Source organism: Cnephaeus nilssonii, assembly GCF_951640355.1.
Source record: "Cnephaeus nilssonii genome assembly, chromosome: 12".
Taxonomy (NCBI): Eukaryota; Metazoa; Chordata; class Mammalia; order Chiroptera; family Vespertilionidae; genus Cnephaeus; species Cnephaeus nilssonii.
This window is the reverse complement of record NC_137083.1, coordinates 19,759,646-19,903,824: the sequence shown is the minus strand read 5'-3', so window position 1 is coordinate 19,903,824 and position 144,179 is coordinate 19,759,646.

Genomic DNA, 144,179 nt, shown 5'->3' with positions numbered 1-144,179 from the left:
ATTTCTAACAGTCCAAAATTTTTACATATTTTGAAATTCCGAGGAAGCTAAAATGCCTGGTTATCTGCATCTTCCATTAAACATCTCTATTCGATTTTTTCCACATTTCTTCACTTGACAATGTTCAAAATTGGCCAGGAGCCTGATTACTAAAAGATCTTCTTTACCAACATAGAGCTGTATCTGAATGATTGCACTGGATTTGAGTGTGCTCATTTCAGTCTAATGAGGTCCACAGAGGTGACCGTATGACTCATGACATGAAGTCATTTTTTCCAATTAGCATTCTGACAAATGCATTAGAAGGAGAACCCTTTCAATAGATTTCCACAGCTGCTGAAGGGATCAGGTGTCAGAAGATTTTCAGCTTTGTTCTGTGCTGGTCAAATAACTTATTTTTACCCGGACTCTGCCTCTTGATGCAGCTGGTGGCGATCGTATGTCATCTGAGTCTGAGCCCAGCTTACAGATAGTCCTTGTTACAATACTACAGCTGAAGAAGTTTTAAGAGGGAACTGCTACAATTTTTGATTGAGTCATCCATCTTTTTTTTTTAAACGAGCTTATTACCATATAGTAAAATACAGATTTTTCTTTTTCAGAACTACCCCATTCATGAGGTTTAACACTTGGTATAAGACATTTATTTGCAAGCATAATAAAAAGGACTAGAGACACTTCCATTATCCTAAAACACCTAATTTCACTTTGGCCTTTCTCCACCTTCGTATTAAAGTCAGAACATATGTTCTCATTTGGTTAAAAAAAAGGGGGGGGGAGGATTTTGAAATCACTAGCCCCTCTCAAAACAATCAAATGGCACCGATTTATAGGAATTCTCCTCTGAGTGAGGCCAGGGGTGCTGTAAGGGTGGGAAGGAGAATACCGCTGAGGGGATGGTCTCAATTCTTCAATGTTTAAATGCTCACGAATATATATTAGTGCCTTGGAGCAGCCTGGGTTACATACTTTTAAAAAAGAAACATAATTTCTTAATGTACGTTTTTCAAATGATTAAGGAATTCACGACGATCTGTGGCATTTAGGATATCATCCCTCAAGGCATTCAAAAATTTTTAAAAAATAATTGTGGTAAATTCACTGACTTAAAAGATAAGAATAAATGAAGAAGATGGGTAACTAACCAACTTGTAGAGAGACATGATAGCCATACACAAGAAGATTATTTCCTTGCATGTAACTCACTTAAAAAATGGCTTCCAGGGCTCTTCCACATTAAACTTAATCCCACCACTGGTCATATACTGTAGGCATGTGTTGTTTTTAAGGCATTTCATTTTTTTATTTTTTTATTTTGCACTGAAATGATTTTTAAGAATCTTTGATGCATTATAGTAGCAAGAAAGAGTTGCCTGCACCATGTTCCCTTAGGATTTGCAGCAGTGCTATAGATATGTCTTGTTCTAGTTATTTAATCACTACAGTACCTATGTGTGGGAAAGGAAAGTTACACTAATCTATGTACTCTTTATATAATTTGTTCTCCAGAATGGGATTTAAATTTTCTATAAAGATGTTAAAATACTCCTATATACCATCCTCTTGCCTCCCCCAAAATAAAATCTATTTTTAAAAGTCTCTTTAACAATAATTTAAGGATTATTATTTGGCTTTCTTTTACAGAAGAAAACTAGTGATTCCACTGAGAACAGAAAAGAGGAAATAGAATATATAGGAAGCAAAAGGAGTTTTCTTTTTTCTTTTTAAATTTTTAAAAATTTCTTTATTGATTACGGTGTTACATATGTGTCCTTATTCCCCCATTACCCCCTCTAACCCCCACTTCATGCCCTCACCCCCCTGTTGTCTGTGTCCATTGGTTAGGCTTATATGCATGCATACAAGTCCTTTGGTTGATCTCTCCCCTTCACCCCCACCCTCCCCTACCTTCCCTCTGAGGTTTAATGGTCTGATCTATGCTAAGTGAAATAAGCCAGGCAGAGAAAGATAAGTATCACATGATCTTACTCATTTATCGAATATAATGAACAACAAACTGATGAACAAAAAATAGATCCAGAGACAGAGAAACATCAATCAAAAGGAGTTTTCTTTAAAAATAGGGTATAATTTGAACTCATATACAAATAACTGACTCATTCACACTGTTCAAAACAAGTTGGAAAATTTATCAAAAAGAAATGTAAAAATAATGGAAGATTGTTCACTATGGTCCTTATTTTATGGGAAAACTGTATAAATATCTTTCAATATTAAAGATAATGAACTATAAATTTGGACATCTTTGGCATAATATATAGTTTCTTTCGAGCTATTCTATTTCAGACATATATGCATGCATCTCTTTTTTATGTGCTACTCTTCTACAATGCTAGATGTAAAGCAAATGTCTACACCTATGAAAAATATAGTGGTCCAAAATCATACCAACTGTCATATGTTTTTAAATTTTTTTTCAATTAAGAACTCAATTTGGCCTGTAAAAACTAAAAGATATTTTTAATTTTGACCTGAAGTGAGGTCTCTCATTACCCAGGGGTGAGAATGAAATTAATTCTGCTTCTGCTTAATCACTGGACCCATGCTGTCCAGAACCAGAGTCCCCAGGCAATGCTTAGCTCCTCTTCCATCCAGCAACCACATTGAACTTCTGTGAAAGAGCCAAATCTAGGAAAATTATTTTACCCACGCCTTGAGCCATAGTTAAACAACTTGCTTTCACTATTGAGGAAAACTGTTTGCTCACCATCTTCTCCTCAATGCCTTCACTCAAGAGTTTCCTATATTCTTAGCCAAACATACTTCCCTCACTCTGAAGAAATATTATTTATTTTTTTCTTTTTCTAAGACTGAGGAAGTACAGGGGTGATCCCATTTTGTCTCTATTTTTTTAATGGCTATAAATTAGTTGGTATTCACAGTTGTACGCATAGCAAATATATCTATATATATAAAAGCCTAAGCGACCATGACGACCAGTCGCTATGATGTGCACTGACCACTGGGGGCAGATGCTCAATGCAGGATCTGCCCCCTGGTGGTCAGTGTGCTCCCACAGCCAACCTCCCAGGGCCGGCCAACCTCCTGTGGTCCCTCCCCCTGACCAGCTGGCCTCGATTGGCCCCAATCACTGGCCAGGCCGAGGGACCCCACCTGTGCACAATTTTGTGCACTGGGCCTCTAGTAATCCTATAAAGAAACTGAATTCAAATTACTTTACCTATAATCAAAATACCAAACTGCCTAGTTTTGTGTTGCAAGAATATTACTCTGCCAGTGGTCTTCCTGAAATTGAATTAACAAAGTTTGAGAAAGAAAGTTCACAAGTGCTCCCTAGCTATTCCACCTTCTTTAGTTGAGTTGTCTTTAGGTATGACTTAAACTTAATTTTAAATCAACATGTGCCTTAGGCGGTCAAGATGGTATTTAATAGGAATAAATATAAAGTACGGACTCTTAATGAGCAATAATTGCCCCCAGAAAAACCATGTTAGGGCTTTCTAAATTCAAGGCACTTTAAATCAGATATGACATAAATGGTTGTTATAACAACACTAAGGGTGGGAGGGTTAGAAAGATCATAGTAACCCACCTAAATTATAGGACATCAGAAAATCATGTTATGATTTAACAATGGTATTAACTGCAATGGAACAACTAGAAAAATGAAGCTGGTGTTATAGTTGATATCATAGTGCACATCTACAATACCCTGTATATAATTTTTAAAATCTTTATTGTTGAAAGTATTACATATGCCCCCCCTTTTTTTTTCTTTTTGACAACACATTTAGAAATGAACATAGGCAAAATAGAGAAAATGTGGTGAATAACGAAGTGACACATATAGATCATTTTGAAAGTCATTTTCTATGAGGAGCGTTTGAAAGAACTGGGAGAAGTCTGATGAAGAAAATATTTAGAGAAGACAGAAAAGTTGTTTTTAAATTCCTAAAGGTATGCCATCTGAAAAGAGATTGTTCTTTAGAGCTCTGAGTGAAAAAAGAAGAGTCATTGCATAAAAGTTTCAGGCAGTTTATTGTTCAGTAAAGAAAACACATATACTCATGATCAGGAATGTTCAAGGTAGGGACCAGCTGGTTCAGAACCTAGTATCACCAGTCTCCTCTCCCTGAAGGCGGTCCACCAAGGTTGAGAAGTGGCTTGAGAAGTTAGTTTACTGGCGATGAAAACCTGGGAGGGGTGGTTAACCTAGATCGATCCGTGGTCGGCAAACTGCGGCTCGCGAGCCACATGCGGCTCTTTGGCCCCTTGAGTGTGGCTCTTCCACAAAATACCACGGCCTGGGCGAGTCTATTTTGAAGAAGTGGCATTAGAAGAAGTTTAAGTTTAAAAAATTTGGCTCTCAAAAGAAATTTCAATCGTTGTACTGTTGATATTTGGCTCTGTTAACTAATAAGTTTGCTGACCACTGACGTAAATGAATTTTCAGATGATCTAGACTTGCCAATTTATCTTCCAAGTTATTTCTCAATGAGAACAACACCTGTTTCAAAGTGAGCAAGGCAAAATAGTAAAATGTAAACTTGTAAACTTGCAGGGCTAATTTTTCAAACTGATGTGGAAGTCCAAGATAAAACAAGGAGAGAAAAATACTATGGAGTAAATTTTTTTTATGACCCAGTTTAACTAAAAGATATAAATGGAACATTGCAATGTTATAAAATAGATAATAAGAATTTATTTTCAATTACAGAAAATATGCACACAAAGAATAACAACTTTCCCTGAGTAGAGCATAGTAACTTTTGTATCTCTTCTGATAGGCACTTTGACATTAAAATCAAATCTGGCTCGAGAAACCTGAAGCAATAAAAGTGCTTTCAATAGTGACAAAGCATTTAACTCATATTTGTGCAGAAAAAAAAATGATACTTTCATTAGATATATGAAATAGCAAAAAAAAATTAATAGTGTAGTTGATTAGAGCAGCAAACATCTATGTTCTGGATGGCACGAAATGAATGCAAGGGAAGGCTAGGAGCTTTCCTTTTGCTCAGCATGCGGTGTAGACACTTCCTTCTTATCACCTCAGTCCTGTCCACAGCATTACATTAGACTGGGCACTAAGACTAGAATTATTGAGTGGTTTTGTGTTTGGGATTCTGACTGTTTCACTAAATGCTTTTTAATGAATATCTTAATGCACTTTTTAATCTATAATTTCTTTATTTCTCTTTTTCCCCCACCTGGAGATTAATATTTAAATAAGAATCAGTATATTTTTTTAACTGCCAGGTTTTATTTTTAATACCCTTGGTTAACTATTAATCCTTTAAAAATAATTATTCTTGGATTCCTATTAAAGAAAGATTCTTATCTTCAACATTCCTATGAAAAGGATGACTTATTGAAGGAAGTACTGGAATTTACTAGTACATTAAAGCAGGTATGAATTTGCAAATGGGTTTTACTCATGTCAGGAATACAATGCAAATGCAAATATTCCCCTGTGTAAAATAATAGCAAATGAAAGGAAATGAACATAAACTACTGATTCAACTGATTGCAATCAATGCTAGTAAGGATGTAGAAATAAATGGTTTAGAAATTTTCAAGAAGGTTAAACGATACCAATCCACTGTCTTCAGTTATTTAATATGTCTTCAATAGATTCACCTGCTGATGGACCTATATTTATAGTCTGTAATTAATGTCCTGTTTAAAATACATATTTTATTACCTCTCTACTTTTGAAAAAATGTTAGTAGAAAAGTAATTTTTTAAACTTCTCATTTTCATTTTATTTTTGTGTCTTCTGCTTTATTTCTACAGCCCTCCTTTCACTTATTAAAAATTGAAGTCGGCTTCTAAGCATTAGTAGAATAATATACTTTGACCAAATGTAGTTAATAGACTATTGTGTTCTTTAAAAAAAATAACCTCCTACCTACACATTTTTTACAATTACAGTATCAATAAGGAAAGGTAATATAATTTGGTTTATATAATTATTATTGATTTGCTTTCACTTTTCAAATATACTTTTGAAGTAGGGCAGTACTCTGGTGCTTCTACTTCATCAGGTTTAAGTCAGTTTTGCAAAGTGATTTTGATCTTAGTCAGGACTGTTCAAATAAAGTGGATTGATAATCAATAAAAGAAAATCCTATAAGAATTATTTTGATCTATATATTGGTTTAAGTATTTGTCCTAATAGCACATTCTCAAAGAGCATATCTGAGGTCCATGTTTCACTTTTTAAAACTGTACATTAGGAAAGTAAGATAGAGTCTGTTATAGATTTATGAGGTGCATAACTTTATATCCAGTTATACTGTTTGTGTCTTCAGAATTCCTTACTTAATCATGTTAGATGAATTCTTAATGATGTACATAATCAAGGTATTAACACCACACACACTAAAAGGTAATGAAAAAGGGTTTAGCTTATCTAGTGAACATTGGCAAATGGGTTTTGGCTAATGTGATAAAATAAAACCAGAAGAATTCTTAAACAATGGGATATAACAGAAAAGAATAGGAAAATAATATTCTTTCCACCATTTTAAAATTTGATTTCACTTGTCTAATACATTTAAGAAATCGATGATATAGTATTTTTTATAAACTTTCCTCTTTCTGGATCCATTCATTCAAATATTATAGCATTGTTGTTTGTTGTTGTTTTAATATGACATGGTTAACTTTTCTTACATGTTCACAATGACATTATGCTACTCCTTGGACTATAGTAACAAGTTTACCTTGCTTTGAAAAATATAGATGGTGAGATAAATTGCTGAAGTATTTCTGTAAGTACTTTCCCCTTTGTACTCTGTCCCTCAAAATGCAATTTGTCCATCTGTGGAGTCCTATACAAGGGCATCTAGCACTGGGACCTACATGAGCTGAAATCTATGTCCACTCACCAAGCCGTGTAGCTTCTCATGGGGCTGCACTGACTTGAAGGACAGTAAACTTTTTCTCAATTGAGAAGCATTGTCCCATTGCCAAGTGCTGTATCCAGAGGAAAAATAAATCCACCAGATAATGTGTGGTTTCTACTGCATCCTCCCAGAGAGGATGCCTCTTTCTGAATTGCACAAATATGACATAAGGGTTATGGTTATCAGAGACTATTCTAATGACTCAGCAGTCTGCATTGCCAAAAGGAAAGAAAAGACATCCAGGGAGAAGTAGACAGTGGAATAGTTTGATTTGGGATTAAATAATAATCTTTGAAATTCAAGAAAGATAGTATAGCTTTGAGAGGAGGCGCTTTTATTATAAGAGCCTAGTTTTTTGTTTGTTTTTGAGTTTCAAAAGGCTAAGATCTGAAAAATAGAGGAAAAAAGATTAAAAATATAGTAGATTAAAAACTGAACTAACCAGAAAAAAAGGTAAATGTTTCCATGTTGAGGAGAAAAATATTTAGATAACGGTAGGAGCTTGATAAAGTACATCTAATTTATTCTCCATTCCAGGTTCTAGTTTCAAACAGGTCAGAAAATAAAATCCTCAGCTATTTGGTAGTCCCAAAAAGAATGAACTGTACCTCAACTCCAAGGGCAAGTCTAGGGATATGACAAGCCCTGCAGAGTTTTGATGACACCCCGATTCAGGACAGCAGCTATGGACTTGACATGGTGATAGTGCTCCTTGTCATGGGTGGCCTGAAATAGTTCTGCTTCCTTGCAGCTACCCCCAAAGCTTTACAGAATGTTCAAACATTTTCTGTGGCTCTGGGAGAAGAATCCTTAGGGAACAGAGAGAAAGCTGTTGGACATGAGGAAGTGTGATAGACTGAGAAAGAGGTCACTACTGACCTCTGAGGACCTAATGACTAGTGAATAGACAGTCAATGCAAGTAGCTTGGGCTTCTGGTCGGGATCAATCTCAGGTACAAAAACAACTCAGCAGATTCCTCCCTGTGCTAGTGTTTAGAATCTATTTTATCAAAAAAAAAAAAATTTAAGTGGATATGGAGGAACTCATTCAACTATGAAAATTCTAAATAAATTACAAGGTTTTCTTCTACTTGAGCTTGTGATAGTCTTAAATTTACTTATTATGGATTTACATAAAGACAGTAGTATTTTTTATGCCAAAATTTGTGGCTTAATATAAAGTCTACAAAAGAATGTAAAAATCATTGCAGAAGAAAAATCTAGTGTTACTCCTAAATTATTTTAAAATAGCCATTACAATATGACTGCATTTTACAAGATTCCATTTTCCTACAGTATTTTGGGGGACTCAGTTATTGATATAGTTTATTCATTCATAATTGCAACTTGAGGAACCTTATCTACACTAATAAAAGAGAAACATGCAAATTGACTGTACCCACAAACCATGCCCACCAGCCAATCAGGAGCGAGTATGCAAATTAACCCAACCAAGATGGCGGCGGCCACAGAGCTGGAATGAGCAGGAGGCTTGGGTTGCCCCTGGCGATGGAGGAAGCCAAGCTTCCTGCCCTCCCTGGCTGGCCCTGGCCTCTGCTCAAGGCTACAAAGTTTCAATTATAGAAGATAAATAAATCCCAGATACTTGCTTCCAGCCGCCTGGCCTTCTGCTCAAGGAGGCACTGAAAAAAAAGAAAAAAGGAGGGGCTGGGAGCTTGGGTCATCAGGGAGTGATCAGGCCAGGATGGGACAGCAGTTGTGGGTGATCAGGCTGGTGGGGGGATGGGGCCATTGGGGGTAAGCAGACCATCAGGGGGGCCAGTTAGGGGTGAGCAGGCCATCAGTGGGGGTCAGTTGGAGGTGATCAGGACAGTGGGGGGGCAGTTGGGGGTGAGCAGGCTGGCGGGGGGGAACTTGGGGGCGAGCAGGCCAGCAGCGGGGGGCAGTTGGGGGCGAGCAAGCCGGCAGGCAGAGTGGTTAGGGGCAATCAGGCAGGCAGGCAGGCAGGTGAGCGGCTGGAGCCAGCAGTCCCGGGTTGTGAGAGGGATGTCCAACTGCTGGTTTAGCCTGATCCCTGTAAACCAGCAGTAGGACATTCTTCGAGGGGTCCCAGATTGGAGAGGGTGCAGGCCAGGTGAGGAACCCCACCCCCCATGCACGAATTTCATGCACCGGGCCACTAGTCAATTATATCTTCCCAACTAAGGTGAGAAAAATGAACTGAGACAGATGAAGTGACTTGCTCAATTTGTGGCTAAGCCAATAGATCAAGACCTAGTAATGCCCTTTCCAGTTTTCTCTGATTCTCCCAGAAGTGACGAAAGCCCATCTTAAAATTCTAGCTAATATCCCTTCTTTTAAGCAACAAGCAAGCAAAAACATTAATAAAAATAAAGCTTTTGATGAGAACCAGATCAATTTCTTGGGTTTATTAATATCAAAGAAACACAAAGGGATTAAAAATATATATTAGCTTGGATATGTATATAATTATATGGATATTTATCTATATATTATAGATATGTGAATAGCAAATACATTGTGCAGATTCAAATATTTTTATCTGTTGAGCATTGAGTAATAATTCTTCAAGGCTAAGTATTGATTTAAAAAGAATAAATGATTCTCATCTTCAGTAAATCACACTGTCATAGCAAATAGATCTAGATAAAGAAACCAAATTCTCTTAGTGTTTCAATGTGTAAAATGAATCATGGCCTTAGGAATCATCACTTCATATTTTAGAAAATATAATTTTTACTTCTTGAATGTATTTGGATAGTAAAATCATGTAATTATAAAGTGTGAATGTGTATGTGAAGACATCAGTGAGAACACAGAATCTCTCAGAAATTTCACCAAGAGTGAGATTGCAGATAAAATACAAGGAATTTTTATGCTGGTGTGAAAAAGCTGACTAAAATATTTACGTGTTAATATCCCATTGCAAAGATCACTGTTAGCTCATTGGCCTTAAATTATTCACTAGGTTCAATGGTTATTATTTTTGGCTGCTGCAGTCAGACCTTATAAATACATTTCTAAGGTCACACACTCTACTTTTCATCTAAATCTTTCTCCTCCTTTTCTCTTTTAAAGCTGAACATTAAATGAAATTACCTGACATTCAACCTTAGTGAGTCAAACACTTTTTAGACCACAAATGAAACTACAATGATATTATTCTTTATATTATTCAAAGCGTGATTCAGAAGTCAGGAAATAGGGGATTTTAGTATCAACTTTAATAAATATTATTTTTCAATGGCAATCACAACAGTACCTTTTTTGTTTGAGAACAAAAATTATCATATTGAAATGTAAGTTTCAAATAGATTTTTTAGATTACTCAGTGTTCACAATCTTCAACAGAAAGTTTATCGTTCTTATTAACAGATATATTAAGGAATTCAGTCCATTAAAAACACACACAAATGATTCTAATCTTCAATAACTCACACTGTCCTACATGTAAAATGAAACATGGCCTTAGGAATCAGATATATGAAGGAATTCAGTTCATGTTTCTTATACTATGGTAAATAGTCGTCTGAAATGTGGGCATCTCACATCACTGTACAACTAGAAGGACCCTTTTTCCTTTGCACCATTTAAATTTTACTTTGCTTTGAATTCAAACCAGGAAAAGATCAATGTTCTCATTGTAGGGTGCAGGGACCTACCAAGCATTGTCTGATTCAGATTAAAGAGTCAGCGTAGAATTCGGAAACATGTGTCCCTTTGACTTAAAAACAAGTTTAGGAATCCACAAGATGAAACTAAACTCTTGACCTGGAGTTAATCTTGGAAAATCAGTTTCCGTTTATGTTTCAGTCAGATTTCCCATGACATCACATCACCTCACATCACCAACCACAAGGGAATTTGGCCAGTACCCAATGAACTGTACCTCAGCCTAGAAAAGTGCAATACACTGTTAGAGTCTTGTTGATTTGGACATTCTCTCTGAGTCGAATGCTGTGTCATTTTCCCCTGCTTCTCTATGTATCTAAATATTTCTGTCTGATTGTAATAAACTTTCTTCCACGTTCAACCATCAATTTTTACCTAACCTTTAATTCATTAGACACATAAATATGACTGCCAGCTAGGTAGTAGACATAATATTAACTATGCTTCTAAAATCCTTTGCAGGCCCTAAAACTTCTAGAAATGTTTGTTCTCCAGTTCAGTCCTGTTTCTCTTTTGAAGGCAAAGTTCTGCTCCACTGCCTGCAGCCAGACCTCATGTTGACTTCCTCCTCTCCTCTTATTCTCAACTCCCCATGGCCACCTTCTCAAACTGCTTTCTTGGTCCATGAGACTCATTACCATTCTCTTCTTTGGTTCTCTAAGGAGCAGTAAGACTCTGGCTGCCCAATAGATAGGCTTCTTTTTAAGTCACGACTTTAAAAGAATGAACACTTGGTGGATGAGAAAATCAAATCCTAAAGGAGACTTTATTAATGTGCTTTGGGAAGTGGGGGAACACCAGCATCTCCACGGGTGACAGTGGTGGAGTGTCGAGAAGGCAAAGTACTATTTTAATGTGTTACTTCATTGAAGAGCCATACAGGGAGAGACAAGACTAAATAGAATCTGGAAATCTAAACACAGGATGACAAAAGAGGGAGAATATGGGAATAAATTTTAAAAATAATTATGGAGTACCTATTGGAGATATAGAATGAAATAACCAGGGGACATAACTTGGGTGTCAGAAAATGCTTGCTGAATCCTTGATCTTAAAACTAAAATTCTATGTCAACATACAGTCATTTTTAAAAGCATTGCAGTGGATGAATTGATGTCTATGTATAGATTTTCACCAGTTCATACATACCTTGGATAAAATATCCCTTAATTATATCTAACTACATTTACGCTGATTGGTGATTTCCAAATAGCCACATAATTATTAATTATCCCCTAAGATATCATGAAACTGGAAAGCAGACACCTTAGAATACACACAAATATCCTAGTTCCTAGAGTTATATATTTATATAACCAATAAATTAAGCAGCCAGCATGGTTCACCTTCAATATTTGCAATCCCTAATTTCACTGTTGAGTACTCTGTTACCATAGGGACTGAGCAAACTCTGGTACCAAACCACCTGAGTTATTCTTGTTTTAGCACCTAAATACTGTATGCTCCTAGGCAAGTTACTTGACCTTTCTTCATTTCCGTTACCTCAACTGGGAAGGGGTGTAAACTATTACTTTGATCTTTGGGTTGTTATGAGGATTAATAAATGACTTGTTTAAAAATATTCCTGTATATAACATTCGATCTTTTTTTGTTTAACTGATCACAAATATCTATTTACAAGTCTATCTCTACAAATTCCAAATTTTCTACAGGAATTTTGGTCTAATCCCAGATACTTCTTACATTTGTGTAGACTTTAGACAGGTTATTTATCCTCTTTCCTTTGGCTTACTCATTTATGTAACAGGGATAATAAACAGTATTTCACCTATAGGATTGTGAGAATCAGATGAACTAACATCTAAAACACTTAAAGAGTATCTCATATATAAGCATTCAATCAATGTTAGGTATTTTATTATTGTTACTATATGTCAAGTGTCTATCAGAGGACAGGGTCCATAGTTCATGGTTTATACATGTAAATTACTTTCTCCATCTTCTCCCAAGTGTACTAATTATTTTTGGTCAATGTATATGAATCTAGACTTCTATGCTTTTTTTTAAAGTAACAATCTTTGACTTCTTATACCCACATTAACTTTCTCTTTTCAGTCAAAATTTCCTTATAAAAGCAAGATATAGTGGAAAACTTAACCAGAGTAAACAAAACATCTCAACATATTCATTTCACATGAGTTCTACATAGTCAGTTTTCTGTTCATGTAATTTCTAACATTTGTCTATACTAATAATATGAATAACAATAATAATGTCAAAAATATATGATTCTGTGTAACACATTCATGGAGGATAAATGTATATACTTAATTTTAGATTATAAACTTGGATCTTTATCTGAGAATTACATGTGGCTCTCACACATTGGACATTTTCTCCCTGATACAGACTAGAGAAGTATGGGACAAAAATGAACAAAGTGAAAATAATCATTTGGTACCAATCTAAGCTCATTAACCATATGTTTTTCTAACTGGGGTGGTTTTTTACAATTAGGTTATGTTATATTTTATGTAAACAACTTTGTGGATCTGCACATCTAGGACTCAGTTTTATAGGTCAATGAAAATATATCAGATGGCAATAGATCAATTCTAGGCAAGCTTCCTGCTGACAAATTTTACTATACCTCCAAGTTGTTCTTTGACATTTTATTTTCCTGCTTTTATATGTTTTTTTAAAAAATTCCATATGTATTTTTCAATGCCAGTAAATTAGTTTATCATCCTTTTCTGCCAAACTCTAGCTGAATTTCAGCAAGTCAGAGAGACATTGGGTAAGTATTGTATCTTTCATTTGGAAAGAGTCAGGAATACTGTAAACTCACATACATTCCTCAGCACATTCTCCATCACCTGCCTGAAATAACACCTTCTGAGGCTGCATGGCCATTCTCTCCATTAATCTTGCCAAATTTGGGTTCTTAGGAATACAGTCAAGTTCACGGTGAATGCTATTAAAAGAAAATTAATATCATCACAGACATAATGTCATACAAAATTACCCAGCTCCTAGTATATGTTAGTTCCTCAGTATGTGCAAAGAAAAAAAAGACAGCTTTTTTTTGAGAACTGAAAATAAAAATACTTAATCTCTGTTAAATTTCTACTGTAAAACTGATAACTTTATTCACTTGCAAAGAATAGGCCATCAAGCGCTTTGCATCTAAATATCCATTGGCTTACTTAATACAAAATATTGGAGAACAGAATTGAAAGACCACATTTATATTTTCCAGGTAATTTAAGCAATACTTTTTTCTTAAGACAGAATTTCTACTAAGCAAAAGCTTATTTTCTACTCACATTTGAAATGTCTGACTTTAGAATATAAATGGAAAACTACGATTTGGAAAATCCTGTGACTCAGCTCTAAGACACTTTGGCACACAGGAGCCATGGAGTGTCGTTTTGAATGTGTAAGTGGCATGATAAACCTCCCACTCTTCTAAGAATAGAGCTATCACTGGACCCTGTTATCTCACCACCCCAAGGTACAATATGATAATGATACCACTTAACATCAGTGCTGAAGAGGGGGGGGGGGAGGAAAAGCTGCAAGCATTTTAACTAGAAAGAATATCAAATTGAAATATTAATTTACTGATTAATATAACATTAGCTGACCTATTTTCTGCAGCTTGTTAAACAACAAAGACTTGTGAAGCTAAATAACTGCCTAAAAGATAAATGTTTTAAGAATTCCCAGGGAGATGTTTAGCTCTTTTTTTTTTAAACATCATTAAAGATATGCCTTGCATATATCAGGCAGTTTTATGCTTTCTGTGCTGAAACATCCTGTTTACATTTATTAATGCGGTCTAAAGAATTGGGATTTGCTTGAGTTCCCCTTCCCTCAAAACTAAGACCAATAGGGTCAGTTTTCTTACCCTTAGTGACTTTATAGAATTTACAAGGATGCAAATTCTTGCAAGAAAGTGAATCAGGTCACTCTCAGGAATTTATTTTCTTAAACTATTCATAAATTGAGGTAATATTGATTTTAAAAATAGAAAACAGCAAGTTGCTGCCACATGCTTATAGCCCAAGGGCCTCAGAAATTCAAGCTGATCTTCCTTCAAAGAAGTGTACTAAAATGGAAGAGAAATGGCTTTTCTGCTGAGAGAAAGAGGGGAGTTCCTAGTACAACTTGGTTGCTAATACCACGCACTGATAAACTGTGCTTTTCATCGTAAAGCTAAAGATTTTTGAACAAAGTTCTGTCTCGAATTCCAAAAATGCTAGCAGTTTTATCAATCAAGAAATTATATAAAACTCACTTTGAGCCCTGGCTGGTGTTGCTCGGTTGGTTGAATGTTGTCCCATGCACTGAAAAGTCGCCAGTTCAATTCCCCATCAGGACACATGCTTAGGTTTTGAGTTCGATCCCTGGTTGGGCATGAGCAGGATGCAACTGATCACTGTTTCACTCTCACACCAATGTTTCTCTCTCTCTCTCTCCCCAATTAACTTTAAAAAACATTAAAAACTCACTTTGGTTTGGTGAATTCTGATGCATGATCTGAAGAAAACTGAATGGTTTTTTTAGGTTAATCCAATGGTGATCTATGGGAGATGTAAATGGTGATGATGGGGTATAGTTAATAAAGTATAGTTGCTAAAGGTTTGATAAGGAGATGAAGTAAGGTTTCCCATGTAATAGGTTGTCAAGACTAATGGAAAGTACAGGTCTAAGTGATCTTAACTCTTTAGAATATATTGTTGATTAATTACTCATTAATATAATTTAGAAGAGAATGTTGACTTTTGCTTAACATTTTTATTGAGCCTACATGCTTTAACATAAAAATTTATACGTGTTTGGCTTTTTAAAGCCCAAATATGACCTCCTGGGTTAATGAAGGCTATGAGTCCATCCCTACATTTTAGTAACTACATTAAGTCACAAAACCTACAGTTGTAATTTTCCTCTCTTTTTTCATTCGGTCTTTCCAAGTTTCAGTTCTGTAATGTATGTTTTGAAGCAAAACTTTTTTTCTCAACTTTGAGAACAGTTTGTTGCCTTTTAAGTAAACATTTCTTTTAATTTCAATGCCTTTGTTCTTTTAGCCCAGTTAATAGAATATCCCTGGAATCCCTCTGAGATGCCAGGTTTTGTGTCAACTGCTAAGCTTTTCTTCAAAAGGAACCTCCCTTTGTAAATTCATTTTATGTGTTTCTCTCTCTCTCTGTCTCTCTGTCTCTCTCTCTCTCTCTCTCTCTCTCTCTCTTTCTCTCACTGTCTCTCACATGCACACACATATTTTGAAAATTTATTAGAATAGGTACCTATTATGTACAGTATATGTTCACTTACACTACTGTTCGAAATGATACATGTTTAACAAATTTAATATTTGCTGATTTTCCAGGTGTAAGTACTCTCACCAAGGCTGATTTCCAGCTACTGAGGTGACCTCACTTAATGTGGGTTTGAGATGAGATGGACATAATTGGCTCATGTGAACTGGTAGAAGTTGGATGACTGTTCTTTTACCTAGGTCTCCTAAGGGTTTCCATGCAACTGGTAACCTTAAGAAATATGTTACTCCCTCCTGCCCCCCATCCACCAACCAGGAGTAGGCTTGTTTACTGCATAATAAAAAAAGGATAGATTCCCCAAGCTCAGGCACCCTGAGCTGTAACAAAAATCAAATGTGTGTATAGCCTTCTTCTGGGCTCTTTTATGTCACACATTTAGGACTTGGGGATGAGAGAAATAAATGCAGACATGCTGGTGTTCATGCTGACTTCTGTGCCATGAGTGATAAACTTTTTGTATCTTACCCAGAAGTCTCTTGTCTTCTGCCAGTATGCATGAAATAGTTACAGACTAACTTCGTATGTCATAAGTGGGGTAAAATCCAATTCCATACCTGATAGACATCCTATATGATGAAATGGATGGGAACACACATAGTGAAAATAGTCTCTTTATAATTTGGCAATAAATAGGAATTTATTTTCATTGATCACAACTAATAGAAATGTTTTAAATAATTTTATCAGTAAAAAAAAATATTAAGTTTCAAATTCTAATGCTAAATTTTTTCACTTTCAAGCATTCATTTCCTGAATTCCATTGGATTTTTTAAACACTTCTTTAAGCTGCTTTATATCAACATGATGTATTTTTATAAAATTTAGCATCTTCCAACACTGATACAGAAAGTATTCAATTGTATGTTTCAGTTTTAAGTCATACAACTGACCATCAAAACTTCAAGTCCTTATTCTGTTAATATATCTGGATATATTTCTACTATGTTGAGGGTTCCCACCTATAATCTCCAGAGTCATATTTGTAACACTAATAATTTGCTGGCAGTATTAAGCTATTGTAGGTAATGTTATAATAAATTCTGGATTAAATTTCCTTAACAAGCAAATATATATGCAAGATAGCGAGGACGGTGAGATTAAGTTGATGCCAGAGAGAGGGACCTTGCTTCCACGCTATCCCCAGGCTTTGAGGCACACCTAAGTACAACATTTCTTCCTTGGCTTCCCCTCTTTTTCCTTTCCTTCAGATCTTCTTTCTCAACACATTATGTGACAGGTTTGAGGTTTGAGATTTGGTTATTACTAAATGTTTTTAATCACTACATACCCGAGTGTAAAATAAGATATCTTTGTTAAATTTTCAATCAATAGTACAATTTGAAAAATAGTTTCTTAAAGACATTAATAAGCTACTGTTTCTTTATTAGAATGTTATATAGATTATTAGAATACCAAGATCTTGATAAAACAGTGGAAAATAGATACCTAATAAGCAATAAAAACTGTTCACATATTAAATTCTAAATACTACTCAATTCAAACTAACAAAAACTGTTGTTAATCAAGTAATGTTAGTTCATGATACTGTGAAAAACCTTCATTTATCTCATATTACCAGATGTAAATAAAACTAATTATATTAAAATAATATAATTTAAAATAGTTATAGATATTAGAATCATTTCTGGTTTCCTTCATATGACTATTATCATGATCAAACCTAACAATGCCATTTTAAGTGACATTATACCAAATAAGAAATATGAGATGAACAAAAATAAAGTGTGAATTTAAAGATAAATGTCGTTCTATTTTTAACTCCTTGATGAGTTCACAGTAAGTAACTTCTTCATTCTGTTTCTTGTTTGACAACATCCTTCTCACCCACACTCAAAACCTACTTGAGTTTCATCCTACTGCTATGAAAACATCTTGTGGTATTCTAATAGGGCCATGCCCTGTACCCATTAGAGATAGTATATAGAGAAATGATGCCAAAAATGTGCCATATAAAACTGTAATATTTATTTCAGTTGCTCATAATGCATATGAAAAATGCTAGCTCTTAGTGTCCTTTTTATCAGGGTCTTTGTCCTAATATTCACTCTTAAGGCTAATTCACTCTCTTTTTTTAACTCTGTCCAGCTCTATTTGAATCACACTCCCTCATGCCTTAATGGCAGTTAGCCTACTGATATCAAATACCCTTACAATCCATACACAAGATGGGATCTGCCATGGACAGAATTTTTGTACCTGGATTTTAGGAATAAACTATATGCCAGAAATGAATTTTGAAGAGATTATTCAAAAGGGGAAATAAAGATTTATGAATTACTTCTAGCATTTAAACATCAGTGTAGGTATTTAAACATGTCAATTTTAAGATACTTCTCATACTACATTGGAAGACTACCGGGTAATTTATGGCAAAGTGTAGCCCTAAGAGAAAATCATCACTAACTGAAAGTATCTACATTGTACCTTTTTACTTGCCTTTTTATCTTCTGGACAAAAACAACATTTATTCCTCTTTTAAACCTAGAGTTATTGTTTTATCTGTGTAGTCTTGCCTAAAATTCCACATACATGTTTTAAATTTAATATAACTTTTATAATGTATGAAGGAGAAATCCTATATTTTCATTAGCATCCTGCTAATTAAGGTTCTCATCTCCATATGTGTTTTACGTTGCCTTTCTGGAAGAATATCTGAAGATGTACGTCCACACTCATTTCAGCAGCTAAACAGCTCTGTTCTCTTTGTTATTTAATTTAAAAATAGCCTTTCAGTTTCAAAAGTGGAAAGACTTTTAACATTCAATTTTTTTTTTAAAAGAGCACTTTTTATGAGTACTCTACTTGAGACTATCTGCCTCTATAGCAAATTTATTTTACCTTTTCTAAACCAGTACATCAAAGACAAACATTAGGAACTAGAGACTCAAGTCTACTTACTTCATATGGGTTAGCGAAGTTCAGGGTTTATCACCTACGTTTTGATCTAAAAATAAAATAGAATCCACACAGCTCAATGGGTTTTTCACATATAAAGACTGAAACTGAAGGGGAGAACAAGAGATGTGACATTTTTTTCTGGTAATTTCTTTATAAAACCGAAATGGGAGAAAAAAATTTATCCAACATAAGATATTTCAAGCAATAATACATGAAAAAGATCTTAAGAGAACCAGGGAATATGCAGACAAACCTTCCTGGCTATCAATAGTCATTTTTTATTGAGCTTTGTATGAAAATAAAATAGAATTAATGCACCTGCTTATCAACAGAAAAGAGAGCATTTGTAAAAAGAACAATGAGCAAAAATCAAGATTTTTTCAGAACTTCTTTCTCTTATGCAAGCTGGGATGCCACCTTCACCCTGCTTTTTGTTGTTATTGTTCCTCCTCCTCCCCCTCTACTTGTTCTCTTCCTCACTTCCTCCCCCTTTCTTCTCTTCTTCTTTAATGCCTATAGCTTTTTATAAATATAATTTAGATGTACAATAATAAAGTACTACTATTTTAAGTTCTGCTCACCACTTGCCTATTTTGCCTCTATCAACATAACAATTTTGTTTCATAAGTTTCCTGCTAGAACGTTAAAGGAGAGCCTAAGATTCTAAAAATATTTGAGAAACATTTTAAAATCATCTTAAGAACCAATTTTAGGACATATGACAAAAAACAGTTGTGTGTCTATTTTAACTGTTCTGGATATTATAAATGGGTACACACACAAAAAAATCCTCATTCAAAAGACAAACTGTTGAACTCCTGGAACAATGCTTTATTGAGGTGATCTTTTATGTTCTTTGTTGATATTGTGAATCACATTAGTTCTTTAATGTTAAATCAAATTTGCATTCCTGGCAAAAAACTCACTTGGCCATGATACATAATCCATTTTCTATAATGTTGAATTTGACTTGTTAAAATTTTGTGTAGAGTTATGCCATCTATGTTCAGAAAGTTATTAGCCTGTGGTTTTCTTTTCTTGTAATGTCTCTGTCAAGTTTTGATATCAGGATAATGCTAGCCTCATAGAATAAGGTAGTAAATAATTCTTTCTAGTTTTCTAGAAGATTTTGTACAAATTTAGTGTCATTTCTTTTTTAAATGTTTAGTAGAACTTGTCAATTTAGCCATCTGGGCCTAGAGTTGTCTTTGTGGAAATGTTTTTAAGCATAAATATAAACTCTGTAATAGTTTGGTTGATTTTTACCATTTCTTTTCTGCATTCTATTTCATTAATATTTGCCCTAATAATTACTTTCTTTGCTCTCTTTACTTTGGGTTTGATTTGTTCTTTTTTTAGTTTTTAGAGATGGAAGCTGGGGTTATAAATTGGAGATCTTCCTTTTTTTTCAAATATTTTTTTCAAATATTAAGTGCTTTAAATTTTCCTTGAAGTGTTGCTTTTTGATATGTTATGACTTCATTTTCATTTATTTAAAAATGCTTTCTAATTTTACTTTTTATTTTTCTCTTTAACTTAGAGGCTATTTAGAAGTGTATTTAGTTTCCAATATTTGGGACTTTCCATTATTTATATGTTCTCATTTTCATTTATAATTTAATTTTATTGTGACTGAAAAACCTACTTTGTATAATTTGATTGTTTTGACATATGAGACCATGGCTTAGAATAGAGTTTACCTTGGTAAGAATAGAGACCAGAGCTTAGAATAGATTATATCTTGATAAGATATTCTCACAGATTTTTTTTTGGTCTACTTCTATCATTTGTGAAAGAGATTCTCAAAATATAATTGTGAATTTGCTATTATAGTTAGATCAGTTTTTGTTTGATGTATTTTGAAGCACTTTTGTTAGATGCATTAGCACTTAGGGTTTTTTCCCCCTTTGATTAATATTCAAATTAATCCTTTATCAATATGAAATGACCCTTTGATCCTGGCAATAATGTCTCTGAAATTGACTTTCTCAGACACTATTATTGTCACCTTAGTGTTAGCTTGGTATTTATATTTCCACCATTATATTAGTGTTAGCTTGGTATTTATATTTCCACCATTTTGTTTTTACTAGTAGCCTCTTTGTGTTTTATATGCATATTTTTTCTTTTTATGCAGGGCATAGTTGGGCACTGCTTTTTCATTCAATGTGAAAATTTAGACCATTTAGATTTAATGTGATTTTTGACATTGTTAGCGTTGTCTGTTATTTTGCTCTTTGTTTTCTATTTGTTTCATCTGTTATTTGTTTTGTTTTGTTTTCCTCTTTTTCTGAGTTGTTTGGATTTCTTCTTTTTTTCTCCTACTCTTGTTTATTGGCTATAGTTCATTTTTTTATAGTTATTTTAGGATTATAGTAAATAACTTTAACTTATTATAGGCAAACCATTTAAACTCCTGAAGTCTTATTCTTCTAATAAATTCAATGAAGGCATGGGTTTTCCTCTTTTATGTCTTATGCAATAGTTGGCAAAATTACAATATTATAGATGAAGGTCCTTTTATACATTAAAAAATGTTTTACATATATATGATATGATTCTCAATCTTAGCCAGGTCATTGTTTTGTTAAGGTTTATTGCTGTTTTTTAATTCTACTTTACTATATGTTCCACTTTTCCCAAGTGAGCCATTTCTGCATGCAAAGTTATAAAGTAAGGTACTTAATATTTATAGGTTTTGAAAACCTTACCTAACTAAGGAAAATTTAAAAGTTAATAGAAAAGTTGACTTTTAAAAAAAAATTTAGAACAAAGTGGAAAAATTATAATATCCTTATGGTAATTTATAAAAATAAGTTCCTGACATTACATGTTACTATAATAACTACATAATATGTTCAGATATTAGGCATATAATATATCCACATGTTGGAATATTTAAGTTCATTATGCCCATGATACCAAATAATGTGTATATATGGTAGAAAGACTCTGTGTTTTACAGTGGTCAAGATATTGATGCTCCAAGGGACTTAAGTTCTAGAAGTATAATGACACAACCACAAGAGCACATGCTTATTCGAAATCTAGTCCCACTTGAATTAGGAATACTTCACAGTTAACTACAGCCAGACTAGATAGCTGTGTAAATACCAGAAGCAAAGCTGCAGGTACAGCACTCCTTTAGACTGTCTATCAGAAATGGTAAATGTCATAGTGCATAATTTATCAATGCTAATAGCCTTCTGTACAGATCTGAGGGAATTAACCTATACAGCCAAACTATTTATCACATTACAATATATAAAATGCACTTTTAATTAATAAATGGACAATCTATTGTTGTCATGGATGCAGCTGATCAATCTTTTTTTTAATCTTCTGTCTTCAGTTTGGGTCTTTTAAATGTGTTTTCTGAACACTTGCACAGCTGAGTTTTGTACTTCTTGGAACAGTTTCTGTAATTTGCGGCAATACTCTCACAGCCTCTTTGGTATTTTTCCACAGCAGTATCAGTTTGAAAATAATCCTGCATCTTGGTATTTTTAAAATGGTATTCATTACTCTTGAGCTGACCTCACTGGCACTAACCTATCTGAAAGTCATAAAATTAGTATAATGCAGTTCCCATCAATATACTAAGTCTATAAAGGCCCGAGTTAATAGTTTACATGTGCAAAAAATTTAAGTACAGTGGCTCACTATACTCATGAAAAATGAAGCAAGCAAGTAGAACAGGAAAGCAGTTTTATATAAATGTTACAAAAGCATCTAATATATTACTTAAACTATTAAGGTAACTACTGAATTCAATTGTGTATTTACATTTGGCATCAAATCAAATTTAGTAAATTTAATGATACTGACTAATTGCCGCATCCAGTTTTACAAATAGGATATGTGTTTTCTAGAAGTTTGATTTAAAAAGATAAACAATTACATTAGAAAATAAATTATTTTGAAGTCATTAATGGTTTCAGTATTTTCTACTTGGACAGTCACACATATTCTTATCTGAAAATAAAGAAATGAGTTGAAATAAATAAAAGAACACCTAATATGAGTATTTTATATTCCTAATATTCTCTGAAACATGTTGTTTTGACTCAGCATTTATGTACTTATGGAAAAATGATCTTAAACATTTTATCTCATGTAGAACTTAAGTTTTAGTAAACACTAGATAATGAAATGGCAAGACTCTTTCACCCATAAATAATTTCATTATAATAATCACTTGCCTCATAAAGATATTATTCCTTTTCATGATGCCCTATCATGTTTTTATATGTTAATACTCCAATTTTCATATCCAAATACCAAGGAAGACAGAACGTCTTACAATGATCTCCCTTTTCCAGATTAATGCACCTGAATGACATTTTTCCTTATTTAATATCCCTTACTCATTTCCTCTCCCGTTATAGGGATAGCACAGCTGTTTATCTGGCAATTATCTTTGAATCTATTAGTGAAAATGTCTAAATTAATCAGACAAAGACAAGTGCATCACGGAATGCTTGTGCTACAAATACAGGACCTCATATTCTTTCTGTCATTTTCACTGGCTCCACATGGCAGCGTTGCTTTCTTGATTCTGTAAACTGTAAATTTGTTTCAAGTAGAGAAAATGCATACAGATTTATTAGGGTCTAGTACTTAGTTCTGGTAAGCATATAATTTACCCTAACAGTTCAAGTAATCTTAATTTCATATACATAAGATTTCTAAACAGTCAATAAGAAGGTGTATCTGGGAATTGTGAGCAATGAACATGCATGATCAACTTAAGTAACATATCCAAAAGTTTGACAGATTCACTATTTGGTTCAATGTTAATGTTAAAGAAATAAGTTTTATTAAGTTTAATAAACATTTACTGTTGGTTATTTAATATATGTGCCGTGGGCAGTCTAAAGATGAGGGAGGAAGATCAAGCATGTACACTGGCAATTAGAGAATGAAATAAAAAGTGGAATGCAGAATGTCCTAGAGCCGTGGTCGGCAAACTGCGGCTCGCGAGCCACATGCGGCTCTTTGGCCCCTTGAGTGTGGCTCTTCCACAAAATACCACGGCCTGAGTGAGTCTATTTTGAAGAAGTGGCATTAGAAAAAGTTTAAGTTTAAGAAACTTGACTCTCAAAAGAAATTTCAGTCGTTGTACTGTTGATATTTGGCTCTGTTGACTGATGAGTTTGCCGACCATTGTGACCTAGAACATAGGTGTACACCAGGTTGTGTCTCTAATCCATTCATTCAAGTAAGGAACATTAGAATTTACAAGATGAAACGTATTTGGCATAGTTTAAAAAAAGAAAATTTAACCTCAGGGAGTTCAGAGTCTGCTAGGGATGACAGGTATATAAGGTAGAAATTGTAAATACAAGTATAAGGGATATTGTTGTGGCAATCAAAGTGCTATGGGAGCACAAACTGAGGAACGCTTATCAATGCCAGGTCAAGGCTGGTAGATACTAGTATATAATATTAAATACCCTAATGCAATTGATAAGGTCACAGGTGGATTCATAGAAAGGAAAAAACACACCATAACTCAAGAATTAGCCCCTAGGAAGGGGAACCCTCGTGCCCTTACCAGCAATCAGAGAAAGGGAAGGAAATAAGCTCTTCAGACATTTTAGTCACATCTTACAAACAAAAGTTAAGATTGAGTGACCGTTCAAGGTTAAACACATTTCTGTAGGCTCACCCCTTAGCTGGTATGAGTTGAGAAATGGTTTTAACCTGTTGTATGTATTCAGGATCTCAAATGTTACAGAAAAAGTGAAAGAAATGCAAGCATTCATATTTGTGCACACAGAATCCTGATTCACTATCATGCTTCTCATACTCCACTATAATTGCTTTGTTTCTATGAAGCTCTGACTTATTAATGTAGTTGTGCCTGCATTGTTAGTGGTTAGGAGCAGTTGAGAACAACACATGGATGACAAAATGGTTTTAGTCCCACACTGAAGGGGCAGTGCCTACATGGAGGCCTATGTGGAGAAGGATTCAGAGGACATGGGCAGTAACCAATTAGCAATGTGTGGAAGAAGAGGATAGCAACACAAGGGTCCCATATTTACTAACTCAACTTTTAAAACTGCATTGAAAACTTAAGAGTCGGGCAGATTTGGATTCCAATCTGGACTTTGTCACTTACTAGTTGTATGTGTTTAAGGAAGTTGCTTAATCTAATTAAACAATGGTTTCTTTTCCTGTAAAATGGGACTAATAATTGTACCTACTCCATATAATAATTACACGAGATAGCATAGGTAAAGCACCACAGTGCCTAGCACATATTATTATCCTATCAATATTAACTTGCTATGCGATTAAATGAGACACTGCTTATAAGGAGATAAGATATTGTAGCCCAGATGGTATGACTCAGTTGGTTGAGCATCATCCCATGAACCAGAAAGTAGCAGTTCAATTCCCAATCTGGGCACATGTCCGGGTTGCAGGCTTGATTCCCCAGCATGGGGCATGCAGGAGGCAGCTGATCGATGTTTCACTCACATCCATGTTTCTATCTCTCTCTCCCTCTCCCTTCCTCTCTCTAAAATCAATAAAAACATACTTTATTTAATAACTAGAGGCCCGGTGCATGAAATTCATGCACTTGGGGGTGGGGGGGTACCTCAGTCTGGCCTGTGCCCTCTCACAGTCCAGGAGCCCTCAGGGAATGTCAGACATTCTTACCGCTGCCACGGAGGCGAGAGAGGCTCCCATCACACCACTGCACTTGCCAACCTTCAGCCCAGCTTCTGACTGAGTGGCGTTCCTCCTGTGGGAGCACACTGACCACCAGGGAGCAGCTCCTGCATTTAGCATCTGCCCCCTGGTGGTCAGTGCATGTCATATCAACCAGTCGTTCCATAGTTGGGTCGATTTGCATATTAGCCTTTTATTATATAGGAAGAGTTAACATATTGTAGAGAAAAATAATACTCTTAGTACTGAGTAGACATTTTTAAAAACAAAATGAACATTCTTCTCCCAAGGAAACATTTTGAGGTAAAAGTATACTGGCATGATATCATTTATCCACTCACTCATTCAAACATGCTATAAATATTTATTGAGCACCTACTAACTAATTATTCTAAATACTATAAGTGAAATAGTGTGACTGAATTTTTGCCCTTGTGGTGCTTTTATTCTTAGAGACACCTAGTCCAGTCCTACTAGATGCCTTGTTTTCTAATAAATGAGCTAATGAGAAAGAACTACATTTTACATTTAGTTTTGCACTGAATTCCTATAAGCAACTGTACATCCTCATCTTGATTGCAATGGAGGCTAAATGCTTCTAAACCTTCACTATAAATACTCATTTTTAAAAAATTATGTTCACTCAACAAAAGATAGACTAGTGTTAAACTTGATCATTTTACTCCTAGCTGTTTTGATTTTCTCTAATTTTAAAAGGACCATTTCAGAAATAATCTCTACTGATGCTGTTTCCCCCCAAGTGATTATAACCAAGTTTTGATATTGACTTTGTAAAACTCTATTTATTAAGAAGTATTATTTAAATTCTATCAACGGAAAAATAATAGATTTTAAAATTTATTATGTACTGTTTGTAAGAGAATAAATTCAATTATCACAGAAGAAAATCAGGTACAAAGCAGAAAAGATTCATTGAGTCTGTTTCTAATAAAATTATAAATGCTTATATTATTAACTTCAAAGTGTGGATTAAGGCTACTAGATGAACATGAGTTGTAAATCAATATTAATTAAAAATAATCATGATCAGACAACTACACTGAAGTCTGTATTACTGAAAAAGGGTTTGCCCTAGTGACAGATTATTGCTACAACCTCTCACGCCATTGGGTGATGCTTACCATATGTCCCATGATTGATAGTCGAATTTAATGAGTTCTTACAAGCAATTAAATAATCAAGAGTTCCTGCTGTTACATGGCATAGCTTGATAGAACAGTGACAAATGAGAGAATATCTACAACCTAATCAAAGGGACATATTTCCTTGGGAACAAAATAATATTATCCACCAGTGCAATCAAAGGACAAAAGAACATAGAAAGGACACAAACAGAATGAGATATATTATGTTCTCTTTTCATTATTCTGACTGCTCAGTTTCCATTTATTGAATTCTATTAAGTTGAAACCTATTAAATCATAAAGAAAATTAGGCTTGTTAGATGTTTCACTTATATATTGTTGGAATATATATATCCTCCTCGGCAAAATATAGCAAGAATAAAGACTAACAGGCCTGCCAAAAAGTGCTGGGCTGTCTTAGGTGGTTCTCCTTTAGCTTCAATGTTAAATGTTATTCTATTGGACCCCATGGTGTTCAGCCCAGGTAAATATAACACAATTTTGCTTTGTCAGTTCATCTGTAAGTGTAAAGTTACAATAAAAGGACCCATTGCCTTTGAGAATTCTGTACTTAGTATTATTTCTCCACAGTAATTTCCTATAAATGTCAAATACAATGCCTCTGTTGTGAATAGTATTTCATGATAGGACTGTTTTATTTCCCATATTGTTAGGAAAGCAGAGGGTTTCTGATCTATTAAATTCTAGTGAACTATGAACTTTTAAATCTATTCATGATATACCAAGTGATCTTATATTTTATACTCCCCATGCTTCAGCTGCTAACATTTAAGTAAATAAGTAAAATAAGAATAATGACAACTATTTAATATAAACTCTGTTGGTATAGTAGATTTGCTTATTTTATCTTAAAAAAAACACAAAGCCATCACATGTATGACCTCCCCTTTTTGGCAGATTGACTCATGGCTTTTAAAAGAGGTCAAGTAAAACCTTAGCTGGGCAAAAGAAGGAGTTCGAATTTTAATACTTCCACTTTCAGTGTAGGTCTGTGGCAAAAGCAATGTTCTGGAATCAGATATGCCTGAGGTTGAATCTGGCTTTGTTACTTACTAGCTGTTTGTCTTTGGGCAATTTGTTTATCCTCTCTGAACCTCAGGTTGTGTGTTTTTTTTCCAGCAAAAAGGGGATAAGGTAACTCACAGCATATGTAGCAAATTATTTCATCAGTAAATATTATTATTATTGATTAACTTATTGAAACAGATAGTGGACATTTAAAATGGGTCAGGAGCTATTCAAGGAGGTTCCAGCCCTCAAGAAAGTCACAATTTAAATAAGGAAATGCTTATCTGTAGATTAGAACTGCCTATCTGTAGTCTGTGATTAGAGTAGGCCTAAGGCAACGTGAACAAAATAATACAAAACAAAACAAAACAAAATTACAAGAAGCAGAACAAGTCTTGGTTGGAGTTAGGACTGTTAAGATGGAGCCTCCTAGAAAAGCTGAATTTTAAGGAATCTACAAACATGAGTCAGAAAGAGTAAATTTAATGTTTGTTCATGCAAAAGGAATTAAGAAGACCTAAAGGGAAGTCAGACAGTGGTAGATTCAGGAACCGGAACATGACTTAGTTTGAAGCTCAAAGCAACTCTCTGGGAGTAGTGAATGCTTGAACTGAAAAAGTAAACAAAACACAAATCATGTAAAGACACGCCTACTTGTTTGCTTTTCATCCTAAAGGACATGGAAACAACTGGAGACTGTTAAACACTAAAGCAAGGAGGAAGTTTAGTAGGGAGTCATCCAATTAGAAGTGTGTGGTAGTAATCCCAGCGAGAGATGAAGGTGACCACCCACATAAGCATAGTAGTAATGGGGATGGAGAGAACTAGATAGAATCAAGGGGAAAAAAAATTTAAATCATCCCTACTCCATGAATATTGGATATGGAAGGTGAATGCTAATGGTATGTTATAAAATACAGGAGGGACAGATATTCTAGGAAGGAAGAAAAATTACTCAACCTTAAAAAATGCTGAATTCCTACAAAGCATCCAGGTAGAAATGGAGAGTGTGCCTTTAGATTTATGGTCTGCGGATCAGTAGAGTGATCTCGGCATGAGATACATTGTGGGACATTGAGCATATAGATGCCGTTTGAAGGTGTGAGAAGAAAATAAAATTAAGAAGGCAGGATGGTCAAGGATAGAACTTGAAACAATATGTAAGTGATATGTAAAAGAAAAGGTACCCACGTAGGAGACACCTGCATAAAAGATGGGTAAGTGGTCACTAACAGATAAGAGCAGAGTCCAAAGAGATTGTTTCCTAGAAGTCAGGGCAATAATGCATTTCAAAAGCAGAAAATGTTTACCACTATCATAAGATGACAGAAGGAACAAGGAAGAGAATGTTCTACAATGGGTATTATATCATCTGTTATGAAACACTTTAGATTCTTTTAGCCTCACCTCTTTCTTAGGCGTCTGGCCATCTGTACCTATCCCAGGCACAAGGGGTAACCGGTTTCTTCATGACCTCAGAGCACTTTTTTTGGACAAAAACCTTGGGGCTTCCTTCCCTATTGACAATGAGTCATGGAATATCAAAACCTGCCGTGCTCCCATGTGCACAGTTAGGACATGCCGGGGAATTTGATGCCTTGTGTGGCTCACCTTTGACCAGTAGGAGAAAGAAGCTGGTGTATATATTCCCCTACCTCTTTTTGATGCACTGCCCTAAAAAGCAGTCATTTATAATACCTCTCCTGAGACAACCCCAGGCGGTTTTGTGATCTGTGCTTCATACCCAAGCGCTGGCAGGTTGAAAACCCTCCTCCTCAGCAACACTCTGTTCTTCTTATTTCTGCTCCTGGGAATGCATTCCTCAATGAGGGTGTAGCACTTTATTCTTGATTTTGGGCTCTGCTTTCTGATGAAACCAGGCTAAGAGAAATACGTATATATTACTGTTGTCATCAGAAACATATATTCTAACTGTAGGTGTTCCATGCCACAAAATGAAAACCATTTATTGTTGCTGTTGTTGATTTTAGCCTAGCATCTAGGATCCTGTAGTTAAAAACAGAAGTTGATGAATAGATTACCATGAAACAATGCAAACTTCAATTAGAAAAAAATAATGAAAATATTAGAGTAAGCTGAAAAGCATGAGAAAATATTTAGCCAAAAGAGAACTAATGTCACATTTCAAGGGAATTCAATATAATATTCAGTTATTTGAGTATGATAAAGGAGAAAGGTGACAATAAATTAGGGAGCCGTTTGGAAATATTGAAACTAGGGTTTCCCCAAGAATTAGAGGTAGATGGTTTCGTCCAGTTGACTTCATTGTCCAGTTCTACGGTATACTAATGGTTCCCAAAGTGTAGTAGCCAGATGAGCAGGATCAGCATGGCTTGGGAACTTGATGGGAAAGCAAAATCCAGATCCTATCTTGAGCCTACTGAATAACAACTTCTGAGGCTATAGTGCAAAAATCTGCATTTTAACAAGCTCTTTAGAGATTCTGATATATGCTAAAGATTGAGAACCACTGCTATAAGTGAGCATGATCTATTTCACTTGGGTTAAAGGGTAACTAAATTAAACAATAATAGGCCACCTCCTCCATGAAGCATTCTGTGATTTCCCAAAATGAAAATAACCTTTTCTGCCTCTGAATTTCCAGGGACTTTATATATCCACTTTTTCTTCACATAATTAAAACAAGGATAACTTTTTGGAACAATTTGATAAAATATTTGATAAATTTGAGTAGCCACTGCAAATCCTAAGCTATCAGTTCCCAAAATATCCTGAGCAACTTAAGACATTCTTTGTAATGGTCACCTAGCAGAGTATACTAAGATGGGTAAGATCACAGAATTCTTTCTTAAGAAAAAGGCAATCTAATTTCTGCAAGGAAAATATGCCTAAGTAATACTGGAAAATTGTACAATTAGAGGAATAAAGGAGTGAAGAGTAGATGCAATTTACTCTGGCTTTTAACATGCCTTAGACAAAGGTTCTACACTAAATGCTATTGATCATAATGAATCAATAAGAGATAGAGGGGATGTTTGGTTATAGGTAGGAAACAGACATTAACGCCATCAACTTGCCATTAGGTTTGTGTGGGATTTCTAGTTTGTTAGTCATCTATATCAAAGTATCAATTCTGGACTACTTATTCTAGTTTTAATTGATAGATCCCAAGGAATTAAAATAGGTATCAATATTTATTAAACCAAAAGTTTTTTAATCTTTTAAGCAAGGGAACAACCTTTCCTCTACCTTGATTTTTTTTTTCTTAAAATAAAAATGTACCCAGAATTGCTTTTTATAAAAATTAAATAAAAGCAGAATTGTTCTGGTCTCTATTACAATTACCAGCAAGATCACATCTCATTAGGGATTTTTACAGTTAACCTGGTGATAAAATATGTCCTGTAGTCACTAAGTTGAATTCTAAATAGCCTATGAGCTAGAATTTGAGCATCCTTTCTTTGAATAGTTTTATGAATATATTAAAGCTTGGATGTTATCAATATATAAATATCATAGATATTACCCTTATATAATTCAAATAATCCTTTATAAAATAAAGCAAACTACCCAAAATTCTCTGGTTTGTGTTGTATAAATAGCCATTAATACTTTGATGTGGTTAATCATAAAAATGTGTGATATAAAACTGATTTTCAAATTACATGTGGTATTTTTCTCATATAAGTTATTGAAATATTGTATGGTATCAGACCTCCTAGACTACCAGAAGAAATAGAGAGTAGACTAGTTTGTCCTAGTGATTTGCATGCTTTCTTAAATGGCTCAGAAGCTATCTTAACTGTCAAGGGACAAGATATGAGGTTCCTTCTTATACAGATGAAATAAGACATAATAGGTCTGCACATTAATCTAGGAGTTCTAGATGATGCAACTCAAAATAGCAAATTAATTAAAACTATGAAATACCTAAATATAAAATATGGAAAAATTTTAATAGGGAGAGGGGCAGGTTAAATTGTATATTCATCTGAAAACATTTCCTATGTACATTTAGAGATTAGTTAAATGTATAACAGCAATACAGAGAGATCAACAGCTGGCAATAAAATATTATTGTCTTTGTACAGGATAAATGAAAGGTAAAAATACTAAAGTTCAGTAGCATTAAAATCTTTGAATCTCTTAGAATCAATAAGTTCACAAAAATTACACACCTCATTAAATTCTACACAGATTGCAAAGCAAGCTATAATGTAAAAACAGGCAGACAGTCTGTCTCAATATTATTACAGGAAGGGTTGGTTAAATTAATAGCTTCTCATTGATTAAAAAATCTTGCATTTTACATGTTCTTAAGTTGGTTCCCACCATTACTTTCAATAACAGAATGAGTCTTTGGAGAAATGTGGTTATATTGAACTACTGAAATACAAAGGTAGGCAAAAGAAAATGTTTACAATATCCTAGCATTGTTTCCTGTTATAAAATGCTCTCTACCTGAAAAAGAAAAAAAAAAATGTTTGCTTCCATATACTCTTAGTGATTTTTTCGTGCTTAAAATCGCCTGCTAAAATGCAATTAGTCTATAATGATAACTAAGCATAAAATATTATTACTCCATCAGAATATTCCTAGGCAAGACATCATTTTGCCCAGGTAATATAGTACCTGACATTGCGTGTGATGATGCCACTGGGGTCTTGTCCATTTGCGATCACTGTACATTAGGAAATACTTGCTTACCAGATTACAAGTCAACTTCATTTTTCAGCTAGTTTCTGCTTTTGCTCATTTAACATGGTACTTATATGACTTAGAAATATTTTGTTATGCATGTGAATGCTTATCAGTTTATATGGTGACTTCTGACCAGTAGAAGCCCAAACTTTTAAAATGTACATAAGCTTTTTGTTTGGTTGTAATATTTTTATTTTTTTAATTTCTTTATTGATTAAGGTGTTACATATGTGTCCTTATTTCCCCATTACCCCCCCCAACCCCCCCCCCAACTCATGCCCTCACCCCCCTGTTGTCTGTGTCCATTGGTTAGGCTTATATGCATGCATACAAGTCCATAATCTTTTAATGTATTCTGCTTCTTCCCTGGAAGGTTTCAATAGGTAGTTTACCTTTTGTATTGTAAAGGGCATAGAAACATGTATATTTATTCTATACAGCTCAGTTCAGTTACATTTCAGAAGGCTTCTTCAATTAGAATTTAGTTGATGATATTGTTATTAGCTCATAGTCACAATAAGGCAAACATTTAGGTGTTATCAATAGACATGGAACCAATGGCATCATAGCGCGGAAAAAAATAGAGAGGGGAAAATTAACTCTGATTTTTCTCAGTGATGGAAATTAATCAAAGCCTACCCCGTCTTGGTTGAAGACTTGAATTCATTTATCTTTTTTTTTTCTTCTTAATTTTATTTTTCACTTACAGTTTACATCCAATATAATTTTGTATTTGTTTCAGGTGTACAGCATAGTGGTTAGGAAATCATATACTTTCTAAAGTGGTTCCCCAGATACTAGAATTCATGTTTCAAATTAAAATAGTAGAAATTGTTAGCATCAGTACATGAATAAGATAAAAACAATACTAACTATGATTCGTTAGCATTTATTGTGGGGTATTGTGCTAACTGCTTTACGTGAATTATCTCATTAAATTTAGAGAAAACATGAAGTGTCTCACTCAAATAAGCTGTCCTTTTTTTTGGATGAGGAAACTACAGCTGAGGGAATTTAAATAGCTTGCCAAGGGATATGCTTCTTGTAAAGAGTAAAGTCATAACAGAAACTCAGGCGAGCTGATTCCAGAACCTGTACCCTTAACAATAGCTTATTTCTTTACCCCTCTACCCGCCCCCCTCCCTGCCCCCAAAAAAGTGTTCTCACTAGAATTTTGGCATTGTCACAGTGAATAGAAAAAGAGATGTGAAATGGAAATAAGATATCGTCTCGGGCTTTTATGGAGATAGATCACCAAACTCCTTGGAATCAGGCCACCATGGTGCTCAAGCAATGTGTTGATCAGGGGATTTAGAAGCCCCACCTTTTCTAACATTGATTCCACTTGTACTACAAGTCCTATAGCATGGAACAAAACCATTTATTGTACAGCGAGAAGCATTGCTTTAAATGCAAGAGCCCCCAGCACATATAACGCATTGAATTAAATATCCCTTTTTCATGAATGGCAGGAGAGTTGCTTTCCAGGGAGCAGATTATGATGGATAGTGCAGAGCAAAGAGTGAGCAGAGAGAGAGAAGGCTGCATGCTACAATAGGGGAACTAGAATGTGAATAGAAAAGGCCAGGTGTGCCCAAGATAAACTCAATATGGCTTGTAATTGAGCTCGGAGACAATCCAGTAAAGAACAATTGCATTATGAGAATCAAATTCAAAAGCGAAGTCAGTAAGGACTACATGTGTGTTTTTTTGGAGGCGTTATTATAAACGCCTTGGAAATAGTTGTGTTGGATGGTTATTCAGACACGAGCAACAAAAGAACACTATGTGAGCTTCAGATATGCAGCACTTGTGTTTTATTTCAAAAGAGCTTGCCAGAGAAAATTGTGATATTCTCTGGCTTGCTTTTGCAGTTATACCAGTCAGCAGGCCAAGGATAAAGACCACTTAAGTATTATTTAGAAATGAAATGGCTACTAAAAGGGATATAGTTGTCTGTTAAAGAGACACTAAGCCATTTTGAGTCAACTAAGTTAGCTCTAGGGGCAAGAATAAATGAATACAAATGTGAGGCAATATTCTGGTAGATACAGTATTTTCACAATCTTATGTCTGACAATATGGAAAGGCCACTGAGGAGATAGTGAGCTGTCAAGTCCCTGCCATAAATGTATATCTAAGTAACATTTAAGCTGCCTGGTACTTGAATACATCAAGTGAAAGATACATCTTCGGGTCAAAGAAAAGCATATGGTGTTTAATTGCTCAACACAAAGGAGAACGAATAGAAAAAGAAAACAGTAAAGCAGCAAGCTTAATCAAAACAGTCTTCAGCCTTGCAGAGGGATAAAGGAAGAGAGTTCAGAAATGACTGGGTTTGCGCCTTCAAGTTAGATAAATTAGAGAGGCAGAAAGAGGTGGGGGTAGGGAACACAGAAATCTACAACTTCGATACACAAAAGGAGCATATACAATGGGGGAAAAAGAGAAAATAAAAGAACAGTTGATGACCAAAATTTTCTCACCAGAAGAGCATGATTACAATTTTAAAGAGGTTGTAATAAGTATACTCCAAGATTAACTTCAAATTCCTAATGTCACGTCTTTAAAATCTGAAAACCCTCCTCTTTGACTCACCTTGCAGTGGGCAGGATGGCATGCTACCATATTATGTCTAATAAAGACTAATTCCTAGAGATTTCCCAGTATATATATATAATGTTTTCTGGTTAAAAATCTGCTTTAATCCAGTATTTTCCAAATGGGGACTTGGTCAAAGTCCCCATTGTGAAATATCTACAAAGATCTCAAGAATTATTAGGATATTTTAGTAGTTCTAGGTTAGGAAAATACATTAAGAGACATCCTAATCGATGTAGTCTTTAGAGGAAGCAATTTCTAAAAGGTCAAAATAGGATTTAATTTCCAGGTCATGGGGGGTAAAACATTTCCTGCTATAATTATCCAAAACCTGCAGAAAGTTTTCAGTCTTTCAGACTGTACAAAAGGCAGTGGAGGAATGAAGCTTGTTTCACCAGGTCTTTGTGATCTTTTACCTATATGAATGCATTCCTTCATTCATTCACCCAATATTTACTAATCACCAACCTCTTCCTTAGACCCATGCTAGTCATGAGTGAAACACCATCATGAAAAATATAAACATGGTCTCTCCCGCATGACATTTATGTGTTGTGTGTATGTGTGTGTGTGTGTGTGTGTATATATATATATATATATATATGGTGTGTGTGTGTGTATATATATATATACACACACATATATATATGTATGTGTGTGTGTATACATACACACACACACACACACACACACACACACATATATATATATTTATACATACTTACTGAGTGGCCAGATTATTATGATCTCTGAATATATATTAGAGGCCCAGTGAATGAATTCATGCATGGGTGGGGTCTGGCCAGCCTGGCCAGGGGGAGGGGACATGGGCAGTTGGCCGGCTGGCCTGCTGGTCGAACTCCTGGTCGAGGGGACAATTTGCATATTAGCCTTTTATTATATAGGATATACACTGAGTGGCTGGATTATTAATGCGTTCAGAGATCAGCATAATCTGGCCACTCAGTTATACACACACACACACACACACGTGACTATAGTCATCTGCTTCTTTGGAAACATGTGTATTTGGATGGCTAGCTACTGAATTTTATATAGCCAGGACATATCTTTATACCTAGAAAGAATTTTGGAGGTAAATTGAATGCAAATTATCCACTTGCAGGGATAATTTGGAACCATATGGAAAACCAACAAGGTAACTAGGGTGAAGTTCTTCCTGTGTTTGCTGACGAGGAAGAGGGCAGTGCCATATGCTTTCATGTACATTACCCCAGGAGGGCAGGGCCATATGCTCACACGTATGTCACCCTTCGTGGCCTTCTGTGTAAGTCGGTGTCCCAAGGGGTATGCTGAAATGGAAAAGAGGAAGCAGCTACAACATGAGCATGAGGGTGTGGTGTGTTCTCTCTGTTGACAGATTTTGTTAGACCATCAATGCAGCTGGCAAGCACCCAGAACAGCTGCTTTATCCTGGAGGGAAGGTCTTTGTGATGCTACAAAACCTCCCCAATAAGGGAGGCAGTGGCGTGAAGGTGATACGCCCTTTGGGAGTGGACGTTTCCTCCCTGGCATGGCATGATGAAAAGGCAGGAATTCCATCTAAGACTTCACATTCACACAATGTTGTTCTCCTCTCCCTCCTTTGCCATTAAGTTCTTATCAAATGAATGAACATGTCTTTACAGTTAACTGAAATTCTTCATATTTAAAAGAGCAAGAGTGGGAGGATAAGAAACTTAAAGAACTTCGTTGCTGAAAGTTTGTTTTATTATAACTTAGTGATAAAATATCTATGTTGTTTAAATATCAAAGTTTATTTCTGACTTCTTAGGTCTATATCAAGGCTGTACACATGTTATCGTTTGGTTTATTTTTACAATCGATATCTCAGGAAGTGGCAAAAATGAGGAAAAGCATTTCACAAACGCATAGAAAGTGACTCATCATGATTCACAGGCTCTGAAGAGCCTGCTGAAAAGTGACATGGTTTTATTCATCCAGGCATCAGGAATAAATGAAAAACACATTGTAGAGCCAGTCTCCAAGTTGTTGGTCTCTTGGCTATATTCTTTTATAAAACCTATAAATACATTAATTTATATTTAATATTACATTTGGCTCTTTCTAAAATTAATTCACTCAAATACGTTTAAAGAATTTAAATTATTTAATGTCATTTTTAATGCTTTATATTATATTCCTGCTTCCATCTAAAACATATAAGATTAAAACAGTAATGAAGTTAATACTTATTTCAATAATTGAATCACAAAAGGAAATTTTGAATCTCAAAGTAAATTATTTTCCTTTTTGCTGTTTTTAGGCAAAAATAATTTGAGATATATATTTGGAAGAACCTTTTATTGTTGGAAAACTCTGAAGTAATTATTCGTTTGTTTTTTAAATTGATTTTAGAAAGGGAGGGAGAGAGAAAAACACACATCTATGTGATAGAGATATATTGATCAGTTTCCTCACATATGCACCCCGACCAGAGAACAAACCTACAACCTCAGTATATGCCCTGACCGGGAATAAGGAATCGAACCCATGACCTTATGGTGTACAGGACAACGCTCCAGCCAACTGAGTCACACCAGCACACCAGACAGGGCATTATGTGGGTTTTTACTAAAAAAAAAAAAAAAAAAAAAAAGGCAGTAGTACCCTCTACTTTACACATATATGCCAAAATTCTCAGGATGGTTTTTGTTTGTTTGTCTGTTTAACTCTTCCACATAGCTAAGAAGGGGACAGTATCAAGATATAAACCCAGGTCCATTTGACTCCAAAACTGAAATTTATTTTCTCACCACACCATGCTGTGTGTTCGGTAAATGGATCAATGCGTCTACCTTTGTTTGCTCACATAGACACAGGGTCAGGGCTGGATTGCCTCTGAGATATGGAGCCCCAGTTATTCATCCACCTTAATACTCAGTTCCTGTGTGTTTTCCTCCTTTCCTGTTTCACTCCTACTCTTCTTCACTCCTGTTACTTCTCAAAGTACCTTCAAGGACGCCTTAGTCTCAGGTTCTGCTATTTTAGATACCTTCTCTTTCCTCTCTCACTCCTCAGTTCCCTTTCAGTGCCTCCCAAATTATCGTCTACTACATCAACTACTTGCATATGAATCTTCTCAGAGTCCGTTTCTGAGAAAGGTTAAGTAAAATAAGTACATTTTTTTTCTTTAGGAACTTCCTTCCATTTCTCTCCTCCTCCCACCCCATCCCCCAAGTCCTGCCTCCCATTTATTGGCATCCTTTGCCTTATTGATAGGCATTCAGGGTCCTCACGATCTCTCTATATTCCTTTTCCAATCAAACCTGCCCTCCTAAAAGGATATATGAGTCTGATTTGCTCTGAAGAGTAAATTACTAATAGAGACAGTCTTGTGCCTCTTTGGCAGTTGTACTTTAGCATGGAGAATAGACTCTACCCAACATTCTGAAACCTTGATTATAAAATTTTCATTTTTAATATTGAAGGTGGAAACTTTTTAAAGGGTGGCAATCAGAGGGTGGGCTTGTCCAAAATCACGACTAAAAAATACCTATACTTCTTGCAATACTCTATGAAGTAATTTAAAACTATATGTTCAGATAGCTTTCATCAGCACACATATACCTACAGTTTCATTTTTTGCATTAAAAATTTCATTAACTCAAAAATTTATAAAATGTAGTTGTTTTTTTCTCTGTAGCACAAGGGCCATATTTTCTCAACCAACCTGGTAATTGTGTTCTGAGTGGTTGTAATTTTCTCTAGGTAAATATAGTTCTTTCATGATACATGACCAACTGTCTACCATAACACTTTTTAAAAGAACAATAAAAATGCTGGGAAAAGAAAAGCAACTCAGGTGGATAAAAAACAGACTCCCTAACATATTCAGGATGATTAAATAGCATTTCCATTATATTCCTGCTTCCATCTAAAACATATAAGATTAAAACAGTAATGAAGTTAATACTTATTTCAATAATTGAATCACAAAAGGAAAGTTTGACTCTCCAAGTAAATTATTTTCCTTTTTGCTGTTTTTAGGCAAAAATAATTTGACTGTCTTGTGCCTCTTTGGCAGTTGTACTTTAGCGTGGGGGCTAGACTCTACCCAACGTTCTGAAACCTTGATTATAAAATTTTCATTTTTAATATTGAAGGTGGAAACTTTTTAAAGGGTGGTAATCAGAGGGGTAATCTCAAAGTAGATTATTTTCCTTTTTGCTGTTTTTAGGCAAAAATAATTTTCATTTCGCATGAAAAACTCAGATGGCCAATCTGATGCCACAGTTTGTATGCCGAGTAACAGCTCAAAAGCTGAGTGGTAAACATGGCATTCGTCTTCCTTTTGGCAAGAGAAGGAAAACGTGGAAGAAGCTGTTAGATCACACAGCCTGTGAGGTTTCCTCACTGCAAACTGACTTGCTCGAATATCACTGTGACAGAGTAAACAGGAAATCACTCCAAATACTATCCGAGCATCTTGTTCCTCAAATGCCTAGCAGAGTTTAGTAAATAAAAACAATACTTTGATAGGTTGCATTCAATGGAAGTCAAAAGGCTTCCACAATTTCTCATTAGCTTCTATCTGATCTCTCAATAAGCCAACTGGAAATCAATTTGCTAAGTTACAATTTTCTCTCAAGAGTTCAAGGAGCTTTGACACAGATGCTTAGAAATCAAGTTCAAAAGAGGATTTAAAATACCTGGAAGATCAATAGGTTCAAAGGCTTAAGGTAATTTGCTGTGGCAAATGTAAGTTTTTATAAAATTAAACCCAAACATGGCAAATTTCAGAACATCTCCTTACTCTGATGCTGTCAATGAGATGCTCAGGGCAATGATGGTCTCTGAATAGTTGTTCCAGTTTTTACTCTCAAAGTTGAGAGTAGAAATTGATGTAAAAATTGAATTTATAAACTTTATTTTGAGCATTACCTATTTTAAAAGAAAATTCTACCCTAAGGAGCTGAAAAGTTATGTCCAACACAAAACCTGCACATAATGTTTCTTGCAGCTTTATTCATAATTAAATGAATAGATAAATAAAGTGGTATACATTCAAACAATGGAATATAATTCTATGCTAAAAATAAATGAGCTAGTAAGCCATGAAAAGATGTGAAGGAAACTTAAATGCATGTTACTAAGTGAAGCCATTCTGGAAAAGGCGAAATTATGGAGATACAATAAGATCAGTGCCCTGGGGGTAGGGAGTAGGGAGATATGTAGGCAGAGCACAAATGATTTTTAGGGCAGTAAAAAAACAGAATGATTTTTTTATGATGGATATGTGTCATAAATTTTCCAAACCCATAGAATATACAATACCAAATTAACTATGGATTTTAGTTGATTATGATGTATTACTATAGGTTCTTACTTGGTAATGGAGAATCTATGTATCTGTGGGAACAGGAGGTATATTTGAAATCTCTATACCTCCCTCTCAATTTTGTTGTAAACCTAAAAATGCTCTAAAAAAATAAAATCTTTAAAACATATAAACTATTTAATTACACTATCATCTGCATAATGGAGTGTAATTTAGGTATTAAAATAATGATGAAGATTTATATTTGCTGGCCTAAAAATATGTTCTCTTAATAGTATAAAGGAAAAGAATCAACTTACACAAAAGCTGGGTACTACACAATTCAATTTTTGTTAAAATATGTGTGTGCCTAAGAAAAATACATACATGCTATTTCTATACAATATGGTTACAGGAATTTTTCCAAATTTTTAATAATATGCCTTTTGTGCTAGCTAGATTTTTATAATGACTTATATTTATATTAGAAAATAGTATGTTTTTCTATGATAGCTAAAATTAAAAATATAAACCTATTTTTATTTTTAATATACTTTTTAAAATTAGTAATTAATGAGGGAGGGAATAACTCCAGCTTTAGAACATTTTGATCTTTCAATACAAATTCCATCATTTTTGTATGATTTTCAAAATAAAAAATCAACTAATGAATACATAAAGTCACTGGACTTTTTGTATTTGTCACAATTGCCTGGGTTCACTTTGCAACCATATCTTTTGTTTGTCCCAACTAATGTTCTGTAGAAGAATGCTGATTAGCCCAGTTTGGGAATTATCACCTCATCTGGACCCATCAGTTGTATCCAGAGGGAATTGTACATCAAAGAAACAAGGCTGCTAAAACCTGAACACTTTAGAAGAAGCAGGTAATTTTCAGAGCAAAAGGGATAGTCAACTAGATTGTTGTTCAGGACAGTTGATAAAGGCTTCGTTCTTGGTCTTATATTTTTCTCACTGGGGATAAAGTGAAGAACAGAGTCTCTGTTTTACACAAGCCTATAATCCTGTTAAGGAGAGAACAACATGAATATGATCAGCAGTTACATCTAAATAGTTAGATTTTTATAAAGAGTTCTAAAAATAAACTAATTTTTATTACCTAGTATTTTAAAATGTGTAGAAACCTCATTGAAATATTGAAATGGGAGGTCATAACATTTCCTTTATCAATAGTATTCAAAGAACTATCGAAAGATGTCCTAAGTATACCTTTCTGACTTTAAAGGGCACTGCATGAAAAAGTAGTTATCTGTCTAATGAAATGGAAGCGTTCTGATATTTGAAGCTATAAAGTTGTAGATATGTGAAGAGGGACTTAGTTTATGGATGTCATATAAAATATGCTAAAGACTGAAGTAGTATGACCACTTATTAATCAATTTCTTAGCCAGTGAAATAAAAATTTAACAGCATTATACATCCTTTAATGTTTTCTTTGGTTTTGAATCGATAATCATTAGCCTTGAATACACATGTAATAAAAACTCCTGCATAAGGCTACTTTGCAAATAACCTCAGCTCTAACACGGCTTGCGATATCTATCCTGTCAGAAGAGGGGTATCTGATAATGACTTCTAAAACCTCTGTCCTAAAGCAGGGCCATCATCTTTTTTTGAGGATAGAAGTGTGTGACGTTGCTTAGGACTAAACTTACCTAGGTTTTCCATATACAGAACAGTGTATACATTGTTCTACAATAATGAATTGTACATCAGTATCAGTATACAAAGAAAGGCATGACCTTTTTATCATAGTAGACTGGGAATATCTGGACAGTTGGGTCTTCTTTTCCTGTTAATCCCAGTGTCTGGCACAATAACTGCTCAATGGGGGTTCAAGAAATGCTCGCTGAATTTTTAATGAATTGTGAGCATACACTCAATGAATATCAATAATTTCAACTGATTTTGAGAAATACTATCTTTAGTTACCCATTGCTTCCATACTTACGTATCTCCTTTTTTAGGATAAAAGCATCAAGAAGGTGAAAGCAGATATTAGACCAAAAAAATGCTATCATATTTACTTATTGCCCTTCCTTAATAAAATTATAGCCCTTCAGATCAGAAATTAATACTGGGGAAACAAAAATATTTTGAAGAAACTGAAAAGGCATTGATTAGGAGTGTTCAGATATTCTTAGATGCATGGAGAAGTAATACCTATAGCTGGGGAATTCGATTATAAATACCATATTTTGAAATGATGATACATATTTTACTTTATCAAAATCTTTAGAAGTTTTAATATATTACAAAATAGATACTACTACATTTGTTTGTGTTGATACATTCAAACTTGGTGAAGTACTTTGGTAAACAATGGGCTGTTTCATTAGTCACTTATGGTACCATATTTCTTTTATTGTATTTTGTATGATTTTCTTCTATAAAGTTAAAACTCTTATTTTTTAAAATAAAAATTTCCCAGGCAAGTAATACGGTAAGAACTATAAACCTATCTCCAGCTTGCTAATCCTGAATTGCTCAATTTCCAATTGATTTACATTCAGTTTAGTTCCAGTCCCCCCTCCCCCCATTATCAGATTGATGTTAGATTAACCTATGGATTGATTACTTGTGTCAATTAAATATGTTAATTATGAAAATTTAGGTAATAAACCAATGTTTTGTGAGGCATAACAGGATACTAACCTACTTCCATGGAAAAGTCCATATATAGTCACTTTCACTGAAGCATCAAGAAATTAACCACCTTACTCAAGCACACCAATCTTTCTGTTTCCTAAAGAGGCAGCAATCATTTAAGATTAGTAGAGTTGAGAAAATAGGCAAATGCATTTTAAGGACCTGAGATTCTAGTAATGACCTCGTGGTGATCTAATAAAATTCTAGTGACGAAATAGGTTGAGGATGTTGGTAAACTTCTCAGGTGCAATACCCAGCTGACAACACAGGAAAAGCAAACTAGTCCTTTTTGTAACTCCATCTGTTGCTAAATCCTCCGTTTCCCTCCTATGAAAAGCCTAAAAATCCCTTTTTCTAAATTCTTCTTTCCTATTCTAATCCAGGCCAAGGTAATCTTTTAGTTTAAATATTTAATAGACTATCAGCCAAGTGTACCTTTGGTGTCAACCTGTCAAAGCAATTTTTAGTGTCACTGTCAAAAAAGCTTCAAATAAAGGATGATAATATGTCACACCAGAAACTCGCCTCTTTCACAAGGCAAAGTACAGGCCCATGAAATTTAGTGAAAGGAGTGATACAAGCTGACTTCATTTTTTCCTGAGCCTTGGTTGCCCCTGGTTGTACTGGTGAGAAAATCCAATACCTTCAGCATAATAGCCTGGGGAGGGGGGGCGGTTGGGGGGGACAAGACTCTGGCACTGGCCTCTCTGGGTTAGAAGCATGGTTCCTTCATCTACTGGCTGGGTAAACTTGGACCCGTTTCTTAGCTTCTCAGTTCCTCAGTTTCTCTCTATAGGTTATGTTGTTATTTACAATATAGCGTTTATTCGGTTTAATAAATGAATCCACATAAAGCACTTAAAACAGTGTCACTTGTATAGTAAGAGCTACTAAATGTTCAATGAAATAATTAACGTTATTTCCTCCCCCAATGGTTAGTAGTTTTTCTCGCTGGAAGTTCTATAAAAATAGCTATAGAATGTGTTGGTCACATGACCATTAAGTACATTTAGTAACGTGTTACTCCTACAATTTCCCATTCTTTGTAAATGGGACAAGAGTACACGTCCTTCTGAAGGCTGCCATTGTTTCAGAGCCCTCCCTTCTTGCATCACTTCACCTTTTCATGTAATTTCAAGTCACATTGTATCAGACAACTCAAGAAGAATACCAGCGACTTTCACCTTGTTCCACCTTTTTGTGGATAACCCCTTTATAGACGCAGTATATTATTTACTAAGTGAGCAAATGGGAACTGGCAGGTGAACCGACTCTACAGGGAAGAAAAGGAGAGTGGGCAAATAGCCTCTGCCACTTCCAATGGATTGGTGTCTGTCTGTGTCCCCTTGCTAGAAAGTATATCTTTCTTTATTTTTCCTGTTTAAGCTTAGAGAATGTGTTCACTCATTTATCTACTAACATCTCTTTTTATTGCCAAGTACATGCTTCCACAGCATATACAGAATTTCAAATGTGAAAACAAAATTTTATTAAATTTTCCTTAGAGCTGAATCACTTTTAAAAAATCAAAACCAAAACCACCAGCACAATTAAAGAAAAATTATAGAAACTAATATCCAAGTTTTAAAGGATTACCTGAAGTTTCAAAATCAAATAATCTCACTTAAGCAAACACAAGCACACATACATTCCTATGGACACAAAATGGGGAGTGCGAATATATTCAAACCTATTGTTATCATGACTAAGTATGAATGAGCACCCAGCATGATCCTACTGTTCTTAGTGATTCTCATTGTTTACTTAGCCTGGGAACACGTCTGCCAGATAGTTATTTGCAGTCCAATTTCACAAGTGAGGACCTGTGTCTCCCGGGCTAACAAATGTCAGTAGTTCCACCCCAGATCTGTATTTTTCTAAAGTTCATCAAACCACCCTAGGAAGTCCTGCTTTCTCTTATGATACGAAAACTAATGAAATAATATAATTTGAAGCAATAAAGGAAAATCAGAGTGCTGGTGTGGACCAGCTTTGAGGAAGGAAAAAAAGATCAAAGCTTTGTTTTTATCTGAAAGTTTTTGATTCACATTGAAAATCTGTGAAATGGAAAAATAGGATGGTTGCCAATATTAAATGCGATTTAATATAGAGAAGTGTGTATGAATGTGTATATATCATTAGCTCAACAGATAGAGAACATAGGTAAATATAGTCTAAAACTTAGAATCGGGTGAAGTTTAGTCTTACTCTACCATATCTGAATTGAATTTGTGATGTAATAGTTTATTCAGTTATTTAAGAATTTAATTTTCTGCAATCCCTCTAATTATATAGATGTCACTAAGCTATATTCAAAAGTGTGTGTGTGTCTCTGTGTGTGTGTGTGTGTAACAACAACCAGCATTTATTTCCAAAAAGAATTGATATATTTTACACAGGAGAGTTTGTGTTGTTTCCATTGCAGAAGAGTCTGAAAATACGTTGTTATTCCATCCTGCTCCCTACCCTGCCCTTACTATTAAAAACAAAAAAATAATTTTGAGAAATGGGCATGAAAAATTAGGGGATTTAAAATGTTAATTTAACAGACACTTATGATATATGTAGTCAGTGTTATACATATTTATATTATAGACATTGTTTTATATATAATATAAAATCATTCTTCGGGAAGTTAAGTAAATGAGGCTGGAAAAGTATTCAGGACACAAAATGTACAAAAACATTTTTAAAATAGAGTTGTTTGCTCAGTTTTTCAAGAATAGTAATTCTATTTTATGAGACATGATTGCTTTTTCATACTATTACTGCTTTATTGGTACAAGAACATTGAGAAAAAAAAGGACATTTAGTGCCTTGTTTCCAATAAATAACACAAAATGTAAGTCCTGAAAAATACAAAATGTAATAATAAAACAAGTGAAAAATCATGCGCACTCCTCCCCCCCCCCCCCCCCCCAGAAGACCCCATTAGAGTTCAGTTTTATTGTCTGGTTAAAGCTTTCTTTGAGTTTTATTTTGCTCTGTTTTACATTTCTTCTGTTGCTGTGGTATCTCTCCAGTTATATTTAAGATTACTTTGTTCCAACAAGAATTCTAATTATAACTTTGAGTATCCTCCTATATAATAAAAGGCTAATATGCAAATCAACCTGAATGGCAGGAATGACCAGTCACTATGACGCACACTAAACACCAGGGGGCAGTTGCTCAATGCAGGAGCTGCTCCCTGGTGGTCAGTGCGCTCCCACAGGGGGAGTGCCACTCAGCCAGAATCCCTGAGCCTGACTCACAGCTGGTGAGTGCAGCCCGCGAGGGCTCCCAGACTCTGAGAGGGCACAGGCCAGGCTGAGGGACCCCTCCCCGCTGAATGCACGAATTTCGTGCACCAGGCCTCTAGTGTTAAATACAAATTACACATTAAGGGCCAAATTCTGGTCTTGAATTTAAACAATTTACACTTACTTTCATTAAACCTGAATACCTAATATATTTATTACCAAAAATCTTTAATATTAAGGTTCATACACAAACATGATGATATAGCTGCCCAGGAAATTTAAATATTTTGTGAAGTATGGTTTGAACTGGGCATTAAGTGTCACAAAAGGAATAGTCCATGAGCATATTTCTATTTTACATTGAGTCTCTCAATACTCAAATTCAAAGGCTAATATAATTTACTTATAGATACCTAAATATCATGTGTCAAAACTTTAGTTTTTAAAGTACTTGCCTTCATCCTCATGTCTTGAGATTTCTTTAAAGTATGAGGGATGAATCCCATAGGAAGGTTAGAGAGCTTTTGCCAAGTGATTTTGGCCTTGTCCTTGGGAATCCTAGCAAACTATGGGGAAGCAGGGGTGCCTGATAACACAAATATCTTGAAATTCTAAAAAATAAGGTTTAAAAAATGATAATAGCCTCCTAATAGGATATTTATATAACAAGATACCTTTTTGTTTTGGTTTTTTATTACATTTTATTGGGGTGACATTGGTCAACATCAACATATAGATTTCATGTGTTGATTTCTATGTTACAAAATCTGTATAAGTGTCAGGTAGAATAAGAGATACTCTCTCCTCATAAAATATATGACTTTAAAAAATGTATGAAACCCTAGAGAAGTGAAAACATATGTCCACAAAAAATGTGTACATTAATTTCATAGTTGTACCATTTATAATAGTCAAATCTAAGGAAAAAACTCAAATGTCCATCAACTGATGAATGGATAAACAAAATGCAGTGTATCCATAAAATGGAATATTATTCGGCCATAAAAAGAAATGAAGTACTGATACATGCTACAACATGAATGAACTTTGAAAACATTATAGTCTGTGAAAGAAGCCAGATACTAATAACTACATATTATATTACTCATTTTGAATGTTCAAGATAGGGAAATCTATAAAAACATATAGTAGGTTACTGTGGGCTGGAAGATGGGGGTATAGGATAAGGGATGATAGCTAAAGGGTCTGGGGTTTCTTTTTAAGGTTATCAGAAGACACTAAAATCTGTCATGATGACAATTGCAAATATCTGAATATCCTAAAAATTATTTAATTCTACACTTTAGGTGAACTGCATAGTATGTAAATAATATCTCAATAAAGCTGTGACAAAATAAGGTAATTAGAAAAAGTTATATAACAGTCTGATCCAAGTTTGATTTGTAGTAATGAGGACATTAAACATAGCACTAGAGATTGTGTGTGTGTGTGTGTGTGTGTGTATGTATGTTTAATTTGGCTGTAATTATTAATGCTTTCAAGAAGCCTAATATTTTGAATTGTTATGTAAATAGATAATTCCCATCTTATAATCCTCTATTTTTAGACTAGAAGACATTAAAAAATGCCATTAGATGCTGAACACATCAAAATGTCCCAAAATGCTTTCCATATGTAAATAATATTTATCAACATGTGCTTCATTCTACATAATAAATTATCAGAATCTAATATTCTGAACTGTTACTCCACACCATGCTATTTAAAGCTTGAAGCCCAGCAGGGATTTTTTTTTAATTTAGTGTAATTTTAAACATTACAAAAATAGCTCTCTTGCAGCTCCCCTGCTGTGTCTCAGATCGTTGCCAAGGCCTTTTTTTGTAATATGTTATCACTAGAGTAACATCCTTCTATAAATATTGCACCTTTGACTCTAATGTCACCCAAAATAGCAATGTGGTCTAAAGGATACAGAGAGAAGGAAAGTAAAGAAAGAAACTAAATTAAGTTTATTTTTCTTTAATTTCTAATCATTAAAACTTCCATATTATCATGCCTTCCTATTTATCTGCGTACCTTTCAAATGTGAAAGTCTCCCTTGGGTTTCAGGATTTTTTTTTAAGGCCAAAATAATTTTTCTTAGAAAATTAAACTCAGTTGGATAGCTGATGTACCATTTGAAAAAAAAAAAATGTCATTGAACTTTGTTGAGTACTTGATAAAAAACCTAACCAAGTCTCAACTGCTTGCAGATTTCTCATTTCAATGACCCTATCCATGTAGCAATTTCTTCACTGTACAAATTTTAAAGACATAAACAAAGAAAGATTTGGATATAGTCTAAATCTTGACATGCATTCTAAAGAAGATGGAATAAACATAGTTTGCTTTTTTTTTTTTTACTCTGAAATTTTAATCCTTTATGTATTATGAGGAAAATTTAGTTCACAGGTAACTAATTGTTAATCATATTTTATTCATCACAGTTTATTTTGAAAGAGCTACTTGAGGTGCTAACTCAAATAGCTTTTGAAATAGACTTTGGAAATGGTTTTTTTAATGAGCTATTAAAATATTGTTCTTGAAAAAAGAGAAAGTCATTATTCTGAGCCTAAAGTCACAAACTCAAGTTCAACTTGAAATGCTCAATAATTCCTACATTTAATAAAACCAATTTGAGTTTCCATTCTAACGTTCTGCCTCTTTATAACATCCCTAAGCACATGGGGCCATGTTAACCGACAACCTTTGTATGATAAGAAGAGTTTTGTGGTGACTACAAACTGACTTTTAATCTCCAGATAATAACCTACTGATTGGCTCAGCTTGATTAGTCAGCTACAGAGGCCACAAATTTTTCTCAAGATCCCACAGAGTCCCTAATAACTCATTTTTGTAGCCTTCAACAATTTATTAGCAAAGTTAACCCCCAAAAATACAGCAAGAAAATTAGTTCTCAGATGACACCCTCATTTATTTATAACATTTGATTGAATCCTAGCAGCAACTGTAGACTTATTTGAAACCATGTCACCACCATCCTCCTATACTTGATGCATAAAACTATAGAATGGCAATTTTTAAAATACAGGAAATGGAAGGCACAGTAGGCAGGGGAAAGATGAGGGAGTATTGAAAATAAGTTTGAGATTTTAAAAGACCTCAACAACTCTAGATATAAAAATAATCTAGAACTAAGAGGTGCAGATATATTACACACTGAGGAAAATTTGAGAACTGATAACTTACTCATAAATAGTAAGGAAAGATGATTCTTGGTTATAGATATAACTGTCATCTCTGAAGGATCTAATCTAGCTCATAAAAGCAACAAACTCAGTGTCCTATACTTGCTCATTCCACTCCTGCTTTCTTGCTCAATGGTGATTTCACATACATCTTTAAGGCTTTTACTAGTAAATCTCATGACATTGAAGTCATTTTTTGGGGTCTATTTCTCCTCTTACTTTTGGGCCCTTATTGTTTTTACAACTCATCTACTACTACTTACTAACTTTAGTTACGTGAACCCTCATCGCTAAATGTTTTCTTAGTTCCTCTGCATTTCTTCACCCCAAGGACCCACGCTGCAGAACCACTTGTATGTGGTGAAAGAATATGATTTTCAAAATGCCATGACTTTTCCGTGTCAGTATCAATATCTCTAGACTTACCCTAATTCAAGAGCTACCTCCAGTTTTCTGGAATATTGAAGTGAATGTCCAAAGGATGGGGAAAATAATAATGTTATTGAAATTAGTTTTGTTTCCTTACATTCTTTGTGAAGAGCGGTACTTCAGAAGGATATTTTGTACTTAGGAAAATTATACCTTCCAGAGTTCTTGTTCATAGATGCGGACGTGCTTAAAACTGAAAAACAGGAGCTGTAGAAACTTAAGATTCATTTGGGATGTGACTGTTCTATTCTCTATAATATTGGCAATAGTGTGTTAGCTGAGATTCCCCCCCAAAAAAACTGAGCCTGAGGCAAAATTCACATGCTAATGTTTTATTAGGAAGTTACAATCTCGGAGACATAAGGATGGGGGAAAAGGGCAAGGAGGTAAAGCAACAACAAAATAAAGCCTCATGGAACTGACCAGTTTCCACAAAAAGAACAGTTGGTTGCTCCACCACACAAAGAACAGTCTGGTGAGGTAGAGTGGAAAAGCTGTTTCCCAGAATAATCTGTTAGGGAGAGCACAGAGCGGTATTCAGGACACACACATTCCCATTACTAGTCTCTCCTTGGTCAAAGTCATCGCAAGGCTGTTAACCGCCCCCCAACACACATGCGAGCGGCGCACCCACACAGCACTACATTACCTAGCCTCTTTGTGCCAGGAAATCAACATCCCCTGGCAACATCACTGCTGTTTTCTTTGCTGTGAGTCATCAAGGTGCAGGGTGAGCCAACAAATGGCCATGAGACAGTACCACTACGAGCCTACCTGAAGCCTGAGGTTTGATGCAATAGAAAAGCATCAAGGCCATAGGCAAGGCACTCTGAGGTCATGACCTAGGAACCTGCAGCAGCTGCTGTATGAGGCCCCCGCAGACTGAGCAGGCAGAAGACTGCAATATATCACCTCCATGGAGATAGTGATGCTGCAACAAACTTTTTTTAAAAAATATATATTTTATTGATTTTTTACAGAGAGGAAGGGAGAGGGATAGAGAGTTAGAAACATCAATGAGAAACATCCATCAGCCGCATCCTACACACCCCCTACTGGGGATGTGCCCACAACCAAGGTACATGCCCTTGACTGGAATCAAACCTGGGACCCTTCAGTCTGCAGGCCAACGCTCTATCCACTGAGCCAAACCGGTTAGGGCTGCAACGAACTTCTTAACGAAGATCAATAAATACCTCCTCTCTATGGAGTGCCAAAAAGTGACTTATTCCAAGTGACCTTCTTAGAAGGCCATAAGAGAATTATTAAACATGGGAATAAAAAAATCTAGAGGGTGTTTGGGGAAAGACTTAAGAAAAAAATTCCTTTGACCATCCTACAAAATTACCTGTTGGCTTCCCACCCTCCACTGTCATCCGGCATTCCTAATCTTCTTTTCTTAGCTTCTCTTTTTCCATGACACTTACTACTTTTTATTGTCCTGTAACAGTGGTCGGCAAACTGCGGCTCGCGAGCCACATGCGGCTCTTTGGCCCCTTGAGTGTGGCTCTTCCACAAAATACCATGGCCTGGGCGAGTCTATTTTGAAGAAGTGGCATTAGAAGAAGTTTAAGTTTAAAAAATTTGGCTCTCAAAAGAAATTTCAATCGTTGTACTGTTGATATTTGGCTCTGTTGACTAATGAGTCTGCCGACCACTGTACTATAATATTAAGCATAATGTTTATGGTTTATTGCCTGTCTGCCCCACTCTAAAGTCCACAAGGGCATAGTATTTTGTCTGTTTTGTTCACTGAACAATATAAGAAATTAGAATAGTCCCTTTAACATAACAGACATTCAGTAAGCATTTACTAATGAATAAATTAATGGGGAGAAGAAAATGTTATATTAAAATCAGATATTTTCTGCTGAAAATTGAAGAAAATCCTACGTAGAAGGCTTATGTAAAATGGGGACTCATTTGCTTACAGGACTGAAAAATCCAAATTAGGTCTAATTTCATGTACAGCTTGAGAAGAACTTGAAAAGCTGCCACAGGGCCCTGTTTGCACCAGTGTTTTAATCTCCCCTCTTCTCTGTTTTCCATGGTCCTGAGATGGTGACAGTAGCCCCTCACAGCTTCCAAGATCCAACTCTGCTGTGAAAGAAAAAATGCTTTTTTCATAATGCTCCAAAGCCCTAGGATTAGCTGCGATTGAGCTCAATCCAGTCCCTTGGGGCCAGAACAGCGTAGTGGGTCTTCTGGCAGAGGCCCTGGCCACAGGCCCCTAATGCCAAGGACAGGGCAGCGTCACCAGAAATGCATTATTAATAGTGGTGCATTAGAGACTTGTATATTTCAAATGTTTTAAATAAAATCATGATTAGAACCTAACAACATAGGAAAGGTCTCTCTAGTTAAACTACAAATTATTTGACAGATTGAGCAGAAATACCAGATAGGTGTGGAAATAGGGAAGCCTCAACCAGCCTCAATATCCCCTACCCTGAAGTCTCACATTTAATCCATAGTGTCATCTCATATATGTGTCTATAAAGGCATTATGCAAAAGAAATTGTGGAAGTACCTAGGACTAGCAATTATAAAGAAAAAAAAAAAGATAAAGAAAAGTTCTATCCAGCTCAGTATTCTAAGTATAAAAATAAGAAAATTTTGTTTACTTTCCAAAGTATAAATATATGCTTTTAAGTATGCTGACTAATAGGTATTGCCATCAACCTCTAAGCCTTTTGATAATTTGTTAATCGAGTCTTCATTAAAAAACCCTCTAATTTTAAAATACGTTAAATTATTACTAAAAACATATAAATGATAAATGAAATAAACTTTCCCCAATTCATATGAAATTCATTTACTATATTTACCTTTTCCTAATAAGAAACCTTAAACTATTTTTAAAATAAAGCAAGATTAAACAAATAGCATGCATAATACTTCATTTTCTGGTATAATTCCCCATTTTTCTAAGATTTTGCATGCATATTTGGAATTTCACCTTATGGTGTTCTATTTTAAGGCTACACAACCAGGAACAGATTATTTCTAATTATAGAGAATAGCTCTATTATCTTATCTTTATTTTAGCTTTAAAACTATCATTCAAATTCGAATTATAAATCAATTTACTTATCTTAAAGTAGTATATGTCAACTAAATAGTTTTTCCTCTATAATTGTCACATTATAATCATTCAAATGAGTACTAATTATTTTGGCATTATCTCCCACAGTGAATTCTTTTTTTTTTTTTTAAGAAGTAAAATTGTCTTTATTTACAATGTTATCATGTACACAGAAAATTCAAATGCATTTAATATTACTATTAGAACTAATAAAAGGAATAAGCCAGTTCACAAGATACAAGTTCAGTGTACAAAAATAATTGTACTTCTAACACACTGTGTTAAAAAAACATTTGTTTTAAAAATTATATTTTTCTAGTTTAAAAACTAAGTTACATAAAATATGTGGTCATATATTGTTTCTTTAAAGAAGTAAAAGTTTTCACTTTCTTCTTGGACTAATTTACTTAAGAAACAAATTTTGAAAAAATAGTTTCAATTGAAGAATACAGAAAGTTACAGCCTATCTAATAAAAGGTTAATATGCAAAATTAACCATCACTCCATCACAAATATGGTGGTGCCCATAGCCACAAGATGGCAGCGCCCAGTCCTTGCAGCTCCGCTGGAGTCCCCCAGTCCCGGGGCGGGGGGGGGGGGGGGCGCTGAGAGCGGGCAGCATGAGCAGCCTGGCAGAATGCTTACTTCGTTGCTGCGGCAACGAGGCAAGCGTTCTGCGCCCAGCTGCGGATGGGCTTCTGGGCCGCAGAGAGCCTCTGGGCAGCAGGCACGTAGCGGCCAGGCCTCACAGAGAACTACTGGCGCATGGATTCATGTGCAGGGCTACTAGTATATTATAAGTATTTATCTCAGTGAATTTTCACCAAGGGAATATAGCTGAAAACCTAGAACGTTTATCAAGAAATATAATATCACCAGCACCCAGGAAGATGCGTCATGTCTCTTCCAAGTCATTACCCTCACCTCCACCTCCATCCCCACCCCGAGTTGGTGATCACTATCTTGACTTTTAACACCATTTATTAGTTTGCCTATTTATTTTTACTATTTTTGACTATACACAAATAAATTTACATAATAGGCACTCCTTCATTTTTGGCTTTTTTCACTAAATATTACCTTTGTGTTATTTACTGTGTAGTATTCCACCATATGCATATGCCACAATGTATTCATTGTACTGTTGATGAACTTGTGAATTGTTCTCAGCTTTTGGGTTACATAGTTAAGGTTGTGTATGCTTGATTTTATAAACACTATGGGTTGTGTCATAAAGTTGTGTATTCTTGCTTTTCCAAGTGGCTGTACCAGTTTAAACTCCATTTAGCAATATATGAAAGTCTTGATTACGGCATACTCTCACCACAGATTATTGATATTTTCCTGGCTTTTAAGTTTTATCTATTCTGATACATTTAGAGCTGTATATAATTGTGGTGAATTTGGTTTTGTTTTGTTTTATTGGAGAGCTACTTTTTTTTTCATTTAAAACAACAGAATACAGTACATCAAGGCAAACATTTGCATGTCCTATAAAAACCAAGAATCTAAAATTACATTCTAATTATGGAAAAGGTGTTCTAAATAGGGTGATGATATAACTTATCATTCAAAGAGTGACAGTAGACAATAAAATAAGATAGTCCCTGACATTTATCACCTATATCCTCAAACTAGATCTTTTCTTAGAACACCTTACAACAAAGTTATTGCCATGAATTTGGGAAATGTTAATATGTAAATGAATCTTGAAGATTAATAAAATTTCCTTTGAGAACATAGCAGTTAATTCTAGAAGTGGCAGTGCTGCTTTTTGGATCAATAACAATAGAGATGTTTTCAAAACCAATTTATTTGTATTTTTCAAATAAATGTACTTTAATTTTTATTTTAACGTGCATTTCCCTGATGACAAATAAAATTCATCATCTTTTCATGTTGATTGGTCATTTTGATATCCTTTTATGGAATGATTGTTCAAGTCTTTTAAATTTGAACAGGGAAAATCTAATGCATTTACACCTTTTTCATTGATTGGTAGGGGTTCTTTATGTTTTATCTGTATGAGTTATCAACTATACGCATCACAAATATTTTCCCCCACCCTGTAATATGTTGTTTCACTCTTCTAGTAGTGTTTTGGTAAACACAGGTTGCAATTTTGTTGTAGTCCAATTTATCATTGTTTTTCTTTATGGTTCATGATCTCAAACATCTGTCCATATTCAAATGTCAGATATATCTTTTTCCCTTAAAATACTTATTGTTTGACCCTTTTACTTTATATTTTCATTTAAAATTGATTTTTGCTTATGGTATGGGGTAAAACTTAGGATTCCTTTTTTTTTGGTATATGCTTATACAATTCACCCAACAGCATTTCTTAAACAGACCATCTTTTCTCTCTCTTTTTCAGCATCTCAACTAAGAGATATTTGAAGTTTAAATCTATTTCTGTTTCATTGATTTAGTTGTCTAATCTTATGCTATTCCCCATTTTCTTCATTATTGCAGTTTATGTAAACTTTTATAGCTGACAGTACATATCCTCCACTTTTCTTTGTCTTCATGAGTTTATTAGTGCTTTTTATTTACCGAACTACCTCCTACCAAACTGAGCCATACTGGCCAGGGCTCAGTTCTAAAGTTTAAAATCACCTTTACCACTTGAAAACAAAAACCTTAATCACCATGATCACTTGAAGAAAAAAAAAAAAACTGGATAAAACTTTTGTCAGGATTGTATTGAAGCTAGCAATTTGTTTATAAAGTACATGTTGGCAATATTGAACTGGCAAATCATGAAAATGACATTTTGTGACATTTATTTGTATCATCTTTAATTTCCCTCAATATGTTTTTTAGAGCTCTTGTAACTATTCTATATTTTATTGGGGGTATTTAGTATCTTTGTGATTATTATAAATGTTATTTTAAAATTTTACATTCTACCTACTTGTGAACTGGACTATAAAATGTTTTATATGGCCGAAACCGGTTTGGCTCAGTGGATAGAGCGTCGGCCTGTGGACTGAAGGGTCCCGGGTTCGATTCCGGTCAAGGGCACGTACCTTGGTTGCGGGCACATCCCCAGTGGGAGGTGTGCAGGAGGCAGCTGATCGATGTTTCTCTCTCATCGATGTTTCTAACTATCTCTCTCCCTTCCTCTCTGTAAAAAATCAATAAAATATATTTAAAAAATGTTTTATATGTATCTGCTAAACTAGCTTTTTGTTTTCATAATATGTACATAGGTTTTTTTGAACTTTTTACTTACAAAGTCTCATTCATCTGTGAAGAACGGTGATTGTACTTGTTCCTCCCCATCCCTTTCCATGGCTTTTCTTGCCAAGGATTAGCTATGATCACCAGTGCAATGCTGAATACCGGTGGCAGGAGAGGGCATCTTCCTCCTGTCCCCAGTTCTAGGGGAGTTTCGTTTGTTTGTTGTTGTTTTTCAAAATGTCACTATTAAGTACGGTCTTTTCTGTAGCATTTTTGTAGATATGTATTTTTCAGATTAAAATGATTCCCTTCTTTTCCTGGCTAGCTAAGAATTTTCATCATAAATGGGAGCTTTATCAAATGATCTTGTTTTTATTAACTGTATGCCTTTTCCCCTTTGTTCTTCAAGTGTAATAAGTTAGACTGATTTTTTGCAGATGTTAAACCAACCTTACATTTCTGAACTAGAGTGCTGTACTACCCTTTTAACTCTTACTGGACTCACATAGTTATTTTGGAGGAGGGCACCATGAGAGAAATGGGCAAGCACTGCATTTCCCATCGTAAGCTAATTTAATATTAAGTGCATATTTCTAAAACATTTCTTGGGTTCTATAAGAAGCCTACCAGTCAACTGGTTTGCTTCTGTGATAAAAATGCTCTCTTAAGGGAACAAAAAGGTCTTTTAGCAAACTCCCTTTTTACTCCTGCAAGCATAACAAGGCTATAAAAATGGAAATACTCTTGTTACTAGGGCAATGATAGTTATTTAGACTCTTAAACACACTTCTACTTTTCCTCTGCAGTTGGTTTAATTAAGTGCATTAAAATATTGAGGCATAATAGCAGGTAGAATTTTGTATGATTATTTTGCAAAATATTTGGTATAAAACATTTTTAAAAGCTAATTATAAAGAGGAAGAGCTCCGAAAGTGAAAACTTTATAGAGAAGATTAATATACAATTTTTCACTAAAAATTGTTTAAAATGTTCGTGTGACTTAAAAAGAAACACCAGAACAAATGTCAAAGGCAAATTACACACTGGAGTATTTCCAGCATATGTAACAGAGGAGAGGTAAATATTACTCCTAAGGGATAAATAACTTTACATGTACATTTAAATTAATCACATTAGAAAAATGAACAGCTGAAATAAATCAGTAAGACACAACACAAGAAATTAAATAGCTAATATATGTATGAAATATATTTTTTGTAATCAAAGGAATATAAACCAAGGGAAAGAAACACCTCTTTTCAGCTATCAGATTGCAAAAATTGTCACACAGTTGACAAGTAGAAAACAGAAATTAACATGTTTAAATGCTTTGTTCAAATGCTTCTGATAGAGTTATAAACTGTGAGGACATTTTTTGACGCATGCTGGAAGTTTGAAAAGAAAACCTTAAAATTTTAATGCATACCAGTATACCAATACCCAGTAATTTCACTTAAAGAAACCGATAAAAGCAAATTGTGTTTAAACTTATAAAGAATGGTTTGAAATATTGGTTCCATAGCAGAATTTTATGTATTAAGGTGGAAAAACTACAAATGCTTGTTATCACATTAAAAAATAAGATATTATTTTCATTTTCTATTGCTGTGTAACAAATACCACAATTTTAGCAGCTTAAAACAGCATCCAGTTTTAGCTCAGTTCTGTAGGTCGGAAGTCTGGCATGGCATGACTGGATTCTCGGCTTATCACAATTCCGATGTCAATGTGTTTTCTGGAGGTTCTGGGGAAATATCTCCTTCCAAATGTATTTTTATTCATAGACAAGTTCAGTTCCATGTGACAGCAGTAGAGTCCTCTGTTGCCTATTGTCAATCAGCTGGGAAGTGGGGGACATTCTCGGCTCCTATAAGGCACCGCCTCCAAACTTTAGCCCACAATGTCTGTCAGAACCTCCTCAGGCTTTCAGTTTCTGACTTCTACCTCTGACCTCGAGATTCAGATTTCAAGGGCTGAGAAGATGATGGTAAACTTATTTAAGATCAACTGATATAGGATCTTAATTACATCTGCAAATCCCTTCACAGCAATAGATGAATTGGGATTTGATTGGAACCAAGAGGTACGTGTACCAACGGCAGAAATTTTGATAACTACCCTAGAATTCTGCCTACCAGATCCCAAACAGAATGTTTTGGACCCACATTTATCTATAAATGAAGGAATTCCACATACATACATACTTTCTATAAAGACAGACTTAACATTGTTTACATATGTGTGTATGAAATGATTTTAGATGTGATTTCAATATTCACCTACTAACTATCAGCTTGGAAGTTTTTATAAAACATTTTTTTAAAAAAACTAAGTAAACATATTTTTTAATATTTATTGTTAAAAGTATTACATAGATCCCTCTTTTTCCCCCAGTGACTCCCCCCCACCACCTCCCACCCAGGCCTTCACCACCCTATTGTCTTGTGTCCATGAGTTATGCATATATGCATACAAGTTCTTTGGTTAATCTCTTCCCTCTGAGATTCTACAATCTGTTCCATGCTTCTATATCTCTGGATCTATTTTGTTCATTAGATTCCACATATGAGTGAGATCTGATACTTGTCTTTCTCAAGTATTTCACTTAGCATAATACCAAAAAAGAAATATTTTTGAGCATGTCTAGAAATTTATTTTTATACAAATAAGAGCATCTTTTTAAAACAAATTATTTATCAAATGATGTTACCCATGTTATGCTTCCAAACCAGAGATTATATTGACAGTATCAGAGCAAGCTTATGGAGAGGCACAAAAATACACTTACAAATTTTGCAGTGACTTTGAGCCGTTAAAATCCCATTTTGATGCATGCTCAATTGAGAATTAAAAGTTCAAATATTGCTTTGCATAGGAAATTAGCAATTAAGTACCCATATAATTAACTTGCACCTGCCAATTGATGCACCAATTACGTTGGCAGATAACTTAAAAGAAACTTCTTGAAAATAAAGTTTCTGATAGTTTTTGACAATAATTTGTTGTAGATGTTTAAAAGCACACAAATATACAGAAGTCTATCTGTGGAGAGGATTATATAGTTTTATGCTTCATTTTGTTAATATAGTATATCACACTGATTGATTTGCAGATATTAAAACATCATTGCATACATTTAAAAAAAATCCCACTTGACCATTGTGTATGATCCTTTTAGTATATTGTTTAATTCAGTTTGCTACCATTTTGTAGAGGATTTTTGCCTCTGTGTTCATCAGGAATATTGGCCTATAATTTTCTTTTCCTGTAGCGTTTTGTCTAATTTTGGCAACAAGGTAATGCTAGCCTCATGAAATGAGTGTGGAAGTTCCATTCTATTTTTGGAAGAGTTTGAGAAGGATTGGTATTAATTCTTTGAATGTTTTGTAGAAACACTGGCTTCTTCAGAAATTATCTTTGGTTTTCTAATACCTAGGTTAGTGAGGATGGGGAAATGTGTGTGTTTGACTTATTCTTCTTGGTATTCTCTGTGCTGTGGATTGGTGTCTTAACATTAATTCTGAGAAATTTTCAGTTTTTACTGTATGATTTCTCTTCTCCATCTGTATTCTCTTTACATGTGTGTTATACCTTTTTGTAGTTATCTTAGAGTCTTTGGGTATTCTGTTCTCTTTGCTTTTCAATTCTGGAGACTTTTATTGATTTATCTTCAAATTCAGAAAATTGTTAGCCATGTCCTCTATTGCTAAGCCCATCAAAGGCATTCTTTATGTCTGTTACAGTGTTTTTGATCTCCAATATTTCTTTATGGTTCTTTCTTAGGATTTTCATCTTTCTGCTTAAATTGCCCATCCGTTCTTGCATGCTATCTACTTCATCCATTAGAGACCTAAGCACAGTAATCATAGTTGTTTTAAATTATTGGTCTGTAATTCCAACATCCCTTCCATGTCTGGTTCTCACACTTGCTCTGTCTCTTCCAATTTTGTTCTGTGCCTCTTGGTACGCCTTGTAATTTTCACATGATAGCCAGACGTGATGTAATGGGTAACAGGGGTTGCTATAAGCAGGCCTTTACTATGTTTCGGTAAGGTATGGAGGGAAGGGCAGCATTCTCTAGTTCTAAGATTAGTGATTAGTGTCTTAGTGATCCTATACCGCTGGATGTGAACTTCACAAGAATTTCTCAATTATTTTCTACCACCTTAGGTGGGATAGGATAGCTCAAATGGGTTGCAGTTGGGTATCTCCCTTCTTCCAGGTCTACTAGGGACTGAAAATATCCCATCAGGTTAGGCTCTGATGAACTGGTTTCTCCTTGTTAAAAAGGGGTACTCTGGTGTATTTTAAAAATGGTTCTTTTTCCCTTTCCCCTGCTGAAAGCATGAGAGGATTTATCTTTTATATTTACTGTGAGATTCAGTTTGAGTTCCTGGAGATAAATCTCACAATAATATGAAGCTCCCCTCTCCCCTCCCTGGCCCTGTGATTGCATCCCCCTGGAGTTTTTAACTCTCAAACTTGTCTGCACCGAGCATCTTACAATTCCTCAACTACAGTTCAGGTTTTCTTACACTGGCACTGGTTCCACAGAAAGTTTCCACTGGTGAGTCTCTGTTCTGTAAGCCACATCTCCTAGAATGTGTCTGTCTCTCTAACTTTGGGGACAGCAACTTGTGCTGTGCCCTCCCCTCTCTTATGGATCCAAGAAGTTGTTGATTTTTCACCCTACTTACCTTTTTACTTGACACCTGACAATAGTTCTTCCTAGTTTAAAATATCTTCCTTCTTCATTGCCCTCAAATGACGTCCAATACATTTATGATGGCATAAAAGAGCCTTCAAAACTTAATTGCAGATGATATAATCTCCCACCATAAAACTCTTTTCTATGCACATTATAATCCAAGTTCTCTGAGAGAACTGTGAATTTTATTATCTCCGGCTGTTTTATATGCCTAAAAATCTCATCCCATTTTTCATTGTTAACATCTTCCCAACTTTAAAGACCCCAGTGGAATATTCTCTTTTCAGATCAGTTTTCTATAATCCCGTAGCCCTTTGTAAGTATCTGTGCCAAGAGATAGTTTTAGTGTATTATTCTCTCCCTATGTTTCTATCTGTTCCACTAGGCTAGGGCTTGAGTGTTTTAAGGTGAGTCCTTTTGTTTTCACATCTTTTGTATCACTACTCAAACATGCTTACTGAATGGATGATGCACGATTTAGACTTTGAAGTTTAAGAGGGAACACGACTTGGTTTCTCATCCAGGCAACACCATGAAGTGAAAGAGCAGAGGCTACCTGAGTGTGTGTCCGGTAGCTGCTCAGGAGAAGCCTTATGAAACACTGATAACTTGCATGTTCCTGACTTGGGAAGTAATGACAGAAGGAGGAATAATGACTGGCCTTGGATTATGACTTTCCAAATATCCAGGCATTCTTTAGTTTTAAGGGAAGCAAATATTCTTTGGAAGTAGAATTTCCTACTGAATTACTGGAGCTAGCCATGATTACCAATACTATTTGAAAATAAATTACAAGAATAACAGTTCTCAAGTATTCTTGGAGCAAGAGACACTCCAATAGGCCATCTGTCTTTGCCTATTTGCCATCAAAACTGTAAGACAACTCTAATGGAACGCTCTCTCTGTCCCCCCTGGGCTGAGTTAAGTGATCTTGAGTTACTATGTAATTGTGATATTTCATTCACATTGCTATCACTGTACTTACTACTTTGTATTACAAAACTATTTTTTATATGTTGTGAAATTCTCAAATGCGCTTGTGTCTAGTCATCATTTATTCCTACTTTCTAACACAGCTTTAGGGAAATTATCATGTGTTAGATGAAAGCATCAATTAATTGATATTATAAAATCTACTGAGTTATTTAAAACTTCATGAAAAATGTGCTATATCCTGTTCCCATGTTCAGGATTTAAAAAAATAGAATTCCTAAATGTAAGAGTTAAAATTTCTATCTTTAGCTTATACAGGCATATTATTTATTGTTCCCATGCATTGGCTAGAGTGCTTAAAGACGGTAAGATATTCTGTTATTAGGAAAGAAAATATTCAAAATGATAATGTATCAAATGCATAGAGGAAAACAAGTAACTCTCTTCAAAAGTTGACCAAAGTCAACAACCCAGAAATATTTTCACAATATGCTGCAGTTTTGAATATTTGGTGCACAATTTAGTTTATATTTTAATTTCTAAGTTTTCTGTTTTGTGTTTTTACTTTATACTGTGTTTTTTTACAACTACAAGAATCTTTGGAGTTGTTCATATACCACATTTTGACTCTATAAAAAACCTTTGTTATGACAAAGAGGCTAAAATTATATTGGAGAAAAAGAATCTTATAATAGATAAGCAGTTTCTATGAATGAGACTAGAAATACAATTTCAATTTCTTTGAAAGTGACTATACATTTGATACCAATATTTTTCAGACAGACCCAATAAAATAATGAAGGAAATTCTTGTATAATCCTGTTGAAAGCGTTATCAAATCCCAATAATTGAGTTCTTTTTTCCTGGGTACACTGGCCCAAATAAATGCATGAGCAGGAGTTTGCAGTGGAGGAAGGAAATAATTTATTATAGGATTGGCGGCAATCCAGAGAATGGGTGAGCTAATGCTCTCCAAGACCAGACTCCTTGATGGTGTGTAGGTTACAGATGATATAGAGCTGTGGTTAGGGGTTCTGGATCCTATAAGGAGCTGATTGGTTAGAGGTAAGCTAAGGGTGATAAATCACTTATTTAGGTCTTTAGGACAGCTCTGAGGTTTTTTCTCTCGTGTCCCTCTGATTGATTTCAGGGAAAAGTAGCCAAGAGGTCATTCCACCTTAGGAGATGAAACATAACTTAGGTCAAGATGTTTTTAGCCTGCCAGAGGTCCAGACTTGCGACCATTAGTCAGGTCTGGGCTTGTGTGTTTTGCTGCCTCTGGTGTTATTGATTATCCAGGGGAGAGTCTAGGTCTATGAATGTAGAGAAAGGAGAAAAAAGATGACTTCTAAAGCTATAGTCACAAATTAAATCAACATCCTGAGGACCTTCAGTTTCAAAAGATACTAAAAAGGCAGGGCTCTAGAATCCAAAGAGATGAGTGTAGTACCACAGAAATAGTGTGTGCTGTACTATTGATATAAAAATGTGGTTGTTTTGAGTCCAAGTTCTTGTTGCGGGAAAATCGAAGAATGAAGTCGTGGACAAAAATGAGTAATGGAGTCAAAGTTTATTGGGGAAGCCAGTCGTGGGAAAGGTGCAGCTGGAGTTCTCAGGCCGGTGTCCAGAGCTTCCTCTCCATGTCACAGTCAGGAGCAGTTCAGCACCCACGCTAATTAAAGTCTCTTAGTCCATGCGTGGTGGCCCACGAGCCTCGTGGGCGCTGGGGGGTATGCTCCCCTGCCACAGGAATGTCAGGTATCCATGGTGCAGGGCTGGGGGAAGAAGGAGGCAAAGAGGAAGCCCGCATGCTTTTAATTAAGGGGGTGGAAACAGCCTTGCTAGCTCCTGATTGGTTATCTGCAAGCTGTCTGTCTTAGCAACAGCCATACATTTTAAAGTCCATGCCTCTTGCGCGCACTCTTCCTTCCCTGCCCAGTTGGGGTGTCTTAGTAACTCAGGCTAGTTGGGTTACTCCCTTTCCTGTGGCCCCACCCCTACTTACCTAGCTTCTTCCAGTCTCTCTGTCAAAAGAAGATTTCATTGTTCTTGGTGGTTTACCACTGGGATATACAGAATAACAGGCAGCCTTCTTTCAAACATCTGAAAGAGGTGTTGTTCCTCTTAGGACATTTTTGAGCTACCTGATGACCATGACAGTAAATTTATACTTATTAGATACATAGACCAGTTCTCTCCAGCCCTTTCTCTCAGGAGAAAAGGAGGCGGGGGGCTTATTTTCTCTTTGAGGGTTAGTGCTCGGTGCTATATTTCAGTCAGCCTCCCTCCAGATGCAGTTACATCCATGCATTATAGAACAGTAAATGCTCAACTTTGCTATTTTTATAGCAAAAAGGATTTGGGTTCAGACTTTTAAAAATCGGAGCTGGATTACTTTCAGGCAGTTGGAATAAAAGCTACTATACTGTTAGCCAGTTGAACTAAAATTCTAGAAATATTTCTTTAATAGACACACCATAATGGTTAAATGAATAACGCAAGAAAAAAGTTAGATTCTTGTTATGGTTGATAAGAAGGCGTGTGTTACTAACTTGGAACTTACAGCAAAAAATACAATTCCTGCAGGAGAGTTCTCCAGAAACGGAGCTGAGAGGTCTGCACACCTTGAGAGGTATTTGGGTTGCGTTTCTGTAGGACCCAGTAATCACTTGTGACTCCTGTTTACTCTGACATGAATTTGGAAGCGGCCACTCTCAGTCTTAAAGTAGATGTGAAGTACAGAGATGAATGGTTCTTTTAGTACTGAGTGGTTCTAAAGATATCTTTGTACAGGATAAACTTATCCGAGGGGCAAGTAATAAAGGAGAGTTATTAAAAATTAGGAATCTTTTACTTACCCTAATTGATGGCTCTCAGAAGAGGCTTCGTAACTTTTTTGCTAGTTGCTCTTTACTCTCTTCAGTATCTGAAGACTTAAAATGGCAGAGAGTTTGGAGGGGGTTTGTAAAGTTAATTAATGTTAATTGGGTCATGAATTACTTTAAGGAGTCTGTTGAGTGATGGGCCCAGGGAAGGGGGTCGATACCGTTTAATGTTCAAGAGGGGATAATGCTGATCTTTGGCACCGTTTTCCGCACATTAGGGCTGTGCAAGAGCTTGTCGGGAGCAGCTCTAAAGATCAGTTGCTCATGGCAATTAAAACAATTGAGAATGACCTTGTGTTACATTATACATGATGCAACACTGCTCCCAGTATGAACAAACTTTCATTCCATTAGTGATTTTCAATTTTATACAAAGCCCTGCAATTTATTTTTCTTAGTTACCTTACTATGGCTGTCTATGTACTTCTAACAGGATATTATTAATATTTATCCTATTATCTCATACAACATTTTATGGTTAAAGCACTTTGCAATCTCAACTAATTAATCTTTATATCCTGCCTAAAAGGATGGTAAATACCCTTTTGGAGTTAGGGAAACTGAGTTGGGAATAGTTAGGAACTGGCCATCAAGAAAATAATCTGAGGGTCAAAGGAGGGGAGGGATGAGTAATAGTGTCAACAATAAATTGAGAAAATAAGCTGATAAACCAAGACTCTGGAATTTAAGGCTCCCCACCCCGTTGGCACTAAAATTAATAACACTTTGGTCCTGAAGGTCATACTCTGAAATCTGGATAACTCTCCCTACACCCCTATAAGAAAGGTAAGTGGAATTATTTTTAAAATACAAAGTTTAGTGATTTTTTTAAAATGTCAAAGCTATTTAATTAGAGGAATGAGTGAACTAAATTTTACTGAAAGCACATGAAAGTGTGTGCATATTTTTAAAAAAGATGTTTTAGAGGAAAGAATAATATAAACATGACCAAATGGGTTGTAATGTCAGGTACTTTACAAATATGATCAACCTACTGTAAATAGGTTGGCACTTTGTTATTCACACAAATTTATTGATAAAACACAGTTTTGAGTAATTTGCTGATGAGCATATAGTTAACAAAAGACAAAACCAAAATCTGACTCCCTTAGTTTTTACACTAGAAAAGAGCTAGTAATTAAGTAAATAGAAATGGATCTCCAGTTAACAAATCCCATCCTTGATCAACAATAATCTAGTCTTTCTAATCCACTAAAATGCTAGACACACTCCTGAAGATCTCTCTAGATGCCCTGAATTCAGTCCATAAGAGTGCTTATTATCTCTGGACAGCAACACACCAAAACATAAAACGACTGAGTGAGTCTAGTAAAGAAGTGCTCCAGTAACTACTAGAGTCTTGGACTACTATTGAAATCCTGAGGAAGCATGCTCATGACACTTATGTGTTTACACTTTTATGATAAATTCAAGAAAAATGAAAATATTTAAATGTATTTTTAGTTTGGGCTAATTAAGGCAGTGATCCAAATGTTAGAATCAAGCTCATATACTTTCTGTGGGAAAATATACATGTATAATCATATCTGTGCCCATTTAAATGTTAAGAGAAATTAATGAGTCTGATATGAATGGCAGATATGCAACCATGTTTTGGATTTGCATTGACTCTTTCTAGTTTTAGGCTTGTGTAGCAAATAAGTGCCATAGCATTCTAAAACCTGTGATAAATACCCCAGAGCATTACACAGATGAGTCTTGAAAAAAATAAATAAGTGCATTGCTGTCAAAAGGTGATTTTTGGCTTCGTTTACTTCTTTAGACAGTAGTAAATGTTCACAAATGTGATGGCCTACAATACTTATAATTGAACCTAAACTATTAAATCGAATACACCATATTATACCACTTACTAGTGAGGATGGGGTTGGACATTGCTGTCCTTAGACACTCTTGACTTGCCTGAAAAGACAAGTACAAGAGCCATAGCTGTCATCTAGCAAGTTATACAATGCAAATGGTCTTGAAGCCTTCTGACAACAGCAACTATCAGGCTAGCTAAAGAAAAAGGAGATAAATCCCCAACAAGTTAGTTTTTTCCCAAAATCTTCTAGCTAATATCAAATATTATCCTCATATTTGTTATCATTACCTCTTTATTCAAATTTATTTTATAACTCATGTTCAAAACCCAATGGTGTCTATACATGGACTTACATTTGGTTTCCTAGAGTGTACTAAAATAGTAATTTTCAACTAGGAGATGTTTCTTTAAATCCCTGTTTCCTTGTAGAGAGAACCAAGTAACTTTTAAGATTACACCACAGAACATGTAAATTACTCAAAACAAAGTAGAGTTCGTCTTCTGAGGGAATCTGGAGCTGCCCATTTGTCCCTTCAGTAATACTTAGTAATGCACAAACAGCTCTGTATTAGATTATTTGTCAATGTTATTTTATGAAGAAATTTAATAAAATTTACTACTCTGCAATCCATTGAGCACTTCCTAACTTAATTGTCATATTCTGCATTTCCTGAGATTTACAATTAAAATTGTGATGAGCCAGACATACAAACTATTCCTAGTGTGACAAGACAGGTTATTTGTATCTTACCAAAATTGTCTGAAATATATGTTTTACCAAAAATTGATTTCACTTATCCATAAGTACTTATATGTGATGTAAGTCTGAATATTTTTCAGCCCAATTTTCTCTTAATGTCCACCACCACCAAAAAAAACAAAAAACCATAGTTCAATTTACTATTTATGCCCATGCCAGATCCAGTTAATAAAAAATAATGGCCCTGACATTTTATGTTTTCCAAGGATGATCAAATAAGGAATAGTTTCCAGACCAGAATAAACATTTATTTTCATTAAGACATGTTTAGTCTTCCTTATGTTATTGTCACCAATATTACTTCCTAAATTTTAAGACTACATACTGCAATGTATTAACTTACAATATTTTGTGTCATTGTTTTTTTAAGCCTAAGTTTAATCGGTACAAAGACCAATAATAATATATTATCAGTATGATTCATATTTTGTGTGGTTTGAAAATAGGAAACAGTATAGAACTAAAAATCAAGTAGTTTTGCTATATAATTTTGAAAACAAATTATCTTTAAATACTATATCAACTTCCAGTGGCTAGTGCTGTAAACTAAGAAATTTGAGAGAGGCCAATTGCAACTAACACGCAAAGTTCCATTTTAGAAGTATTTTGACCAGTTTTGGACTTGCTTAGAGAAGTTTAGGACACGTTTAAATATCTTTATGCGAATATTCTTTGCTTATTTGACTTGAAAACTTAATCTCTTTGAGAGTCAGCATCCTAAATATAAAATAGAATAGTACTGATGAGGAAAAACAAGCACCATACAGTGTGGGGCAAAATTAATGAACAATAATACAAGAACAAACTGTTTATCTTTCATGTACTCACAACTGTAAACCTACTTTTGCCCCACCCTGTAGATAATATATAAGAAGGTGCTTTGTCAACAACACAAACACATAAATGTTAAGACATTTAACTTGAAATATACAAAGGGCTTATACAACTCCATGGTACAGGACTATACATTTATATATTTTAATTGTAAAACAAAAGAATTTTTAAAGAAATCTTAGGAGAAATTAATCTCTCCTACCCAAAAAAAGGAGCAGAAACCACAGAACCTTAATAAGAAAAAGATATATGAAGAGTGAGGTGGCATCAAGATGTAAATGAGAAATAGAACGTTGTATTCATGGAGCCAGAGACACCAAACTTACCCAAGAACAGGTCCAGGATGGAAAACTGCAACCTCAAGGACAGGTATGAAGGTATTCTCTTATATTGAAGAGGTTGTGTTCAGCAGAATAATCATGAAGAAAGATTTAAAAATTCAGGTGGAATAAGAGTTATTGTTTTGCCTTTATCTCTAATGGACTCCCTCTATCCCTCATAATTACCATGAGAATTTGAGAGGGGGAAGATTCTAATGGATGCTTCTTGTTTCTCATGCCTCAGAGTTAGAGACCCATGTCCATAGAGAGAGGAAAAGAAGCAATATGGAACTTAAAGACAAGCTGACATTTACTCTAGGCTTATATCAGTCTGTTCTGGCTGCCACAATAAAATACCTCAGGCTGGGTATCTTAAACAACAAACATATTTGCTCCCAGTTCTGGAGGCTAGAAGTCTAATGTCAAGGTGTCCTTGGGTTTGGTTGCTGATGAGACCCCTCTTCCTGAATTATAGAAGGCTACCTGTCTCTGTTTCCTCATCTGGCCTTAGTGTGCTCACAGAAATAAAGGTCTCTGGTGTCCTTGCATGAACACCAGTCCTACTGGATTAGCGCCTCACCTTTAGGTCCTCATTTAACCTTAATTACACACACATACCCCCAAAAGGACCCATTTTCAAATACAGTCTCATTGAAGGTTGGGGCTTCAGCATATGAAATTTTGGGGAACACAGTTCATTCCATAACAAGACTTGAGATTAACAAGGTCTAATGATTGGTAACCAATGATTGATGAAAGTTGTTCTCGTCCAACATCTAGGATAGTGGATACCAAATAGCATTGAATCAGTAGTAAAAATGTGTCTATGTAAAGAAAGCAATTCAAACTAAGAAGTCTACCTAGCATTTCTTCCGTGGTCTGTCTTTGACTTTCCCACCTGTCCTCTACATAGCTATAAGTTACCTTCCTAAACTTTACGTCAGACCTTTTAACACCTCTCTTGAAAAACCTTCAATGACTCCCACTACTTAATGAATAAAATCTTTTAATTATTTCTTCAGCTCTCTAAAGCCCAGATCCAACATGTATTTTCAGTCTCATCAATTTCTCTGTTCTTTAGACACAGAGGATTATTCATTGCTACTTGGACTTGTTCTTGCTTTTTAATGACACTATGCCAGTGCTAACTCAGCCCAAAATGCCCTCTCTCCTCCAGGCTCACTTCTAAATTGTAGAACCTAGAGCTTCAGCAAAGCCTTCTCTGATCTTAGAAGAAATTGATCCCAAAACTCTTTCAGTATAAGTTAGTTGCTATATGTCTGTTTCCCAAAATACTCTGGGCTTGTTAGAACAGAGAATGTTTTATTCATACTTTAACCAGCATCGTTTTTAAAAAATCTTACATACCTATCATATAAAAAGTGAGTAATTGCTCAATAAATGAAGAGATGGTGAGGAATTGGGGAGGCTGTGCAGAATATTTATTACAAATGTCTAATAAGTAGAGAAAGGTAAAATAAAAATAGAAAAGATTCTTAAGAAGTACATGAGTTGTCATTTCCTCTTCATTTTGCAAAAAGAAGCTAAGGAGCTATTAACATGTTTCCTATGACCATCTATAAAAAATTATCCCATAAATGAAAGACAACCACACTGTAATTCACTAGGCATTACAAAATACAGCCTACCTGAAAAAGGCTGCATAGATCCATTTTCCTTTTACAACCATAACAACCACAAAAGAAGTAAACATGAGGGCAAAACACTTAAAATATTGCCTAACTTCATTGACCACATAAAGTAATCTCTATACCTCTCTTTATAACCCAGGGAAGAGGGTAAAGTATTCCTTGGACAAAGTCTGTTGTCATAAAAAAAAAAAAAAGAAAGTCTTGTTCAGAGTTCACACCGAGTATCTTTTCATAAGAAATTATACAGCAGCACAATTAAAATGAAATACTAATTGTAACAAGAAAAGATGGTGGCTGCAGCATATAATTCAACCTTAATAGATTTTCTAATGCCTTTCTTTATATCAAAGGGGAGTAGCCCTCCAGCCAATAAAGTAAATTTTCTGATCACCAAATGGGTACTTCATCCTCATTCAGGCTGATATTGCAGCAACATCGTGAATTTCTCAGACAGCTTTGTGAATCAGCAGAGTATTTCAGAGGAGAGCACTGACTGCTAAAAGCCAAGTCGTTATTTTTAAACAGCCCTTAAACTAGTAGATGAAACACTTCGTTTTTGGGCAAGGATGTATTTGCTCTGGCAACCTGGAAGAGCAGAGAGGGCTGAACCATTTGGGAAGTAACAGAATAATGTTACTGTATCAGCCAAACCTCACATTATACAGTTTTGTAGGTCAAACATTTTTGACTTTGTCTTTTTAATATCCCTGTCTATAATTCTTATTTCCAAAGAGCTTAAACATTAATATCCCATGAACTATCACCCTGTATTTCCAAAGAATCTTTAAAAAGGCATTAACTAACTTTGCTCATATTAAACTTTGAGATCTAGAAAAGAACTGAGTTTCTTTCTATTTAAATAACCCCAAAGAAAGAAAATTGTTGCCAAAAAAAAAAAAAAAATCTGTGTCTTAACACATCCATTCAAAAACTGTTCTGAATGCTACCTTTTCCCAGGCTGTGTTAGATGCTTGGAATACTGAAGCAATCAGACCCCTAGTACTAATAAAGAACATTGGCTCCTACAACAATATACAGTGTTCAAAGGCCAAGGGAACTGAACTCCAGGTATCCCCACACCTCTGTCTTTCTTTGTACTGGTGCAGTTATGAGTGTTTTTTATTATCTTCATGGGGTAAAATCCAGATTTAAGTCTGACTTCAGCTTCTTTCCTTACACAGCAAACATTATATTTTACTTATTTACTAGTAGACATAAAAGGTATACATTCTAAATAACATGGTATCAAAATACATTTTCAGTGTCTACTTTTGAATCCTTCACAAGCACACGCTACTCTAGTTCTTTTGATCTAACTTTTCCTCTATAACTGTCTCTTTAGTTTCCAACAGTAAGCCTAATTTTCATTAATTTATGATACACAACAGCTATTACATTTCAAAAAAGAGACCACCGTTCACCCTCCGTTTTTACTACCTCATATGCCATCCTTAGTAACCCACCAATGATTCTACTCACATGAAATTCCCATTCTCTCAGTGTCCTAGCCTGCACTGTTTCACAAGCATCTGCTAAAGTTATCTTTTTGTTATTTTTAATATATTTTTATTGATTTCAGAGAGGAAGGGGGAGGTAGAGATAGAAACATCCATGATGAGAGAATCATTGATTAGCTGCCTCTTGCACAGCCCCCTACTGGGGATCGAGCCTGCAACCCGGGCATGTGCCCTTGACCGGAATCAAACCGGGGACCCTTCAGTCCGCAGGCTGATGCTCTATCCACTGAACCAAACCAGCTAGGGCTAAAGTTATCCTTTCTTAGTCATCAACAGAGGCCCTCAGTCATACCAGCAAATCTAGAGAAGGAGCCATGACCACAAAAAACTTGATAATTTTAGGTAACAGTTTTACATCTATACTCTGCCACGCCCTAGGCTCTCAGTTATATCATATTAGATCATAAAATTAGTGCACTCGTTTTCTCAGGTTATATAGATCTGAATAAACCCCACTTAATGAAGTAGTTCCTTTCATGTTAGTGATCCCTTCCCTGAGACCATCATGGTGACAAACGGAAAGCATGTAATAAAAACATACCATCAATAGATTTCAAACTTCTATTGTAAATCACTAATAATAATGTATTGTTTTTAAGCAACCACAAATGATTGAGTAAAAACAGGTCTGAGACTATTCCACAGCTGTCCTTCCATTGACACACAGCATTCTCATGAGTTTAAACAGTTTTAACTTCTAATTCTCCCTGGAATTTTACATCAGAGGTTGTTCATTGTCTTAAATTGCTTAATAGAAATTTACCTTAATTCAACCTTTGGATATACAGTATTTTATTTTACACTTTTTTATTGATATACAAGATATTCATTGGGAGCTCTTCATTCATCAAGCAATAGCTTTAAAATGTTGTATCACATATAGAATATACATAGGATATTTAAAAACTAATGCTGAAATTGTGTGGTAAGGGAAAACATTTTCTTACAGAGAATTTTTCTATGTTATGAGCAAGTACATTGACTAATTGCTATGGCTATGTGTATCCTTCAGTCTTTATGTGTGTATTCTTGTGTCTTTTCTCTCACATGTTTATGTATGTATCCAGTATAAATAGTTTAATCCCTAGATTTCCTATGGCCAGAGAGAAATCTCTCTTTAAATCATTATTCTATGTTTTTACTGTTGCCAATCTTTTAAACTAATATAAAATAAAAGGGCTTATACTGTAGAATATTTATTCTGAAAATAGGGTTCTAAATTTAATTTTATTCATAATTTTAAAATCTAGGTGTCATTTGTACCATTATTTACTAGTATATACCGTATTTTCTGGCATATAAGACGACTTTTTAACCCTTCTATATGCCCAGTCGTCTTATACGCCAGAAAATACAGTATTTTCAACTCACATTTTATTCTTAAATAAATTTAGCCTTATCCAAACAATAAATTGCAATCACTTTTATATTATATGTACACACACACACACATTCTGTTAAGCAATAAAATTAATATATTACCATAAATATGTGCCATGTAAGCCAAGGATCAATAATATTTTTCTGTAAAGAGCCAGGAAACAAATTATTTAGGTTTTGCAGGACATAGAATCTGGGTCTCAACTACTCTGCTGTTCCAATGCACCAGCAGCCATAGACAACAAAGGGGCATGGTTGGGTTCCAATAGATATGTGCATGTATGTACGTACTTTTTTGTTTTATCGGAGCAAAAATCTATGGACTAAAAATAAGATAGAGAATGTATTCATAGTCATTAAAACATTATTTATATTTTAATGTCATAATTGATAAAGAGTTGACCAGTTGACAGTTGTAAAATATTATTAGAAGCAAGTGGTTAGAAAATATATTGGAAATAGTAATAATCTTTATTGTCTAGAAATGCCAAAAACTCTAAAAATTAAATAGGGCAAATGAATTACATTACTGAAGGAAAAATTGGAAAAAATTTAAAATAGCAATGAGAAAGACATTTCCAAATGAGGAAAATATACTATAATTAGTAAATACTCATAATATTAAGTATATCAATACTTATACATATAATATACTTTCTAGTTTTAAAAATAAGTTTATAATTATATGTAATCACTATAAGACTATTTCAGGACTAATGAACGGAGTATCTTTTTTTTTAAGTGAGCAATATATTCACTTGCTGGATAGCACAATTAGAGATAGTTTTTCGTACTTATTTTTAATATATTATTTGCCAAAATGTTGGACAACCTGGATAAAATGGATAAATTCTGAGAAACATACAATCTTTCAAGTATAAACATGGAAGAAACAGAAAACCTCAACAGACCAATCACTAGCAAAAATTCCTATATAATAAAAGCCTAATATGCTAGGTGTCCAGTCGACCGGTCGGCTGTTCAATCAATCAAAGCATAATATGCTAATGATACGCTAATTTCACTCAACCACTCACTATGACGTGCACTGACCACCAGGAGGGGGCAAACAGTTAAGCAGTCGACCAGTCGCTATGACATGCACTGACCACCAGGGGGCAGCTGATCTGACTAGTAGGTTTTTTGCTGCTGGGGTCCAGCTGATTGGGACTGAGCAAGACGGGCCGGACATGCCCTGGAGCCCTCCCGTGGCCCCTCCCCGGCTGGCCAACCTCCTGCATCTCTCCTCAGACCAATCATGCAGCGGTGGGGTCCCTCGGCTGGCCTGCACCCTCTCATAATCCAGGACCCCTCAGGGGATGTCGGAGAGCTGGTTTTGGCCTGATCCCACAGGCCAGGCCGAGGGACCCCACTGGTGCACAGATTCGTGCACCAGGACTCTAGTAAATAAATAAAATAAAGCAGTAATCAAAAACCTCCCAAGAAACAAAAGTCCTGGAGAAAGATAGATAAGGATATCAAGAGACATTAAAGGGACACTAGCTGAACTAAGCAGAAAGTGCACCATGAGAATATGCACTACCAAACCAGGATCTCCCTACCAGCGTTAACACCACTAGTGCTAAACCTATATATCTCTCCACTCCATGGCCAGTTCTTTATGTGTGCTTCCAAATGCTACTGTAAGAGCCAGCAAGCTCTGATAGACAGGAAGTTAGCTCATACACAGGTCATGAGAATGGAATTCCTGCTGTTTGCAGCATGGATAGACTTTGAGGACATTGTGCTAAGTGAAATAAGTCAGACAAAGACATACTATATAATACTACTTATGTGTGGAATCTAAAAAAGCCAAGTTTACAAAAACAGAGAATGATGGTTACAAGGGATGTGGGGGAATTGGGGATATGTTGCTCAAGGGGACAGTTTGCAACCAGTGAAAAACTAGTTTGGGAAACTTAATGCACAGCATAGTGATCATACATGATACTGTATTGCAAACTTCACACCTGCTAAGTGGCTGCAGCAGCGGGGTGATAGGGCTGGCGCCTTACCCTGATCAGCCCGGTCGCCTCCCGCAGAGGCTGTCAGTATGACATCCCCTGAGGGCTCCCAGACTGTGAGAGGGGGCAGGCTGGGCTGAGGACCGCCGCCCCCCCCCTCTCCCCCCAGTGCACGAATTTCGTGCACCGGGCCCCTACCCTAGTTGAACAAATAAATACAATTGCTATTAATACAAAAAATAGTTGATAGTTTAATAGTTTCTTTAATACTGGATAGTTTCTATAGATCTCCTATATTGAGCCTTTATTTCTATTATATATTCAAAGTTTTGATTGGCAATTACTTCTATATTAAGCTAGTTAAGATGATTGAATATCAGCCTTAAATTCTATTCCTACAATATGGACAGTTAATGAACTCATAATTTCTCCTTTAGAAACTTTGAAATATAGAATTATTAGTGGAGAAAGAAATATAGGTAGAAAAAATATTTTTTTAAGTTTATAGAATAAATCGTTCCATCATTTGGATAGTGGCTTTGTTTTGCTCATTTTTTCCTACCTATCATTGAATGAAGAAGTTGAACCAAATTTTAAAAATATGTATATTTGTATTTATTTCAGAGAGGAAAGGTGAGGGAGAGATAGAAACATCAATGATGAGAGAAAGTCATTGATTGACTACCTCCTACATGCCCCCCCACTGGGGATCAAGCCTGCAACCAGGGCATGTGCCCTGACCAGGAATCAAACCATGACCTTCTAGTTCATAGGTCAATCACTGAGCCACAATGGCCGGACTGAACCAACATTTTGTTATAAATTTAACTCAAGGTGAATTTACTTTGACTGAAGGACTCTAAATATAACAAAGGTATTGTATTTGACTTTCAATTATGAAGTATGTCTTTACCAACTAACCAGATATAAAGCTGGTAAATGTATTACAATCAGCTCTCTGGAAAGACAGGGAACCCTTAGTTGCAGTTTTGCTCATTTCCATGATAACAATACTCCAATTATGGCCTATGTATTTTACAAAATATTGGCAAGAGATGCTCACAATCAAATCCCATAGAAGTCAGCTCTGCTATTCACCAAACTATTGGCCAGTCACACACACAAAGAAAAAACTTTAAAAAGCTTAAGTTATTAAGGAAGAAAAAAATCAACTTTTGTTTACATAAAAAATATTTGACATCAGAATAATTGTATAATGCTTTTCATAGAATTCAAGTCTTAACATAATGAAAATACATTAGATTATTCTAAAAGGCAATTTATATTTTCTAAAACCAAGTATCATAGTAGCTTGCAATATACATATTTCCTCCCTTTCCTTTCTTGTAGGCTCAAGTTATTTATAACTTCAAAAGTTCTTTACCTGAAATATATTCTAGTTTCCATTTAACCTGTTTACTTTTGCTTTGATGTTGCTTAGTTGATTAAAAGCATTTAGAATCTCAATGCTACGAAATCTGATTAGTAATGTCATATTTCTTAAGCTTATTTTGTCAACACTTCACACATTGAATTTTGATCAAGTAATAGATAACATTATCTTGTTTGCAAATCTGTCTATGATAATTGTCTTAAAAATATAGCTCTAGTTTAAATTAATAATTGATCTAGCAACTGAAGAAATAGCAAATCATTTTACCTAATTATATCCTTTCCAAAGAGCTGATGTGGAGAAATTAAAAAATGCTGCTTCATACTTCAGGAAATAATAAGGTACTTTAAACTTCACCAATTGATTTGTTACTAGATGGGTAGACTGGGGGAAGGTAGATTTAAAGTAAAAACTCTAAGCAAGAGATCTGTTGTCACTAGGTTACTGCAGATTAAGATTGGTTGCCTCTGTCAAATCTTTCCACGATTCCTTTCAAAAATAAATAAATTGTAAATAATTTGACAGTTAATATTATTAAAATGATCTAACTTGGTTTGTTCCACAAGACAGTCCAAGGCACTGCCAGTAAAAATGCACTCTCTGAATCACAATCTCAGTTGTGTGCCTATGAAAATTTTAATTAAGAACTGAAAAGAATTTCAAAGATGTGCCTCTTTGAAACTTGCTTCTAGACAACAGGCTTCTGAAGGGCCTTTTTTCAAATCAATTTCTGTCTCTTTTGTCTAACAGAATGGACTGTATTTTGATACTAAGGAAGCCCACAAAGCTTCCACAAGGTTATACCAGCTTGTACGAAAAGGAACAATTATAATTCGGAATTAAAAGAGGATTTTGAGACCCCCAACTGCCAGCAAACAGGACACAGCCTGAAAAAGCTACTCACATCTGGGTGCCCTGAGGAGTGGTGAGTGTATTTTGCATGTAGGATAAATTTAAATAATTTGTAGTTAGACTTAAGATGGCCAAATACTTTTCATGGCTGATCCCATCGACATGTGGAGTTCATGCCCCTTCCCTCTTGAATCTGCCTTGGTCCTGTGACAGCTCAACACACAAAATGCAGTGACAGTGCCCCAATCACAGACGTACTCTTTAAGAGAATTTCCAGCATCTATTTCCTCCCTCTAGGATTTCTCATTCTTGGAACACTTCCTGGAACGCAGCCACTATGCTATACAAAGCCCAAACCACATGCACAGGACACATGTTGATGTCTCAATTGACAGTCTCAGATGAACTCCCAGCCGCCAGCCAGGATCAAATGCCAGCCATGTGAACAGGCTATCTTGGCTGTCCACCACATCTGAGCCACAGATGATGCAGCCAACGATGATATCATATAAAGTAAGAAAGCCAGGCATCCTAGCCCAGTCAACACCAAGACTGAGAAATAACAAAATAGTTGTTTTAAGCCACTAAAATTTGGGATTGTTGTGCAACAATAAATAACTGAAGTAGGAGTCTTAACAGTGTTGGGCGGTAATGAAACCGTATAAGAATGAATGAGACTTAATAGGCAAGTTTGTGACATAAAAAAATAGAGGCTTAGAAAAGAAGCCTGAGAACTCCAAAATTGCTAGACAGAGGAACAGAAGCCAGTAACAAAGTCTGTGAAATATGTTCATAAAGGTAGAAGGAAATCAGTGACCTGTAAGCCAATGCTTACAGAGAGGAGCCAGGAAGGTGAATGCTAATGAGAGATCAAGTAAGATACAGCTGATAATTGCTTGCTATATTTAATGACAGGGAAGTCAAAGGTCACCTTAGCAAAAACAGATTTGCATACTGACAAAAGAAGCCAGATTGGTAGAGATAGTTGAAGAATGAACAGTAACAGAGTAGGGAGAAACAGGGTAGATTCAATTGAAGAGTCAGAAAAGATGACAGGAAGAAGCTGGTGTAGAGAGAGAGGTCTGGAAGATTTAAATTACTTTTAATGCTGGTGAGAAGGAAAAAAAGCCAGAAAGTTAGGGGAAGAGAAAAATGTAAGTGAGTAATATTTTACTCTTTCCAGAAAGGATCCTCAAACCACAGAACATCCATTTAGGCACTATCTATGTCCATTGTCTATACACACAGTAACCTCAAAGTAACATTTGCTACAGAGCAGTCTTTGTAATAATTTAGCTGTATCATGAATCCAAAGGAAATTATTCATTGACGTATCAGAATGACCTTGCTAAAAGGCCTGGAATGGAATCTAGGGTGGAAATTTAATCTTAAGATGTTAAAGCTCAAAAAACTATCTTTTCTAAATTCTAGGCAAATTCTTCCTTCTAATGTCAACAGTGACATTTTATCCCTTGAGGAGACCATTCCTTATTTTGGGAAGAACTGCTGGAGTAATATTCAGAATCTAAAAAATAGCTACTTACAGGTATGGAAGCGAGTATACAAGTTTTGCTTGACAGGCTTCTGAAGTAGATTGTGGGTAAAGTTAGATATTGCTCTTCCCAAATGTATGTCTGTTGGTCCGTGAATTTACATACATACAGAAGAGTCTCCTGGGAGGAAGCCGATGACAGTACCATGGTTCTTTCTCTGGGTATTTCAAACAGTGGAAGCATGTCTGATAGCTGCTGTGCTATATTCAACTAAGATCAAAAAGTTGCAAAGAAAAATGGCACTGGAGGAGCTAAATGGAACAAAAGATTCTAGACTAGTGACTTGGGAACCAAAGTAAATTAGGGCGCTGAGAGGACTTTCTGAGCACAGCACATGGCTTGATGCAATAAGACTCCTGACCCATACTCATACCCTGGTACTGTGGGGATGGAGGTTGGGAAAAATACTTCAAGGATATGTTATACTAAAGCCCTGTAAGTCATTCTTTGGGATGAAGGCAGTTTTCCTAGAAAAATCCTGAAAGAAAAAAGATTCATTCTCTCATGCTCCTTAAAATTCCTTGCAGCCTGAGAGTCATGATGCCTGGACTTGGGTGAGTCAGGCCACCAGCCAACTTTTGTTTATCCCTCCCGTTCTGCCTGCCTAAATTCCACTTCCCTTGGTCAGATTTTTTTTTTTTTTTTGCCAAACTATTTTCTGCTTTAAATTATTATTAAAATATATATATAGCAAAACAGGATTTTCATCAGACCACAAAGAATTAGATAAGTAAAATTCTCTGACCAGTTAACAAGAGTATCTATAATAATAAAAGCATAATATGCTAATTAGACCGATAGCCAAATGACCTTCTAGATGAAGCCACAGCGGCGGGGGCTGAGGCAGAGGTGGTTAGGGGTGATCAGGCAGGCAAGCAGTTATGAGCCAGCGATCCCGGATTGCGAGAGGAATATCTGACTGCCTGTTTAGGCCTGATTCTGCGGGATTGGGCCTAAACAGGCAGTCAAACATCCCCCGAGGGGTCCCAGATTGGGAGAGGGTGCAGGCCAGGCTGAGGGATGGACTCCCAACCCGCCCCCCATGCATGATTTTCATGCACCGGGCATCCAGTATAAGATAATTTGTTTTTTTCTTTTTTTTTTTTTTTTAACCCTCACTCAAGGATATGTTTTTATTGATTTTTTTTTTTTTTTTTTTTTTTTTAGGAGAGAGAAACATCTACCAGTTGCCTCCCATATGTGCCTTGATCAGGATGGAACCCACAACCTAGGTATGTGCTCTGACTGGGAATCAAACCTGCAACCTTTTGGTGTATCAGACGACTTAAACCAACTGAGCTACCAGGCCAGCACAATAATTTGTTTTTAAAATAATCTTATGAGGCAAAAGCACAAACCGAGCAAAATTGTTCTTAATGCATAAGCAAAACTGGCTCGATTCCACCTGCTGCAGCTGAAGAAAAGTAAGCAAAGGTAACATGGGCAAAGTAATTCTTTCAAGCAATAAAATCAAAAGTCCATTCATTAATTTATAGCCCAGGTAGAGCAAATCAGCACATTTTCATAAGCTCAATGAATCTCCAAAATTTGCTTTTGTGATGGCTCAACTGCTGCCAAGTATCATACTCCCTAAGTATCCTCAGTATTTTGACAATAATTAAGTGCTTGCAAAGTTAAAATGTGTGCATCAAAAATATGTACAACATAGCTATACTTGAACACTTTTCACTGGGCTGATTTTTGTCCTAATTATTAAGATGAATCAAACACAATAAACAAAAGTACACCAAATCACCAGTAATGAGAGACAAACTTCAAAATATATTAACCAAATGCCCACAAATTAAAATGAATCCAATCAATTTCCAAATTGTAGAAGATGTATAATTAGTCGTTCTCAACTGGGAGGGTTTTTGCTCCCCATGGAACAGTTGGCAGTATCTGAAGACATTGTAACAACCAGAATGGTAGAGACAAGGGATTATGCTAAACACCCTCCAAAAAATAGGCCTGCCCCCTACAAGAAAAATTATTGGCTCAAACATCAATGCCAGATTTAGGAATCTTGCATTAGAATTATCATAAAGTTAATAGCATAGACATGTAGACAGAAATTTATCTTCCAGTCCATTATGGTTTTCAGGGAATGGAGGGGAGAATTACTATTGTCATATATGACAATACCAGGTCATTAAGGATTTAAGGGAAAAGACAGTGCCCAAGGCATTGACCTCTTTGTACAACTGGATCTTTTAGATAAATCTGAAGTTTAGGCATGCCTTGAAATACTGATAAAATCTCTAGTATTATCAGTTTACAATGAGCTTTCTAGAATATTATAAGCGTGTACCTTGCTCATGCAAATGAAAAGCAAGACATTAAGGTACTTTGAAACACACTGACTCCAGATTTCTATATAGGAGTCCAATATTACAACAGTTGGTTAAAGGTCTAGACTAAAGAATTAATAAGGAAGATTAGAGTAAAAGATATACCATTTCAATTAATTCAGTTAAACATTATTAATAGTACCCACTTCCATTAATTTTATTTTTCCAACCATTCGGACTTATATGCTAGTTTTCAGAGGCAACAAAGAAGGAGAAAAGGATATAGAAATTCTTCACATTGATTCTGTGGCAATGATCTCAAAAAGCCTAGTGAGAACAAGCAATTTAAGGAGGTAAGAAAGCAAATTGACTCCGTGGGAACTTTATTAGGTAAGAGGCAGATAGGCTTAAAAAATGGCTCTGTCTCTGAAGAGAAGGAACATCTTTTGCTTTCCAAGCATTTCACTTAAAGAAAATGTCATGCTGAAAATCTTGGAGACAAAGTCTGTAACCTATATGTTTTACCATTTGTTGACAACTACCTTAAGTATGAAATAATAGACTAAGGGTTAATCGATATTGGGCTTTAGCAAGGTGTAATTGGATTACAAAATTTAATTTTCTTTATAATTATAAATTTTAACAATTCTACAGTGGATGGAGTAATCGTTTTGGAATTTATTAAACCATCCATTAATAGAGATACATTTATTCTTGTCAAAGTCCTATTATTTCAATGTCAAATTAATGTAAAAATACTCCAGAATGTTTATCACATTGTTCATGTAACACCATTAAATTAAAATAACTTGAATTAATTTATCCAATCAGGTCTAGTAGCAGATTCCTAACTTAGAGATTGGAGGGTAATCGATTTTTAAATTAGGATGACGATTGACCCAAAAGTTCCTTTTCTAAAGGGGATTCTTTAGAACACTACTTTCTTAAGTTGCCAAATGGAGGGAAAATATTTCCTGAGAAGTTTGGAACATACTGCTTATGATAACTCAGAGATCCACAGTCCATATTAGAAGAATAAAGCCCTTGAAGAACCTAATTAACAGTTTGCAGCAAGCCAACAAATATTTGTTCAATTATCCAGTATGGTCTGTAACATCAGTTAATATACCTCAGCATTAATATCCTGAGTAAAATTTGGGAAATAGATGTCTATGATATGGATAGTAGTGTTGGATGCATTAGTTATCAATTGCTATGTAACAAACTTGATTATATCCTGATTTCCATAGGTAAGAGGTCAAAGGACAACTTAGGTAGACTTACTACCCAGGGTCTCAAAGTTGTACTCAGGCTTGGGTTATGTCTGAAACTCAGGAGAATCTTTCAAGATTATGTGGTTTTTTAAATAACTCATTTCCTTATAGTTGTGGGCTCACAGTGGCTTCTTCAGGGCTAGCAGGAGACATAGGATATCTGCTGCTTAAGTCTCTGATCTGAGTCCCTCCTAAAAGGGTCACCTCATTAGACCAGGCCTAACAAGAATCATCCCCTCTTTAATTAGGTTAAATCCACTGATTAGGGAGCTTATTTGTGTCTGCAAAATCCCTTCACCTTTGCCATAACACATAATCTCATAATTCCCTGGAGTGAGGTCCCTTACATCAACAGGTCCCACCCGTACTCAAGGGGAGAAGAGGTGGGAATCACTGGACCACCTGGTGATTCAATCTACCACATGGGGGGGAACTTTAAGGAAAGCAACAAACATAGCAGGGAGCTTAAAAGAGAGGACAAGAGATCATAAAATGGTCTTAGAATCACAATTAGTTATGTCCCTAAGACCCTTCCATAGCTAATGTCCCAATAGAAATAATAATGATGTCAAAGACTGTCTTTTAAGTGAAGCAGTCTGAAATATGCAAAGTAGTTAAGACCAATGGAAAACAGGCCATGTATGTTCTCTTGTAACTATTGCTAAAACTTTTAAGTCAGGCCTGAATAGAAGAAAATAGCATCTTGGAATACTTGAGAAGGTGAGAGAAAATATTTCCTATCATTTTATTCTACACAAAGAAGGAAAAATATATTACAGCAAGCCTATTTTGTAATGAAACAAACTATCATTCTTTTCTTAACAAGTGGAAATTAGATAAATAGATAGTTCATAATATAACTAAAAAGCTCAATAGGATTTTTTAGAAATTCTAGTGACTGGTATCTAGATTTTAAAAGTCACATTTTATCAAATTTACTTTCATTAATGGCCGTAAGGTTTTTCTGATTATAAACACCAATTAGAATATTTTACTATCTTGGCATTTATGAAATAATTGTTTTAAAATAATTTATCTAACCTTTACATTATATTCAAACTTAAGAGGAAGAAAGAGATCAGTAGAAAAAGGAGGTAAAATAATTTTTATACTTAACTTTCTTAAATAAATTTACAATTTAAATTCAGAAACACAAACCATAGAAAATAACATAGACCTAAGTCTATTACTGCCTTTGTTTTTTTATTAAATCATGCATAATATACTTTTTAAATGAAAGTAAAGTCTCATTCCTGTATTTACAATCGTGGTTTTTAGCCTATTGATTTAAAAAATATTGTGCTTCTCTTTTCAACAGGAAATATGAGATCACTGATAAAGCTTAAGCCCATATGTCTTGATAGAGCACTATTCTTTGTACCGGTTATACTCTGTACTTATTGCATATTTTTAATTATTTATATTTCAGAGGAAAGGGTTAGCTAGCTGATTTACGTACTAGTTATAAATCCCAGTCTGCAAAAGTAGCTGTACACAAGACAATTGAAGCTTACTTGTGGATATTATAGATGGTTCTAGAATTAGGGTGATAATGTAATTCTGAAGAATCACAGTGAAAAACAAAAAACAAAGTTTCTTTTGGAGAAATAAATTTTAAAAAAAGATATCCAAGTTTCAAATCCCACTGGACTAGGACATAAATCAGGGAGAAAGATATAATTTCACATAGAGCCAATTCTCTATTAGAAAGGGGATGTGGGCTCTGGGAAGCATGCACTTAATTCTGACTTATGCACACCACATTGTTGTCCGTAGAATTGTACAAATCACCCCGTGAAAAAGGTTAATCAAATGTGTAGCGTGACTTATGATAAAATGCCTGGGATGGCTGACCAATTCGATTCATATGTCCTGGTGGGGATCCATAATGTCTCAATTCTTAATTATCTAGTCTTTTGTGCATTAAAAAAATGGCCAATAAAATGTCAGCCAAGAAACACACTGTTCATTCCTTTCAGGTTTATTTTAAACCTATTGCACTTAGGCTAGAGCTAAATCAATTTTTCATGAATATCTACCCCGGTAGATTGCACCTCTAGCCAGTTCAGATCCCCAGAGAATTTTTAAAAAGAGATTTATCAAGTAACAAGTAACACCTCAGGAAAAAGAAACAGGGTTTTTAATTGCTTTATGCGCTCCATAATTGAAGGCAGGCACCTTCTTGAGGCACTCGCTGCCAGGCGGAGTGAGACTCCAGTTGGCCCTGCCTAATTAATCCTGTGATACAAACCTTCTGGCTTCAATTTTCACATCTCTGTCTCTTTTTAGAGGTGATAATAAAACTAAAAATTTATGTTGGTTACTGTATGACTATAACTGTGCCAGCAGAACACAAATAAAACCATATGGGCTAAAGAGACCTTGTCTCCACATTTCTGGTTTCCCCGTGGTCGGAGGCCCAGGGGCAAGCTTTGTGCAAACAAGAAAAGGTAGGGGAAATTCAGTGGCGGGTAGAAGTACAGGTCAACACCTTCTTGCCAGTCTACTTACTCTGTTAAGATGACTCATTGAAGCATATGCTTTTTGATTGAGAGAAAAAAAATCCTCCAAATAGAATTGTGCGCTCTGAAAGTTCAACAGCTCAGTGACTACAAATCACAAAACTGCACTAGAGCTTTTACTGAAAGACAAATTGGGCAGCTTAGCCTTTTAAAAAAGCTGTCAGTGACAAGTGCAGGGTGTTGTACCTCAATGGCTTACATATGAAAACTGGTATAAAATATCTGCAATACATTTTCTGTGATCCAAGCAATGTTGTGATGCATCAGCATCCCACATCAAGAACTGACTCCATTGTTGACACAGGGCAAAATGACCTGGCTTGTATGAAGAACCTTGATTTGTAATGGGATATTATTGGTAAATGTCCTGTGGGATGATACGTATATAAAGAGGTGGTATATTAAAGATGTCGTGTCAATAATACATAGTTAGTCCCAGGGAAAATTTTATAAGCACAAAAGCATATGGATTTGTCCTTAAATTAATGAAATATGTATATTGCTTAAATCATAGTACGAAAACACAAAATTGTTCTATCATATGATATTTTGAGCAGTTTTTTTTCTACAGAATATTTATTCTTCCATCTTGAAATACCAGTAGCATGGTATTTTCAAAGACTGGAGTAAAAAACTGAAAAGTACATTGGATCATGCTGTTCATTTATACTTCACACATTTTTTTTTTTTTTTAGGACAGAAGTTTTTCCTGTGCTATGTCACTCTCTTTATTTAACTTATCCCTTTTAAATCTATATTTATTTTTAATAGAATTTCTACACTTCTTGCTGAATTTTTAAAAATATGGGAGCCATCTGGTGGTCAACAATTATATTTTTTCTTAAAAATAAAAAACAATTTTGTGTCTATTGCAAAATAAAATGTTCTATTTTAAAATTTGGTGAGTATTTTTCTTTCTTTTTAAACAGAAGCGTCTTAATACAGGCACTAATTTTTACTCCCATACATCTAGTTAAATGGATACTAACTTTTAAAATACTGTTTTCACTACATAAACCACCCAATTTTTATAAGATCAATTGGTCTGTTCTTTTCATGTATTTACAGACAAGTGCTTTAAATTTTGTAGATCTAGACAAATACAAATATGTTCTTAAAAAGCTTTAGAATATGTGGACTTTCATACTTTTTAAACAATTGAATTTTATAGAATATTCTTCATATTATAGAATATTCTTCATAAAGGGGAAGCTTTGAGAACTAGGTTCAGGATTCCATAAATATATACAGATATGAACAATTTTAAAAAGGAAAAGTTGCAATGTAAAAACTATAAAGGTTCAAAGTTTGGCCAGTGATAGGGAAAACATCACAACAGAGCTGACATTAATAGCAGTTGTTTAAATTCTATAAGCCTTGTTCATACAGGTTTGAAATAAGCTGTTCAACCTTCTAATGTTGAATATATATATGCACACACATATACATTTTATAAGTATACATGTGCACATATATTATAAAATGAGGCCATATACTAATATATGACAATTTTACTCTGATTTCTACCTTACAATTAAAATATAGAGGTCTTTTTGTTACCATTGTTGGTTAATTGTTTTTACTATTAAAACACACTGAGTATTTACTATATGGCAGTTTTTGACTAAAAGCTTTTATATATGATCTCATTGAGTCCATGTAAATTCCTACCTCATGGGCACTATTATTCTCCCATTTAACTAATGAGTCTTATGGGGCTCACAGAAGTAATGAAATCTCAGTAAAAGTGAGTGGCCTTGGCTTAACCTCAATTCTAACTCCAAACTCTATACTTTTATCATTCAAAGTCAAAATGACAGCTAGACACCTAATTACTTGTAGTTTTCCTATGTTTTCAACACCATAACTATGTCTCCAATCACCTTTGAATCAGCAGGTAAGGTACCAACCTCATAAGCCAGTTCTGTTACCTACCAAGTGATGTGGGAAGTAAATTAGTATGAAAAGTCAAAGGATGGCGGTGACCTGTCACCTGCTGTTTTAGTTCACCAGGCACTCTTTCTTCTTCCTACTGGGGAACCAACTCATCCAGTTCCTTCCAGACTCAACTCTCCCCATCTCTGGATTTGGGGGGGGAGGGTGTCAACCCTCGTACTCAGGGGATTAGGCATGTAACCCAGGCTTGGACACAGTGACACATCCAGGAGAGAGGTGGGGGTTCAAGCCAGTATAAACAGAGGCATTCCCTGGAAAATTCTACCTTTGGTCTGGGTGTAAGGGTGATGAGTGCTCCTTCCCGTCAGACCCCCAAATTGAAATAATAAAATATAGGCATGAAACTGTACTCAGCCTGAGCCCCTTGCCAGTCCCCTCCATGCACACACATTCCTCAATACTGGGAGGAGTAGAAGAGAATGAGGGGAACGCAGGAGGAAATACTGAAGAAGGAGAAAAGCAGAAAGCCTAGAGGAGACATAGCCTATCTGTTCCTAAGAGTCCTAAAGCAATGTCATTCTTCTAGAAGTTCCTTTAGTGTTTGAGCCACCCCAGAACCCTCCCAGTAAACCTGTGGTGGTGGTTTGTTCAGTTTTTATTATTGTTTTGGCTTGAGCTAGTGTGAGTTGGATTTTTGTCACTTGAACACAAGAAGCCATGAGAATCCTATCTAATAAAAGGGTAAATATGCAAATTGACCATCACTCCAACACACAAGATGGCCACCCCCATGTGGACACAAGATGGCCGCCACAAGATGGCCAGCAGGGGAGGACAGTTGTGGGCGATCAGGCCAGCAGGGGAGGACAGTTGGGAGGGACCAGGCCTGCAAGGGAGGGGAGTTGGGGGCAATCAGGCCTACAGGAGAGGGCAGTTGCGGGGGAACCAGGCCTTCAAGGGAGGGCAGTTGGGGGCAATCAGGCCTGCAGGGGAGGAAGTTGGGGGGGGACCAGGCCTGCAGGGGAGGTCAGCTGGGGGGGGACCAGGCCTGAAGGGGAGGGAAGTTGGGGGGGACCCAGGCCTGCAGGGGAGGGCAGTTGGGGGGGACCAGGCCTGAGGCCCCATCTCTGGGGTTAGTACATACCGGGAGGTGGGACTGAGGTCCAACCCTGCGCTTCCTGGAGTGGCACGGTAAAGATTTCGAACAATTGGCTTTGGGACTGAGCAGGCTGGAAAGGCTGCAGTGGGGTCAAGGGTAAGGCCCCTACTGTTTGGTGGGGCCAGGGCTGGCCCCGCTCGAAGTTTCCCTGCCCAGGGGGCATTAAATTATCATCAACATCAGTCTTGAAGCGCATTCATTTACCCAATGCTTTCCTCTCCTGCATCTTGGGCATAGTCCAGGCTGCTTGTTTCCACCCCCTGTAGCCTTTTGACTTCCATTTCTAGCATTCCTTCTTTAGCAAAACGCCCTAGTTTGCCACAGTTAAGACAGCCCCCTTTCCTATTCTGCTGACCAGTGAGTAACATCGCCTTTAATGTGGCAGCTAACACCATTCCCTGAATGTAGGCTGGTCCAATATCAGCACAAACACAGATAAAAGGCTTCCATCTCCAGGTGAGAGACAAGCCTCTGCGACAATATTAAGCCTCTGGTAACCTTCCACTATTAGTTCCCCTGCCACATACACTTATTTCAATTTGCTAATTTCAATCAGTCTGAAATAAGCTTTATTTTCTAACTCTAGGGTGTGGATAGTAAATGACACTAATTGGATTTCTGCTATCAGTCTTTTTGAGTATATAGACATAAGCTTTGGTTAGGGAGGCAAAATGCAAATTATTTACTTTTACATGTCCTCAGTTTAGGGAAGATAAGATTTGCTAAATGGCCCCAAACCATTTGGCATTTATATTTTTTAGATGGTTGCAAACTGCTGTTACCTGCAAGCCACGAAATTAGAAAATTGACTCTGTAAGTCTTTGCATACACTTAATAACATTCTTAGGATTCCTAAGTACATTGAATAAATTTGTTATTTATCCTGTAGAGATTTTTAGATAAGGTCTTAATTAATTAATGTCCTCTAGTAACCTTTAAAAGTCATTTAAGGTCTTGAGGCAATCCTTCCATATTTCTACCTTTTGAGTCCTAATACATTGATTTTTAAGTAGAGTTCCTAGGTATTTGAAGGGCATTTCCCACTGTATTTTTTCCTAGAGCAATCTCTAAGCCACATTTAGGGAGTTTCTCTTTAAAACTTTTACTTTCTTTTAAACAGAACAATCAACTTGGTTGCTTTTCAGAAAAACTAGTAGGAGAGAAACATGCTGGCCAATACTGGAATGCATAATCTCAAGTAAATGTAACTTTCTTTTTCTTTATGGTGTCTCATTGATAGTGAGATTTAAAGCCTGAATAATAACTTTTGGGTTACTTTGTAAATAGTAGTAGAAGAAATTTTAAAATTTCTCCTTTTTAAATTTACTTTTAAACAGTATTCTTTTTGCAAATTTTACTGTGGGCTTTGTTAGAACCAATTGCTTATATGTATTTAAACAGAACACAGTTATTAATTTTTATTTGATAAAGCTTCCCATGTGATTTTGAGTATATTAGATTGGCCTAATTTAGTTTAAAATATTTCTTTTAAAAGGAGAGAATAAGTCCTTGAATCATTCCAGGGCCCTTGAAATGTCCTAAAGCTATCTCTCAGTTAAAGTCTTGCAATTTAACTTGGAAAGACTATCAAATATACATAACCCAAAGATTATATTATATACTTTTTGTAATTATTTTTAAAAGGTATCAATTAAATTCAAACTGGTCTTAGCATTAAAAATTTGGTTCATACCATAGAATTAATCCTTATCCTCTAATTAGGCCAACAAAATACTATATCCTAGGTTGAAATTTCACCACACGCAATACACATAAGGACCACAATACACTCCGACCACCAATCTCTCCAGAGAAAACACAAGAACCATTCCTCTCAAAGATGAACCTCCACACTCCATGCACTCTGCCATCATAACCATACAATTTCTCCCAACCTAACCTGAACTCCAAACTCCCAGAAACCTCAAACTCTAGCTGGCAAGCCAAACACCTAGCATTTCTCAGACTAGCAACATATCCACATCTCTAAGGATATATTTCAAACAAAACACAAGGCACATTCAATTAATAGATTCAATTCTATCCTCTAGATTTTTCATATGAGGCAAACTCAGATTGATATTTCAGTACTTAGTCATTTAAAAATATCTAGGTATTTAATTTTTTTTTTAATTTAGCAAAGTCCTTAAGTTACCAAGGACTTTGGAAAGTTATGTTTACTCATATATAATGACCACTGAAAAAGATTTACCATATACCTTTCATTTCAGGCCAAGGCTTAATCCTATAGCCACTCCCTACATAACCCTAACCCTAAATGCTACCCTAACACTCACCATAAATCTAAATCTAAATCTAACCCTAAACATTAACCCAAACCCTAAAACTTAGCCCTAACCGTAACCCTAACCTTAAACCTAACTCTAAACCCTAAACCTAACCCTAACACTAAACCATAACCCTTACTCTAACCCTAATCTTAACCCAGACCCTAAACTCTAACACTAAGCCTAACCCTAAACCCTAACCATAATACTAACCCCCAAACCCTAAACCTAAACCTAACCCTAAAACCTTATCCCAATCCTAACCCCCAAACCCTAAACATAACACTAACCCCAATCCTAACCCTAAACCCTAACCATAACCTTAAAACCTAACCCTAACCCAAATCCCTAAACCTAAAACCTAACCTAACTCTAACCCTAATACTAAACCCTTACCCTAACCCAACCCTACACCCTAACCAAAACACTTAACCCTAACCCTAACCTTAAACTTAAACCTAACCATAAACACTAAACCCTAAACCTAACCCCAACCCTTACCCTAACCCAAACACTAACCCCCAAACCCTAACCCTAAACCCTAACCCAAACCATAAGACTAGAACATAACATTAATCCTAAAACCAAACCCTATCCCTAAACCCTAACCCTAACACTAATCCCTTACCCTAACCCTAAACCAGGGGTCCTCACACTACGGCCCACGGGCCACATGCGGCCCGCCGAGGACATTTGTCCAGCCCGCCGGGTGTTTTTGATGTTTTGTTTTTTCACTTCAAAATAAGATATGTGCAGTGTGCATAGGAATTTGTTCATTGTTTTTTTTAAACTATAGTACGGCCCTCCAACGGTCTGAGGGACAGTGAACTGGCCCTTTGTTTAAAGGACCCCTGCCCTAAACCCTTACCCTAATCCTAAACCATGACCCTAACCCTACCCTTTAACCCTAATTATAACTGTAACCCCAAATCCTAAACCTAAACCCTAACCCTAACCTTAAACCTTAACCCTAACCCCAATCCCTAAACCTAAAACCTAACCCTAACTCTTAACCCCAACCCTAAGCAAAACTCAAAACATAACCCTAACACTTACCCTAACCTTAACCTAACGCTAACCCCCAAACCCTAATTCTAATCCTAAACCCTAAACCCGAACCCGAACGCCAAACCCTAAACCTAACCCTAACCTTAACCCTAAACCCTTACCCTAACCCTACCCTTAACCCTAACCTTAAACCTAACCCTAAACTCTAAACCTAACCCTAAACCTAACCTTAACCCTAACCCTAAACCTAACCTTAACCCTAACCCCAACCCTAACCTTAAATTTAACCCTAACCCTAACCCTAACCCTAAACCAGCAGTCAGACATCCCCCAAGGGGTCCCAGAATGGAGAGGGTGCATGCTAGGCTGAGGGATGCCCCCATGCACAAATTTCATGCACCGGGCCTCTAGTTGTACAATAATAATACAATATTAGATTCTGGATGGCAGAAAACAGGGATAACCACTGTTTAGCCAATAGTGTCTTCTGAGTGTGATTTAAAATAAACAATTTCCCCAGGAAAAGAGCCAATGGGCCTGCATATGGCAGGGAAGTGTGACACAAAGCAGCAGACTGGCTGTAGCAAACACAGGAAAGAGCCAATTTCCAAACACTCAACAGTTTTAAGCCCTACGAGCATCTCATTTTTGTTTTTATCTCACCCTTACATGTGTAAAACCAGACTCAAAGTTTGCTCACTTAAAACCACACACATACATGTACACACCCCTTCTGGATTTTTACATGACCAAATTCAAAGTCATTCCTTGAATTCTATCTTCATAGTCTACTAAAAAGTGGCAGATGTACTGGAAAGAAGAGTAAAGTTGGATAAAGTGGAAACAAACGGTTATTGTGACTAGATAAAATAAGGATGAAATAAGCTAAAAATCACATGCTTTCAACTTTAGCTTAGTATCCCAGCTTTGCCACTCATCAGTTATGTCAGTTGATTAGTGTTTCTAAATGTCCATTTTCTTTTCAATACAAGAGAGGAATATCAAAGTCAATTTCAATAATGGAAACAATCTATGAAAAGAACCTAAAATACATGCTCAATAAATTGAAGGTTATAGCTATTATTAATATCAGTATTAAACCTGCATACATTTCACTAACTAAAGTTCTGGGGGTTCAAAAACACATGGCAAAGAGGAAAGAGTTTGATTTCATGTACTAATTTTTATTTTTCTGACTAGTCACAATAAGCTTCTTCTAAAGACATTAGCAATCAAAATTAATAGATAAAAAACACAGTGAAGAATCACATAGTATTGTCATTATTGCAAACATTAAATATTCTATACAGATCAAATGTTCTATTGTGACTACTCTTTTAGTGAATCTTATAATTTAAGCTTATCATGTTTCTCTAAATACTCCTATTTGTCTTCTGTTTTCTAAAATAGGGTGAGAGAAATTTTATAGTCTTACATTCCAGTCCCATAACATTCATTCATATGCAGTCTATATCATATAATCTCTACTCAACCTTTGTTATGTATATAATTGGAAAAAATATTACATGAAAATATTTAATTGGAGAAGGATTCATTTTAAACAGAGTGAAGTCAAGTTTGAAAGTGACGCCCATTATATATGATAAAATAGCTCAGTGGTTTCCAAACATTATGCTCATTGCAATCACTAGGAAACTAGAAAAAGTACTGATACCCGTGTATCACTCCCCATCCATCTGCTACTTTATCATTTCATTGTCTTGTGTGTGGCCTTGGCTTTGAAAACTTTTCAAAGACCACCTGGTTATTCAAGCATCAGCAAGTTTAGGAAACAGTGGACTAACTTATGCAGTTTCTGGCTATTTCATTTCTTTATCTCCAAGTCCAAATATTCATTAGAGAAACTTTTCTTTTGTAACAGACATTGAAAACAGACCAAAAAACTTTTTCAATCATTAATCAAATTAATATGTCTTAGTCTCCAATAGTCAACACACTCTGGAAGGGACTAAAAAGGAACAAAAAAGTATTACACACTGATTCTGTCTTAAGTTTTTAAAAATATTTCTTAAATGCAAGTAGGCCACATAACAGCAGCCGTCACAGAGAAATTCCCACATAACTTTCCTATACACACCAAAATTTTATTTGGCAAATGTTACTAAAGTGTTGTTAATATTGAGATTGATAGCTGGAAACTCCTTAACTGATATCCATCCACATTGGAGGTGACCAGAAAGTGACATAGATGCAGCTTTTCTGATTCATAACAATACTCTACTTCTTGAATCTGCCAGCTAGTCCCATCCGTGTGGACACATCAAACACAGGGTGGAACAAAAGTAGGTTCACAGGTGTGAGTGACTGAAACACAGTTTATTCTTGTATTGTTACTTATTAATTATTGTAATATCTCCCATATGAACAACTGTAAATCTACTTTTGCCCCACCCTGTACTTATGCTTAAACTTTGGTGGCCTGGAGGCATTAATATGTCTATAGTATCCATATTCTTCATCATCAGACAAAGAATGGAACGAAAGGTCCAGATTTGTGCAGATTGCTTTACTGCTTTCTAAAAATCCCAACTAACACCGCAGCTTGACATTATCTGAAGATTTCCAAGTGTTATGTTCTGAGAATGCAATCTTTATCATGAGCCTATGATGAGGATGAAAAGTAATGATGCAAGACAGAACATTTAGCACTACTGCCTAGGACATGATAGCCACTCAATAAATGTTTGTTTGTTTTTTAAACAAATGTCTGATCCCAATGTCTTGAAATGACTGTGTTGATTTTAAAAGTGTTCATGAAAAATTCTTTGAAGTCCTATATTAGAGAAGCACTACCTTACTTTTTTGAAATCAGTACCAGCTACTCCCAAACTTACTGATGTTGTTTTTTGGGGAAGGGGTGTCTGTTTGTTTTTCCTCTTGGGGTAGATTTCCCTTAATTGGAGTTCAGGCTTTCAAAAAAATGAGTTATGAAGGTACCCAAAGCTACACTTGCCTACAGGAAGTTGTGAAAGAGATGCACAAATAATCGGAGGTAGAATAATAGTTTACTTCTTTGCCCTCATTACGTCTCACTCTTTCCCAGCAAAGATAGAGGAAACCAAAGGCATAGACATCTGAACTCTGTCCAAACTTCAGTTGTATTTCAAAATTTCAGGTTAGAATGAATAATACATTAATGCTATACAACTTTTATTGTGCTCACTTTAAAATTTATATTAAGTAGATTGCTACATTATGGTAATGTACTAAACTACCTAAAGCAAAGTAATACAATGATTAACTGACTATAAACATTGGTTTATGGTCAGATTATAAAGTATTACAATGATTAACATTATGCATTTTCATAACAGAAAATTGCAGCATGAAATATCTGTGGATTGACTCAGTGCCATTAGGAATAATAAAACAGTGGTATAACTCAGTCTCAAGTTACACCTTGAGAGTAAACTTAGTTTTAAATCTCCTGTCAAGTGGTTGAGAAATTCATTAACTTAAAATGCCCAAGGCTTGCCAAACACAAGGTAGAGAATGCAAGTATTCATCCAAATTTATGATACCAAGAAAAGTAGGGCTTTACAGCTTTTAAAAGTCTTGATCTCTAATACTTGGCTACTTGAAATGGGTTATAATGTTTAAAAAAAATACACTCCTATCTTTAGAGAAACCTAGTCCATCAGTCCTACAATAATGTAACAGATCAATTCTTTGTGGAAAAGCAGCCAACACAGAGAAAAAGACCTGGAGAAATCATGGGTATTTCTCTTCCAAGGAAACAGGATGGGAAGCAGTTAGGCACAAATCCAAAGATCTGGACATCAGGGAGGAAGTCTATAGAAAAATCACAGTGATGGACTAATGCTACAGAATACTGTTGCAAAATTGTCTCTGCTTGTTCTCATGTTGCCACATAACTGCTGTATAATCTTAGATAAATTACCTTAATTTCATCATCTGTAAAATGGGCATATCTCTCAGTCATTGAATGGATTACATAAAAATTGCAGTGAGTAGCCAACAATAGGCAGTCAAGAAATCACAGTTATTTTATTAACATTATAATTATTACTAGTTCTTCATAAGTTGATTATTATTAGATTCTAGTTACTGGGAATAATTTCAACAGGAAAAGAAGGCAAAATTGGGAAGGCTGGTGCAATCAATGATTCTCTTTCATTGTTGATGTTTCTCTCTCTCTCTCCCTCTCCCTTCCTCTCTGAAATCAATAATATATATATATATATATATATATATTGTAAGGAATACTGGCTGGTGAAGACTGGCCAGTTTAAGAATAGAAGCTTGGGAAGTTAGATTAAATCCTAAAATACATATGTTGATCAAGTTAGATTAAATCCTAAAATACATATATTGAGAGCCTCTGACTTCCCACAAATATATCATTGTGGGAAGTCAGAGGCTCTCAATATATCTGCTTAATCCTTGGAGAGGATGTGAAACATTTTGACTCTTCCTGAAACAGAACTTTCATTATAAATACTGCTTCTTCAATGGTTCATATCCAGCAGACTTCAATTTTTGTCCATTTTCCGTACAAAATGAGCAATTTCACACTCAGGGTCAAATATTCCATAATCCTAGTTCCCAGCACAGTTATAGACTTATAATCAATGATCAATAAAAATACTAGTATGAATTAACAAGTAAATTAATGATTGCCCAAGGAAAAATAAACATTTTCAAAATAATAAATTTTGTTAGTCTATATTTAATTGTTTTAACTTCCATTGGCATCCATATATCCATTTAGCTGCTCATTTGAAAACTACTTTCCTGCTGTCTATGATCCAACATATAAAAGCAAATATTAACTGAACAGTACAATCACCAATTTCCCATGCTGTATTTCTAAGTAATATTACTTTTCAACATGGCCACTCTAACACAATGTTCTAGAAAATAATATAAGTAAAACTCATTGGCTGTAACTGCCTTCAAAAATATGTCAGTGTAATATTCTGGGTTTGGGTACATTGTGTGACAGGAAAAATTACACTGAAGTCATTTTGAATCCAGAGATAAAAAGAAAATTTTAATGTTCCTTGATAAAAATAAAGCTATACAAGGAAAATGTTTAGAATTTTCTTTTTAGTTCCATGTCTCTCTACATATCTCAATGCCTCTTGCTGAACATAATTTTGTTCCATTTTTTGTACCCTAAACAAATGTAAAGAACATATTTTTATACCATTATTAGTATGTAAACTTATACCTAATGCAAAACTCTCTCAAAATCTAGTTTGTAACCTACTTTTTATTATTGGTCTGCAAAGAGATAACTACAGAAATTTTCATCACCCACACCACACTTGCAATGAGCAATGTGTACAGGCTTCTGTGACTCTTTCCTCTCTCCTTACATTATGCTTGCTCTGATTATATTTATGGAAATGCAATTTTATGTCTCTTGAATCTAATAATACAAAAATTGAGGCTCATGTTGCATATATATATATGTTTTTTTAAGTTTATTTTCTAAGTAATTCATCTGTATTGCATTTCATGAAAGTGTCAGTCTATGACAGATTGGGGGGAAAAGAAGAAACTAGTCCTCGACCACAGATTGTTTGAGAAGCACTGTCCTAGAATATTATGGCCTTTTCTTCATGTTACATATTTCCTTTTTTTAATCTATTTGAAACTTGTTAATTTTCTATGCTGACTTTTTATCTCCTTTAGGTGCTGTGTCCCACTTGTTATTTATGTGGTTGCAAAGTAGATATTACTTTAATAAAACATAGAGTTATCAAAACTGAGTCTAATAACTATAAAAAATATCTGAATATTGGAGAAGTTATAGTGAAGAGCATAAAAATCAGCATTAATGTCTCTACTCAAAGATACTGTTAAAATTGCAATATAAAATGTGATTGTACATTATATATGACATAACTAAATTAAACAAAACTCTTCTGTCAAACAGAAATAGACCATAAGGAAATAAGTAAATATGTCAATTTAGGCAAGAATTTAGATTTTTTCTCTCTCTCTGGTAGTATACACGACATCTCTGCATATTACCTTAATGTGAAGAAATTTCAGGTTTTTTTCCTAACCAATTTACCATGATTCAGTTCTCCAAAAAATGAGACAATCAGCAAATATGTCCCCCTTTCTCCCAGAGAAGGCACAAATTCTGTGGTTGAAGTCATAGGACTTCAAGAAGACTCTGGTGTCATAAAAATAAAACAAGTATACTACCCTATATAATAAAAGGCTAATATGCAAATTGACCAAACAGTGGAATGACTGGTCGCTATGACACACACAGAGCACCAGAGGGCAGATGCTCAATGCAGGAGCTGCCACCTGGTGGTCAGTGCACTCCCACAGCGGGATTGTCACTCAGCCAGAAGCCAGGCTCATGGCTGGCGAGCGCAGCGGCGGTGGCAGGAGCCTTTCCTGCCTCCATGGCAGTGCTAAGGATATCTGACTGATGGCTTAGGCCCGCTCCCCGCAGACATCCTTCGAGGGCTCCTGGACTGTGAGAGGACGCAGCCGGGCTGAGGGACCGCCCCCCCCCCCGGGTGCACAAATTTCATGCACTGGGCCTCTAGTCTATATAATAAAAGCCTAAGCAACTATTACAGTGGAACAACCAGAATGACCAGTCGCTATGATGCTCACTGACCACGCGGGGGGCAGACACTCAACACAGGAGCTGTCCCTGGGTAGTCAGTGCACTCCCAAAGGGAGAGTGTCGCTCATCCAGAAGCTGGGCTCATGGCTGGTGAGCCAGCAGCAGTGGTGGAAGCCTCTCCCACCTCCGTGGTGGCGCTAAGGAGCAGCAAGCCAAGCGGTAAGGAGTAGCGAGCCAAGCGGTAAGGAGTAGCGAGCCAAGCGGTAAGGAGTAGCGAGCAGGCAGGTGGTAAGGAGTGAGAGGTCCTAGACTGCAAGGGGGATGTCTGCTGCCAGCTTAGACCCACTCCCCGAGAGGGTGCAGGGATCCCCCCCTCCAGTGCATGGATTTCGTGCACTGGGCTTCTAGGATAGATAGATAGATAGATAGATAGATAGATAGATAGATAGATAGATCTCAACTAAACAGTTTCATGCCACTATTAGGTGTGTGGAAAAAACAAGTTACATAGATTTTAAATGTTGTTTTAAACCAGTGAGTGTGTATAAATTTATTGAAGTTGGGATGGTAACATAATTACCCATGTGACCTTGAAAAAATTATCTGGGTCAGGAATTTTCAGCACTGAGTTTTTAAATTCATGAATCTAATACCAAACAACTTAAGTAATTTTGTCCACTTTTTAAACCAAGGGATTTTTTTCATGTCATCAAAATCAGGAAAAAACACACCGAAAAAACCCCAATGTTTTGCAAAGCTTAAAATGAGCTAACTCTGTCTCAAGTATTTAGTATTTCCAAATTTATTTTTTATAAATCACATTTTTTAAAAACTTCATAGAAAATTATATTTTTTAAAAGCCCCAACTCTTTTTTCTGAATAATAACTTGACCTGCTAAATCAGTGGTATCTTCCTTGACATATTACGCTCCATGTAGTTGTTTGGAACTTAATGAAATAACATTTGAGCAATAAATAATATACCAAATGCTTCTCTTATGATGCCACCAACCTTAAACTAAAGTGTACTACCTTCGAAAGTCCAAGTGAGATTTAAGGGGACTCCCAGATATTTTAATGCCATGATATAAATTAATGGCTTCAGCACATATTCTTATGTTACATTTCTCTTTACAGGCATTTTTCAACAGTTGATGAGTCCTAACCAGAGCTGATATTAAAATCATGCTCTAGAGAAACAATTTTAACCTGTCCACTGGTTCAGATTCTTAAGATAAAACAAGAATTTTACTTAAGGCAATAAAATTTACTGCAAAAACCAAAACTTTGCAGAAATTATATGATATTCACTCTAAGTCTTGAGTCGGGATGCCTTTAGCATAAAGGGTCTGCATTACCCCTTCCTGTTCTGTCTGCTCCAGTCCCCACCCACAATCCACGGAGGGGCTTCCCACCAGGTAGGTGTCTCAGTTATTTTCACTCCTATGGTGCTTGTCTCAACAAACAAAGGAAAGCATTTGAGAGTTTGTTTCTTATTTTAGTGAACAGATAACAAATATGAACCGTTATTCAGCAAGTAAGTTGTGATTTCAATACTACCCAATAAAGAATCATATGATTTCACTCATATGTGGGATACAAAACTGAAAGGAACAAATGAACAAACAAGAACTCATAGACACTGACAAGAGTATGGTGGTTACCAGAGGGAAGGGGGATGGATGGGAGGCAAGGGTAAAGAGGGTCAACTATAGGGTGACAGAAGTAGATTGGACTTTGAGGGGTGGGCAGACAATGCAATATCCAGATGATGTATTATATAAAGGTACACTTCAAACCTATATAATCTTATTCACCACCGTCACCCCAATAAATTTAATTTTTTTGGAAAAAGAATTTGCGTATGTCCTTTGCTGCTGTGGGTTAGCTCATTTTTTAAAGAGGTGCCTCTACTGCTTTAGATATTATTTGCTAAATTATTGCCTGTACAGTATTGTTGGTTGGTTGGTTAATTGGTGTTTTTAGTAGTGATACTGGGAAGGTAACAGATTTCTTATTTTCAGAACTTCCTACCTCTTTAAAGACTCTGGGTATTTTGGTCACATCAGGACTCTAATTATAGTGGGAGATGGGGGGACAAAAAGAAAAAGGGGGTGGGTGAGTGAGCTCCATCTACTTTATCACAGTTATCCCATACCTTTCTCTGGAATTTGACTCCTGTTTGAACTTAGAGCAATTAAAATGCAATCCTGCCCCAACTCTCAGCCCAAGCCAAATGCTTTATACTTGTCTATTACAGGAATGTTTGTCTCTTGAGCCACGTTCCAGCTACTGTTTGTCCCTAGGCTGGACAGGCTCTTCATTTACCCAGTTGTTTAGATGAAGCAGAGATAACAGAATGGAGTCCTGACCTCTCACTACCCACCCCCCATCCTGCGCATATGCTCTCACACACATTCTCTCTCTCTCTCTCTCTCTCTCTCTCTCTCTCTCTCTCTCTCTCTCTCACACACACACACACACACACACACACACACACGTACGGCAGACCCTAGAGTACCTCTGTGAAACTTCAGGACTTTGTGAAGCACAGTGTGAAAACTACGAGTCCAGAATGGTCTTCCAGAGTTCTTCTAGGTCCTAAACCCTTGCATTCTGAATAACCCAAGATTATTGGTTTCATTGGGTAACACATGTCCTTCCTCAGCTATTTAGGATTTTAGTATGGTCCCTCATATTCAATTATATGAGGGGTTACATTAGGGACCGAGTTTCTAATACATTCACCATGATTTGGGGACACAACACAGGACAAGATTATGATACTAGATCGCTAATCCATCAAAAATGCCAAAATGGTTTTACCTCCCTAGGGATGGGGTAATAAAAGATTATGGTAATAGATGAATATAGGTAAGTTGCAGGAAAGGAAGTTTAAAGGCATTTACCTGTTGAATATTCTAGCAAACTTCCACCTTCTTTTAGAATAAGATGAAGACACACACACCACCACTGATGTATCACAGGGCCTGCTACCTAGGTATAGAACTAGATGAAGACTTAGCTCTAATCCTGTAATTGGAAGGACAGCGTATTTGTCTGGAGCTGATACTGCCCTCTGGCTGCCAATTTGAATTAAATCCTTACAGAAACAGGTCTATCGGTGAAGCACTTAGGAACTAAAATTCTCTTTGATGAAATTCTGAGAGTCAGTCCTTCATTTGAGGCATGAAGTCAATCCTCCCTCATACTCTCTTAACAGTATAGCACTGCTAAAGGCCTCATATTAGTTCTCCCTGTTTTGAGTATTCAGTGTTTCCAAGGAGAGGAAGTTGGGTGCTTTTTTAAAATCGCATTCCCTAAAAATAAAATAAACTTCATAGAAAATCACAATGAGACAAATTCTTTTACCAGCCTCGCTGAGATGGCTTTCACATGTTTTTGCATAATGAAAGGGCTAATATAACATAACAAATCCTAAACTGTTTTCACAAGGAGTGGAAAAAAGATGTGTAAAAGTATGCTCTGTCTTGCTTCCTTCTGTTCACAATGTATCTAAATAAAACAAATGGTGTTCTTGCTCTTTCTGTCTGTTTCCCAATCTGTTTGGATAGTAGCCACCACTCCGCAGCCAACCATAATATCTGACACTTCCTGACATCATGAAAGCCACCATCTGTCTATCACCAAAACCCTGTACTTTTTAAAGACGACTGGCTTGATCCTTAATGAGGCTTCGTGTTGAATGCACTGATCCGTTTAGAGGGAATACAGGGAATAACTGACACAAGGAATCTGTATAAAATCACATTTCCTTAGATTCAGTCGGAAAACACAAAATGAAATATTCAGGTCCCCTTGCAGGCAGAAAAAAAGAACTTCGTTTAGTTTCAATTGTGTTTCATTTCCGATTTGCCTGTGAAAGTTTAGACAGGGTTGAATACCAAGAATAAACCTAAACTAAAACCTAAGCTTTAAATCCAATATTTCCAGTCTTGTAAAATTAAACAGTTAGACACGACTTTGCAGTGTGTACATTTGAGCTCTGGAAAAAGAAGAAAATCCATCATTACTTTTCCAAGGCTTGAGAAAATCATGCCATTTAAAATTGAATCCACTTCTCCTTTAACACCTGAGCGATTATCCAGGAAACAAAAGAAGGCTCTGTGTGTCTTCACTTGTAAATGTCACAGGTGAACACAAACAACTGAGCGCTGGCAACGTCAAGTCACTCTTTGTTTTATTCAGCTATTGTACCTCTATTATATGTGCAACAAGGGAATACGTTAACAAGGGAGACTGAGCAAGAATATTTTCCGGGATGATATTAAGTTCTTGCAGAAAAAGTAAAGCTTTCCAGGAAGAAGACAGATTAATGGTTCCTATACAAATTTCATTACTACACTCCATTGTTGGGTTTATATGATATGTTGATTTTCTACCAATCTCCTTTTTTCTCCTCTTATCCCAATGTCATTACCATGGTGTTCTTTTAACAATCTTATAAATCCAAGTTTTGTGAAGTCATGTAATTTTCTCTAGTAAGCAAAAGAAAAAAAGTAGATATATTAAGGATAAATAAATCAATACATAGGCTATAGTTATTTGTATATATGTACATGTAAACATATAAATACAGAGAGACAGACAAAAAGAGAAAGAGAATATACTGTCTAGAGCAATCTAAATTTTAATTTTAAACTGGGGGAAAGCTACTTATAGAGTTCTATATGGGAGCTGAAGTTTCATTTCTCCAGAAAATATCTTAGTAAAATAAAATGTAAGTGCTTACTCTATGCCAGGTACAAGGTCAAGAAATTCATAGGTTTGATTCCATTTGATTCTGTGTGTTGAGCACTATTATCCCATTTTATTGAAGACAAAATTGAGACTCAGAGAGGCTAACTAACTTACCCAAGATCCCACAGCTAATAAGTGCTAGTTCGAAGATTCAAATGGAAGTGGTTTGATTCAAAGTCTGTGCTCTCTCCCACCACCATCCTACATTGCCTCTCACACCTGAAACACCCTGATGTGTTTCAGGTGTGAGATAAATCTTGGGGCAGTCAGTGGTGGGAGGGGTGTAGAAAAAAAGTGTATATCAGAAAATCCTCATCCACATGAGTGACAACCTTCAAAGTCCTCACTGTGGATGACTAAACACTTTTTCCTGCAAGGATGCTGATGCTCTGGAACGACAAGTGACTCTCAGGCGAGTTATAAGCCTGAAAAGAAAAGATCTCATTGTGCTTTGCCCACATTGTATTAGTAGATATAGAAAGATCCCTGAGTTCATTACAAAGCAGCCTCGTTGCTATTCTTTGCCTGTCCAACTCTACATCGATGTTTTCAGATGGAAAGTGAAGAATGAATTATCCACTTGAAGTAACAGTGAGGGAGGCAGAATCATTCACTTGAGTAGATAGACTGTCATAACACTAGACTTACTCCACTCAAACAGGGACTTACAACCAACAGACGCTCACGGGAACTATATTCAACATATTATTCAAGGCCCTTCCCAACTTGTCCTGGATGTAGCCATGCTCTGAACAAACTCGGAATAAACCATATATCGTCATATCACTGCATCTTTTTCTTTTTGCTTGTCACCTTTCCTCTTAAAAAAAATAAAATAAAAATATCCAGCCTTGAGCTGAAGCAGCAAAACAGATAGTCCATTCATTGTGTGTGAGTACTGAGTAGTAAGGTAGTGTTGGGATGCTCTATACCATTTAACTTTACCCTTTAGTTTAATAACATGTCCCTCCCTCTCATTTGTTGCATACAAAAACACATTTATTTCATGTCACACTTGCCTCTGCTAGGGAATTCAGATTCGTATTTCACAACCTGGAAATGGGGCATTGTTTTTAGAATAGAAATAACACATACGGAAAAAATGAAAGCAGGTTGCTTAAGGTAAAAGCGAATAATTATTCCGAACAGCTGTCTGGATTTGGAAAGGACTTTCCCATGTTGATTAAAACCTCTTAATTTGTTGTGTGCTTCTGTGGAAGAGCTGGGCATAAATAAGTTGGGACCAGAGTGCTATTGTCTACTGAAATTACCTGGTCCACCCTGAACAGATACAGTCACCTCAATATATCTTAATCTTTAAAACGTGAGAAAAACAGCTCTTCATAAGGATGAACATTTTTTACTTTAAAAAGATCCAGGGTGTTATGAAAGTTTGCGTTTGATATTTTGAAAGGATGGAAAAGTTCCAGGGACCACAATATGTAGACCTATACTAACTTTAAAATCCCATGAGAAAACAGAAAGAAAGAAAGAAAGACGGAGACAGAGGCGGGACAGTGTTTGTTCATTGTTCCTCCTCCATAACCTGTGAAAGGTCTTCTATGACGGGAATCAGTAAATTTAAAAAAGTATTCTCCTCTCCATGCAAAGGCTACTTGGCCCTCACTCTTTAAATCTCATCCTGATTTTTTCCTACATTTTTATTATGTTTTCATTCATATTAATTATAGCCTACAAATAGGATAATTCGATTAAGAGATTCTCATTTATATATGTGATATCATAAATTGACCTTCTTTATAGCTTTTTAAAAAATATTCATAGAATGGATGATCTCTAAGTAAAATCTCTTGTGTAAGCAATGACCTCTTCTGACGCTAAATTCCTATGAAATTATTACTCATGATACATGTGATTTTTCAAATACTTGTTTCATAAATTTTTAAAACATAAACAGAATTATTTATTAATCTTTTGATAAAAACAGTATAATTCACACTATAGTGATTATTGTCAATTTTTGGTTTTGCAACTTTTTGATGGTATTAATATGACTCAATGATAAAATAAAAACTTTGATTTTTCCACAGAGACATCCCAGAAGGAATCTTGCACCTAATATTCCTGTTTGGAGGAAGCCACGGGAAAAAACATCTGTCAACAACCCACCAGGGTGGGTTCTTTTCCAGTAAGATGTACAAATGCCATTTACTGGGTATGCAGGCAATTATAACAGTGCCTACAGTGTAATTGTGGGCTAGAAAGAGAAAGAAAGAAAATAGCATTCATAATTTATAAATAATATTCAACATAAATAGCCCCAAAGATATTTGTAGAAATGCCTAGAGTATTGGGAGTTGTGTTGTAGGCTGTTTGTCTTTCATTAGTAATGCAAATTTATAAAGTCAAGTTATATGAAAAAAAAGTCTGCATTAAGTAAGAATATTTATACCATTTAAAAATAAAACCCACACTTTGATATAGTATGTTTTTAGGCTTCTTTATTTCTTAACCACATGCAGCAAATTGCAACACAGCTATTTTGTAATAAAATTATAGATGCTGATGTTGCTGCCTTCAGATAACCAAATACATAACATTAAAGGCAAAAAGTGAAAAAAGGTATAAGACACTGACAACATTTAGATTACTATTACCATTTGATTTAAATAGAAATAATTGTCATTGTTAAGAAGTGGATTTAGATTTATTAATATATTAGTAAATGGCAAGGGAAATACTTAAAGTATATTAAGTGAAAAGCAAAATGCTATACATGTAATTTTTAAAAGAATATACAATAAAAGGAAAGACTAGATTATAAAGCAGAATACAAAATAAATATTCAAAAATTGGTTGCATATTTATACACCAATAATAAACTCCAGAAAGCAAACTAAGAAAATAATACTATTCACAATTGCATCAAAAAATAAATAAAATACATAGGAATAAATTTAACCAAGGAGGTAAAAGATCTGTACTTAGAAAATGGTAAGACACTGAAGAAAGAAACTGAAGAAGATACAAATAAATGGAAGCATGTACCATGCTCATGGATAGGAAGAAATAACATCATTAAAATGTCCATACTTCCCAAAGCAATCTATACTAGTAGATTGAACACAATTCCTATTAAAATAGCAATGGTGTATTTCACAGAACTAGAAGACATAATCTAAAATTTAAATGGAACCACAAAGGATCCTCAATAGCCAAAGCAATCTTGAGAAAGAAAAAGTTAGAGGTTTCATGCTACCTGATATCAAACTATACTAAAAGGCCATAGTAATCAAAACAGCATGGCCCTGGCATAAAAGCATACATATAGATCAATAGAACAGACTAGAGAGCTCCACATTTATTTGGTCAATAATCAATCACAAAGGAAGCAAGAATATTCAGTGGGGTAAAAACAGTCTATTCAGTAAATGGTGCTGAGAACATTGGAAAGATACATGCAAAAAAAAAAAAAAAAATGAAACCAGACCACCTTCTTACATCATACACAAGAATAAACTCAAATAGATTAAAGAATTAAATTTAAGACTTGAAACTATAAAAGTCCTAGAAGAAAACAGGTAGTTAAATCTCTGACATTTTACTTAGCAGTATTTTTTTCTGGTATATTTCCTTGGGCAAGGGAAACAAAATAAACAACAAACAAATGACACTATATCAAACTAAAAAAAAGCACATCAAAGGAAACTAGCAATAAAATGAAGAGACAACCTACTGAATAGGAGATATATTCGCCAATGATACATCTGTTTAGGGTTTAATTTGCAAAATTTATGAAGAACTCATACAACTCAACACCCCTCTCCCCCCCAAAAAACACAACAATCCAATTTAAAAATGGGCAGAGAACCTGAATAGACACTCTCTAAAGAGAACATACAGGTAGACAATGGACATACAAAAAAAAAAAACACACTTAATGCCACTAATCAGAGAAATGCAAATTAAAAGCACACTGAGATATCACCTCAAACATGGCAGAATGGCTATCATCAATAAATCCACAAACAACAAGTGTTGGAGAGGATGAGGAGAAAAGGAAATCCTTGTGCATTATTGGTGGGAATGCAGATTGATGTAGCCACTATGGAAAAGAATATAGACTAAAATCTTAGTAGTGTTTATTTATGAATGAAGAGTCAATATTAAATGTCTGTATTATTATTTTTAGTTTTATATATTGCCCAAATTGCCTACTATATACCTACACATGTATTTACTTATATACCTACAATATACATGTATACCTACCTACCTACATACATACATACATACATACATACATACAGGGTGGTGCAAAAGTAGTTTTACAGCTGTGAGTACACAAAACACAGTTTCTTCTTGTATTCTTTTCTATATGAACAACTGTAAGCCTATTTTTGCCCCACCCTGTATATATGTATGTGTGTATATATATACACACACACACACACACACACACAAGTACTAATTAATGTATATATATACATACATATGTATATACACACACATATACATATATATGTATGTACACACACACACACACACACACACACACACACACACTGAGTGGCCAGATTATGATGATCTCTGAACGCATAATAATCTGGCCACTCAGTGTATATCCTATATAATAAAAGGCTAATATGCAAATTGTCCCCTCGACCAGGAGTTTGACCAGCAGGCCGGCCAGCCAACCGCCCATGTCCCCTCCCCCTGGCCAGGCTGGCTGGACCTCACCCATGCACAAATTCATGCACCAGGCCTCTAATATATATATTCATGCACCAGGCCTCTAATACACACACACACACACACACACACACACACACACACACAGAGTGGCCAGATTATTATGCATTCAGAGATCATAATAATCTGGCCATTCAGTGTGTGTGTGTGTGTGTGTGTGTGTGTGTGTGTGTGTGTGTATTTCATAAAAATTTTTACTTATTATTTTATTTTCACAGGGGGCCTTTATCATATCAGACTTAGGCTACTGGCCAGCAATGTCAAATTAATTTCTTGACTATTGTCCTGTTCTTCCACAATTAATTTCACTCAAAATTACTTTTCTTTTTTTGCAGTTTTCTTACTTTCTTTAGTTGAAAAGATGCTTGTGACAAAGATAAGTAAAACTAGCATTTTGCATCAAGTAGGGGCATTGGTGATGTCAAGATACCAATTTCAGCTTTATTATTCCCCAATTCATTTCATCCTTTCTCATTTTCACACTAAGGTCTATTTGCCCATGGAATGACTAACTACTACTTGTAATTTAAGTTTGTGTTTTGTATTTTTGTTTGTTTATAAAATTTAAAATTTTGTTGTTGTTTTTATAGCCAAAGCAATTATGAAGTTCACATTATGTGGTTTTACAGAGAAGTAACTACATTTCATTTCATAGCTTAGATCTATTATGCAAAGCCTCCTTGACTTTCTTTCACTATTATCTTAATGCTCTTTATTCAGTGCCATACATACTCAACAGTTTTAAAAAAAACAAAACACAAATTTTCAAAGGCATTAGGGCATTATAGTGTCCCAAAGTAAAATAATTCTAAAAGATACAAGAATAATCAAAATTATTCTTTTGATCCTTCCTTACTAACCTTATCCTATATAATCCTATATAATAAAAGGCTAATATGCAAAATGACCGAACAGTAGAACGACCGGTCACTATGATGCACACTAACCACCAGGGGGCAGATGCTCAACGCATAAGCTGCCCCTTTGTGGTCACTGCTCTCCCACATGGGGAGCGCCACTCAGCCAGAAGCCCTGAGTCGGGCTCACAGCTGGCAAGCACAGCGGCAGTGGTGGGAGCCTCTACCGCTTTCTTGGCAGTGAGTGCAAAGGATGTCCAACTGACGGCTTAGGCCCGCTCCCTCCAGGGAGCGGGCCTAAGCCGTCAGTCAGACATCCCCCGAGGGCTCCTGGACTGTGAAAGGGTGCAGGCCGCGCTGAGGGACAACACCCCCAAGTGTATGAATTTCATGCACTGGGCCTCTAGTGTTATTATAAGTCTCAAACTTTTGAATTGACTTCACACCTTTCTTAACAATGAGTTTCTAAGAATAACTAAATACCTTTCCCATAAATATCTCTTATTTTAACCCCAACAACTCAATAACTTTTTACTTCTACAAAATATATAACATTTAATGACATAATGATGATATTTACAAAATATGGTATGTTAATTATAGAATATTATTTGAAACCTCTATTTCACTTTAGTTCTAAAGAATTTCATCTAGGAACTAGCATACTTTTTTAAAAAATGAAAAATTTAACTCAAACATAGTCAAAGATTAAATATATAAATATGTGCATAAATACATATATGTAATTTTGAAATTGATTTTTTTTTTAAAACTTTCTATCAAGTAGATGGGATATCAATGTTTTTCTATACATGTATACACAACAGGTGTTTGTGTTTTCAATATGTAGCTATTATTCTTAGAGATAAAAATATTATTATAGTGCTATAACTGAAAATGCTGCATCTTACACACGACACACCCAAACCCTAAGTGTCTACAATGTTTTATATTACTTTATTTAATCTACGTAAGCAGCAAAATACAAAAAGAAGCTTCCTATCCAAATTTGACATCTCCCAGGTTTTCTCTTCCTTCCTCTAATGTTCTTTCATTTTACAAATCAAAACAATGCAATGTGGACATCTGCATGCAGACACTCTCATTTGCAAGAAACTGCATTTACAAAAACAAACCACCAGGAAATGTGAGAGGGAACAGAGCTGCCACCCAGAATCGTGTAGCTAAGCAACTGGATGTCTTCTTTTCAGTAACCACATTATCCAATCACCCCGTGGGCTCCAGAGCGCCGCAGGATTTCCATCATTTCACTCTAACTTAAGCCATTTCTGGGCTTGTTCACCTCAATCAATGCTAGCCTGTCAAGCTTATGAGATAGGGATGTCCATCTCAGAATTGGTCACAACAGTCCTATTGGATGTTCTACTTTAACAAACTGTCCTGTGGGATACTCGTTAAAACTCATAAAAATAATATGAATAACAAACATAATTACCCATGAAAAAGAACAGATGCACTGAATAGAGATTATTTACATATAAGATGAGTTAACATTAGTTCTAAATCTCAATGAGTTGTTTGCACACACAAATTTCTCATTGTCAAACATAAAAAAAGACATTTATACCTAAAATTATATATTAGTGACAGAACTGCCTGTCATGGCCCCACAAGTGAAACTATTCTCTAGGAGAAAACTCTGTAAGCTAAGCTCGCATGATTTTTTTTTTTCTGGAAAATACCTTTATAAAAGTATACACATGCCAGACACCTAGGACTTCTGGAACCTGACCACTTTAAAAAAAAATTTTTTTAAAGGAACAATGCCATCTTAACAGATGGGTGTTAGTGTAGGCATGCCAGAGAATCAAATGTACATCACATTCCACTACAAGGGGGCAGAATCTCATCCAGAACTGTCCGTCTGTGCCACTGGCTGAAGGAATATTCCACTTCAACTCCACCTCTGAGCCAGATTACTTAAAACAATAACTTCTCAAGCCACAAAAATGTTTTTTGTTTGTTTGTTGTTGTTTTGGCTTTTGAGTGTTATGAATTCTCACTGCAGAGATGCATCGACAGGAGCCATTGCAAGGAAATCTCAAGCCCCAAAACTATTATGGCTAACTTTTCGACTGATTGGCTTACCTCAGAGAAGCTATTTTGTGGAAGCCAGCATATTAATTTTTATTAAGTAGAACCCCAGAGATTCTTTCTGTCTTAAGAATTGTTTTGAAATAGTTTCCCCTTTTGGAACCTATGGAAAGCTATCTTAAGTTGTGAATTACTACTGAGCAGAGTTGTATTCCTGGTCATAATTGAACATATGGTACAGGATTATCCTCTGGTTCAAGGATGTTCACCAACTGCAGTATTAACTAAAGATGCTATCCATAGATTCTCTGGCTTTGACCAGAGTATAAGAGACATTCTTATACTTAAATAAAGTATTAACTAAAGATGCTATCCATAGATTCTCTGGCTTTGACCAGAGTATAAGAGACATTCCTACTGAAAGTATCGGGGGATTACTTGGTAAAGTATATGATTGTATAACCACTATGCAGTACACATGAAATCAATATAATATTGAATGTAAACGGTAATTTAAAAAAAAGAACGATTTTCAATTGCTATACATCTTATTGTATATTTTTAAAAAACAGACCCCTGAACTGTCTTGGACACCTTAAAAATTCATTTTTCCATTAATGTTATCCTTCCATTGTATCAATCAATATTATTTTATTTTAAAAGGCTATTCAGTCTTTTATTTCTGCATTTTCAAAGTATTGTACATTTCTGCCTGTCAATTTGAAGATAATACTGTCATGTTCAACCATCTTTTATAAATAAAAGCCTGAAACAAGAAAGAAGAAAGACATTTCTGAAAAGCATGAAAATTTTGAGCCTTTGCAATTTAGGTTCCATGTCTCCCTGGAATTTATGACTTCGTAACACCTACCAAAACAATCTTTCATTGATATCATACTAAATCATTCATGTGTAATAGGTTTTAATTCTGATCATGCCGCAAAAACTATAGGTTTGGTTGTGTGTGATAATAGGAGCTAATATCAATTACAGAGACAATATTTTTTAATTAGGCCTAAAAATAATTTCATTTTAAAATTTGTACTGTTCATATAGATATTTATGTCCCTACAAGTCATATTATGCCAGTTACTAGAATGTTAAATTTTACCAGGTATGAAATGTGACTATTTTCAATAAATTATTTTAAGAGGTCATTAATTAACATACATTTCATAATCACTGTTAAGATAAACACATTTTTTAAATTTAAGCATTATAGTAAATTAAAGCCTTTTGGAGACACGAGGTCACAGAATACCAAGGAGCACTGTAATTTTATATCAATAATCACTTCACACAGCCTTAAACAACATTGTGACTTCTTTATTAATTTTTTAAATTTTTTCACTTCTGCAAGGTTTTATTCTAGCTTATTATTATGTTAATAAAGAACAATATTTCTTATTATAAACATAGCAACAAAGTTTAGGTAAAACAAATTCACCAGGTAGCAATAATATAGTGCTCTCTTGAAACTGTTATAACAAATATACTTGGTACATGTTCTAATACTACATTTACAAGTTCAAGGCAAAATGATATTCAAAATTAAGATACATGGAGATCCTTTGGTTTTTAAATTAAGAGCAAATCAGAGAATGTTGATGAAACTCCCAAAACTATTACCTTTCTCATCAACCTAATTAGCAATTAAATATATTGAATTTTTTAGAGTGACATATTAAGTTGTATAGACTATATAAAGGTATTATTCTTTTTTAGATACACATATCCCAACTAAATTTCTTTTACTACATGAACCATAAAAAATCACCTTGTGATTAATAGCTATAAAACAAGACATAAGTTTTTCACCATTTCCCAAATATATTACTCCTTTTGGTAAACTATTATGAAAAAAAAAATGCAGCTGTCACAAACACAAAGCTATCTCCCATTGGCTATGAGCATTATCTAAATGTTACTTGCTTTCATTTGCTCTTCTCATTTGCAAATGTGCCAAGTTGACTAGCCTTTCTACTGAAATAAAGACTACCTTAGCCAAAGTAGAAATTGGACAGATTCTCAGTTTTGTCTGCAAACATGAAGAGCAAAAAATACACTAATGGAACAGCATGATTCTTCATTATGGACCCCTCCAGGTCTTGACAATCATCCAAGGAGCTATCTCATCAAAAGCTGAAAATCTTCCAAGGATCCCTCCTCACACACCCTTTTTAAGTGGTGAGTTCTGATCAAAGATTTTCTCCATTGAAAGGGGCTTCTGGAATGATTTCTACTTCTGGATCTTGTGCAAGTTCTAAGCTCAGTAAAAAGGGGGTTCATTTTACTTTTTAAGGATGGAATACCTCCAAGGAAGAAGTGACCTATCACCATGATTTCCAAGGACATGTCTTCCCTATCATTTGGTGGTGGAAATTGTCCAGTGGAATCTGTCTTTGCTTCTAAATGTATATCTCCCTTCAGTCTCAAGGAAGACCTCTTTCAGTCAAGAATTTTCTCATAGTTACATACACATCACAGACATATACACTTTTAACTACTAAAATATTTCCAACTAAGAGCCCGCCAGTTATGAAAATTTTTGCAAGTGAAAACTTATTTTCAACCATATTGTTTTTATATTGAAGTAGTATTCATGTTTCAAGTATTCTAATTTTAAATATATAATAAAAATATATAGCATTTTCCATGTATACCTGATTATCAATAATCCATTATAATCTTTATATTTGTTTAAAAGTTTTACTTAACATCTTTCTATTCTAAATTATGCATATGTCAATAAATAAAAGCTGGAAGACAAAAGGGAAATTATCATATTGTATTACCAAATAAGTTGATTTTTTAAAATATATTTGTATTGATTTCAGAGAGGAAGGGAGAGGGAGAGAGAGAGAGAAACATCAATGATGAGAGAGAATCATTGATTGGCTGCCTCCTGCATGCCCCCTACTGGGGATTAAGCCTGCAACCCAGGAATGTGCCCTTGACCGGAATTGAACCCCAGACTCTTCAGCTCACAGGCCAAAGCTCTGTCCACTTAGCCACTTGGGATAGAATTTCTGGGTACAAAAAGAGGATATTTGCAGGTGTCGGGAGATAAAAGGCTCCAGGAAAACAAAAAGTGCTACTGGTGACAATGCCAGAATACAAATAGTACTCAAAGAGAGAGAAAAGGCATGACTGCTTTCTCCAGGTGAATGCCAGAACCACAGTGTGCCTTTTGATTCAATCGCCCTTTGCAGTACTACCTCTAATGTGCACATGTTCCCTCTGTCTCAAACTCTTCCTATGTGAAGGTGTCCGGGTAACAAGTTTTGAACAGGGCTTTAAGGCATTCTCCTGGATAGATGTAAAAGTACTCTTGTAGTCTAATAATTTTTTGATGGAGCCTTAAGGGTTTTCTATGTACAATATCAGGTCATCTGTGAATAATGACAGTTTTGTGTCTTCTTTTCCTTTTATTTCTTCTTCTTGTCTAATTGCTATGGCTAGCACTTCCAGTACTATGTCACAGGAATGGGGAAAGTGGGCATCCCTGTCTTGTTCCTGTTCTTAGATGAAATGGTTTTAGTTTTTGCCCATTGAGTATGATGTTGGCTGTGGGTTTGTCACATAAGGCTTTTATTATGTTGAGGTATGACCCCTCTATTCCACTTTGCTGAGGGTTTTTATCAAGCAATGTAGCAGGATACAAAATTAACGCCCAGAAATCTATGGCATTTTTATACACCAATAGTGAAATTACAGAAAGAGAAACTAAAAAACAAAAAAACAAACAAACCAAAAACAATCCCATTTACCATTGCACCAAAAAAAATAATAATAAGATACCTAGGAATAAACTTAACTAAGGAGGTAAAAGACCTGTACTCAGAAAACTACAAGACACTGAAAAAAGAAATAGAGAAAGACATAAACAGATGCGAGAACATAACGTGTTCATGGATTGGTAAAATCAACCTCATTAAAATGTCCATACTACACAAAGCAATCTATAGATTCAATGCAATTCCCATTAAAATACCAATAGCATATTTCACAGACCCAGAACGAACTCTCCAAAAATTAACCTGGAATAAAAAAAAAAGACCCTGAATAGCTGTAGCAATCCTAAGGAAGAACAAAGTAGGAGGATCTCCATACCAGATATCAAGCTATATTACAAAGCCACTGTTCTCAAAACTGCCTGGTACTGGCACAAAAACAGAAATATAGACAAATGGAGTAGAATAGAGAACCCAGAAATCAACCCAAACCACTATGCTCAATTAATATTTGACAAAGGAGGCAAAAGCATGCAATGGAGTCAAGACAGTCTCTTCAATAAATGGTGTTGGGAAAATTGGACAGATACATGCAATAAAATGAAACTAGACTACAAACTTACACCATACACAAAAATAAATTCAAAATGGAGAAATTAAAAAATGTATGATGGGAAACCATAAAAATATTAGAGGAATCCACAGGCAGCAAAATCTCAGATACATGCCGAAGCAATAACTTCACCGATACAGCTCCTAGGGCAATGGAAACTAAAGAGAAAATAAACAAAAGGGACTACATCAAAGTAAAAAGCTTCTGCACAGCAAAATAAACCATCAACAAAACAACAAGAAAGCCTACGGTAGGGGAAAACATATTTGCCAATGTTATCTCCGATAAGGGTTTAATATCCAACATTGCCAGGGAACTCATACAACTTAACAAAAGGAAGATAAACAACCCAATCAAAAATGGGCAATGGATCTAAATAGACTTTTTGAAAGAGGACATACAGAAGTCCAAGAGACCTATGAAAACATGCTCAAAGTCACTAATCATCCGAGAGATGCAAATCAAAACAAGGCCTGTCAGAATGGCTACCATCAACAAATCAACAAATGACACATGCTGGAGAGGATACAGAGAAAAAGGAACCCTCATGCACTGCTGGTGGGAATGCAGACTGGTGCAGCCACTGTGGAGAACAGTATGGAGTTTCCTCAAAAAACTAAAAATGGAACTCCCATTTGACCCAGTGATCCCACTTCTAGGAATATATCCCAAGAAACTAGAAACACTAATCAGAAAGGATATATACACCCCTGTGTTCATAGCAGCACAACTTATCATAGCTAAGATTTGGAAACAGCCTAAGTGCCCGTCGGCAGATGAGCACTTAAAACTGTGGTACATCTACACAATGGAATACTACGCTGCGGTAAAAAGGAAGGAACTCCTCCTATTTGCAACAGCATGCATGGACCTGGAGAGCATTATGCTAAGCGAAATAAGCCAGTCAGAGACAGATATATATCACATGATCTCACTCATTTGTGAACTATAATGAACAACATAAACTGATGAACAAAAACAGATCCAGAGGCAGAGAAGCATCAATCAGACCGTCAAACCTCAGAGGGAAGGTAGGAGTGGGTGGGGGTAAGAGGGAGAGATCAACCAAAGGACTTGTATGCCTGCATATAAACATAACCAATGGACACAGACTCCAGGGGTTGAGGGCATGAGCAAGGGAGGTAGAGCATGGGGGGATAAGGACACATATGTAATACCTTAATCACTAAAGAAAATTAAAATAATTACTCTTGCTTGAGGTGACAATTGGAAAGTGAGAGTAGTTTCAATTAAGAAAAATAAAGTAAATTCAATATCCAAGACTATAGAATAAGGTATTGGCTGAATAAGGAATATCCTTAAGATAAAATATCCACTAAAATTGTTTGATCAAACTTTTTTTCATTAAAATTTGTGGGAAATTTGTGGAGTCATGGTTATTTTGTTTTTTATTTAATGTGACTTAATTCACATCCCTGTTGCATAAACTCAGTTATTTGGAGCTCTTCTTTCACCTTTGACAATGAAACACTATAGAAATTTAGAAAACTGTAACAAAAGAAACAAGTCAGAATCCCATTGTCCTGGCATGACCACTTTTATGTACTAGTTTTCATTATTATATCTCACTGCAGACACTGTTATTTATATATTTTACTTAGCCTTTTGCACTCGGATGTCGAGTGTGACTCGACACGGTTAGCATCGGTAGCAGCTCGTATGTATTTGAAATATTTAAAAAATCCAAATAAATAAGTTTGTATGAAAAGAAACTCCAGTTTTTTATTCTACTGCTGTGCTTTGTAAAATCTGGGGTATTTAAAAAATTAAATCCCGAGTAGAATAAAGGAATCAAGAAAAAAGCAAGTGAGTGCAAAGGATTAATATTGTGCCAGAAAATGCATTTAGTGCATTTTTAACAATAAAATTTTTTTAAATATAATTTTTATTTATTTTAGAGAGAGAGGGAGAAAGAGATAGAAACATCAGTGATGAGAGAGAATCACTGATTGGCTACCTCCTACACAACCCTCTCCCCCACTGGGGATTTAGCCCACAACCAGGCTATGTGCCCCGACCATGAATCCAACTGTGACCTCCTGGTTCATAGGTCAACACTCAACCACTGAGTCACACTAGCCAGGGAGTAAAATTCTTAATGATTACATTATATTTTAAGTAAATATGCAACTGAAAATTTAATTATTTTTAAAATATTTAGTTTATTTCTATTTACTTACTTTTAAAATAATAACGCATTTTTTAAAATAATTTTTTTCCTACCCTGGCCAGATGACGCAATTGCTTCAAATGTCATCCTGTACACCAAAAGTTTGCAGGTCCGATCCCCACCAGGGAGCACATGAGAGGCGGCTGCTTGATGTTTCTCTCACATCAGTGTTTCTTTTTTTCCCTCTCTCTCACTTTCTCTCTCTCTTTCTCTTGCTCTCTCTCTCTCTCTCTCTCTCTCTCTCTAAAAATAATCAGTAATTTATCCTTGGGTGAGGATTAAGAATTTACTTAAAAATAATAACTTTTCCTTAATTGTTTTTATATATAGACCTTTTTGTTTCAGAATTATTTTAGATGTATAGAAAAGTTATAATGATAATAGAAGAAACTTCTATATTATCTCTCATCCCAGCCTTCAGTTTCTCCTACTGTTATTATATTACACTAGAGGCCCAATGCACGAAGATTCATGCAAGAATGGGCCTTCCTTCCCCTGGCTGTTGGCACCACCTTCGATCTGGCCCAGAGCCGCCTTTCTGCCTTTGCTCCGGCCCGGAGCCGCCTTCCCACCTTCCCACAGTGCCCAGAGGCCCGGAGCGGCTGGGGGCAGTGCGGAATGCCCCCAGCTGCTAGGCACCTGCATATGCAAATTAACCCATCTTTGATTGGCTGGTGGGCATCGTGAAGGTACGGTCAATTTGCATCTTTCTCTTTTATTAGTGTAGATTGTCATGATTCACTCATCAAGACTAAGAAAACAATATTCGGATATTGCTACTAAACTTCAGACTTCATTTGGATTTCACCAGTTCTTCCAAATAATTTCTGTTTAATGATTCTGAACATTGATATGATAGAAAAAAGTATCTAGGTAATGTTTATATACAGTTACCAGAAGACCAAAAAAATGGTCTACATAGTGAATTTTTTTAAGGTTGTTTAACAAAAAATCATACATGACCATTAATTTTTAAGGCCACCCAATTTTGTCCTAAAATCTAATAATAATTAGTAAAATTAATAAATAGTAATATTTAAACATTAAAATATGTATAAACAGATAAGTTTCTGCTTAAATAGAAAATCTCTAATGTTATAAGGGAGAATATATTTAAGTAATGTGTATATAAATTTTAATGTATGTTTGTACAGACAGCCAATCTTTATGGAAATACAATTATTGCAATAGTAATCAGGAGTTTGTCAAAGTTTTGCTTCTTATGCTAATTTCATACAATTTTAAATCATATGTAATATATTTCCTACTAGATATAATTAAGAAGTTGAATATATGCTATTTGTTTAATATGTAATTTTCAAAATTGGCCCAATTTTTATTTCACAATATTCAGAAAAGTAGAACATCATTCTTCATGGAATATAACCATCATCATTATTAAAGTTTATGTATTGATGCTTTACAGATACTAATATAATCCTTACAACAGCTTTTTTAGGTCACTACCATTATTATTCCACTAGAGGTCCAGTGCATGAAATTCGTACATGGGTAGGGTCCCTAGGCCTGGCCGGCAATCAGAGCTGGATCAGATTCCCCGGTTTCCCGCTTCCTCCTTCCCTGGCTGCCCATGCACTGCCACCGCACAGTTCACTGCCTCCCAGCCTCCCTGCCTCCCCCTTCCCTCACTCCCTCAGCCGCTGGTCACCCGCCATGTTCCACGCCTCTCCCTGGTGGTCAGCACACATCATAGCAAGCAATCGAACTCCTGGTCTCCCCTGTCAAACTCCCCAGGGGTCAATTTGCATATTAGCCTTTTATTATATAGGATTCTACAGATTGAGCCATAAATTGAGACACTGTGGTAAAGTAAATTGCCCAGCATTACACATCTATTACCTTGTGGTGCTAGGATTCAATACAGACATTTTGACTCCAGAACACATGTAAGTTAAATACATCATTATCATTTTACTCAATATACAATAAAGAAATTTGTTGACTAATACACTGGTATTTGAAATAATCTACAAAAATATAACATACAAACAGAAAACATTATGTGCACATTCAGAGATAATGAGAGAAAACAAAAATGTTAGAAATTAGCAGATGTTGACATTTTGAGTCAAAGCCAATGTTATATTTTTTTCCAATTACTCAACTGTTTGTGCTTATCTCACATCCCTGCAAAGCACCCACCATCGGCAGCACTGTGAACGGTGTTATCCAAGTGCATGACGCTCTCAGTGTTTACCTCAATATTTGATTCCATAATTACAACCTCCCCTGTTAATATTTCACCTTTATGTTCTTTATAGGGGCACATTTATTGCTTGAGTACTTCTGAAGCTTGTTAGAAAAATATATATTACATGTACGTGAAACTGTTTTCCACTGTGCATATTGTTTCAGAAATATCCAATTCTGTACATGCCGAAATGCAACACACCTGGGATTTGTTGACAGTTCACTTTGCTCATGTAACTGCAGTCGTATAAGTGGTCTACTTAATATTTTTGTTGATAGACTCTGTAAAGCTAAAATATGTTTCATTTATAACATGTTTAAATGAATGAATGAATATGATCTTTGTGTATTTTCTAATGGAATCAACCAAACAAGTACAAGTAAAAGAGCAAAGACAATAAATGTTTTAATGTTTGCAATTGGGTGATAAAATAATCCACTGTTATTAAAATAAAGTACAAAGAAAAATATTTTTTATTTCCAATATTTGTGTTGGCGACTTAATGATTAACCCAACATTTCTGAATACATAAGAGGTATTTACTCTTGGGTTTTTCTTTTGTTTTGTTTTGTTTCTAAGTTTCCTAGTAATCTAGACATAGGCAATAGGAAATGGTGAAATATTTAATACTCAAAGATAGTTGCCAGAATTGAACTAACTAGAACATGGTAGATGGGTTGAGTCCTGTACCTGGTCTGTGGAGTCTAACTTTCACAGTAGAGATTATATAAAATAAAGTCTTTCGAGCATTCTTGCTAGTGATAGTTTAAGACATGACTCTGGTAAACCTTTGGAATCATATTTTTGGCCTTGGAGATACACAATTATAACAAATTGAACAAGTTACCTAATGTCAGGAGCCAAGAGTCAATGACAAATTAATTCTAACATTATTTTAGTAAGCTAATGAAACAGAACCTCATGGAAACTTGGTCCTCACCATAGGCCTACTTCCTCATGCCTGAGGACAAAGCATTCTTCGCATAGCTGCCCTTCAATCACCACACCTGCCCTTCAACCGCCCCATCCTTTATCTATAGTCAGCACCCTTTACGACCTTAGCAAATTCCACATGACCCGCTCAGCCCCCATCCCTCCTAGACATCTCCCCTTCCAGAAACCACGTGCACCCACGGCTACTTCCTCATACCCCCTCCCCTGCCTGCAGCCCCTGCTGGCAAGCACTGATAGGTCCACAGTTCACTCCCCGCGCCCCACCTCCCACTCCCTGACTTGGATATAAGGCACCGCTGTAAGAATAAAATTTCGAGGCTTGATCAGAACCCATTTGTCTTGCCTCCATTCTTCGCGTCCCTTGTTTGTCTCTTTCTCTTAGGTTCGTCTCTGGTGTCTGCGTTGTTGCCCCGCGGGTCGGGGCAAAGATGGCGCCCAACGTGGTCTAGAGACCCTCCGACGGGAACATCCACTGAAAAGGCCTGGCCAGGCGACCCTTCGGATTGCATTCCCCCTGATCTCGCACCTTCGGATTGCATTCCCCCCTAGATCGCCGCGCACCCGCCGCGAGTCAGATCGGAGTGAGGTAAGTGGATAATTTTACAAACAAGCATTTTCGGACATTTCACCCCTCTTTGCTCGGCTGTTATTATTGGCTTTTCGGGTCAATTCCTCTAGCCCACTAATAAGCAGTCACCTCACCGTACTGGGGAAGAGTGAAGGGTACCCAGTCTCGGTAGTGACAACTCTGAATCACCTGGCCTAGTATCCCTGCTTGATTTCTCTGTCGTGAATTCCTCACTGAGTAGATTTGCTCTCCAAACCTTGAGCTTGCTATGAACAAAAGGTCGTTCACCTCATAGACTCAACCACGAGGAGTTCACCTCCCCCGTTCCTATGGGACGGGGGCATCAGGGATCTTCCTTGTCTATGAGGGTCCGAGTAGGCGGATTATACCTACCGACTGTTTCACGCAAGCAAGGGAGTAAAGAGCAATATTGAAAGGAGAGAGTTCCGCTTTGATTTCACAGTTGGCGAAAAAAGTCAGGCTGACCTGGCGCGGGGTTTATACAGCCCGGAGGCTTACGTGGGAGAGGATAAGTACCTAAAAAGCCATCCAGCCGACCAAGAATGGGGAATTCACTGAGTAGTCATGAAATGTTCCTTGATAGTCTCAAGAAATCCCTCAGGACGCGAGGAGTAAGGGTTAAAAAGAAGGATCTCAAGAAATCTTTTGACTTTATTCATGATACCCTTCCCTGGTTCCTCCTAGAAGGAACCATCAATCATAGACGATGGGCTAGAGTAGGAGATGCTTTACAAGATTTTTATCAAGCCTTTGGCCCTGAAAAAATTCCTGTAACTACTTTTTCCTACTGGAATTTAATTAATGACATGCTGAAAATCCACTCACATGACCCTGACGTTCAGGAAGTTATTAAAACGGGGGAGGAAATTCTTAAAGAAAACTCCCATCCCCCTTCCACACGCCCTTCAGGACTTTTGGTCCAGAGAAAATTCCTATTTTAATTGGTGATGGCCTTGATTCAGCACAGGAGAGTTTAAGAATGTCTAAGTGGGGTGCAGCCACGGCCTTACAGCCTGCAATGGAAGGGTGCAAGTCTCTAATAATACCATCTGCACCTCTTCTGCCTCCACGTGTAAACTACTTGTAACCAAGTAAAAAAGAATAAAAGGAACTTCTCAGCAACGGCCAATAATTCTTTATCTTAAAAATCTTTTCTTTCCTTAAAAATAAAAATAAATAAAAATTGAAAAAAGTAAATAAAATAAAAACAGTAGATGCCAGACCATTACTGAATCTTCCCCCTAAGAAAGAAGGAGGTGGGGGAAGGGAGACACGAGGTGATCCAATATGGACGCCACTCCCCAAGACAGCCAATTTGAAAGGCCTCATCTTCACCATCTTTATTTATTTTCCAGCTAATGACTTAAAGCTTTTACAAATTTATAAATGCATCCGGGATTTCTGTGCACATGCAAGGGAAAAGGCCAGTTTAAAAACGAGTGCGCATAGTTTTGAGCTGGGCTTGACCTTTTTCTGTGTACAGAATAAAAACCCGAGACTATTTTGGCCTTAAAAATGGCGAAGATGAACCGGGGAAAGAATGGAAATTTAAAAGAACTTGGAAGTTTACTAAATCAAATGATAAATTTAAATTATCTAAATGTATTGAAATTAATAATACTGAAATGTTGATCTGAGTATGCCTAGTATGAAGTCTAGATGATAGAAGTTAATCTATTAATTGAATATGCCTTATATTTTGTTTGAAATGTATCCTTAAAAATGTAAAAGTATTATTGATTTGAGAAATGCTAAGTATTTAATTTTGCTATCTAAGATTTAAAGCTCTGAAAGTTTAAGGTCTCTTTACTCTCCATTAAAAGGTTTTAAAGCTACACCCTTTTTTATGGAGGGAGGGATGGACGCGCCCTTCCCCTAGCGTGTAGGTGGGCTGGTTCCCGCCAGCGGCCATTTTTAAAGAATGTTCATTTGCATTTCAATGGCTACACCTTTTGCTAGCTGACCTTCCCAGAAAAGGTCAAGTGGCTAGGCCAACCCCAGCCAGAAAAAACATGATTTAAAGTTAACTATTAGATTTTAAAATTTATTCTTAAAAATATAAAGGGTTATTAATAAAGAACTGCTAAATATTTGACTTACAAACTCTGGAAGTTTAAGGTTCAGATTGAATTGTGAGAAATTATAGAATTGTGGTAACTAAATGCCTAGAGTATAGCAACTTAATTTTTGAGAAAATAAAATGTGTTTTCTCTTAAATAATTAGGAATTCAAAACATGTTACTTCTTGGTCTGATTTAAAAAAGAGAATTAATTCTGTGATACAGTTTAAATTTAATTGATATTCTTTAAGATAATTTAAGTATATAATCTTTAAATCATATATATACATATATATATATATATATTATATGTTTGGCCTTTCCAAGGTATTTCAAGGTTTTGAGAATAGCTTTTAAGACATTTCACAGGCCCTTAAATGTATTTCAAAAGTCTATTCTCTCTTCATGGAAAGCTTTATAAAATAATGAAAGTTTTTGCCTGTAAGAAGGGCAAAAACAATATATTTAAATATAGCCAACATTTTCAACAGCAGTAGAATTTCTAAAAAGACAAAAGCCTCAAGCAGCCTGCATTTTTGGATCGGCTGGAGGTGGGACAGTGTTCATACTTTTGGATCAGACCAATAAAATATCAAACCTATAAGTTTTACTGAATAGGTTTCTTTGCTTTTTAAATTAAAGATATCTACTTAAGTTACTTTATAAATTGGATTTTTAAAATATAATCAATGTCTCATATAAATTAAGTTACATGAGAAGCCAATGTTTTTATAAGTAATTGAATCCTGACTCATAGCCGCCAGCATTCTTAATTAAGCTAGAGGCGGGGCAACATTTGCCGCTTGTGAGGCAGCCGCCATCTTGCCTGCCTCTCTGGCCACGTGGTTACTGCCCACCATCTTGTAATAACAAAGGCCAGTCCCCTTCCTTTAAATAAGCCAATGTCTTTGTAAGCAATTTAAATAAGTTTTCTAAAAAGGGTTACTGAAGGCTTCCCATGATTCCTCTGTATATTCAAATAAGCCTAAGAGGATACTTTAAAAATATAATTATAAATTTATAAAAAAGAAATTTTAAGATTTTAAATTCTATTTCACTAACATTTACAGTATAAACTGAAAATTGTTATTAAAATGTTAAATCTGAAAGTAAATTAGTAGTCAGCCTTACTGTAAGAATACTTGTAATATAGCTAGCTAGTCGCCTGAGGCTTGCCTTTCAAGCTGTAACCATACAGGTTGCTTGTTGTAAAAAGAAAGACAAAGATCCTTAAATGAAACTCTCTATAGCCTGCAGATTATTTTGGGAGTTTTCCTTCAAACATCAGAGATTGTAATTGATAATCAATGCATCAGACCTCAGAAGGTGTAGATATGACTTTTAGAAATTATTCAGAGATTTTAACTGGTTAAAACCTTTTCTATACAGAAATTGATAGCCATTTTGAGATTGAATTGCCATGGCCTAGAACAAAGAATATTCTTACATGATACTTTAAAATTTCATTATAATTTTTGATATTTTACAACAGCATATTGTACAATTATCCCAAACTTACAAATTAATTCTTTGAATGTTTGGCAGCAATTTAAAAGGACATGAAAGAATTTAATCCCTTCCACTGTGTGGAAGGCCCCTTGGGAAGGCATTTGAGCATTCTATATTGACCCTTCTTGCTCTTTTTGCCAAGAGGGACCCTCTTCTCACAATCCAATTGCCCACAGCTGTTGCCTGAGTTTTCAGTTCATGCTGAGGATGAAGCCTCATAATGACTGGTACCATGGATCTGTCTCTCGCCCAATGGCGTGAGATGGGCCCTCCATGGAAAAACCTGGGTACCCCAAGATCTGTGATCAATGCCAGGGCCCCACCAGCAGGCGAGGGGATCCCAAGGCAGGTGCTGGGCATGGAGGCCATAGGGGCATAGGCTACCAAGGAGACAGAACTGAACCTCACATCACCCTGCTTGGCCCCGGAGGATGGCTGGTTAGTCAAAGACGGGTAAGATTCCTCAAGGGAGGAACAACCTAAGACAGGCACAGTCGCAGAGGGGCCATCAGGAGAGAACTTGGGGGTCAACAGAGGTGGGGCACAGAACCTCACCCCCCCAACATTGCAGGGGCTTGAACACTCGCCCCTTCTGAAGGAGGTCTCCTGCCCCATGGCTGCTTCGCGCTTCCCATGCCAGCTTAAATCGGGACCCAGGCAACATACAGAGACTTGGCCCAGCTTGGATTGAATTCCAGGCAACAGAGAGTTGGCTGATGGCAGCTGCCCTATATCTAAATCCAGGAATGCTCAGGGCTTTCTCAAGGATGCAAAATAATCCTTTCCATTAATATTTACTGAGTAAACTAAGATTGTTGTTATTTAATGAGTATTAAATTTGACAGTAAAATAGTCAAGTTTTCAGATTAATTTAAATTGGCTAATTGAAAATAAATAAATATTCAAGAAAATGTAATTGTACAAAAGCTGTTCCTAAAGTATTAACCAAAATTTCTATTGATGGTTCATTTCATGGTAAAATTACTTAACATGCAATGAACCTAAAGCAGTCATATTTTGTGCAGAAATTAAAATTTAAAGTTATCAAGACTGCATTATAAAAATCTTCCAAAACCTCCTAAAAATTAAATAAAAAAGGGGGATAGTGGAAAAATACCATGTAAGAAAAAATATCCTGTAAGTAAATTACATCTAGAAAAAATTTTTTACTTTGAAAATTTTTCACACAGCAGGACACCCATGAAAAACATATATGGTGTCAAAATAAGCCAAAGGAAAATTGTTTGGGCAAAAAATAAAGGATCCCAAGTAAAATTTATAGAAAAGAGTTCTCTATTAACCTTGGTCGAGAATGTGTTTGTATATTTTCAGAAAACAACTCCTAGACCATGTGGATTCCTGCAACAGAGAGGAATTAACAGGAATGCTCCAGCCATGAAGACATTTGGCCCTTGGGCATTTAGAAAAATAACCGACCTCGTAAAACAGCAAATAGATTCAGCTTTAGCAAAACCCATTCAGATTCATTATCAATGCCTGGAAATGGCCGATAGGTGGGGCTCGGTTTACCAAGAGCGAGAAAACCTCCAGACCTAGACTCGCTCCTTCCCTACGGGGACAGCATCTTAACCAGAGGGATGCTTACCTACGCTCTGGCCAGAGCCAGAGGTATGGGTATCAAACCGAGTGCAGAGCAAAGCATTGCAAGGGAAGATCGGGACATTTTTTCCAACCTCCTCTGGATTTCCCTGAGAGTACACCTGGTTTGCATAGAGGTTGACATCAATAAAAATAATGGCTCTGCCTCTCCTCCCCAAAAGATGTCAAGAGCCACACATGGTGGGCATACAAAGCCCACGGGAGGAATCAGGTCGATGTTTCCCCGGTTGGTTAAGGCCCACTCCCTTCTCTTAAACAGAGAGGGAGGAGATGTCAGGAGCCAAGAGTCAATGACAAATTAATTCTAACATTATTTTAGTAAGCTAATGAAACAGAACCTCATGGAAACTTGGTCCTCACCATAGGCCTACTTCCTCATGCCTGAGGACAAAGCATTCTTCGCATAGCTGCCCTTCAATCACCACACCTGCCCTTCAACCGCCCCATCCTTTATCTATAGTCAGCACCCTTTACGACCTTAGCAAATTCCACATGACCCGCTCAGCCCCCATCCCTCCTAGACATCTCCCCTTCCAGAAACCACGTGCACCCACGGCTACTTCCTCATACCCCCTCCCCTGCCTGCAGCCCCTGCTGGCAAGCACTGATAGGTCCACAGTTCACTCCCCGCGCCCCACCTCCCACTCCCTGACTTGGATATAAGGCACCGCTGTAAGAATAAAATTTCGAGGCTTGATCAGAACCCATTTGTCTTGCCTCCATTCTTCGCGTCCCTTGTTTGTCTCTTTCTCTTAGGTTCGTCTCTGGTGTCTGCGTTGTTGCCCCGTGGGTCGGGGCAACCTAATTTTTTAAATCCTTGGGATTTTTTTTTTTTTTTTTTTTTTTTTTTTTTTTTAGTTTTCTCATCTATATAATGGCAATAAACTTGAAGGGTGGGTATAAGAATTAAAAGACATCAAACATATTAAAGATCTAGCACATATCTTAGAAATTAGAATATATTATAGTGAAGACCTCAAACCTGTCTTCCACTGTTTGAGCCTAAATTCTAGCTGCAACCTGAAGACTGTATAGAACTTAAACCAGTGCTAAGACTGACGCTCAAAACGTCATGACTTCTTCACATTCTACTCATTATCAAAAATCTTACGCAACTTAGATTATTATCCTTTCCCTGCCCTCTCTCCATCTCTTCCTTTCCTCTCCCTTCCCAGAACAAAATATATAAGCCTTATCCCTCCTGAAATAGTACAACTTTGACAGTTGTGCCTCATCAACAGAAGTTGAGCAATTTTAATCTCTTCCATTTAGTTCTAACTAGCCAGATGTTTTATTTGCTGTCATCACTGGACAGATCAACTGAAAACAAGACATGCAATCCAAACTTATTGCCTAAGGAACATCGTGTGACTTTCAATTAGCAAGGTTAACAATGGGAAAACTAATGCTAAGTTATAAATGGTTAATTATGGAATACTAGTTGACAATGTAGTTTTAAAACAAATCTTTACAAATCTATCCACTTTGGCTTCAGATTTCATTGTTCAAAGCCAATTATTTCCACAGACAACCCTGTAAAGAAAAAAGCAACATAATCTATTTACTTAGAGAAGTTAAATGATGCATGTACCATCTCGGTCACACAGTACACAACAGTGACTGACATCAGCCCTTAAATCACACATGGCATTCACTTTGACTGCAAAGAGGTCTATTCTTTTTTATGTCAATTTATATCAGATAATGTCCCTCAGTTTTCAACTAACACTGAAAAATTAACACACTCTGGTTAAGCAAGAAAAAAATCAAATTTTCCAAGTTAGCCAATCACCAAAGCAAGAGTTAGTCCACAAATGCACATTATTACATGTGTTTACAGAAAACAAGGCGTAAAATAGTGGCTTCTGAATTTTTCCATTATTTTCCCTCCTTCCTTCATACTCAGTGAAAAAAAGTATAAGCTTTTGATTCACTTTATAGGTACAAATCCCATCTCCATTACTTAATAAAGTTTTAGTCTTTGACAAAATACATTTCTCAGTACCTGCAATTCTTCGCCTATAAAATGGAAATGACAATTATAGCAACATCCTGAGACTCTTGTTGAGAGATGATTAAATGAGATAATACACTTATGCTCTTTAAACAATGACTAGGATACAATGAGTGCTTAATAGATGGTAGTTATTAATACTCTCAATAACATTATTCTAAAAACTTCATGCAGTCTACTCACCATGGAGACATTTCTAGCTGATAAGAGTAAGAGGAGAGTAATTTATTAAATCCCCTAATTATTAGAATCTCCTTAAATAGAGCCAGATTTTAGGTTTGTATCCTAAAGTTGCAACAGAGGGTCAGGAATCAAACGTGTGACTCAGAAAGATCCCTCTAGCAGTATTTAAACAACAAACTGAAATAACTCCAGATGGAGATTATGGCAATAGTCAAAAGGAAAGATGTTGATGATCTTACATACAGGCAATGACAGCTACTGTGCAAAGAATGGGAGACACATTAGAAGTTTAAAAGAGACAAAAAATATAAAAGTAATATGGGTGGTATCAAATAAATCAGACCATATCAAGTTCTATTTTTTACTTTCTAGAACAGGGCTGCATCTTACTTTTTATGGTATTGTACTTCAGATATAACAATTATTACTAACTCAAATTTTATCTTAGTTCTCTCATTTTTAAAAAAGTTTTAATATGTCTCATGGTAAAAGATAAAATGTTTACAGTTGGTAAAATATTACTAGCTTCATTAGTATATCAGCTAACCTATCCACATATTAATTAATATATTTATGTTAATTGATAATGTTCATGTCTCACAACAAAAGGTGTAAACTGGCATCATCTGACCTTCACAAGGCACATATGACACCAGTCATGCTTTTTTTCCCCCCTCTTAACAAGTTTGCAACTGCTAAAATTAATTGCACCTCAGGGCTATTATATTATGCATGAATTGTCACCCAAATCAACGACAATTTTTGAGAAGGAGTGAAAGGATAGGGATTTAGATATGTTCTCAGTGAATGATGACAACTGACATGATACCAATTACAAGACCACTAACTAATTAAGGCTATCAAACAAGTCCACACATTTTTGACATTGGCTTTTGAATTTTCTTTCAGTAAATGGGGGAAAAACCCTTTCAGTATAGTTTTCACTAGATTTCCGAAACTAGGATTTATCATTTAATAAGTCATAAAGCATGGTAATTCTGCTGTGTCCATTTTTAACATGAAATGAGATAGCAACGATATGCTTTTATGTTATTTTTCCTATCTAGGAACTCAAAAGGAGCTAAAAAAGTCATGTTTACAATAGACAGGCAGAACTTTTGTATGAGTCAAGGTTAAGTTGCTATTAGACTGTTTTACCTATAAGATGTTTAATGTAAGTTTCCTGGTAACCAAAAAACAAAAGACTAAAGTTGATTCACAAAAGATAAAGACAGGGGAATTAGAACATACCACTACAGAAAATCACCAATTCACAAGGACAATGGGGGAAAAGAGGAGAAATGATGGAAATACAAAATGGCCAGAAAGCAATCATAAAATGTTATTAGAAAGACCTTACATATCAATAACTACTCTAAATGTATAGATTGAATTCACCAATCATAAAGCAGAGTGGCCCAGCCTTTTTTTTTTTTTTTTTTTTTTCTCAATGGTTGCACCCGATCCCCAGTAGGGGGCGTTCAGGAGGCAGCTGATCCATGTTGCTGTTTCCCTCTCCCTTTCTCTCTCTAAAAGCAATAAAAACCTTTTCTTTTTTCTTTCCTTTTTTTTTTTTTTTAAAGTACAAGGTGACTGGATGAATTTAAAGAGCAACTCAATTATATGCTGCCTACAAGGGACTCAATCTTTAAAAATGCACACAGACTCAAATTGAGGAATGAAAAAAAAAAACATATTTAATGTAAGTGAAAACCCAAGAAAGCAGAGGTAGCTATACTTGTATCAGACAAAATAGACTTTAAGAGAAAAATGGTAAAAGAAACAAGGGGGTCATTATATGACTAGAGGCCCGGTGCACGGATGGGGTCCCTCAGCCTGGCCTGTGCTCTCTCCAAACCGGCAGTGTCAAAACGGCAGGAAGCCAGGGAGGAGCCTCAGCGGGGCTGGGCGCAGCTCTGCTGCCGCTCATCCCAGCCCCACTGCGCCTGCCACTGCCACCGCTGTGCTCGCCAGCCATGAGCCTGGCTTCTGGCTGAGCGGCGCTCCAGCTGTGGAAGTGCACTGACCATCAGGGGGCAGCTCCTATGTTGAGCATCTGTCCCCTGGTGGTCAGTGCGCATCATAGCAACCCGTCGTTCTGGTCGTAAAAGTCGTTTAGGCTTTTATTCTAGTACTAGAGGCCTGGTGCACAAAATTCGTGTATGGGGTGTGTGTGTGTGTGTGTCCCTCAGCCCAGCCTGCACCCTCTCCAATCTGGGACCCCTCAAGGGATGTCTGACTGCCTTCTTCTCGGTAGAATCGGGCCTAAATGGGCAGTCGGACATACCTTTCACAATCCAGGACTGCTGGCTCCCAACTGCTTGCCTGCCTGCCTTCCTGATTGCCCCTAACCACATCTGCCTGCCAGCCTGATCACCCCCTAACCACTCCCCTGCCAGCCTGATTGATGCCTAACTGCTCCCCTGCAAGCCTGTTTGCCCCTAACTGCCCTCCCCTGCAGGCCTGGTTACCCCTAACTGCCCTCCCCTGCAGGCCTGGTCACCCCTAACTGCCCTCCCCTGCAGGCTTGATCACCCCCAACTGCCCTCCCTTGCAGGCCTGGTCCCTCCCAACTACCCTCCCCTGCTGGCCATCTTGTGGCAGCCATCTTGTGTGTTGGAGTGATGGTCAATTTGCATATTATTCTTTTATTAGATAGGATATCTAGATAAGTGGGTCAATTTATCAAGTAATATAACAAACAAGTATATATGCACTCAACATTGTAACACCTAGCTATATTAAGCAAATTCTAACAGTTCTGATGGAGAGATAGAAAACAATACAATAACAGGGGACTTAAATAATCTACTATCAGCAATGGATACACATCCAGACCAAAAATCAATAAGGAAACACAGGACTTAAACTACACAGGAGACCAGATGGACTTAACAGGCATTTACAGAAAATTCTATCCAACAGTAGCAGAATACACATTCTTCATAAGTGCACAGGGAACATTCTCCAGGATAGACCACATGATAGGTCACAACATAATTCTCAGCAAATGAAATCATACCAAGTATCATCTCTAACCATAATAGTGTGAAACAAATCAACAAGAGGAAAGTTGCAAAACTTACAAGCTTGTAAAAACTGAACAACATACTGCAAAAAAGTAAAAAGATCAAAGAAGAAATAAAAAAAGGTGAAAACTTGTCTCAAAACTAATGAAAATGAAAACACAACACGAAAACCTATGGGATGCTGCAAAAAGCAGTTCTAAGAAAAGTTTATAGCAATAAATGCTTGCTTTAAGAAACAAGGAAGATCCCAAATAACCTAACTTTGCATCTCAAAGAGCTTGGAAAAGAAGATCCAACTAAGCCCAAAATGAGTAAAAGGAAGGAAAAAACAATGACCAAACTGGAAATGAATAAAATAAATACCAGAAATATAAACAAAAAAAACAACCAACAGAACTAAGAGCTGGTGTTTTGTAAAGATACACAAAATTAACAAAATGAAAACCAGAATAAAATATCTATCACCTCACACCTGTTAGAATGGCTATCATCAAAAATACAAAAAGATAATAAATTCTGGCAAGGGTGTGGAAAAAAATGGAACCCTCTTGGTGGGAATGTAAATTGCTTCAGCCACTATGGAGAACAGCATGGAGGTTCCTCAAGAAATTAAAAACAGAACTACCATATGATCCAGCAATCCCACTTCTGAGTACATATACAAAGAAAATGGAAACAGGATAATAAAAAAAAAGATCTGCATTCCCATGTTCATTGCAGCATTATTCACAATAGCCAAAATATGAAAACAATCTAAGTGTCTGGCAATGGATGAATGGGTAAAGATGATGGGGTGTACACACACACACACACACACACACACACACAGGAATATCATTCAGTCATGAGGAAGGAAAGACATGGTGAACCTTGAAGACATTATGTGTGAAAAAAGTCAAACAAAAACAAATAATGACATCATTTTCAAAATTTAAAAATGTCAAACACGCAGAAATAGAAAGGAAAATGGTGGTTACCAGAGGCTAAGGTGGGGAAATTAGGGAGATGTTTAGGGAACATCTGGAAATCTAATGCACAGCATACTGATTATAGTCAATAATACTGCGATAAATTTCAAAGTTGCTAAGAGACTAGATCTTAATTGTTCTCACCAAGAGAAAAACAAAAACAAGAATTATGTGGGAATCATATTGCAATAGGTAAATGTATCAAATCAACACACCCTATATCTTAAGTTTACTGTACATGTAAATTATATCTCAATAAAAATAATATTATTATTCTGGATTTTATTGGAAAGCAATCATACCTACCTCTAGGATTAAATTTCATGATTAGGGAGATCAAATCTAATTTGTACTTTCACTTATTAAAAATTGTGAAAAATTGTTGTTTTTTTTTTTCTGAATCAATGCCATACTTCTTAAAACAGAGACCTGTGCCCTGGCTGGTGTGGCTCAGCTGGTTGGAGCATCCTCCCCTACAGGGGAAAGTCACAGGTTTGATTAGTGATCAGGGCACAAACCTAGGTTCCAGGTTTGATTCCTGTTCAGAATGTATACAAGAGTCAACAGACTGATATATCTGTCACATCGATGTTTCTTTCTCTCTGTCCATCTCCCACCCACTCTACTTCCCCCTCTCTCTAAAATCAATTTTTAAAATGGAGCCCTATGATTATTCAGTACAATGCAATTGATCTATTCTTAGTGGAATGTTAGTTCATTGCCCAGGCCAAGCTCCTTAAATTATGAGTGGAGGATGAAAGGGCATAAAGAGAAGAGCAAAAGATAGAAAAGGAATAAAAAGGAGAAAGACTGCCAGGGAAGCCGTGAACACCTGCCTTAAAACGGAGACCTGATTAACAACAGTTGTCTACCGATGATGTGGAAGCAATGCTGCTGTTGATGGTTGGATACATGCCTTGTCCTCCTACCAGAAAGCCCTGTTTGGGGCCTTGGCAGCCAGCTCACTGTAGAAAACAGCCACGCTGCTCCAGACTAGACTATCCTGCCTAGCTGACCCACAAAATGAGAAATAATAAATGTCTACTGTACGCCACTGAGTGTGGGGATGCCTGGTGAGAACTGATACATGACATTAATCCACTGAGATTGTTAAATTGATTAAAGCAGCCAGGTTTTCCTTGGCTGAAAAATAGGACCAATAACACAACTAACACAGCAGAGTGTCGCAGCCCCATGGTTGAGAAATACTGGCCTTGCTGACAGGAGATCAGATTCTGTAGCTGAAGGTGCTGTTGGTAGAATTTCATGTCGGTGGCATAAAAACTATTTTGTGGGTGCCCTGGTTTTTAGAAACGGCTTCAAAGGCTGTGTTGAAAGAAAGGCCAACAGTCCGCTCTGCTTCTACTCTCCTGCATGTGTTAAATATAGCTCTTTCATTTCAGGGAAGTTTTCCTTTCAAAAAGAGGCCCACCTGAACATAACGTTTTATAAAGACGTGAATATCATTAATTTTGTCCAGCTGCAGTAAGTATTTTTAAGCCAAAGACTCAGAGAAGTAGGGTGGTTTGTTTAAGTTCATGTGAGTGGGAAGTCAGAGAAGGAATCCAAACTCCCTTCTCTTAGCCACCTGCCCCAGGGCTTTGCCTCCTATGACATCCTGAGACTTGACTTGGAGGTCGCCAATGGCGTCTGAAAGCCCGAAGGGCTTGCACTCCATGAACCAAGTGACTAAGCATCTGCAGTTTGATCTTTTTTCATTTAATCAACCAAAGTATTAATTAAGCAACCATCATTGTCACCCACAAGTAGGTCCTATTCTGTGCATGTACCTTTTTAAAGGAGGAAGCCAATCTAAATGTATAAAATAGTAGGACTGAGGTAATAGAGATTTACCAATCTCTAAGTCTCCATTACCACTGTGTGTTTATTAAGGGAAGCAAAAATCCTTTCCTCCTCCTCTTCCTTTTTTAAAAAAATTCAGTCCTTCCTTATATATTCTATACATATATTTTAATATTGAGTGTTTGGGGTTTTTTTTAATATTTTTTATTGATTTCAGAGAGGAAGGCAGAGGCAGAGAGAGATAGAAGAAACATCAATGATGAGAGAGAATCATTGACTGGCTGCCTCCTGCACACCCCACAATGGGGATCGAGCCGGTAACCCACATGTGCCCTCACTAGGAATCGAACCTGTGACCTCCTGGTTCATAGGTCGATGTTCAACCACTGAGCCACGCCAGCGGGGTGAGTGTTTGTTTTTAATGTAATCAAATAGAAAGAATAGAAAGAGTGGGAACTTTATCCCAATACTAAGCCATCATTATATTGAATTGCCCACACACGAACGTACAATTTGAGTATTGTAAATGAGCTCTATTAATTTTGAAAACCAAGAACAAGTCAATAGTGCTTGCTCACAATGTCAAGGCTAATGAGTGAACTTTATTTTTCCCTTTCTTTTACTCTGCAGTAAATAATGAACTCTCCGATAAAATGGGTTCAAAAATAACTATTGAATAGATGGTAAAATGATATATAAAAACAAAAACCCCTTTTTCTTTGATAAGGAACCTCCTGTCTCATGGTGAAACCCATTATCTGGTTTGTCGAAGGTGAATCTTTATCAAACAGCCTTCCTTAAAAGTGAACGTGCACCTTTTTACTCACTCTGCTATTTCAAATGTTGATCTCATCCAGAAACTCCCTCACAGATACACGCCCGAATTTTGTTTAACCAAATATGTGGGCACTCTGTGACCCAGTCAGGTTGACATGAAATTAATCATCACAATTAGGTTAATCAAGTTAAAGATAGGGAGATGTATGTGTTCTTACTTTTTGAAATTTCCACTTCTCCGTTTATTCAACAAACATTTGTTGAACACCTCTAGTTACCAGGTACTGTTGTCCATGATAGAGATAGAAAGGTAAACATAAACAAGACTTCTGCTGTCGACAGGGCTTACATCCTAGCTAGGAGGAGATGGCACATGCCCCTAAACATCTGTAGTGCAGATGATTAAATAGGCAAATTAGCAGAACATTGCAGGTGGATCCCAAATTGAATGCATGGCCAGGGAAGTTCCTCTAACAAGCTGACATTTGGGCTGAATCTGGATGGCAAGAAATGGATGTACGGTATGTGTTCTTCATATGATATTTTCCATGTCCAGAGTATCCTGAGGACTTTCAAGCTCTGGGATATTTGCTTAAAAATTCTGAAACTATAAAATGTCCTAAGTGGTTTACCAACTTTGAAGCAAATTGACTTTTATCAAATTATTACTCTAAATAGTAATTTTTATGTATGTATCAGTAATAATGGATTAAGTAATTTATCAATTTCATCTCCATAAAGTTTAAATCACTTTGCTTCTCAACTTTCTTTTACATCCCAGACACATATAATCTAAAAGGCACAACTATTTTTCTAAGGAATATTTCAATAAGTGTATAGGATCAAGTTATAAAGCAAACCACTAGCTTTGTATGAGTATATGTTTACCTGGGGATGGGGGGACACCATGGGAAAATTGATGACTTATGATTGGAAAAACATGAAAATCAATCCAAATTGTGCAACTTAAAAAAAAAGTGAACATGTCCATTTCCCTACACAGGATAAATAAATATGCACACAAATAACAACTTTACACAGGAGTACACACTGACCAGAAACCACCCAAGATAGAGCAAACTTTTTAAAGAGACATACATTTAAGCCCCTTGGCTGCCTCAGAGTTGTTAATAAGGAACTTGCTACATGTTAGATAAATTTGGACAGTATGCTCCTCCCTGGTACCCATAGAGACATCTTCACACATTTCAAATGTAATTGACATTGATGCAAACCTTTCTTTATATCACCAGTAAGAATTGACCCAATTCCTGCCTTGGGAAAAGATGTAGAAAATTCCTTAGGTTCAGCTTCAGCTACGATTTTGGAGACCAGATGCCACTTTTACTACATTTGGTCATTTAAGCCTGAGCAGGCTGACAAGGCAAAAATGACGATCACCTCCTTTCCACAGATAAGAAAATTGAGAATCAAAAATATATCAGAAAAATAGTAACTTGGTAGTCGAGCAACCTTACAGATACTACCTGTAGTTGCTAGAGTAATGCCTCCCCACCCCCCAAAAAAGATATCCACATCCTACTCATTAAAACCTGTGGCAGAGGGGGGTTAAGATGGCAGATGGAATTAAAGTTGCTAATCAACCGACCTTGAAATAGGTAAATTATCCTGGATTAATTAAAGTGGGTCCAATGTAATCACAGGGTTCTTAGCAGAGGAAGGGGGAGGCAGGAGGTGGGAGTCAGAGGGAGACTAGAAGATGCGGAGACGCTGGCTTTGAAGACGGAGGAAGACAAGTCAAGGTGAATGGCAGCCTTTGGAGACTGTGAAGGGCCAGATTCTCTTCTAAAACCTCCAGAAAGGAACGCAGCCCTGCCAACACCTTGATTTTAGACGTCATATCTGTGTTGTATTTCTAACCCACAGAACGATCAGAAAATGAGTTTGTGATGTTATACGACACTAAATTTGTGTTCATTTGTGACAGCAGAAATAGGAAAGTAATGTACCACCATAACCAAGTGACAAGTTTCACATCCCCAAGTGCTCCTGATAAGATGCACTGAGGAGGGAGGGCATTCCAGCATCACTGTGGCATTCTACCCCAAAACTTACTTACCCCCCTCCCCATTTTAATCATGAGAAGACATCAGATGAATCCAAATGGAGAAACGCTACTGAAATAGTATTCAAGGGCATGAGAAATAAGAAGCTGCCACCAACCTGAGGACAGTGCAGATAAAGGCACTGTTGTATGTCTGACTGGGTCTTGGAACAGAAAAAGGAAATTAGTGGGAAAACTGATTAAACATGAATAAAGTCTCTGGTCTAGTGAAGAATACTGGGGCAATGTCAATTTCTGAGTTTTGACAAATGTACCATGCTTATGTTAACATTGGGAAAAGCAGGGTGAATGGGGAGATGAAAACTCTGTTCTCTGTAATTATTCTGTAAATAAAGAATTATTCCAAAAAAGTTTATTGAAATGTATAATTATTCATATATGTTATATACTATGTATAGGTACATATATTTCAATCATAAATGTTTATATACCATATGTCATATGGATATGTAGTATATATATCATGTATATTACATATATACCATATATATTACATAAATAACAAACACATGCCTGAGGAGTCAAGAACCCACATCTTCTATTTCTATGTTCTATTTGCCCTTTTTCTCCCCAGTTTATTGCTCAGTCCTTAGTGTCATCATCTGCCCAGATTGACCTCGCCTGATCTATCCATACCATCAATTCAATTAAAGTCAAGATTATCTAGAATAAAGAATAAGGTACATTACTTGCTTAAAATTTCCAAGTAAATGTTTCTTAATCTTCGAAGTTTGTGGATTAAGTAATGTCTTACAACTCCTTCTTTTTCTCAAATTCTAAAAAACTAAGCAGTTTTTTTCCTGCTTAGTTACATCTGTCCTTATGGAATTCTATTTTAAGTCAGGAATAATCTGCCTATAACGGTTTGTGGTGTTGCTATTACCCTCAACCTCTAAGGGTTCTGGAGCAAGTGCTGTTATTAAAACAGCTTATCAGGTCATATAAGGTTAACTGATCATAGTAAGTGATCATAATGATCATGTGAGTTATGAGTTATAACTATAATAATTAATATTCATTGAACTTGCCATGGTCTAGGCACTATTCTCAGCCTTTTCCATGTATGTATCTCATTTAATCCACAAAATAACCTCGTGATGTGAGAACAACCATCTTTACTCATTTCCCAAAGAAAAAACTTGAGACAGGGAAGTCAAGCAACTTGTTACATGGGCAGTAAGAGGTGGAGGAGACTAAACCTCATCAGTCTGATTCCAGGATTTAGTACCTGACCACAATTGCAAAGCATTTGGATCAAAAGTATGATTCGGTACCGCTTTATTTAAAACGATATGAATAGTCACCATTTACTAGGAAATTATCTCATTTAAACCTCACAACCACCCCTATGAGGTCTATACTGTCCCAGATCAGGATCCCTGTCAGATTCTGAGAGAGAGATTACTAGTAGAACGCAGGAAGTTTATTGGGAAGTGTGCCTGGGGGCTGACACTTATAGGGAAGAGCAAGAAGTGTGACTGGGCAGACAGATGCGGGAGTTGGGCTGCTGTGAAGCCACAACTTGGGTGTCAGCCATTTTCCCAGGGAGCTCAGGAGCTGAGATGGCCCTGCAGAGTTGTACAAATTGGGGCAAATGAGGTCACTGGATGTGGGCTGCCCCTGGGAAGGTGAGGCTTGAGTGAGTGAGGGTAACTTCCAGAAGGGTTTCAGCTCCAACACCCTCAGCGGCTGGAGAATAAATAATTCAGTCCTGAAGTGTAGGTGGAGTGCTAGGTGGATTCTGGGTGACGTGCCAGGTATTAACAGATGAAAAAAGTGGGAACTAAATAAAAATGAGGAATGGCTCTAAATCTGCTGGACTCCAGTAGGAGCACTAACCAGTGTGCTGTGCTGCCTGGAGGTATGTAAGAATTACTAGGGACTGAAGAAAAGGTTAGCCAGAGTGCGGTGGGAACAATACATCAATGCAACTACAGAAGAAGCTACCTAATTCTGTCCAGGAGCTCACAGGGCAAGGTCAAGTGCTCCTTGAGAAGTGACAGAAAAAGCAAGAATAAATACATTTTTATTTTAGTTATGTCACTGGAAAGGGACCCAGCCCAGAGAGTCTGCCTCAGGCCGGCCTAGCGTGTGTGGGTTCTTGACTTCATGCAGGAAAGATTTCACAAGACGAGTCCAAGTGATTTTGATTGTGTTTATTAAAGCTCGGGACAGTGAAACACAGGGAGGGCTTAGGTAGAAGTATCAGGAGAGAGCCTAGGCAGTGCTCAGCTTTGGCTCCCTAGAAATGTTATAGGAACGTGAGCCAAGACGGGCTGCTGTTAGCTCACTGGGAAGTCAGAGAAAAGGGGGCCTTGGAGACAGGCTCAGGGGTAAACCCAGGACAAGCTGCTGATGACCGCTGCTCCCTTCGTTGCAAGTCTCATGGGGACCCTTAGAGATTAGGAAAAAGTAAAAAGTTCATGCCTGGGAAAAGGCCTGGGTGTGCTCCAAAGACAGTCCCTGCTGGCATCCCTTGTCTCTCTGTTGGGCAAGAACCTCAGGGGAGCGTTTCAGCAGAACACTCATCAGTTTTCCAGGTGTGTTTTTAATACGCTGATGCATCAAGATGAGCAGAGAGTTTGAGATGATTCTCTGGTCAACTTTACCATTTTATTTTTATCTTGGGTCTGTCTGCGTCTAATCAGTCTAATCAAGTTTTTGTTGTTTGTTCCCCTGACTTCACATCCTTGGGTGTGGCTGGCACAAATGGCATTAACTGGGCCTCTGTCCTCTGCCTCCCTGACCAGGTGATTTAAGATATAGATTCTCTGGTTAGGGAGGAGAGGTATAAACCATTTGCTCTCAGGTGCCCTTGGTTAGGGAAGATAAGGTCTTGCAATTTATTAGCTGTCTATAAGTTGTTCTGATTGTTTGGCCTTGTCTAATTATCTTGTCTCAGTTTCCACTTGCCCAGCAATTTTCCTAGTATCTTACTATCCTGCCTCAGTTATAGCAAATTATCTATTTTTTTAATGAAGATACAATGTATCTTTCTTAAAATAACAAGAAATTAAAATATTTTTTAAAGTTTACATTAAAAAATGTGAAAGATTAAAAATGGAAGCTCATTTCAGAAGCATTAGTCGTATAAGAATAGAACTCCTAGGCCAGTAGCCTCCAACTTTCTGGTAGATTAAGCTTTCTTCAACTAGAACTCACATTCGTGTAATTAACTCTGCTCACAGAGGGCAAGGGAATAGAATTCTGTGTGCAAACATTTTTGTGAAAATTGATATGCAATACATCTTTATATATTTACTCTAGCTGAAATGATTTAATAGTCAACTATCATAAATAACCTCAGAATGTGTTTTCCTTTTTTTCTGGTTAATTGGACAGCAATTGAATGAACTGTGAAGCTCTTCCCACCCCCCACCCCACCCAGAATTACAGAAATTGTCTTATCATGCCTTTGAAAGGCTCTAATTTCAAATACATCAAAGAGTGAATCAAATTCTTCCCATTCCGTATCTAAAAATGTGAGCTACTTGGAAAGATCTGAAGGGAGGGACTTCCAGAAAAGGGTTACCTGGGAGTATGATGAAGAGAATTAATCTCCAACGTTTACAGGGAACTCATACAACTTAACAAAAGGAAGATAAACAACCCAATCAAAAAATGAGCAACAGACCCAAATAGACACTTTTCGAAAGAGGACATAAGGAAGGCCAAGAGACATATGAAAACATGCTCAAAGTCACTAATCATCTGAGAGATGCAAATCAAAATGATAAGGCCTGTCAGAATGGCTACCATCAACAAATCAACAAATGACACATGCTGGTGAGGATGCAGAGAAAAAGGAACCCTCATGCACTGCTGATGGGAATGCAGACTGATGCAGCCACTGAGGAGAACAGTATGGAGTTTCCTCAAAAAACTAAAAATGGAACTCCCATTTGACCCAGTGATCCCACTTCTAGGAATATACCCCAAGAACCTAGAAACATCTATCAGAAAGGATATATGCACCCCCATGTTCATAGCAGCAAAATTTACAATAGCTAAGATTTGGATTAAAATCTTAATCAGATGAGTGGATTAAAAAACGGTGATACATCTACACAATGGAATACTACGCTGTGGTAAAAAAAAGGAGTTCTTACCATTTGCAACAGCATGGATGGAACTGGAGAGCATTATGCTAAGTAAAATAAGCCAGTCAGAGAAAGATAAATATTACATGATCTCACTCATTTGTGGAACGAACAACATAAACTGATGAACAAAAACAGATCCAGAGACAGAGAAGCATAGATCAGACCATCAAACCTCAGAGGGAAGGCAGGGGAGGGTGGGGGTAAGGTGGAGAGATCAACCAAAGGACTTGTATGCATGCATAAGAGCATAACCAATGGACACAGACACCAAGGGAGTAAGGGCATAAGCAGGGTGGGGGAGGGCATGGGGGGATAAGGACACATATGTAGTACCTTAATCAATAAAGAAAAAAATAAAATAATAAAAAAACGAAAGAAAAGAGAGAAGTAGGAGGTGGAGGAGAAAATGAAGGGGGAGGTGGAGAAAGAGGAGGCAGAGATGGAGGAGATTGAGAGTACACTGTAGGAACATTAAATAGCTATAAGGTGATAAGAAATAAAGATTTTAGAAACTGTATTCTAGTGCTTATTATTCTAGTAATTCCTACATCTCTGCAAAGCTGCTAACAAATCCCACTCTCCCAATAATTATACTTTCATCTTGTCTTTAAATATAAACACGAAAAACTGTCAAATGCCATCTTCTTACCAAAATCAAGCTATATGTCTATAGTAGAGCATTCCCCAAATTTTCTAGTCCAGTAAACATTGCCTAAAAAGGAATGACTATGGTCTGGCATTAATTCCTAGAAAATTTAGCCTATGACCACTAAATTCTTTTCTAAGGATTCACGAAGTGACTATTTAATAATGCATTTGAGAACTTGACCAGGGGATGATGTCATGCTCACACAACAATTCTAGTTTGGAATTATCCTACTCTTTTGATATTTCAATCTTTGACACCAGGCTGTTAATGACTTCCCATTGGTAAACAATCCCAATGGCAAAGGCCATAAAAACTATTTCTGCATGAATTTTTCACTTTTTTGCAATATGAAGATTGTTTTCTTAGTATGAAAAGATATTTTCAAAATAGAACTCCCATCCACATAAAACACTGGGTGCTTGCAAGTCAGGGGATTAAGTCCTGTTGCTTTCTTTTTGTCACCCATGGATTTTACAGACTTTCCAATGGAGTGCTACCCCTATTGCACAAATGTAATGAATGTACTCATTCAACAAATGGTTACCGAGAAAAAGTTCTTACTTGATTACTACGCACTAAACACTGAGCTGAACACTGAGGAGACAGAAAAGGCAAAATCTGAGCCAACAGAGTTTACTTACTTACTTACTTACTTACTTTATTTATTTATTTTTGGCCATCACCAAAACAAATTTTAATTAATTGAAAGAAGTTTTCTAAGAAATTGTAAATCAATAGGTTAGAACCAAAGTATGATGTTCATTATTAACAGTAACACAAAGGATCACATATTCCACTACAGGACTTCTCAGAGCCTTGAATATGCATTGTGAACTGGCCAAACTTACATGGCTAGGGGTTCCCCTTGAGAACTCTACTATCACTGAGCTACTCAAAGGGAATTCTAAGGCAAGCAATGAATAAGCTCAAGAGTATACAATGCAGACCATATGCACAAGAGAACCAACATAAGGATCTTACAGGAGAAATTTATTTTTATACTAATGTGAGTAGCTTCAGAATATATTCTATATATATGTACATTGATTCCCAAATTTAAGAATTCTATATACAAAACTGAATGGAGACTTTTCGCATCACTCAGATTTTTTCTTTTAGTAAATTATTTTAAACTCTTCAAATAAAACCCAATGCTATTCCCTAAACAGGGATTCTCAACCTCTAGTCTAGAGAACACTTATATAGAAACTCTTAGAATGTTCATTAAAATGTGTACATTAATGTATTTTTATTTACTTCAGAGAGGAAGGGAGAGGGAGAAAGAGATAGAAACATCAATCTTCAATGATGAGAGAGAATCACTGATCGGCGGCCTCTTGCATGCCCCCTATTGATAAAGTCTGCAACCCCGCATGTGCCCCGACGGGGAATTGAACTGTGATCTCCTGATTCATAAGTCCATGCTCAACCATTGAGCCACGCTGTCCAGGCAAAAAAATTGTAAAGTTCTTAACCTTCAATCAGAATCTCTGGTAGTGATATCCATAAAACTGCACATTTTAAACAATTCTTCTAGTGATTCATATGTACAACAAAATAGGAGAGGCACTGAACTAGAGTCCAATCTGTCCTACACTTGTTCCCTTATTTTAAGAAACATCTTCTTATAGTGCATTATTTTGAATTTCCCGGGCAATGGGATAAAATGGCACGAGAACTAATAGGAATCCACAGGTGACTGAGAAGCACTATTGTGTCAAGTGTGGTAACCTTATTAAAATTCAAACCTTGTAATGGGGGGTTGGGGGTGGGGGGATAAGCAATAACAAAGATGGCTAGTTTGGGATTAATTTCCATCTCATTATTGCAAATTGGAAACGCTAAGAAGTCAGATGAAGGAAGATAATGAGCTTGAACATAATGAGATAATATATTTCTAAGCATCTTTAATATTTATTCCTTAAGAAGTTAAAAATTAGTTTCTGGAATGCAAGAAGATTCTGGGAAAATGGCATCCTGAAATTAAATTCCTGGGCCCCTTGTCCTTCCCTCAGCTCCACGTTAAAGAGACTTAACAAATAAATTAATCTGGATGGTAAAAGCACAGTTAGGTATTTCACTGTTGATAATGTCCCAGGAGAACCAATGTTATCAACAAACTTAGGGTTAAGGCTACTGAGAGGTTAGGTGGCAGATGCTGGTAGACTCTGTTTTAGGGGTAGGGAAGCAGATAGCTACTCTTTGGTTTCTTTTGAGGGTGGCCCATTTAATCCATTAAAATAACCCTAGAAGACAGTATACTCTTAAATTGAGTCATCTGTGGCCCATTGGTCAAAATGAGCCATTTCTCTTTTGCTTGGTGCTAAACAGACCAAGAAGAACATCTCCCTGTTTCCCAGGAGAATACTCACAGTTTTCCGCCTCCCCACCTGCAGAAGGTTCTCGGGATTGCCACAAAGAAGTCAGCAGATCTGTTGTGTGCTGAGGTTTCTTATACCTGGGGGCGGGAAGTGAAAATTACAAATCACCAATGTAAACCCCATAAAGACATTGACTATAAGAAGAAAAGTGAAGTTACCCAAAAGAAAACATAGTCAAAGCATGTGAAAAAAATAATACAAAAATGCTCACTTAATAAAACCTCTAGCATGTGCATACAAGAAGACATGTACTGAAATATGCATTTCGTTATTATCCAAAAATGGAAGTAACCCATTTTAAAAATTATTGTTTATTCATGTAGTTAATATGGAATGAAACTGAATTAAACAGAAACATGAATCAATATGGATAAATCTCAAAAACCTAATATTACATGAGAAAAAGCAAAGACACGGATTATAAATGCACTATGATGCTATGTTCACAATTCTATAAACCATATAATAATACCATACACGGTGGGGCAAAAATGGATTTACAGTTGTTCGTATGGAAAATACAATAATTAATAATAATACAAGAATAAACTGTTTTTGCATAGTCTCAAGTGTAAAACCACATTGGCCCCACTTTATACTTTTGCATTTATATAGAGAGACAAAATCTGCAAAGAAATAACAAACTGAGTATTATGATTATCTCTGAAAAAGGAGACAAGAAAATATGACCAGAGAACTTAGTGATGT